General features: G+C 38.6%; 2 protein-coding genes across 5 annotated transcripts in view; both read right to left on the bottom strand.

Annotated features, from left to right (window-relative positions):
• Positions 1-41,375: 41,375 nt before the first annotated feature.
• Positions 41,376-110,883, bottom strand: FAXC (failed axon connections homolog, metaxin like GST domain containing). Of its 3 annotated transcripts, XM_069077182.1 has the most exons (7): positions 110,082-110,883; positions 108,974-109,095; positions 102,791-102,926; positions 89,324-89,520; positions 78,468-78,685; positions 63,896-64,012; positions 41,376-46,684 (listed from the first exon to the last, which is right to left on the bottom strand). In XM_069077182.1, the coding sequence occupies exons 2-7, from the start codon at positions 109,078-109,080 to the stop codon at positions 46,395-46,397; spliced, it is 1,065 nt and encodes a 354-aa protein (XP_068933283.1). In that variant the 5' UTR covers positions 109,081-109,095; positions 110,082-110,883; the 3' UTR covers positions 41,376-46,394. The 3 variants fall into 3 exon arrangements, with proteins under 3 accessions (XP_068933283.1, XP_068933284.1, XP_068933282.1); XM_069077183.1 differs by lacking the exon at positions 108,974-109,095 and having other exon boundaries at positions 110,082-110,879; XM_069077181.1 differs by lacking the exon at positions 110,082-110,883 and having other exon boundaries at positions 108,974-109,651.
• A 12,882-nt stretch (positions 110,884-123,765) lies between these two features.
• The window catches only part of COQ3 (coenzyme Q3, methyltransferase), a 52,721-nt gene continuing 32,307 nt past the window's right edge, over positions 123,766-144,179 (bottom strand). The window contains exons 4-8 of one of the 2 annotated variants that reach the window (XR_011166279.1): positions 142,705-142,804; positions 141,036-141,278; positions 136,715-136,874; positions 133,302-134,009; positions 123,766-130,706 (exon numbers count right to left, since the gene is read on the bottom strand). Coding sequence is in view for 1 of the 2 variants with exons in the window: in XM_069077179.1 (XP_068933280.1) it covers positions 133,825-134,009; positions 136,715-136,874; positions 141,036-141,278; positions 142,705-142,804 (688 nt within the window). In the remaining variant the exon portion in view is untranslated. Of the gene's footprint in view, positions 134,010-136,714; positions 136,875-141,035; positions 141,279-142,704; positions 142,805-144,179 lie in introns of both variants that reach the window. The other variant, XM_069077179.1, reaches the window with a different exon arrangement.

Raw genomic sequence — 144,179 nt, 5'->3', positions numbered from 1 at the left:
TGGCTTATCCTGCTGCTATTCATTTTGATTACATAAGTTTTCACTTTAGTATTCATGCTAGGAGAGAACTCTCCCCACCCCCACCCCTAAAGATAACCACCATCTCAATACCCAAGGCTCTATCTACCCATTAATTTAAAAAGAAAAAAATACCAACAACTTAGTTTTGATCTATACAATTCCCAACTGAATGGTTTTTCCCCCCATTGCTGAACGGACTAGTTAATTTGGTGTTGTATAGACATGGTTTAAGATTCATGAAATATTCAGATGATAAGACTTATTCAAAGCAAAAAGAAGGAAATTCAGGGATAAACTGAAGGCCTTTTGGGTAGTATAAAGGGTCAAGTTCTGACTTGGAGTCAGGAAGAATTGAGTTCAAATCATACCTCATGTATTTACTAGTTATATGACCCTTGGCAAACCACTTAACCTATATCAGCTTCAGTTTTCCCATCTGTAAAGTGAGGATAATAATAGCATCTACCCCACCAGGTTATTGCATCATCTGAGATAATATATATATAATTTTGCAAACCTTAAAGCATTACACACATTAGCCATTATTATTACTCCTTGGATTTCAATTTCACTCTTAATCCAAGATGATTTATGTTTATTAAACAACTTTGGTAAAATTAATTGAAGCATTATAACTATATAGCCTGATGTGTGAGCTCCTTAATCTATCATGCTGGTACTTCAAAATAGTTTTCTCTTTCTGCAGATATTCTATCTTATTTTTCTTCCTCTGAAGATGAGATGAGATGTACCTCCTCCTTTTCAAAACTAATCTTTTTTCAAAACTCAGGCTCTTCCTTCCATCTACTCTTGCCTCCTCTTCTGAGACCCCACTTCATCATTTGTCTATCCTCTCTCTCTGCAGTGATTTCTTTCCCCCGCCTTTAAATATGAGTTATTGTTATAGTACTTTTTTTTTGGAGTTCATATAGAAATAGTCCTAGCACATAAAAGAACTATTGTTCTTTTTTTCTGTTGTTGTTCAGTCATTTCATTCATGTCCCAATTCTTCATGACCCCATTTGGGGTTTTCTTGGCAAAGATACTGGAGTGGTTTGCCATTTCTTTGTCCAACTCATTTTACAGATGAGGAAACTGAGGCAAAGAGGGTTAAGTGACTTGCCCAGGGTAAGTGTCTGAGGTCAGGTTTAAATTCATGTCTTCCTGACCCCAGGCCCAGAACTCTGTCCACTATCCACTATGCCATTTTAGCTCCCCTTCTTTAGTGTTTAATGTTTGTCAGACTTGCCCACATGCATAAAATTATTTCAGACAGAATGATGGGGACAGGAAATATTTCATCTTGTCCTTGCATGGTTTTGATTTCTTCCACTACATCTCTATGTATTAAGAATCTTTTCTTTCACATAGATAAGAGCTGATGAATATTTGATATGGAGATGTCCATTAAAAATGCTGTTATGAAATTTTTATGAATCAGTATTATGTCCAGACAATTGTGGATAACAGTTTTGTCTGTAATAATACTCCAGTTACAATGTAGTTTGCCATCATCATCAGTATCACTGTTATTTTATGCTCATCTTATTTGTTAGGGTTCATGTAGAAATTATCCAAGAATAAGACAGTATTCTGATAGTATTCTTTTCTGCTTAGTCTTTTGCTGACTACCACATAAAGGGATAAAATAGTTGTTTTTCATAATTGAAAAAAAATATTAGGGGCAGGTAGGTGGCACAGTGAATAGAGCACCAGCCCTGGAGTCAAGAGGACCTGAGTTCAAATTTGCCCTCAGACACTTGACACACTTACTAACTGTGTGACCTTGGGCAAGTCACTTAACCTCAATTGCCTTGCCTTCCCCCAAGGAAAAAATAAAGAATATTAGTATGTATGCTATTCTTTTGTAGACTTGCTGCTAACTTCTTTGTGTCCCACAAAATTAAAACATAAATAAATTTTTTTAAAAAGATGTGTCCAACAGTAAACAGGCCAACAGAGTGGACAGCTACCTCATTCTGTTCCCATATGGCTTTAACTTCTTCTAGGTCTCTCTATTTTGAAAGTTTTTCATTCTATATGGATTGGAGATTATGAATATCTGTTAAGTAACCATCTATTAAATGTATTCTTACATCTCAATAGATGAATGCTATTATATCTAGCCAATTGGGGGCAATAGTTATCTGTAATGTTCCAGTTTTAGTATAGTTTATTTGTTGAATTCTCAGAGACAATTAACATTTGTAATTAAGAGATTTTTTTTATTTGTTAGCTTAGAAAGAATAGCAAATTTCTGATGTATAATTCTATTTGACCATGTATTTTCAGATATCCATTAAATGCTAAATTTTCTCAACCTTCAATGATACATTTTCACTATTTTATTAAATAATCAACTTCAGTGAGCATTACTCAAGAGGTAGAGTCAAAATGGAGGGAGAGCAAAAGAATCTAGCTCTACTTCTACATTTCCTCAACAAAAATCTAGAGAATGTGCCAGAATTCTGGGTAGGAAAGCCAAAAGAATCACTTCAGCCCAGGGCAACTTAGGAATGTAGACAAAGAGGTACATGCATGTGCAGAAGTTGGAGAGCAATCCAGCACCCTGAGACTGAGAAAGGACCAAGACAAGACACCAGAAAGAGATCCCAGGAGATCTCTGAGCAAGCACTGGGTGCAGGAATGAGTACTATCTGTCAATTGTGTCATCTACCATCCAGAGCTAGGTCACAGAACAAGGGCAGAGAAGAGTAGTTGTGAGTGCAAGGATCAGTCCTAGGAAAAATTTCCAGGAAACAAACAATATCTGTGTGTCTCTGATCCCTAGAGCAGAGTTCAATATCCTGGACCTAAGGGCAACCTGATATTCTGAACCTTCTAAGCTGAATCAAGCAACAGTTTGCTGAAATTCCCAAGCAGAAACAAGCTTATGGAACCAAATTTGTGCCAGGATCTTGTGGGACTTAGATCAAGAGGGCAATGAACAGACCTCTCCCCAGACCACACTATTTTGAAAGCACTGAAATTTTACAGGATCTCATCCAGGATTTCTATGTTAAAGCAGAAGAAGGACATAAGAAGACAGAAGTGTAGGCCAGGTATCCACTCCCAGAAGTTAAAGAGCCCAGTCTTAATATAAAGTCCAAAGTCCATAAGTAGCTTGGAAGACTAAACAAACAAAAAAAGAACCAATAATAAAGAGTTATTATGGCAACAGGAAAGATCAAGAGACAACAATGTGAAGAGAAAAGCTAGAAAACACATACAAGCAAAGTCTCAAAGAAAAATGCAGCTGGGTCACAAGTCGAACAAGAATTCCTAGAAGACTTAAAGAAAGAGATTTTTTTTAAAGAATTGAGAGAAGTACAGAGGAAAATGGAAGAAGAGACAAGAGCAAGGGGGGAAATGAAAAAAGAATTAACAGCTCAGGGAAAGATGGGAAAGAGGTAGAAAACCTTGCTGAAGAAAAAAAAAAATGCCCTGAAAATTAGAATTAGATACATGGAAGCAATTGACATGAAATATTTTTTAAAGCCAAAAACCTGAAAAACAGAAGAAAATGTGAAGTATTTCATAGAAAAATTAATTACCTAAAAAAAACAGATCAAGGAGAGATCATTTAAGACTCATTGGACTACCTGAAATCCATGAACAGAAAAAGAAAATAGACTATTTCTAGAAATCACAATAGAAGACCAACTGTCCAGATATCTTAGAATCAGAGGACTGAGAAGAGATCAAAAGAATACACCAGTCACCTCCTGAAAGAAACACCAAAATGAAAACTCCCAGGAATATTATAGACAAAATTTAGACATCCCAGGTTAAGTTTAAAATACTGCAAGCAGCCTGAAATCAATAATTCGAATACCAAGGAACCACAATCAAGATCACACAAGATTTAGCAGCCACCAATATAAAGAAGTGGAGGCCTTGGAATATGATATTCCAGAAGACAAAGGATCTAGACTTACAACCAAGAATAACCTACCCAGAAAAAGTGAGAAAAAAAATTCTACGAGGTAGGGGAAGGGCAAACTGCTTTTTTAAAAATAAAACAATAAAATAGACAAATGATTAGCTAATTTAATTAATAAAAAAAGAAAAAAGACAAATTTCTGGTATTAAAAAATGTGAATTTACAACCAATGAAGAAGAAATAAGAGCAATAGTCAAGAGCTATTTCACTCAGCTATATGCCAGTAAAACTGGCAACCTAAATGAAATGAATGGATATTTATAAAAATATAAATTCCTTAGTTTTACAGAATATGAAATAGAATACTCAAATAATCCTATCTTAGAAAAAAATTGAGCAAACTATAAATGAGCAGCCAAAAAAATTTTCCCAAGATCTGAAGGATTTACAAGTGAATTCTATCAAACATCTAAAGAACAGTTCATTCTAATACTTCATAAGCTATTTGAAAAAAATAAGTAAAGAAGGTGCCCCACCAAATTCCTTTTATAACACAAATATGGTCTTAATACCTAAACCAGGAAAAGTCAAAACAGAGAAGAAAATTACAGACCAATTTCTCTAATAAATATTAATGTAAATTTTTTAATATTGACAAGGATACTAGAGTATCGTATCACAAAGATTATATACATGATAAGATTGGATTTATACTAGGCATATAGGGCTGGTTCAGTATTAGGAAAACTATAAACTTAATTGATCATATCTACAACAAAAATCATATGATTATATCAATAGATGCAGAAAAATTTGTTAACAAAATACAACAGTCATTCATGTTTTTAAAAAAACAGTAGAAAGCAGAGGAATAAATGAAGCTTCCTTTAAAATGATAAGTAATATCTATCTAAAAATCAAGAAGCAGCATTTTCTGTAATGGGGATGAACTAGAGGTCTTTCCAGTAACATCACAGGTAAAACAAAGATGTTTATTACCTTAAGTACAATTCAGTATAGTGTTAAAAATGCTAATTATAGTAAAAAGACAAGAAAAAGAAACTGAAGTAATTCCAGTATAATGTTAGGAATACTAACTATGGCAATGAGAAGAAAATGAGATTGAAGAAATAAACATGGGCAAAAAGGAAACAACACCATCCTTTTTTAATGATGATATAATGGTTTACTTAGAGAACCCTAGAGAGTCAGCTAAAAAACTTATTGAACAGTTAATTTCAGCAAAGTTTCAGTATATAAAATTAGCCCACACAAATCATCAGCATTTCTGTATGCTTCCAACAAAACCCAGTGGGATAAGATAGAAAGAGAAATTCTGTTTAAAATAAATATAGAGAGTATAAAATACTTAGGAATCTACCTGCCAAGACACACATATGAATACAGGCATTCAGGTGCTCACTAAGGTAGGTAGAGCACTAAGCCTGAAGTCAGGAAGACCTGAGTTCAAATTTGGCTTCAGACACTTACTAATTATGTGACCTGATCAAATTACTTAGCCTCTGTCTGTCTGTTTCTTCAACTATAAAATGAGGATAGTTAAAACACCTACTTCCCAGGGGTTATTGTGAGACTCACATGAGATTATATTTTATTTGGAAAGTACTTGGCATAGTGCTTGGCACACAGTGGGCCCTTAATAAATGTGTGTTTTCTTTCTTCCTTTCTATATATATTCTTTACAAAAATAAAGACATCTAAATAATTGGAGAAATATTAATTGCATATAAGTGGACTGAACCAATATAATAAAAATGACCATTTTTAAATAGAATAAACATTCAAATACTATCTAAATTCATTTACTTATTCCGTTCCATAACAGCCAAACTACCAAAGGATTATTTTATACAGCTGAAAAAAATAATAAAATTCATCTGGAGGAACAAATGGTCAAGAATATCAAGGCAGTTAATGGGGGGAAGTGGGAAGGAGGAAAACCTAATAGAATCAGATCTCACATTATACTATGAAGCTATAATCCAAAACAATTTGGTAGGTAAGAAATGGAAAGATTGATCAGTGGCAGAGATTAGGTACGCAATATGCAGAAGCAAATAAGCATAGCAGCCCAATATTTAATAAACCCCAAAATCCTATTTGGGGGCAAAATTTGGGGGCAAAAATTCATTATTCATCAGAAACTAAATACAGACCAACATCTCACACCATATACCAAGACAAACTCAAAATGGGTACATGATTTAGACTTAAATGGTGGCATCATAAGCAAATTTAAGAAGCATGGAAGAAACTACCCATCAGATCTACAGATATTGGAAAAGTTCATAACCAATCAAGGGATAGAGAGGTTCAGAGAGGCAAAATGGACAATTATAATTCCATAAAATTAATGTTTATGCACAAACAAAACTAATTCAGCTAAAATTGGGAAAAACCAGGGAACTAAGAAAAAAAAACTTTTGCATCAAGTTTCTCTGATAAAGGCCTCATTTCTAAGATATCTAAGATTATAAGAATGAGAGCCACTCCTCAATTATTAAATGAACAAAGGCTTTGAACAGGCAGTTTTCAGAGGTAAAAAAATCCCAAGCTCTCAATAGTCATATGGGAAAAGCCTAAATCATTAATAATTAGAGAATTGTACAGTAAAAACAACCTCACACCCATCAGAATGACAAAGTTGACAAAAATAGAAAATGACAAATACTGGAGGGACTGTGAGAGACACAATAATGTCCTTTTGGTGGAGCTGTGAACTCGTCTAGCTTTTCTGAAAAACAATTTGGAACTATACATTCTAACCTCTTTGACTAAGCATTACCACTACCAGGTCTATACCCTAAATAAATCTAAGAAAAAGGAAAATGACCTCTATGTACAAAAATATAACAGTTCTTTTTGTGATGACAAAGAAATGGATATTAATGGGTTGTCCAAAAACTGGGAAAGTGCCTGAACAAATTATAGTATATTATGCTGCAAGAAATAATTAAGAAAAGTTTAAGTTTTAAAATGGAAATATTCATATGAATTGGTGCAGAATGAAGTAAGCAGAACCAAAATATGTATATGTATGTGTGTGTATATATGTATGTATGTATATGTGTGTGCGTATATATGTATTTAATATAAACAAAAATATTATAAAGACAAACAATTTTAAACCCCTAAAGAACTCTGATCGAGCACAATGATGAACCATGATTCCAGAAGACCCATGATGAAGCATACTACCAACCTCCAAATAGAAGGTGATGAACTAAGACTACAGAATGAGGAAATTTTTTTATATGACCAATGGGGGATTTTTTTTTCACTTACTTGTACATATATGTAACAGGTTTGGGGACTTTGTTTTTTGATTTCTCAATAGAGATGGTGAAAAAAGGAGAGAGGTGAGAGGAAAGGTGAGAATACAAAACTGAAAATAATTTTTTTTAAAAAACTTAAGAGATGAGATATGGGGAAGTCTATCGACTTTTATTCCTGATGTTCTCGTCTTGAGGGAAGGTAAAGGCAACCAAAAGGTTTTGCTGGGATGATGGGCAGTTAACTATATTTAGAGAAAAAGAACAATCAAAGAAGAGATAAGTTGTTTATGTCAGGTGGTTGGGCTAATGATAACTAACAACAGAAAGAAGTCAGAGTTGTTCGGTTTTTGTTTTTCTTCTGTTCTTTTTGCACTGGAAATTATAGAACACAAATAACTAAAAAAGGAGTTGATACCTATCCCAGGAGAGTCTTCCTGTGGAGGCAGGTTGATTACTTGTTGAAAAGGAAAAAAGGAAAAAGCTCCCCCTTGCTCTCTTTTTTTTTTTTTTTGCCTTTTTGGAGGGCAATTGGGGTTAAGTAACTTGCCCAAGGTTACATGGCTAGTTGTTTTTTTGTGTGGGTGTGTGTGTGTGTTAAGTGTCTGAGGCCAGAACCAAACTTGGGTCCTCCTGACTCTGGGGCAGGCGCTTTACTCACTGCGCCACCTAGCTGCCCCATCCCCTTGCTCTCTTTATCTAATCTACCCGTGTTTCCCCGATAATAAGACACTGTCTTATTATTTTTTTTGGACAGAAAAACTCCAGAGGGCTTATTTTCAGGGGAGGGCTTATTTTAATGAACATTGACAGCAATGACATGTGACTCCTCTACAATTGCTTTCTTATACTCAACAGTATAGCTCTTCCTTTTTGTACTCATGTCTGGGGGTCAAAACAGACAGAATAATAAAATTATGACCATCAGTCCTTCTTTTCACTCCATCATGCCCCCTGAGTTCTTCTTTTTTCCTCCATCATGCCCTTTTTATCCTCCATCATGCCCCCTCACTCCCACTTACATACCGGGTTTTTATGTTGTCCTGCCTCAGCTCTCCTCCGCGGCACTGCTCTCAATGGCGCCAGCAAGCAAATCGCTGGGGAAGAACAGGATGACGTGCTCACTGCTGCAGCTCTGATTGGATGCAGCTCGGAGCATGGCGTGCGTTTCACCCGGGGCGGGGGGGGACGGTGCATACAGAGGGTACCGTAATGTAGCGTGTAGCGCAGGGGATCACCTTCACTACAGTAGCAATCTCAATAGGGCTTATTTTCGGGGGAGGGCTTATTTTAGAGGAATCTTACACAGTAAGGGGAGGGCTTATTTTGGGGATAGGTCTTATTATTGGAGCAACACAGTATATTTGGACTTAGAAAAGAAGGCTTTCCCATTCAGTTTTTTTGATGAGATTCAGCTGAATGGAATACAAAGGTAAATCATATGATTAAAAGTTACTGCTTTGATGGCTCTGTGATCTCAGCAGTGTGAGCATTCTGTTCATTGATACTGATCTCAAAACCACATGTCTTATCCTGAGCAAACCCAGGCCCATGTCCTCCCATAAATGCTCTACTGGTAGACTGCACAATTTACTGGGGGCCTTCCTCTAAAGTTTGTCATAGTGAGAATGCCAGTAGATCAAATGGACTATCCATTGATTATGCTTTGCTCTTATTACATGTCTGGACCATCTCTTCTCATCATAGATCTCACAACACTTCATCTGAAATACTAATTTGAAACCCTACTCATGTCTGACATTAACTTCACTATTGCCTTTGAGTGACCGGTAATTTTAACTTTTCAGGCTAATTAACCACAAGGGGGAAAATGCTTATTATATACATGATATACAATTTGGTGGAAACTGGGACTCAGTGTGTGTGTGTATGTGTGTCTGGGTATATATATACATATATATATACATATATATATATATATATAGGAACTTATTGGCTATGTGACCCTAGGTAAGTTACTTCACTCCCTGTCCTTCAGTTTCTTTATCTATAAAATGAGGGGTTAGATACAATGACCTCTAGGGTGTCTTCCAGCTCTAAAGCTATGATCACAACACTTCCCACTTTTACTTAAATACTTTTGGTGTGTCTCCATTATCTGCGACAGATAAATTCACCTATAAAATCTTGCCCTTCCTCACCAGTGGAGAGAGAACCCACACAGGAAAAACCACAGTTCTTTGGCATATGGAAGGAAAGAATAATGGTGACTTGGACTATAGTAGTAGCTGGAGGAATAGAGAATATTGTTGTAAGAGTTACTTTGATGGGGGCATCCAGGTGGTGGCAATGAGTAAGAGCACTGGCCCTAGAGTTGGGAGACCTGGGATCGGTTCTGGCCTCAGATACTTAACACCCACACAGAATAACTGGCCGTGTAACCTTGAGCAAGTTACTTAACCCCAATTGCTTTAAAAAAAAAAAAAAGAGTTACTTTGATGACTTGATGGCTTATTTAAGCCCTTTCCAACCCCAGTTATATTTCAAAAAGATAGCATAGTGGATAGAGTATTAGACTTAAGAGTCAGGAAGACCTAGATTCCACTCTCGTGTCTGACACTTACTAGCTGTGTGACCTTGAACACATCATTTGACTTCCTTCAGCCTCACTTTCCTCATCTGCAAAATGGGAATAATAATCATAGCACTTCACAAGGTTGTTGTGATGATCAAATGAGATAATATATGTTAAGCATTTTGCAAACCTTAAAGCCATATATATGTGTGTATATGTATGTATTAGCTATTATTATTATTATTTTACTATTATTGTTCAAATTCTTATAGTCATGAGTTTCCCCTATAAACTAACTGCTATGTGAACAACTACTTTTTCTTTGGGCTTTATGCTGATGATCTTTAAAACACCAGGTCTACATGCCTTTTAAAGGTTAAGTCACTGTTTAGTCAGATGCTCAAATATTTATATACTAAAACTTACACTTAGGGTTGTCTGATTAATAACTGTCTTGCAAAGCTCTGAATAATGCCACATAGACTATTCTATTTCCACTAAGAATTCATCCATTTAGTTTAACTTGTGTGTAGCAACAACTACAAGTCAGAAGCTTTTTACTGAATGTTGTTACAATGCTGTCCTAGCTTATCCATAGCTGCTAATGATGATTACTGCCCCAGAAGACACTGGAGAGATAGCATGATCAAGGACTTAGGGAAAACCCAACCAGGCTTCAGTGGAATTAAAAAAAGGATTCTTTCAGTAAAGAAAACTACTTCTTGTAGATATAAACCATGAATCCCAGCTCTGCCCTTATCAGATAAGTCATATAACCTTCATATCATAGTTCTCTCACCTATAAAATGGGGGAAATAATACTTGCATTACCCACTACACAGGGGCATTGTGAGGATCACATGAAAAAATAAATGTGAATGTATGTTGTAATCATAAAACACTCTAATGATATGAAGTGGTTATTTTCATATTATATATGAATTATATATTATAATTTATATATTATATAACTTATATATAATATATAAAATACATAAAATATATTATATAATTATTCATATTATATATGAAGTCTTATTATTTTTAACTAACAACTTTAATTTCTTAGAAACTGTGCTGTTCTGTTATTTAAAGTCACATCATGGGGCGGCTAGATGGCACAGTGAGTAAGAGCACCGGCCCCAGAGTCGGGAGGACCCGGGATCTGTTCCAGCCTCAGATACTTAACACCCACACAAAAAAAAACTGACTGTGTAACCTTGGGCAAGTTACTTAATCCCAATTGCTTTTAAAAAAAATAAAATAAAAAATAAACTTACATCATATCATCAGACAAATACAGGTCTTTTTAAAAAAAGATTGGCTTTTGTTTCAGGAAGAAGTCTGGAATTAATAGAACCCCTACCCAGTTTCTCAAAGGTGATTCAGTCTGCTCTCTTCCCCCTATTCAATTATGAATCAGTTCATTCTTTCCCTTTTTGGTGTCTAAATCACACAGATACACATGCAGAGAGAGTTTACAAATCATTTTACATATGCTATCTCATTTGATTCTCACAAAAAGCCCTCTGAGGTAGGTATTATTATCATCCCCATTTTTTTTTCTTTTTGGAGGGGGGAAGGCAGGGCAATTGGGGTTAAGTGACTTGCCTAAGGTCATACGGCTAGTGTTAAGTGTCTGAGGCCAGATTAGAACTCAGGTCCTCCTAACTCCAGGGCCAGTGCTGTATTCACTGTGCTACCTAGCCGCCCCTATGATTCTCATTTTACAGATAGGGAAACTGAAGCTGAGAGACATCAGTTGAGTAACTTGCTCACTAAACTAGTGTCTACATATACATATGTGTATGGCTATCTATACACTAACACATATTTGTGTGTATGTGCTAATATTAACATATGCTATAAAAACATATGCTAACATCCCAGATGTCCATCTAATTTCATGTCATGGTCTATACCACAATCATTATTCTTTCACTTGGTTTTTTCTGTGGGGATAGTTAGTAAGAAGAGCTCAAGAAAGGCTCAACCCAAAAGGCAGATGAAGAAATGTGTGGGAAAAGTGACATAAGGGAAATATGAGTTATTCTAATCATATACACAACAAATTCCCAAAAGTATGTTAATGGAGAGTTAGTGCTTATTCTCTGCTCTCATTGGAGGATAAGGAGATCAAAGATAAACAGTTCACACAAAATATACTTTGATATCATCACAGGTGAAAAAATTCTGAATCAGACGGAGCATGGGTCTGACCTGGATGGCATTTTTCCTATTGGGTGCAGTCAGATTGAGGGAGGCAGAGCACAGAGGGAGAAGAAATAGATGCAGAAGCTCTGAGAATGAGATGGACCAAAGTCACAATCAACAAGCATTCATTAAGTGCCTACTGTGTGCCAGGCTCTGTTCTAAGGCAAAAACATGGTCCCTATCCCCCTAAAGATCTCCTTATCTAATGGCGAAGACAACATGGAGCACAGGACCTGACATCAGGAAGACTTGAGTTCAAATCTCTCCTCAGATACTTACTAGCTGTGTGGCCTTGGGTAAGTCCTTAAACCCCTATTTGCCTCAGTTTCCTTAATTGTCAAATGGAGACAATAATAGCACCTACCTCCTAGAGTTGTTGTTAAGGATCAAATAGAATATTTATAAAGTACTTAGCACTGTGCCTAGCATATAGTAAGTACTATATAAATGCTAGCTATTATTATTATCATTTTTAACTATGTATAGAAATAACTTGATAGAGCACCAGCCCTGGAGTCAGGAGGACCTGGGTTCAGATCTGGCCTCAGACACAACACAAAAACTAGCCATTTGATCTTGGGCAAGTCACTTAACCTCAATTGCCCTCCAAAAAGCAAAAAAAAAAAAAAATAGCTTGATAGATACCATAAATCTTCAGAGCTCTCACATACTTTGACTCATAGTAAATGTGAACTCCTCTGTGAAAGTAGAAAGTCATTTGGGAGAATTGTGTTATATTAAGGTAATATAATCATATGGGAAAATATAACTGGAAATCAGAAAATTTAGATTCTATTATTAGTTTTGCCACTAATACTGTGACTTTGGGTAGGTCATTTAGTCCTTATGGGCCTCATCACTTCAAAAAAATTTTTCCCTAGACCTGTGATTTCATCAGTATAGAAATTCATTCATAAGATGAACCTCTCTTCTGTAACTTATAATCAATCAATCAGTGAACAAACATTAAGTCCTTACTATGTACCATTCTACTATGTATGATGTGTTGGGGATACAAAGGTATGCAAAAATGTGTCTCTGCCTTCAATGAGCTTATATACTTGTTTTTAACAGCTTAACACTTTAAAAAAAATTTAATTGTTTTTTTACTTAATGAAAATCTACTTTCTCTCTTTCCCTCTCACCCCTCCCCACCCTTTCGCTGAAAAAGAAAGAAAATGCTATAATAAATATGTACGAATAGTAAAGCAAAAGAAATTTCCTTCATTGACCATATTCAAAAACTAATGTATGTATCAATCTACAACCTGACTCCATCCTCTCTATCAGGAGGTGGCTAGCATGCTTCATCATCTGGCATCATGGTTGGGCATTGCATTGACCAGAGTTCTTAAGTCTTTTAAAATTGTCTTTATTATATCAGTGTCATATAAATTCTTCAAGGATCTTACATTTTAATAGTGTTAGAGAATTATGTGAGGAGCTAAGTGATATGACCAGTCATACAACTAGCGTGTATCAGGAACAGGACTTGAAGCCAAGCCTTCATGACTCAAGACTCCATCCTGACTCTGTCTCTATCTACTATATGAAGTTGTCTCTCCTGATCTTAAAATAGGTTTAATACTATGTTCTATCCGTTCAAATCTGGCAGCAGATACCCATTAGCTGTGTGTCCCTGGGCAAGTCACTTAACCCTGTTTGCATCAGTTTCTTCATCTGTAAATAAGCTGGAGAATGAAATGACAAACTACTCCCATATCTTTGCCAAGAAAACCCCAAATGGAGTCATGAAAAGTTGGACACAACTGAAAGAGACTGAACAACAACCCTTTTCCCCTACATAGTACCAGGGAGCCCTAAAAAATCATCTATGACATGTGGTAGATTACAAAGTATAGTTTTTTCAACATTGTTATTAAACAAATATTTTATTGGAGAAAAATGTGTTCTATCCAATATCCTAATGCAGGCGAATGTAACTGAAAGGGATAGAGTACTTTAAAAAAGGAAAAAGTTAAGCTATTATTAAAAATCAAAATTCTTATTCTAAAGGAACGTGAGTCACAGGAGTTGGACAAGGTAAAAGAAGGGGGCCAACTACAGAGAAATGCTCCCTTAATTATGTGTTTGTGTATAAGTACAAGCAATTCTCCCTCTTCAAGAGTAGACCCCACATACTTGATTACAAAAGACTGGACTTTGGCTGTGAAAAATCACTTGACTATAATTACAGAATCAAAGGAGAGTAGTGAGAGAGGGAATGGGGGGAGAGAGAAGGAGGGAGTCATGATGCCAACTGGGAATAAAGGATTCAGGTCTATGTAATATATTTGCCAAGCAAACAGGAACACTTTGAATTACAGGGCTATAATTCCATCAAGGGACGCTGGGAACTACATAAACCACTTGAGCTTCACTCACAGAACAAGAAATTACTACCCCATAATTCACCATCACCTGCAGCGTATTCTGTGTGATTCATCAGTTCCCTTTGAGGTGCATGGTTTTGAAGGCCTCAAACTTTCCATGCTTCTGGGTAATTTGATTCTTCTTTGCTTTTTCCCAGAGGGAATTCAGTCAGTCAGTCAAAGAACATTTACTGGGCACTTATTATGTGGCTAACACATAGTTGAGACAAAAGTTGAGGGGCAAAAATAAATACATGGTGTTCTCATCAAGCATTTATTAAACACCCACTAGGTACCAGGGCAATGCTAAGCAGTAGAGCTATGAAAATTTTTAAAACACAATAAGTTTGCATTCTATTGGGGGAAACAATACATAAATTGGTAAGTAAATGCAAAATTATAGAAGTACAATGTAATTTCAAGAGGTAAGAGGAAATAACTGGAGAGATCTGGAAGATTGTCTTATAAGAGGTGGCCGTTGGGTTTAACCTTGAATAGAACTACAATTTATTTAACTATTCTCTACTTGATGGGTGTCCTCTTAGTTTCTTTTTTAGTTTTTTAACCACCACAAAAACAGCTGCTATGAATATTTTTGCACATATAGGACTTCTTTTTTCCCTTTCTTTGATATCTTTCAGGCCTATAATTCCAAATTGCTTTCCAGAATGGCTATAGCACCAGCAATGCATCAGTGTGTCTGTTTTCCCATAACTCCTCCAACATGTCATTCTAATTTTTTTGCATCATTGTCAGTCTGATGGGTGTGAGGTAGGGCTTCAGAACTACTTTAATTTGCATTTCTCTAATTAGCAGTGAATAAGCATTTTTCTATATAGCTAAATGGCCTAGCTTTCTTCTCTTGAAAACTGCCTTTTCATATCTTTAGATCACTTCTCATTTGGCGAATGGCACTTATTCTTATATATTTGAATCAATTCCTCATATATCTTAGAAATAAGACCTTTTTCAGAGAAACTTGCTGCAAAGATGTTTTTCCCAGGGAACTGTTTCCCTTTTGATCTTAGCTTTATTGTACTTATTTGTGCAAAAACTTTTTTTAAATTTTTTAATTTTTAAGTAATAACAAAATATCTTGACAATTACTGTTCTATAGAATAGTTTGCAATCTGGCACTGTTAGGCCCCCTTCATTACCAATTCTTTTCATTATTTCCCTTAAGATTCTTGACATTTTTTCCTTCATGTGAATTTCATTATTATATTTCTAGTTGTATAAAGTAATCCTTTGGGAGTTTTATTGGTATGGCATTGAATAAGCAAATTAATTTAGGTAATATACGTGACAATAGCTTGCTTGGATAACAGGGTAAAGGGGAAATGGTTTGGGAGGAACCAAGAACATATTGAAGCAAATGAGCTCTACCTAGAAAATACAGATTTCAGTTCTTTTGGGTATGGCATAACTCTACTTTCCCCCTGGCACTTACTCTCCAGGTCTCCCTGTTGGCATGTCAGAGCAATGTCACAGAGTTGCAGGCTTCGGAACCAAATACCAGTGACTTGGAAGTAACTTAGGAAAATATCCCCTTAAAGATATTGAGTTGTCTCAGTAGGTGATCATATATGTAAAAATATACTGAAAACCATAAAGTCAACACAAATATAAGGTTACCTGCACATATGCACACATATATTACATATACACACATGTGTGTATATGTACGTGTAAGATGGAGATATATATTGGATACTTCCCTACTGTGAAATAATATTTATATAGTCCTTAAAGATATGTCAAGTTTTCTACATATATCATCTCTCTTGAAGCCACACAACAACCTTACTCTCTCTATCCCTTCAAGCTACTGATTTCACCTAACTAAAAATATTGGGGAGACATCCACAACATGATTTTCCCTGCATCTGAAATCCCCAAGAACCATTCTAACAGTAGTTCACATTTATACTTCATGCACCTAAGAAGAAAGAGCTTTGAGGCAGTCATGGAACACAGGCTTTTTGCAAGAATGCAAAAAAGGAATTGCAAATTTTCAATCTTCAGATCATTCAGTCCATGAAGGAGTCTATAAACCAAGTCTTATAAGCCATCATTTCTAACATGTCTGGCTTTGCTAATGATCTTTTTCACCTGGAAAAACATTCATATCATCAGTATAATACTGAAGGAGCCAGAAGAGTTTGGGTGTTTTGTGACCTTAGAAAGAGTTATTCAAACTTTCTTTCAATGGATTAAGTTATTTTGGCATTAAAAGAATAATTGTACAAAAGATTTCTGGATTTGGAGTGAGATCTGGGTTCACTTAGGTTCAAATTTCAGTTCTATTACTTACTACCTTAGTGACCTTGGACAAGTCATTTCTTTTCTCTGGGTCTTTTTGCTCCTCTGCTGAATGTTGGAGGGAGTTGGCCAATATGATGTCTAAGGCTTCTTCCAGATCTAAATCCTATGACTCAATGGGTATAGGCACAGAATAAAACTGTTTGTAGATAAAGGCCCTTCTCATCCCCCTTTCTTAGAGAAAATCATTTTAGAAAAGAATACTTCAGGGGTGAAATAAAGAAATTTACTGAACTCAGAGGAAATCTGTGGGCAAATAACTCTTTTTTTTTTTTTTTTTTGCTTTTTGGAGGGGAGGGAAGGTAGGGCAATTTGAGTTAAGTGACTTGCCCAAGGTCACATGGCTAGTCTTGTGTTAAGTGTCTGAGGTCAAATTTGAACTCAGGTCCTCCTAATTCCAGGACTGGTACTCTATTCACTATGTCACCTAGCAGCCCTAATAATTCTTGATTATCAGTGTCAATGGAAGAAACATTGATTGGACAAAGAAGGAAGGAGGAAACTGTACTTAAAAAGTGTAATGGGAATGTAAATTTTTAAGATCTTCCCTGCCCCTAGGCTAAAATGCACCTGGAGCCTGGGGTGGGAGGCTTGTTTTTCAGTAGATACTTTTTGATTGGCCAGTGGGTCAATAAAGTTGTAACATTCTCTGAGCCAGGAGAAGGCTATATGAGCCCTGATGTGTAGCTTTGTATTGGGACTCACTTTGAGAAGTGTTCTGGGATTTCATCAGATGAAACTCTGGGAAGCCGTTGTCCAGGGTCCCCCAGCTTTGAAACCCAGATGTTGATTTGGTATGGATGTAATGGTCGGACAGTTTGGAAACTGTCTAATTGATCTGTTTCTCTATCTTGATAATTCTGTCTGTATATTCCGAAGTTTGGGGTGCTAACCTTTTTCCCCTGAACTAGGTAAACAATATATGTTTGACTGATTAAAGTAAGCTTGTTAACCCATTTTGAGTTGCTTTCCTTTAACAAAGAAGATCTAAGAACCTGTGGTGGCAGCAACCCTGGGGACGTTGGGGTGCTTGCTGCTACAAAAAGGAGAGAGAAGCAGCTGTGCATATAGCATGATTCATTCCAAGCTTCCCACATATACACATACATGAGCACACATATCCCTAAAAACATTCCTACAAATAGTTCAAAAGGTATCCAAACAGAAATTTCTCACTATAAGTATTCATAACAGTTCCCATAATATATCTCTCAAAATGGCTTCCCAGAAATTTTCACAAGACTTTCTCTCTGATAATTAGGTATTTTCCACACATAATGAAGCTGGTTTTAGTGTTCTCTTACTTGTTTCAAAATATCCCATTCTTATCAGATTGGCTACCATGATAAAACAGGAAAATGATAAATGTTGGAGAAGATGTGGGAAAATTGGGACACTAATACATTGTTGGTGGAGTTGTGAGCTGATCCAAACAATTTGGAATTATGCCCAAAGGTCCATGAAACTGTACATACCCTTTGATCTAGCAATATCAATACTAGGTCTGTATGCCAAAGAGATCATAAAAAAGGGAAAAGCATCCACATGTACAAAAATATTTATAACTCTTTTTGTGGTGGCAAAGAATTGAAAATTGAGGGGATGCCCACCAATAGGGTAATGACTGAACAAGTTGTAGTATTATGAATATAATAGAATACTATTGTTTCATAAGAAATGGTAAACAGGTGGATTTCAGAAAAACCTGGAAAGACTTGTATGAACTGATACTGAGTGAAGTGAGCAGAACCAGGAGAACATTGTACATAGTTAACAGCAACTTGGTGAGATAACTGACTTTGTTAGACTTAGCTCTTCTGAGTAATGCAATGATCTAAGACAATTCCAAAGACTCATGATAGAAAATGCTATCCACATCCAGAGAAAGAACTATGGAGTCTTGAATGCAAATCGAAGCATGCTATTTTCTCTTTTTTCGTTGTTTTTGTTTTTTCTTTCTTGTGATTTTTCCCATTTGCTCTGATCCTTCTTTCATAACAGGAGTAATGTATCATGCTTGGGATACATGCCATCTTGGGAAGGGGGCATGGGAGGGAGGGGAAAATTTTAGAACTCAAAATTTCATAAAAGTGAATGTTGAAACTAAAAATTAATTAATCAATTTTTTAAAAGTACTAGCAAAGGAAACTGAGAAGGAAAGGCCAACAGGTAGGAAGAGAACTGAGAAGGAGCAGTGTCATGAAAACCTAGAGAGAATCCAGAAAAAGAAAACAAAAAAGATGAATAGGGTAGATGTGTGAAAGCCCCTAGAAAAGATAGAAAGGTGACAAAGAAGCAAGAGAAGGGCACCTGGGGAAGGTGGGGTTAGGTATTTGAGGGCAGAGGGATGTTTACTGGAAACAACACCAGATCTGTATTCAGAAGAACAAATTTCGAATCTTAGCTTTGCTTTTCGTGATCTGTGTGACTTTGAACAAGTAACAATGTATCTGGGCCACTTTAAATGAATGTTTAGATAATTTTTTAAAATTCCATTCTATGTAATAATAATAGGTCATGCCTAGGGCAAGTAGCACCAAAAAAAATGTACCTGAGGTAAGGACAGCTAGGTAGCCCAGTAGATAGAGTGGACCTGAAGTTAGGAAGACATCTTCCTGCATTCAAATTTGACCTCAGACCCTTACTAGCTATGTGACCCTGGGCAAGTCACTCAACCCTGTTTGTCTAAGTTTACTCATCTGTAAAATGAGCTAGAGAAAGAAATGGCAAACCACTCCAGTATCTTTGCTTAAAAAAAACAACCCAAATGGGGTCAAGAAGAGCCACATACATCTGAAACAATTGAACAACCTAAGGTAAGTGGCAGGAAATGTCTTTTTTTTTTTTAATGATGGGTAATAGGTGGAGCTCATGGTAGATGCAGGTTCTCGAGTTCTGGTAGCCTCCAGTTTTAACTAATTATTATTGCTAAGCAGATACTAAGCCTAATTGTTTCTACTTGCTAAAGGACTACAAGTGCTATCAGTCTGTCTCAATTTTAGCAGTATGGGGTTAAGACCCAGTTGTACCCTGGGTAGTTACAGCTCTGCTTACTGTTTACAAAGACAAGACCTTTTTGTTCTCTCACAAGAGCACACTAAGTAGATCTCATAATTATTAGCATAATCATTTACAAATAAGGAAATTGAGACTCAGAAAAGTTAAGTAATTTCCTTAGAGTCATATGGTTATTAGATAAATAGAGGCAGACCTTGAACCCAGGACTCCTGACTACCATTTTCCACTACACCATATTGAAGATAAATTCTTTTAGCTCTGGCAGTTCCTAAAAAACAAAACAAGGGGCATCTAGGTGGCACAGTGAGTAGAGTGTCAGGAGGACCTGAGTTCGGATCCAGCCTCAGACACAACACACACACACACACACACACACACACACACACACACACACACACACCCTAGCCGTGTGACCTTGGGCAAGTAACTTAACCCCAACTGCCCTCCAAAAAGCAAAAAAAAAAAAAAAAAAAAACCCTACTGTTTTAAAAGTAAATTGTATATAAATGAGACAGATAAGTCCTGGCCTAAAATAGCCTTAGTGAAGGGCCAAGAGAGTGAGAAAGGATTGTTCCTACGTGGCATAGAAGGTGTCCTACGCATCTTCCCAAAAAGTGAGGAAAAAAACTTTTTCTGTTTTCTGTTTAGAATAACAGAATTTTGGAGCTGGAAGACATATTAGAAGGGGAGCTGAATTAAAGGAAATATATGTTCATAACCCTGTCATGCTACTAAATGACTTTCTTTTTTCTGTTTCTGCTTCAGAGGAAAGAAAAAAATGTTTAAAATAGGAGTTGTGAGAGCAGGAAACTTTCCTCTGATTAGTGCAGAAGCAATGAAAAGCTTGGATCTTCAACTGAACTAAACAAATGTTTATAAATTGTCTTGTGTGTGCCAAGCACTAGGGACTTCTATAGGAGAGATACCAGATGGGGCCTTTCTTTTATGTGTAGAACTTCCTCTCACATTGATGATTACTGCTCAGCAACTAATAGTCTTAGGGAATTGTCTAGGTAGTTGTAATGTTAATGGAATCTGAAGATCTTCCATGCCCCTTTTTATTGGCAAGTAAGCAGGTGCTTAGCACCTTGTTTCAAGTTAGCACCTTGTTTAAGCTATTTAATTAACACAGAAGTAGTTAACACCTTGGGAGGAAGTTGCTGATGTAACAGGAAGGGGCAGAACAGGGAGGAGCTAAGGCATATATAAGGAAAAGCCCCAGCTGGGAATGGAAGAATTTCTCTCAGTGAACATACAGAAGCTAGAGCTTCTGCTGAGACCTTTCTCCTGGGAATTTCTGCTGAGAACTTCCAAGAACCAGGCTGAGGAGCTACTATGAGTGAGAGAGGAGGATCCCTGCTTGAGGGATCCTGTTCTGTTGTGAAGGCTTGGGAATGTGGGTGTTCACTGCATTAACCATGTGTACCTACTTTGTGGCTACTGTATTGACTTTGGCTTTCTGGTTCTGGGACTCAGTTTTCTGATATTTGAATAAAGGCTTTGGTTCTGCCCTCCATGTGGAGAGTCTATTACATTTTGTGATTTACAACTATACCAGCATATTTATAACCACCATGGGTGTTGTGAATATTGCATTATTGTTACAGTAGTGCATTAAGAGGTTAAGAGGCCCAGCTCCACATTAAAGAGTTTGCATCAGAAATGGTACTTCAACCCAAATCTTCCTAAATCCAAGACTGGCTCTGATTCTGTTAAGCCAGTGGTTCTCAAAGTTTGGTCTGAGTTTTCATAATAATACTGAGATATTTTCATTGCTAATATAGAAAATATTGATATATATGATCCACATAAGCAAAAGATTTGGGGGAGGTCTTCTATCATTTTTAAGAGTATAAGGGAGTCCTACAATCAAAAAGTTTGAGAACCTACTATATGATAAGACCTAATGGTTTTGAGACCACATTGTTGTTTGTCCTTCATTCTCAAAGAGGACCATGACATCAGGAAGGTGATGCCATGACTTGCAAGTGAACTGGATTTAAGTGAAAGGGCTGTGCAAAGTCATCAGCCTCACTCTGTCCTTAGGAGCCATCTGATATGTAGATGACAATATATAGATCAGGATAACTAGAGATGGCCCATCTCTCTTAAGGGAGGCTGTAGTTCATAGCAACTATGCATGTCAACCACTGCTCTAAAATTAGGCCATGCAAAACTACCGACAATGATATTTTAAGGTTAATACAGTTGTGTGTCCAAAGATAATATCTTACCAATTACCAGTATGTCTTCCCCCACCCTTACACCTGGGTAACTCAGAAATCCCCTATGTGCCTTGAACATGTGAATCAGCCAGCTCCAGGTAGCCACTAGGATCAAGGTTTAAGTATCCCAGTCTCAGAAGGGTACTGGGGGAGTATATGTCTCCTCCCTGGGAGCAGGTCACTCCTGTAAGACCAAATCTTCCCACATGAATGGAACACTTGAAAAGATCCATGCCCCTGTGATATCCAGTACAATGCCACCCTTATGTGTCCTTTATTCTATGTTTACAAATATATGTGTGTCTGTGACATGTATATATGGTCCCCTTCTTCCCTTTCCCCCATTCTTCTCTATTACTTGTCAATAAAATTTGAATATTGAACAGGCCTCTATTGTTTTGTCATTATTCAGAGCAATCAAACTCATTAAAAGGCTTGTTTTCCTCAATGTCTCTGGCCGGTCCAAGGGCCTTTCTTAGACTTAAACCTGCCCCAAATTCAGGGACTTTCCGTTTCAACAGTCATACCTCAGATGGGGCCTTGGACAAAAAGGGGGACCTCCCCCTCCCAAGAGGGACCCCTTTTATGCCAGAGGATTGCCACAAGCCATTATCATATATCAGGGAAAACGACCAAAAAGAACAACTCATATGGCACATACACACTTTTAAAAATGGAAGATGATTTAAAAAGGAGAACACTAGCAGCTGCAAGATCAGGGAAGGCTTCCTTGGGAATAACCGCTTAGCTGAGCCTTAAAAGAAACTAAGAGGAACCAGGGAGGGAGGACAGTCTAGGCAAGAGTGATAGTTTGAGAGACATGAGGAGACAAAATATCAAGTTTAAGGAATACAAGTGGGCCAGTTTGGCTGCCTGAAGGGGTGTCCTAGCTGGAAAGCGAGATGACAGCCTGAGTTCGGAAAGGTTTTAACACTAGACCACCCCCACTGAATTATATTTTGTCATAGAGCAGAGGTTCTTCCCAGAAGCTTTTGTACTAGTGACACTTAAGTGTGTTCCTTTGGTAATCTGGCAAAAAATATGGGCTTCTCAGAATAACGTCAAATCTCAGGGTAAGTCCCATCTTCTTCAGTAAGTCTTTTCCCATCTCCTTAATCCTAATGCTCTTCCTCTGAGACTATCCACAGCTTATTCTGTACATGTCTCATTTGTATGTGGTTGTTTGCGTGTTGTCTCTCCCCTTAGACAGTGAGCCCCTTGAGAGCAGGGACTGGTTTTTTTGCCTTTCTTTGACTCCCCAGTGCCTGGTGACTGGGGAGTGGAAACTTGGAAACTTCTCGGAATATATCCTAGAATCTGATGTCAGTTTTGACTGTGGGCTTCCCCCTTCCCCCTTTTTCCCTCCCCCTTTTTACTACTGCCACATCAGCATTAGGCCCTTTAGGAGTTTTCAACCTCCAACTTTGCTGGAGACCTTTTTCCCTCCCCCTCCCCCTCCCTGGTTTCAGAACCCTACCCCTTTCCCTTGCTGTCAATCAGCGTTAAGCTCTTAGTCCCTCCCTTCTTCACTTTGAGGTTTGCCAGATAAGGATAGGTACATTTGAATTAGCTATCCCTCATTTCCCTGTTCTTTGTAAGCCTGCCTCCCAGCCACTGAGGGATAGTGGAGGGCTTCCCTGTTATTTGCCATTAGGGAAGATTTTCACGCTGAGACTTGAGCCCACCTCTCAGTCAATGGCAGAAGGGACAGCCAGGGGAGGGGGCTTGACTTCTTTAGGGTATAAATTCTTGTTCTGTCTTTTGTAATATGCCTCCTCTCCCTGATCTGTCATGGAGAGGACTGCCCTTTTCTCCCAGGGGAAGAGCATAAAATTTCCTGCTTTTATCCTGAGAAATCTCTGTGTTCTTGATTAAATTTTGAATGGGGTTTTTTATCCCACACACCAGCAAAGTGTCTCACATTTGTTTTGTCATTCAGTCATTTTCAGTCATGTTCCACTCTTCATGACCCCATTTGGGGCTTTCTTGGCAAACATACTGGAATAATATCGAGATGAGGAAACTGAGGTAAACAGGGTTAAGTGATTTGTCCAAGGTCACACAGCTAGTACATGTCTGAGGTCACATTTGAACTCAGGTCTTCCTGACTCCAGGCCCTGTGCTCTATAGGCACTTAATAAATGGTAGCTGACCGACTGCATAAAGTAAAATACATAGGATACAGAGGAATGGTTATATGGTTACCAAAAACAAAGTCTAAATAATCTCCACAGACCCCAACTTAAGAACCCCTGTCATTAAGGAGACATTGAAGTGTTTTTGAATAGGGGAATAATAAGGTCTATCTATCTTGAGTGGTAGTCATATGATGAATGACTGGAGATTGTAAAGACAGGAAAGAGGAAGACCATTTCCAGAGGCTATTGTAGCAGACTCTAGGAAATGTGATATGTGCCTGCTCTTATTTGGTAGCTAAGATGAGTAGGAGAAATGTTGTAGAGGTAGAATCAACAAGATATGACAACTGATTGGAAATGAGGAGTGGGAGTCTTTCTTGGAAGTAGGCAAAGCAAAGACTTGGCCTCTGTATGCAAAGCCATTGGAAGCAGTGCCTGGAGGCACTGTAATGCTTAGCTAAAAGCCCAGAGGCACAGGACCCTGGAGGGTTTTTACTTTAAGTTAAGACAAACAGGCTGGCTTTCAAAGTTTGGTATTTTTATCAGGATCTAAATATAATATCAGATTTAGGTTAAGTTATTCAGGAGTATACTATAACCAGCACCCAGAGAGGATTGCTAAATTTTCATGGGAGGGGAGAGGGGAAAAAAAAAGTAAAAAGTGCACAAAGGAGAACAAAAGAAAATCTAGGTAGAAGCAAAGAAAAGCTGGGAAGCTTTGAAAACAAGGTGTAGTATTTATTATATAACTTTTCTTAAAATGAAAATATATTGTTTTATATTGAATCTTCTCTTAAGTTCCTCTGTGCACATGGAAGTGTTCCCTTTTCCCTCATATTGTATTTAAGTTTAAAATGAATAAAAAATTCACACAAAAAAAATTTTCACTGTGAGCATTCACACTTCAGAAATTGGCAAAAGCTACAAATCAGGGCTTGATTTATTGTTTGATTCATTGTAATGGAAAAAAATATATCACTAATGCAAATTAAATTTAAAAGTATGGCTTTGCCTTTGGAGAACCAATCATTAAATATTTGCCCGCACAACCTTGGAATTTATACCAGTTAAATGAGAGTGAAAAAAATTACCTAACATACCTTAAGAGTTTTTTGGTTTTGCCCAAAACTGTATTTCACTGGTGGAAGGAATCCCCAGGGAATAAACTCCATCTGTCAATACAGATCAACCCCTAAACTGAAAATTGTAGTCTGGGAATATTGCCTGTGGCAATACTGAGAAGTTAAGTGACATGCCTAGGGTCACATAGCCAATATGTGTCAAATAGGTCTTAAACCCAGGTGTTGCTAACCCTGAGGCTTGTTCTGTCTCCAATACACACTTGAGTTGTTTTAAAAGTTTCTACAAAAAAAACTTTAAATTTAGTAACTGGGTAGTTTAACTTAAGTTTAACTGTTAATGTAAAACTTTCCTTTTTATTAATACTCAAATGTGCCAATGAACCTATGAGTTCATCATGTGAGCATTCCTTCTAACAACGCAGATTGTAAAATCATCTTTTTCTTTCTAGCTTATAGAATTCTTGTCCATGTCCTCCACTGATATCTTTCAGAGCAGAGAACCACCATCTTGGACTCAGAAAACATGTACTTTACCGAGGAGACCCTGGGACTGTGATAAAGTCTCTTAGTTGAGTGTATTCAAAATGCAAGAACAGTAACAAGCAAAAAATCAACCTCTTAATTTAAAAGCTGTGAGGTTATGACATTTATCAGACCATACCTAAGTGTGAAGTAAGGACTGAACAGTCCATGTTCAACCTCAAGATAAATGTATAATGTGACTTGAAATTATTCTTTTTAATTCTTTGTAGCTGGGTTTCTGGGGGCAGCTAGGTGGCTCAATGGATAGAGTGGTGGTCCTGGAGTCAGTGATACTCATATTCCTGAGTTCAAATCTGGCCTCAGACACTTACTAGTTGTGTGACCCTGGGCAAGTCACTTAACTCTACCTCAGTTCCTCATCTGTAAAATGACCTGGAGAAGGAAATGGAAAACCACTCCAGAATCTCTGCCAAGTAAACCCCAAACAGGGTCATGAAGAGGCAGACACGACTGAAAAACGACTAAGCAACAACTGGGTTTCCACACCTGAAAGGTGAGAGAAAGTGGCCATATTTAAATTACACTGGGTCCTCTTCTCTTTTCTCTCTACATTACTTCCCTTGGTGATCTTATCAGCTCCATGTCTATGCCAATGATTCTCCCCTTTCCTGCCCCAATCTCTATGCTGAGCCCCAATTTCTCATCTCCAACTGTCTTTCAGACATCTGGAACTGGGTGTCCAGTAGACATCTTAAACTCAAAATGTCCAAAACAAGACTCATCATCTTTTCCCCTATAACTATAGAGGACAGCACCGTCTCCCAGTCCCTCAGGCTCACAACTTATCAGTCATTCTGGATCCCTCACTATCCATCATCCCCAACATCCAAGCTTGTTGCCAAGGCTGTCAACTTCACTTTTGCAACATCTGCAGAACATATCCCCCTTTCTACTTTGATATTGTCACCACTCTAGGGTAAACCCTCATCACCTCACATCTTAACTATATACAATAACAATACAATATTGCCTGTCTCAAGTCTCTCCCCACTCCAGTCCATTCTCCCTTCAGTCTTAAGTGATTTTCCTAAAAAGCAGGTTTGATCATGTCGCTGCCCCCCCCCAAACTCAATAAGCTCCAAGATCAACACAAAATGCTCTATTTGGCATTTAAAACCCTTTACAACCTAGCTTTCTAGTTTTCTTTTTTTGGAGGGCAATTGGGGGTAAGTAACTTGCCCAAGGTCACACAGCTAGTTTTTGTGTTAAGTATCTGAGGCCAGATTTGACTCCAGGGCCGGTGCTCTATTCACTGTACCACCTAGCTGCCCTGCTTTCTAGTTTTCTTACACCCTACTCTGCAACCTGTACTCTTCCAACCAGTGACACCGGCCTTCTGGCTGTTCCATGAACAAGACCTCCATCTCTCAGTTCTGGACATTTTTATCTGGTGGTCCCCCATGCCTGGAATGTTCTCCCTCTTCTACTCCAACTACTGACATCCCTGATTTCCTTTCAGTCCCAACCAAAATTTCACCATCTACAGGAATCTTTCGCTAACATTTCTTAATTCCAGTGCTTTTCTTCTTATACTTCCTTTTTACCCTATATACAGCTTGTTTTGTGTGTGTGTGTGTGTATGTATGTATGTATGTATGTATACATGCGCACAGATACATATACATATGTTTATTTGCCTGGTTTTCTTCCATTAGATTATAAACTCCTCAAATAAAAGGACTGTCAGGGGCGGCCAGGTGGCTCAGTGAGTAAGAGCACCGGTTCCAGTGCCGGGATGACCTAGAGATCGAATCCTGGGCTCAGACACTTAGCACCCACCCAGGAATAACTGGCCGTGTAACCTTGAGCAAGTTACTAACCCCAATTGCTTAGGGGCGGCCAGGTGGCTCAGCGAGTAAGAGCACCAGCTCCAGTGTCGGGATGACCTGGGGTTCAAATCCGGGCTCAGATACTCAGCACCACACCCAGGAATAACTGGCCGTGTAACCTTGAGCAAGTTATTTAACCCCGATTGCTTTTAAAAAAAATTTAAAAAAAAAATAAAAATAAAAGGACTGTCTTTTGCCTCTTGTTTGTATCCCCAGTGCTTAGAACTTTGCCTGACACATAATAGGTGTTTAATGAATGTTTAGTGAACTGAACTGAACTGAATTGGTTAATAGTGTATAAAGCCCACTGACAGATAGAGATGAAAGTCTGTATTTAAATTTTCCAATTAAAAACAAGGCACAAATAAAAGGGAAAAATAGAGGAGGGGAACAAGGCCTATTGGTGGCGATAAGTGATAAATCATTTCCCAAAATATCCTTAAAGGAATGTCAGGCAAGCAACTGAGGAGCATAGGGAAGGGAGAGGGAAATCAGTGCTTTTCCAAAGCAAATTTTCCTTTAAAAATTTATCAAAGTCAATGTCCATTAACTTAATACATGCATTAATTAGATCAAGGACCTAACAAATACATAAATATTCCTCCAATTTCAAATCCATTCATCTATGGGATTAACAGAATGATGGGATGTGGAAATTCATCACACATATAAAATTAAAGCATTTGCAAAAGAGAAGCACAATTCCCCCAGTAGATAAATGGTCAAAAGATAAGGGCCAATAGATCTTAAATGAAGATTTGCAAACTATAGATGACAACATGATCATGACTAATAGCAAGAGAAACACAAATTTTTAAAACTGAGATTTCACCTCTCACCCTGTAAATGGGCAAGATGAAAAAACACAGGAACACTCCATATTGGAGGGTCTATGGGAAGAAAGAAACACTATTGCACTGTTGTTGGAGATGAGAATTGGTCCCATGTCTTAGGATTTCAATTTGGAATTAAACAAAAATTGACTAAGATTTATACTCTTTGTTCCAGTGATCCCACTACTGGGTGTGTACTCCAAGGAGGTGAAATAAAGAAACAAAGGTTAAATAATATATACCAAAATATTGATAGTAGCACTTTTGTTGTAGCAAAGAACTGGGGACAATATAGATGCCCATCAGTTTGGGAATGGTTGAAAAAAAAATGTGGTACATGGATGTAATAGAATATTATGTAATGAAAAAAGGGGGCACAAGAATGTAATAGAATATCATTATATAGCTAAGAAATGAGATTTTTTTAATGGGAAGATATATATTAACTAATACAAAGCAAAATTAACAGAAGGGGAAGGTAAGCTCCCTTAGAGAAGGGAAAGTCTTATTTTCAAGGTTTATAAACACAGCACTGAACACCATACCTAGAACACAGTAAGCACTTAATAAATACTTCATCTATCTAAGAAAATGATATGCATAATAAAGACAATAGACATGTAAAAAATCAGTAAAAGGAAGACAAATTGAGCAACTGAAAAACCTTAATGGTTCCAGAAAACAGATAATGAAACATTCCTTCCTCCTTAAGAGAGGCACAATGTTATGACTTGGTCACTATATCCAGATGTTTTTGCCTAATCTTTATTTGTTGGAGGATTGTGGGGAAGAGGTTGGCGACTTTAAAGGAGGCTTCAGTGAGGGCAATTTTTTCTAGAAAATGCTGCAATAGAAAAACAAAAGACATCAATAAAATTTTGTTGCTGTTGTGAAAGAGCTGGGCGCATTTGGAATAAAGACACAGAACTCAAGCAATTTCACACGCATTAATGATCATTTACACATCAGATACATGGAGTATTGAGACCAAATATACAGATTTTCACAGATTTATATACATAGTGATCAACCTAATGCACAATTCAAATCTATCTTACAATCAAGTGTACAAGTTTAGATATGGCTTTATAAACTAGTAGTAATAACAGTGCTAAAATAACTCGTCTCATGTAGGTCAAGAAACGAACAATGGGACACAGGTTCCACTAATTATGAGTCCTTGGTTAGCAATGTGTTCTTTCATGATAGTTGCAAAAAGAGATTGTACAGATGTCTGCCTAAGTCATTCCTCAGGCATCACAGGAATAGGGATTCCAACTAATTGCAAAATTGTTGGGTCTGCTCCTTTTTAAATGTTCTGAAAACTAAAAATCTTTCCAAATTAAGGACATATAAACACACTGAATTGCAAAACAACAGAAGACACATATACTAGCCAATATCTTTCTGAGGCATATCACAGGATTGTTGATTTAGAGCTGGAAAGGACCTTAGAAGTCATCAATCATTATCTATGGAGTTAAAAATAAGTTTTCCTAAAGAGAGATGGCTAGAAGATGAAGGCTGAGATTTTTAGGGGATCCAGTCTCCATATACATTATTTTGCACAGGATTACAAAGAAAACAAATTATAGTGAAACAGTTATGCAAATATATATATTTTTTTAAATTCATGACCTTAAGTCGAGTATGTCTTCAATGTTGTTGAAGATGTTTGTATTCCCCTTATCTGAACATTTGCATTACTGTTTCACTATAATTTGTTTTCTTTGTAATCCTGTGCATTTTATTTTATTCATTTAAAAACATTTCCATTTGAAAAGGTCCAAAGAGGGGCGGCCAGGTGGCTCAGCGAGTAAGAGTACCGGCTCCAGTGTTGGGACGACCTGGAGATCGAATCCCGGGCTCAGACACTCAGCACCACACCCAGAAATAACTGGCCGTGTAACCTTGAGCAAGTTACTTAACCCCAATTGCTTAAAAATATATGAAAAGGTCCAAAGGCTTCATCATTTTGCCAAAAGAGTGCTTAACACACACAAAAATGGTTAAGAACCTCTGCTTTAAACCATCTGGTACTAAAAATGAAGAAGAAGAAGAACTCACAGAAGAGTTACTCCAAATCATCGCTCACTCTGAACAAGAAATACAATTTTGGGGGCAGCTAGGTAGCACAGTAAATAGAGCACTGCTCCTGGAGTCAGGAGGACCTGAGTTCAAATCTGATCTCAGAAACGTGCCACACTTACTAGCTGTGACCTTGGGCAAGTCACTTAACCCCAATTGCCTTGCCTTCCCCCTCTAAAAAAAAAAATACATTTTTCAAGTGTAAAACACAATTATGAAATCCCACGTTTTCTTTCCAACCAAGGTCCCATTGGTGGGTCTTCCCTTTTTGGCCATTCCCACAGGCCACTGAACAGTTGCTAACTTACTATCTAAATGCCTCACACTCAAGAAAGACATCATCTTTGCTTCTTCATCCTTAAACAAGTGAATATAGGATCTTAGATTTAGAGGCAGAAGGGACTTTATGGGTCAGCTAGCCCGACCAAAATGACCCCCATTTTACAGATGAGAAAACTGAGTCCTATGGGTTCAAAGCCCAGCTCTACTGCTTATTACCTATTTGGCCCTGGCCAAGTCACTTAACTTCTCTGGGCCTCAATTTCTTTTTCTATGAAATGAGAAAATTGGTCTAGTTGACTTCCAAGGCCCCTTTGAGTTCTACATCTATGATGCTACAACTGGCCCAGGGCTATTCAGGTAGTGAGTAGCAAAGCTGATGCTCAAACCAAGGGCTTCCGACTCCAGATCCAGCACTGTTTCCACTGTGCCTCTTGACCTCATGTGACTACTTGAGGATGCCTTCAATTATCTCTCAAAAAGTGTTGCAAAAATTGTCGAATTGGATTTTTTTTAAAATGTATGCAATGTGACATTTTTAAAGGGGTAGGTGGATATGCCCAAAAGTTGGGTGGGGGTCATTGTTCTAGAGGTCTAGAATAGAACAGATCCATATATGGGGTAGCCCATGTATGTGTGTATGTATATATCTGTGTGTACATATATAGGTGGCTATTTCTATACAATTATATGTGTATATACATGAATATATGTACCTTCCAAAATACCCCTGGTTTCTTAACCAGTAAAAAAAAAAAGAATTATTTTAATCGTAATTAGTCATTAGTCATTTATACACATGTTAATAATAGCTCTACATATTAAGTACATTCATTTTCAACTTCTCAACCTGCGGGTTTTCATTGCTTGAGAGATGCCAAATCCCAAGAAAGCATGAGCAGAAGTGACCTGATATGAAACACGGACCTCAGTTTCTTCACCCCTGGAGTTCACATTGATTTAACATAATTATTCCCACTCCTTCCACTTAGTCTTCCAATACTGCCAAATAAAGGACTGTGACCATCATTTTGCCAACCACCATCATCTAGAAATCCCAGTCATCAGAGGAATTCCATTTGTCAGATATCCTGCACAGGGCAGTTCATTGGGAAGAACCTCTGTGTACACTAGGCCTGATTCCATAAGGCTTACTTACTTGAGGTAAATTCATCTTGACAGAAATAAGACGAAGTTGTCACCATTGCTGGAGCCTATATCCCTTGCAAAGTTGAAAATTGTGTTTAGCCTATTGCTGTAAAACATTTCAGATGCAATTTGTCAAAGGTAAAAATGAAACCATGGGGAAATGGTTTCTGTTTTAATGAGTCAAAAACTCTCATGGAGAGTTCCAATCAAACAGGAAAGGATACATCTTATTTTAAGCAGCTCTAACAAAATACTACTAATAATAAATCCAAACAAAGGGAGAAAACAGCTTTCCTTTTTGAAGGCCCTCTAAAAAAACATAATCATATTATATTCCCTCTATAATTCTGCTCAGTAGCAATTAATTAGCATGGCATTTCAAGGTGTTGGAACCTACAAGAGGAAAAAGAAGTTGATTGGTCACAATGAGGTTGTAAAGCAAGCAAAAGATATAACTGTAGGGGCGGCCAGGTGGTGCAGTGAGTAAGAGCGCCGGCCCCAGTGTTGGGAGACCTGGGATCGGTTCTGGCCTCCGATACTCAACACCCACACAAAAGTAATAATAACTGGCCGTGTAACCTTGAGCAAGTTACCCCAATTACTTAAAAAAAAAAAAAAAGATATAACTGCTCCTTTCAAATGAAGACAGTTATTTTGTCCATGTATCAAGCCAGATAAAAATCAATGCCTGTCAACAAGAAGGATAATGCTGCATAAATGCTTATGCTCATGAAATTAATAATATTTATTTACTGCTTTAATGGCTTATTATATTCAAAGCTGTAAGAGAGGCTATTTTCCAAAACTTAAAGCAAGAAAGGAAGGCAGCCAAGAACCACAGGGAAAGGTCTGTCCATGCAAAACACACACAAATTTTTTTTTTTGTTTTTTGAGGGGGGAAGGCAGGGCAATTGGGGTTGTGACTTGCACAAGGTCACACAGCTAGTAAGTGTCAAGTGTCTGAGGCCATATTTGAACTCAGGTCCTCCTGACTCCAGGGCCGGTGCTCTATTCACTGTGCCACCTAGCTGCTCCCCAAAAAAATTTTTTTGAAGCAAAGATGTCAAATTCAATCAGCTGGTTGTTTTATCTACCCAACAGATTTCTTTCATTGTACTGGACTATTGTTTATGGTTTCATGTAGACGTTTGTCTTGGAACTGTACAGTTACAGTTGTTTATTTTCACACTGAAAATGTTAGCTTTTATGAGGAAGACAGAGGAACATGGCTTCTACAACTTAATGCAAAGTGAAATAAGCAGAACCAGGAAAACAAAGTACATAACGACTACAACATAAATGGAAAGAATAGCAACCACAAAATGACTGAATATGAAGAGTTGTAGGAAGTCTGATCAATACAAGGACCATTCTTGATGCCTGAGAATCAATGATACAACATGCTATCCATTACAGAGAGATGAGGGATTTAAGGTAAAGAACGAGATGCATATATGTTTTTGAACACAGTCATTTGGAGAATTTGTTTTGCTTGACAATGAATATTTGTTACAATAATTTTTTTTCTTTTTTTGCAATAGGGTAAGAGGTGGGAGGGAGAGAAAATAAATTGTCTAAATTTTTTTTAATTGAGGGGTAATGTGAAAAGCTGCATGCGCTTTCCTATGAAGTTATAAGAGAATTCTTACAAAGTGGGAGTAATATGTAAATGTATGTAATATAAAAGCAAAATACATCAACTAAACTGAAAGTGACCCCCCCAAAAAAAGAAAATTAAGTTTGTAAGATTATAAAGAACAAGCTTGGCCCCAAATAAAAATTATGAAAAGATATCCCCCTCTCAAAAAGAATCCTTTGTAGAGATGGGGGTTGGCAAGTGAGGAATACTGTATAACATCAGATTTTTTTATGTTGATTGGTTCTGCTGAATATATATATATATTTTTTTTGCTTTTTGGAGGGCAGTTGGTGTTAAGTGACTTGCCCAAGGTCACATGGCTAGTTTTTGTGTTAAGTGTCTGAGGCCAGATTTGAACTCAGGTTCTCCTGACTCCAGGGCCAGCGCTCTATTCACTGCACCACCTAGCCGCCCCTATATTTTTTTCTTTTAAAAAAAATCTTAGTTACAAGGGACAACTCTTCAGGAAAGGGAGGGAATAAGTTGTATGGGAAAATATAGGTCATGTAAAAACAAAAGATGTCAATAAAAATCTATTTTTAAAAAAAGGAAGTGTTGGCTTTGGTTTATCTAGACATTTGAGAGAAGGAAGAGAGCAAGGACAATCCTTGGGATGCTTTTTTAGAGCAATTCCTTTATTTAGCAGAACTCCAGGGAAGACTTTGCTCTAGTTCCTAGATCTAGTCCCAGCTTCCAGTGGACCAGAAACATCAGGAACCAGGACTCCTGAGAGGGCCACATCCCTAGCCCCAGTCCTGGGATATGCTGGAGACACTCCTCAAGACAGTCTTCATAACTGACACCTGCCTGGATTCCTGAGCCAAGAAACTTCCCATCAGAAAAATAAAATAAGTTAGGGAAAGTTAGGGGACAAAAAAAGGGCAAATTCCTTGGAAGGAATTTAAAAGAAACACACACACACACACACACACACACACACAACACACACACACCTGATAATTGTATGTGTGAGCCTTTGCCATAGGCTACAACAGAGTTTAGTTAGGATGAGTTACAGCCGCTCCACTACCTAACATTTCCAGTCCTTGTGACACCAACACTATGAGAATAAATTGGACCTTCAAGACTTGAACTAAGTTGCTTGCCAAGTATATGGATTTGGACCATATACTTTCTATTTGAAAGTGTTTTGCCAACTCTTTGCTCCTCTTAAGTAGCTAGCCATCATTCACATGATAGAAGACAAGGATCTAGCATCAAAGTCGTGATGAGGAAAACACAACTAGCCAGACCCTGTAAAAATTAACCTGAGTTGTTTCAGATCAATCAAAAGCATTTACCTCCTAGTGAAAATAACATTCATACAAATGGTCAACCCAAAGAACTGAATGAGGACACGTTCCCGAAGACCTTTAAAGGACAGGAATCCCTTTCCAGATGATTTGCAGCCCCGCTCCCCCCACCCTATACCATGCACTCCCATAGCAGCTGGAGCTGTCTACCAGCTAGAAAACTTGCATTCAGAAATGCATTCATCTGATACTGAGTCTAGTTCAAAAAAATATGAGCTCTTTGAATCTAATTATTCTCCATAAACATCCAGGGTCCTTCTGCATTACTCCCCAAAGTACACTCTGTGGTTCAGTTATTTTTGCCTCTCGGCCCTGGAATGCATTCCTTCCTCACTTTGACCTTCTGGATTCTGATTTCCCTCAAGACTCAGCTCAATGATCACTTCTACATGACTATCTGTACTCATGTTCTATATATTCTGTATGTACTTACATATACACATGCTGTCTCCACCTTTGGAATATAACTTCAATGAGAGCAGGGACTGCTTCACATTTGTCTTTGTATCTCTAGCATGATGCGGTTCTTTTGGCAAAGGTACTGGAGTAGTTTGCTTATTTCCTTCTCCAGCTAATTTTACAGATGAGGAAACCGAGGCAAACAGAGCTGTGATTTACCCAGAATCACACAGTTAGTAAGTCGCTGAGGTCAAATCTGAACTCACATCTTCCTGACTTCAGGCCTGGAGCTCTATCTACTGTGCCATCTAGGTTCCCTTCCTCACATATAGCGGGTACTTAATACATATTTATTAATCACCTACTTGATTATCAGGGGGATCAGAGGATCAAGAACTGGAAGGAATGGATCCAACCCCCTCATTTTTCAGAGAAAGAAACTCAGGGCAGCATAAAGTAGCTTTCCTAAAGTCACAGAGGTAATAGGTAACAGCGCTGAAATTTGAATCTAGGTCTTCTAACTCTAAAGCCAATGTATTTCTATTATACCACACAACCTTTCCCTATTACTATCTGTATATGTGCTTTTTTAAACCACAAATATTTAAAAAGTTTAAATTTAAAAGAAGTTTCTTTACCAAAATATTAAACCTGTTCATTTAAATCTGAAATTCAAAACCATATTTCCATATGATATTTTTCAGGACAGTCCTCTCTCTACCTTCCAACACACATACAACCTTGCATTCCTGCTGGGATTAATTTTGCTTGATTCTTTTCCAATATTTCTCTCCTTCCTGCATTATGGGGGAAAATAATGTACGATAAATATAAATAGCACAATTTAGTGCTAAAACTTGAATTCCATTTCTAGCCTTACATGCATTTCTTACATAAGTGTTCTTGATGATAATACATACCATAAATTTAGGGGATCACTATATAAACTGAAGTGGTCAGAGGTGGCTTCATGGTAGAGAAGACCCTGGTACTGGGCCTTAAAGGATAGTTATGATTTAGATAAGAAGGGAGGGGTGAAGATAATCTGGCAGGGGAAGTGTTGTGATCAAAGATACAGAGGTTGGAAAATGCAAGATGGATTCAGACATAGTGGCTAGGGGGAAAAAAAAAGGCTCACATTGGGGAGGAATGGGAGATTAGAAAGTACCTTGAAAGGTAAATTTGGGGTCAGATTAGTATTGAGCTTAAATATTATGTCAAGATTTTTAATGTCCATACCTTCTATATGATAAAGGTCTTTGACCAAGGAAATGACATGAACAAAGAAGTGATTTTTGGAAGTTTTATCAGGAAGTTCGAGTGGGAGAAGAGACTGGAGACAGAGAGGTAAGCTAAGAGATCAGCAGAAAAGTCTGGATGTGAGATGGCCTATTAGGGCCTGAATTTTGGTTGGAAGTCTTAAGGCATTTCAGTCACATCCAACTCTTCATGACCCCTTGTTGGGTTTTCTTGGCAAAGATACTGGAGTGGTTTGCCATCTCTTTCTCCAGTTCATTTTATAGATGAGAAAACTGAGGTAAACAGGATTAAGTGACTTGCCCAGAATCACAGAGTGTCTGAAGCCGATTTTTTTTTCTTTTTGGAGGGGGGGAGGCAGGGCGATTGGGATTAAGTGACTTGCCCAAGGTCACACAGCTAGTAAGTGTTAAGTGTCTGAGGTCACATTTGAACTCGAGTCCTCCTGACTCCAGAGCCAGTGCTCTATTCACTGTGCCACCTAGCCACCCCTGAAACTGAATTTGAACTCAGGTCTTCCTGATTCCAGGTTTGGTACTCTATCCACTGTACCACCTAGCTGCCCTTTTGGTCGAATTAAAAGAATATAACTGAAGGACACTGTGAAAGAAGACTAAAAGGACTTCAGAGTCGAGTAGTTATGACACATATAGCAAGACTTACAAGAGAAACATAACAGGATTCAATATGGAAACTGAGGTAGAGGGAGGAATCAAAGAGGTTTCTGGGGTTTCAAGACTGGAAGACCACAAGAATAGTGATGTCATTAAGATAAACAGAAGGGGGTCAGAGCCAAGATGGTGGAGTAAAAACAGGACCTCCCCATGCCTCTGGCTCCCACCACCTCCAATACATGTAAAAAAATGACCCTAAACAAATTTTAAAGCTACAGAACCCACAGAATGACAGAGAGAAACAAATCTCCCACTGAAGGCAGCCAGCCCAGCAGGCCAACAGGAAGGGTCTATCACATGGAGTTGGGAGCACAGCACAGTCCTTCATGAGCCAAGCAGTTCTGGCCCTGGCGCAGCCCCGACCAACAGCAGCTGGAGCAGACTTCAGGAGACTGAATCACCAGCAGCTATGGCTGTTTCCAGACTTGTCAACACATAAACTCCAAAAAAAAAGTAAAAGGTCAGTTGGGAACTCTGTTGGACTGGGTAGAGAAGAGTACAGTCCAGCCCTTGCCCCCAGGGTGAGAAGTGGCAGAGCCTCAGAGGTTACAGCTGCTGCCCTGTGGCTGCCTCCAGAACTCCTGGCCTGCAGATTGTAGGGGGACCAAGCGACCATTCAGAAGGTAATCATTCTTGCTTTAACCTGCTTAGATCTAGGTCTCCAGTCTTGGGCAGTAGTCCTGGGGTAAGAAAAACTAGTGAGCTAGAGTTTGTGGGGGCTACAGAGAGGGCCCTCTCCTAATAGCTCCAGCAGCTGCGAAAACCCCAGCGATTTGGGTTATAACTCTCTACAGTCTGGAAGCATAGTTCTACCATGACAAAGAGCTCAAAAGTCAAGTAATTGGCTGGCAATATGAGCAAGCAAAGGAAGCACAAACAGATCATAGGATCCTTTTTTGGGAACAAAAAGGATCAAAGTATGGAAGAGGAGGAAGACAACAATGTAAGATAAACAGGAAAATCAGGAAGCATCATTTGATGTTTGAGGGAGCAAGATGAGTGCGGTCTACTAGAAAAAGCACTAGATTAGATGTCAAAAGGCTCCAGTTACATTGCATAACCCGCTACTTCCTAGCTGTATAATCTGGGGAAAATTCCTCATGTATTTAGGCCTCTGAATTGATCATTTATAAAATTGTGAAATTTTATTTCACAAATTATGAAACTTTATTTCATAAATAATGAAATTTTATTTCACAAATTATGAAATTATTTAGTTCATAAATTATGAAATAAGTGCAGGTATGGTGACTTTTAGTTAATATATGATGCAATTTGTAAATTATGTTCCTTTGCTCTTTGGGATGGTTTGTTCATGACTTCTAGGTTCCCCTTTACAATCTTATTTCCTGCTAAAACCTACTATAATGACTAGAAGGGGGGAGGGGAGGAACTGGTCAGAGGGACAGAAAAAGATATGATTTTAACACGGCCTCTAAACAAAGGGGAGGGCGGAGCCAAGATGGTGGAGTAGAAGCAGGACCTCCCCCAGAGAAGCTAACCTCCCACTGAGGAGAGCCAGGAAGGCCAGCAGGAATTGGCCAGTGCAGCGCTCCCAGCCAGTGCCACGTGGCAGCTTCAGCTCCTGGCCTGAAGAGTGTAAGGGGACCAAGTACCAGTCTGAGGGGTAATCGCTCTTGCTTTAACCTGCTTGGATCTGGATTGCAGTCTAGGGTGGAGGTCCTGGGGTGTGTGTCCAGCTTGCTAGAGCATGTGGAGACCTCAGAGAGGGCACCCATCTAATACCTCCAGCAGCTGAGAAAACCCCAGCATTTGGGACGAAAGCTCCCCTGTCTGGTGGCAGAGTCCTACTGTGGCAAAAAGCCCAGGGGTCAAGTGACTGAGGGGCCACATGACCAGGCAAAGGAAACAAAGTAGACAGAAGATTCCAACATTAGACTCCTATTCTGGGGACAAAAAGGAACAAAGCATGGAACAGGAGGAAGACAGTGAAGTCAGAACTCCTGCACCAAAAGCTTCAAAGGAAAATACAAGCTGGTTACAGGCCATAGAGGACCTTAAGAAGCAGATAAGAGAAGTGGAGGAAAAATTGGGAAGAGAAATGAGAATGATGCAAGAAAATTATGAAATGCAAGTCAACAGCCTGACTGAGGAAAATCACACCTTAAAAAATAGACTAACTCAAATGGCAAAAGAGGCTCAAAAAGGCAATGAGGAAAGGAATGCCTTAAAAAGCCGAATTTGCCAGATAGAAAAAGAATCTCAAAAGCTCAACGAGGAGAATCACTGCTTCAGAATTAGACTGGAGCAAATGGAAGCTAATGATTTTATGAGAAATCAAGATGCTATTAAACAGATCCAAACAAATGAAAGAATAGAAGGCAATGTGAAATATCTCATGGGAAAAAACCACTGACCTGGAAAATAGATCCAGGAGAGATAATTTAAAAATTATTGGACTACCTGAAAGCCATGATCAAAGTAAGAGCCTAGAAATCATCCTCCAGGAAGTTCTCAAAGAAAACTGCCTGATGTTTTTAGAACCAGAGGGCAAAATAGAGGTTGAAAGAATCCACCAATCACCTCCTGAAAAAGATCCCAAAAAGAAAACCCCTAGGAATATTATAGCCAGGTTCCAGAATTCCCAGATTAAGGAGAGAATAATACAAGCAGCCAGGAAGAAACAATTTGAATATTGTGGAAACCCAATCAGGATAACCCAGGATCTGGCAGCTTCTACATTGAGGGATTGAAGGGCTTGGAATATGATATTCCAGAGGTCAAAGGAGCTGAGATTAAAACCAAGAGTCACCTACACAGCAAAACTGAGTATCATGTTTCAGGGGAAAATATGGTCATTCAGTGGAATAGAGGACTTTCAAGAATTCTTGATGAAAAAACCAGAGTTGAATAGAAAATTTGAAATTCAGATACAAGAAGCAAGAGAAGCATGAGAAGGTAAACAGGGAAAAGAAATCATAAGGAACTTATCAAAGTTGAACTATTAACATTCCTACATGGAAAAACAATAATTGTGACTTTTGAAACTTTTCTCAGTAGTTGAAGGGAATAGAAATATATATGTCTATATATGAGGGTTTATGGGCATATGAATACATATGTGAATGTGTGTATACATGTTTACAGGTATACATAGAGGGCACAGGTCCAATTTAACAGGAAGGGATGATACTTAAAAGGGGAAATTAAGAGATGAGAGAGGAATATATAATAAGAGGAGATGGGGAGAGACAGAATGGGGTAAACTATCTCATATAGAAGAGGCAAGGGAAAATGGTTACAATGGAGGGGAAGAATAGGAAGGCAAAAGGCAATGGGTCAACCTTATTCTCATTGAATTTGGCTTGAGGAGAGAATGAAATACACACTAAATAGGTATCTCACCCTCCAGGTGTAAGGGTTATGGGATTTAAAGATCTTCCATGCCCCATTGTACTTGCTGACGTGGCAGGAAGGGGCGGAGCAAGAGGAAGCAGAAGCCAAGCTGGAGTTCCTGCGGTGGCGGCGACGGCGGCAGCAGCAGCAGAGGCAGCGACAGCGGCAGCCGAAGCCCTTTTTGAGTCAGCCAGAATTTCTGCTAAGGACTCCTGCTGAGGACTGCCAGGGGCCGGAGCTGCTGGGAGCGCGCTTCCGGGACGCTGGGTGGTTGCTGTGAGTGGGGAGAGGAGGACCTTTGCCTGAGGTAGCCTGTTCTGTTTTAAAGGCTTGAGAATGTGGGTGCTTTCTACTTTATCTACCTGTGCCAATTTCATAACTACTCTGATGGCTTTCACTTTCTGGTTTTGGGACTCAGTCTTTTGGTATCTTAATAAATTTTCTAGCTTATTCCCCCATATGGCAAGCATGATGTATTTTGTGATGGATAATTATATCAGCATATCTCTAATTTCCATAGGCATTGTGAATATGGCATTGCTAATACACCAGGAGAGTAGGGGGGGAAGGGGATGAGAGGAGGGATGATGGAAGGGAGGGCAGGCTGGGGGAAGGGAAGTTGGAAGCACCCACTTTTGAAAAGGGATTGGATCAAAGCAGAGAATAGAGCAAGTGGGAGGTGGGATAGGAGGGAGGGAAATATAGTCAGTCTTTTACAAAATATCTACTATGTTATTGTTTTGCATTAGCCACATATTGTACAATCTATACTGAATTGCTTATCTTCCCAGTAAGGGTGGGTAACAAGGGAGGAAGGGAACGAATCTCTAATTCAAAGTTTTAAAATCAAATATTTAAACATATATATATATACATATATATATATATATACACACACACACTATTATTAATACTATTTTACATGTAATTGGGAAACAAGATATACAGGCACTGAGGCATAGAGATCCACTGGAAAAGTTGAAATGGGTATGGGAGAAAATATGGGAGAGAGCAGATTGGAGGAGGGGATATCCTGTGGGACTGCTATTTTGGGGTGGTGGGTAGGGGAAAAACGGGGAGAAAAGCTGTAACTCAAAATCTGGCGGAAATGAATGATGTAAATCAGAAGTTAATAAAGCATTTCAAAAATGAAAATAATAAAATAAAACAAAGGGCCTGAATTAACTGACCTTGAAGGTCCTTTGCCATTCCAAGAGGCTGATTTTATGCTTCCTTTCAACTCGTCAAGCTAAAACCCCTGGCATATTTTTGTCTTTAAATTCCATCTACTCTGCATTTGTGCAGATATCTTAAAATACAGTATAAGAGAGGTGTAACTAATGAACTCTCTGCTGCTCAAATCTGGTTTATAAACGTTCCCTGTGGTCCACAAAGTTAGCTCAATCAGTGTTTACAAAGTGTGAATGTTAACATTTCTTTGTTAATATATGACAATTATTATCTTAGAATAAAACAGAAACTCATCTCTTTGACTTTTTAAAGTCATTCACCATTTGGCCTCACTCTACCTTTCCAAATTCTCTATAAATTATTCACATTTCGGGGCAGCTGGGTGGCGCAGTGAGTAAGAGTGCTGCCCTGGAGTCAGGAGGACCCAGGATCCATTCTGGCCTCAGATACTTAACACCCACACAAAAAAATTGGCCGTGTAACCTTGGGCAAGTTACTTAATCCCAATTGCTTTTTAAAAAAATAAATAATTCACATTTCCACACTCTACGATGCGACCAAAATGGCTTTCTTGCTGCTTCTCATACACAGACAGCACCCCATCTCCCATCTCCCATGCCATTATCCTGGCTGCCCCCATCCCTGGGATGCTCTCCCTCCTCCCTTCCACCTCAAAATCCCTTACTTCCAGCGCAGCTAGGTGGCACAGTGAATAGAGAACCAGCCCTGAAGTCAAGAGGACCTGAGCTCAAATCTAGCCTCAAACACTTGACACACTTAATAGCCATGTGACCTTAGGCAAGTCACTTAACCCCAATTGCCTTGGTTTCCCCCCTCCAAAAACAAAATAAAACAAAGAATCCCTTACTTCCTTCAACTCTCAGCTCAAGCACTTCTCCTGGGCCCTTCCTGATTCCTCAAACTGCTAGCACCCTTATTACTTTGACTACTTTCCATTTATTTTGTATTATTCTGCTTGTTCTCAAATAGGTGCATGTTTTCTCTTCTGAGAGAATGTAAACTCCTTGACAGCAGGTACTGCTTCATTTTTTACTTTACATGTTCAGTCCCTAGTATATTACTCTTAATAAATGCTTATTGATTGGTTTAAGTTCTGCATAAAGGTATGATGCCCCCTCATTGGTGTGTCATTAAAACTAATACTGTGCTGCTCGTTAATTTTAATAGGCAGGAACCTGAGAAGCCTTCTCTCCAATCCCCCTCATTTACAGAAAAATAAGTTGAAGTCCACGAAAGCTAAGTGATTTGCCCAAGGTTACACAAGTAGTAAATAACAGAAGTAGCCTTTGAACTCATGTCCACTGATTCCAATTCCATTATACTTTCCCCTCTACCAGGCTGATTGGGATTCATTTTGGGTTGTCATTTTTTTTTATAGGGTTAATGAAAAGGATGTTCAAGGGTCTTCTGACCTCCCAAAAGATATCTGTGGGAAAAGTCCTCCAAATATAGACAAATGATCCAAGTACCTAAAAAGAGCCCCTTCTATCAACTTCCCAAATTCCAGGTCTTCCTTCAAAATAGCACTTTTTCAACAAAGACTAGAAAATTCCAAACCCAGAAATAGAGAAAAAATGAAGTTCTGAAAAGTTTGGGGAGGCTTATATGCAAGACTGTTTCAAGTCACAGATACTTTGTGAATATTTGTTTTGCCTTAGACTTCATCTTACAGAAGTACTATATGGTTACCTTAGTCAGAAGTCAAAGTCAGATTTCCATCTATATGAACAACTGTCTAGAGAGACATGAATTCTCACTGATGTCCCAAAACAGAAATTCTGATTCAAGCTCCTATTTAAGGTAACCTGAGCAGATCATCTGAATTAAATTTGTTTTCCACCTAGCCTTTGGAAGCTGGGTTTCCATTTTAATACATTCCAAGTCAGACAGATGTTCACAGTACACAGGTGCCTATATATGTGCATGTTTAGCACTACATACATGTCACATGCATGTGGCACTATTCACAGACTCATTGATTCAGACCTTAAGGAAACCTTAAAAGTTACTGAGTCCAAACCTGAATTTTACACCAGAGGAAATTGAATTGGTTGAGTGACTTGCCCAAGGTCACACTGCCAATAAGTGGCAGGACTAGCCAGATACTAGCTCCAAATTATTTTCCCTTCCCACTCACTGTACTACACTGCCTTCCTCAGATTGTAAGCAAACTTTTGGACAATTTTATGACCAGTCCAAAGACTAAAGAAGATTCCCAACCCCATCCTCACTGTCTAGAATCTCAGGGAAAATTCTTTCTTTGCCACAGATTCCAGCAGGTCCCAAAACCACTGATGGCAAAGCATTGCTTTAAAATATATGTATGCATATATGTATACATATATATATATATATATATATATATATATACACATATAGTCAGTAGTTTATGCATATTCCAGTCAAGCTTATCCATGACCAGCCTGTCCTAGCAGCATTCCATGACATCTCTGAAGGGTGATGGGAGAACAGCACCCTCAAATAAACTTCCAAAAAGAGATTCAAAACAGGGTGGGTGAAATCAGTAGTACTCCAGGCTCCAATTGCACTTCCTACATTTGCTCCATAAAGACCAAAAAAGTTTTGATCAGACGTTACCCTACAATCCTTTCCAGTAATACCTGGAAGCAATTACCTGTGAAATAAACCTCCCTGATCTAGAACATTCCTATTTCTGTTTTCAGGACTTTAGCTATATCTGTCCTACAAAGGCACTAAAACAGTTGCCTGTGGAGACACAAATGCTCTTTCCTATTTCTCTTTTATGATTTAACTGCAGTTCCCTTGGAATTTTCTTGCAAATACTGTATTTGAGATATATACTTCAGGAAAGAAGTTGATCTACAATCACCATTTGGGTCTCATGACACAAGATGCTGCCTCTCTACTAGCCCCCAAATCCCAAAGGAATCAATGCCTTGTAGAATCCTTACTCCTTTCATAAACCCAAAAATAGGGAACGACTGATTAATTTGCAATTGTACGTACTGCCTTATGGACTCAATCTCTTGAGTAGATTCATCCAAACCTCTAGCCTCTATCCAAAATATCTCAACCAATAATTCGAGGTGATTCAATGACCTTTAAGGTCTCTCATTGTTATTCAAAGATTCTTAAACCCATGTTTTCATGAATCAACAAAAACATTATTAGCAGAAGAGGGGATACCTTTTAAAAATCTCAAAAAAGTCCAGCATTTCAGGTAAGAATCTATGGGGAGAACAAATCATAAAGAACACCAGATTAGACTCAAGAGTTGCCCTCTCTCTTTGGGCTATAGACTAAAATATCAGAAAAATCACACCTGTAGAACTGTGTAGCACCTACCTATCATTGTTGTGCCTAGGTGCTCTGATATGAATAACTTGGCTCCTTTTCCACTGACAACTTCGTTATCTCCCACAAAATCTTAGTTGTTTTTTTTTTTTGCTTTGTTTTTCTTTTAAGGAATGCTGCTCTTAGTAGGCAAGCTCCTGATTATCCAAATCCATAAAATGTTGCCTCTTTCATGTCCATTAGACACATGGTCTTTCTGTGCTTTACTGCCTCCAAATAAAAAATGGCAATCTAATGTCCTGGGGGTGGGAGAGACAAAGCTATTGAGCCCGTATGAGGACAGAAAAGAAAAAGAACATTATCCTTTAGGAACACAGAAAAATGCCAGAATGTGTTCAGCTATCCTGTGGCTCGCAGCTCAAAGAAATATTTCAAGCAAAGTCAAGAAAAGGAATGATGGTAGATGGAGCCACAAGTGCCCCCACCTGTATATACACTTCCTCTGCTAGGACGGTGCCCCTGTCTGGCCAGTTGGTGGACTAAAATTCCCTTCCCTCCCTCAGTGTCTCACACATATGAATCACAAAGATAAATGATATTTTATGTCTATGTAGTGCCTTTCTTCCCAAAGGTTCAAAGCGCCTTATTTTATATTATCTCATGAATCCTCACAACATCCCTGTGAGGTAGGTAGGTGGAAATTATTATACTCCCCATCTTACAGGCAGGGGAAAATGAGGCACACAAAAGTTAAGTGACTTGTCCAAGGTCACACAGCGAGTCACCGGCAGAGCTTAGAAGAAGCATATTCCTGATTAGCACCTAGCACAGTGCTTTGCACACAGTAGGAGCTCAATAAATATTTGTTGATTTGATTTATGCTGCCTCTAGGAACATATAACTCACATACACACAGGACAAGCAGTCACCAGGAAAAAAAACAAAAAACCATACATTCTTCCATTTTGACATCTTAACAACCATTACCAATATAAGCAGGTATAGGAATTTCAAACCCTCCTCTTTCAACTAAGCCTTTGGCCTCTTTTTTAAAGAGCCTCATCATGTGTACTTCCCTGTAGGCCCACCTCGCTATTCTCCCTGCACCTCAGGGTTCCAACCCAAATTGATTGAGATACTAGTTTTCTCATGAAAACAAAAATGGATTTCAGGAACCATGCTGACTTTGTTGGCTTTTTGTGTTTTAAATGGAGCCATCTGAACAGCTTTGTTTTCCACTACTTCTGGGTTTTGTCTTTGTCGTCTTGGTCTTTTGTTACAAAAAGAAATAAGGCTGACCTAGTCCAGTTAACATGGGAGAACTGTATGTACCACATACCAGGAGATCTCCCTCCCTGGAGGGTGTGGTGCTCTACCTGGGAACACTGGACTGACCCCAAGAGGTAACAGCTCTGAGAAAGGAGGGCCAGTATTCCTGGGCATCATTTGCATTGTTCATGATCTGTATAGTCATCCATGTCCACATCAGAATCAAAGAGGGAGTGTCCAGTGAAGTCTGTGTCAGGCGTCCGGGATATACTGTTCTCTGCCCCTTCGTCATCAAAAGTTTCTGTCCTTGAATAAAAGCTGAAATCCGGCAGTGGAGTGTGGGTCTTGCTGCCTTCACTGCTTTCCTCAGACTCATAGATGGTATTGTCATCATCATGGTGCCACTCTGGCCAAAATTTCCTCCTTATTCTTTCACAATACATGGCAAGGTTAATCAATTCTCCTGAAATTAAATAAGACAAAGGTTAGTTCTCAAAGCCGTCAACCTTCCTGTCCCTACTGCTCCAGAGATGGAGTTAACAGACCTTTTAATAGGTAGAGATTCTCAAATACTTGTCACAATCCACAGAAAGAAAAGGATGGATGGAATTAAAGATACAATAAAGAGAGACAGAAAGTCAGACAAATGGATAGACAGAGAAAGATAGACACATAGATACATCAGCGACATGGCACACCAAATAGAAGTCCAACCTTAGAATTGTGAAGACCCAGATTCACATCTTGCCTCTGATACATGTGTGGCCCCAAGCAAGCCCCATGGGGAAGAGATGACTGGAGGCAGGAAAGTATCCTGGGAAAAATCCCAGATCTGGACCCATAAAATCTGGGTTAAAATCCTGTTTCTAATGTTTACTACCTGCGTGACCTTGGGCAAGTCACAACCTCTCTGGACCTCAGTTTTCTCATCTGTAACATAAGTAGTTTTGACTATATGATCTCTGAGGCCTTTTAACCCCCATCTATGATCCTAAAATGTAGAACAGATGATTCAAAGCAATAGATAAATGCCTATTTGTGTGACTTTCTAATACATTTTGTGACTATGGAGGAGGGCAAGGAAAATATATCTTGCTTGGGTTCCTATTTGAATATGCTCTCTCTAAGGATTTATGGAATGCCTTGAACAAGCATTTCAAAGCATAACACATGAATGGTTCATGATCTCAACCACTAGAGGGAGTATTGATGAGATCACATAACCATGAAAAATATTAAAGTTCCCAGGAAATATAAACAGAGAATTGTCCAAAGTAATCCCAGAAACACACTATTTGATAGGAAAATATCTTTTTAAATTAAAAACTTGGGCAAAAATAATCCACAAAGTAGATAACTGGCTTTATAGATACATGACCAACAATGAATTTTCTGACACAACCATACCCAATTATAGATTGTTACTGAATCACTAGAATCAGTATCTACATTCACTAAACCTAGTCATTTGGCTAGGTGGTGCAGAGCCCTGGAGTCAGGAGGACCTGAGTTCAAATCCGGCCTCAGTCACTTAATTAACTAGCCACAAGTCGCTTAACCCCAATTGCCCTCCAAAAAAAAAAAAAAAGGCAAAAAAATAAAGCAAAGGAAACTAATTCTAACTTTGTACCATAAAAAAAAACATTCAAAACAAATAGTTTTCACAAGAAATGCAGGTGATCAACAACTGTATTTTTTAAAGTGCTCCAATTTATGAATAATAAAAAAATTTAAGCAACTCTGAGGTTTCACACTCTTAATACTGGCAAAGATGATAAAAAAAAAAAAAACAGAAGCAGTCAGTATTATACGCAGGTCATAGGAATGTAATCACCATAATGCATTCTTGGAGAGAATTGTAAGGAATGATGATGATGATGATGATAATGATGATAGCAAGCATTTCTTTTTTTTTTTTTTTTGCCTTTTGGAGGGCAACTGGGGTTAAGTAACTTGCCCAAGGTTACATGGCTAGTTTTTTTGTGTGGGTGTTAAGTGTCTGAGGCCAGAACTGAACTCGGGTCCTTCTGACTCCGGGGCTGGCGCTTTATTCACTGCACCACCTAGCCACCCCAATAGCAAGCATTTCTATATTACTTTAAGGTGTGTAGAGCAATGTACATGTCATATTATTTGATTCTCACAACAATCCCAGGAGAGGAGAGAAGTGTTATTATCTCCTTTCCTCCAAGTATGGAAACTGAGGTTGAGAAAGGTTAAGTGACTTGTCCAGGGTCAAATAACTAGTATGTCTGGTAGGATTTTAACTGAGGTCTTCCTGACCCCAAGTCCAGAACTCTTAACCAATGTGTCACCTAGTCTATGAATTGATTCAACATTCTAGAAAGCAATTTATAATTAAAGAAGCACTAAATTTTTTCCCCCTTTACCTTGGTTGTTCCATTCCTAGGTTGATACACCCAAAGAAGTCAATGAAAGAAAAGTCTCATCTATATCAAAATGTGCATAGCAGCCATTTTTGTGGTAGCAAAAAACTTGAAATGAAGGGAGTATCCATTGATAAAGAAATGACATAATTATGGCAAATGATTATAAATGGGACATTATTGTACCACAAAAAATGAAAAAATATGGGGAATTCTGAGAAAAATGGGGATATTTGGTTTTTTGGAGGGGGGAAGCCAGGGCAATTAGGGTTAAGTGACTTGCCCAAGGTCACACAGCTAAATAGTGTTAAGTGTCTGAGGCCAAATTTGAACTCAGGTCCTCCTGACTCCAGGGCCAGTACTCTATTCACTGTGTCACCTAGCAGTCCCCAATATGGGAAGATTTGTAATAAATCAGATACTAATAGAAGCTACCTTTTAATCAGTTGACTGTAACATAGAGCAAAAAGCAGGGGGGAAAGGAAGAATTATAGACTCACACACACACACAACAAGCATAATAATGCAAATGAAAGCAATTTCTGTTATTTACTACCTGAATGACCTTGGGCAAAGTCAAATCAGTTAATCTCCCTGGTACTGTTTCCTCATCTATAAAGTGAGGGGGTTAGACTACAAGGCCTCTACAACCCATTCCCCCTCAACATCTATTACGCTTTGTTCCTATGAACACTCAAAGGCGCTGAATTCAGAGCACTTTGAATCAATATTCTTGGTCCCAGACAACAGAGGATGATACCTATTTGTTCTCCTCTTAGTAGAGGGACAGGGTGGAAGACCGCAAGTGTGAAGTGTACATTCTATGAAGTATAGTTACTTCATCAATAAGGTTTAGTTAACTTTTTTTTCAAAAATAAGAGTTCAATGTGGGGAAATTATATTATGAAAATGGGGTAGGGTGGGGTAGAATATGCATTAAACATAAGAGGAAGGAAGGAAGGAAGGAAGGAAGGAAGGAAGGAAGGAAGGAAGATCGCCTTCTTTTAAAAAGATAACCATCTAGTAGTATCTGATTTTATACAGTGAGATAAAAAGACATTCTGCTTTTGTTCCACCAGATGGCACCATTGCTTATAACAATATATACAGGGTGTTCCAAAGAGTCTAGAGTCAGTACAATTTTAAGCTACTATAAGACAATTTTAAGCCATAAAAACTTAAAATTGCACTGGCAACAAGACTTTTGGGACACACACACACACACACACACACCCTGTATATTTACATGTGTGCATATGTATTCTGCTGTATATACCTATATATGTATGTGTGTGTGTGTGTGTGTGTATTTTCTTGTGTAGAATTTCACACTTGATAATTTTCTGGTACCTTTATAAGAAAGTAAAAAACATGAAGCATAAAACAGCTGCATGTTCTATAAGAAAGAGATTTTTAAAATATATTATTCCTACCTATAGATTGAAAAAAACATTTTTATGCCTTGGCTATCTAGAATCCAACAATCTAGGAACCTCTGGTAAACAGACTGTTTACTGCATTCAACTTTTAGGAGGAAAAAAGAGACAAATTTACAAACAAAACCAAAAAATTTTCAAGAATGTGTCCTAAGGGGTGGCCAGGTGGCGCAGTGAGTAAGAGCGCCGGCCCTGGAGTCGGGAGACCAGGGATCGGTTCTGGCCTCAGATACTTGGCTCCCACACAAAATAGCTGGCCGTGCAACCTTGAGCAAGTTACTTAACCCCAATTGCTTTAAAAAAAAATGTGTCCTGATGTCAGTACACATCCAACCCAGTTGCCTTCATCTTCTACACTAAATGACCCTGAGGCACTATAAAGTTCTGACTCATCCAAAAACAATCTATACATGCTCAATATCCTCTTACTTACAAAAGGAGAAAAGTGAACTAATGCATTTTTACAATAATGTATTATTCATTTAAACATCAACAAAATTAACAACACATTTATAGCTGTTTATATTTTGAAACAAAACTTCTATGGACGCTATGTTCAAAACAGTTTATATTTTAGTTTCTCCTTCTGAAGGCTCTCTGTTCTCTATCTCTATATTCATTATCTGTATACAACTTCCTTTTTAAACTTTAGAAATAATAATTTTTAAATATTTTAAGTTTTTTAAATGTCTCAAAGGGGCTAAAACAAAAAGTTTTTAGTTAACTTTCCATCAATTGAATTTTCATAGGATTTATAGCTAAACATAATCATAGAGATAACCTAATCCTACTCCCTTATTTTACAGAAAAAGAAACGGAATCTAAAAGATTGGATAACCATTGGCCAGGGTCACATAACAAGTAAGCAATGAAACCAAGAATCAAACACAGGTCCTTAGACTCCAAATAAAGGACTTTTTCCACTACCCATACCAACTGTTATGAGTCATAATACCGTGTACAAATCATTTAACTTTGCTCAACCTCACTTTCTGTACCTGTAAAATGGGGATAGTAATACACTTATCTCCCCGGGTTGTTGTGAGGATCAAATGATATGACGTTCAGTGCTCTGCACACCTTAAAGTAATATAGAAATGCTAGATAGCAACATCATCACCATTTATTATTAACAATTCTTTCCAAGTGTGCCAATTAGTCAAAATTACATAGGTCTTGGACATGCGCAGCTCATTAAACAATGTTCCCAATAGTGAAGTCAAGTCATTGTAACCAAAAGCAATTACAATATGATAGTAACAAATATGAAAAACAGTTTCATTTAAATCTTACACAAAAATATGTGCATCCTATATTATGTTACAGAGTATTTTTTGTGTTGGTAGGAGAACAAGGAAAAAAAGTATTTGTACATCTCTGTACATAAAAAGAATTCTGTGCTGGCAAATCCAACCATGGAGAAAAATCTCAAATCTAGGATATCTTTCCCTAAATGCATCTTCCCTAGAAGAAAACTTTCAGAATTTCAGACAGATATTTGAACATAAGAGTCAGTGAGTCACTGATGCCATGAACATCACTTCATCTGATGCCAGGAATTGCGCTAAGTGCTGAGGATACAGAAAAAGACAAAAACACGATCTCCTCTCAAAAAGCACATATTCTAAGAGAGGAAACAATACATTATACTATGAACAGAGAAGATATGCATTTATTCCTTCCACATCATGGGAGTTAAGGGCTGGGGGAACAGCACCCCCATGATCTGGAAAATTCATGAAAATTTTTTGGCCCTCCCTTCATATCAGAGGAAAAGTTGAATTATTACAGTATTATAAGATAAAGTAGGTTGGTATCATATACAATACTATACATATATTTTATTCATTTCTGAGTTCCTAAACTTTTTCTGTGTCATCTGCCGGCCTTCATGTGTTGTCTGCAGCTTCCACAAAACTCCCGAAAAATTCCCATTTAATTTCTTATGCTGACTCATGATATATCAAAACCTCGATGAGGAAAATCCTGACATAGAAGGGATAACTATACAGTACATGTGAAAGGTTTCTCAGAGAGAAGAGATTTGGGCAAAGGCGGGGAAAGGACCCAGAAAGTCCTTCTCCAGAAGGCAGGATTTTTTACCTGAGTCTTAGAACAAGAGGGAAGCTAGGAGTTGGAGGTGAGAAGGGATAGCATTCCAGGCAAGGGAGACAGCCCAATACAAATGCATAGGGTAAGGAGGTGGAGTGTAGGTAAACAAGAAGGCTAGTGTAGCCAGGTGGTAGAGTGTATAGAGAAGAAAAAAGGGAAAGAAGAGTAGCAAAGTCAGAATGGGGCCAGGTTGCGAAGGTATTTAAAAGTCAAACAGAGGATCTTATGTTTGATCTTAGAGGTAACAGGAAGCTAGTAGAATTTTTCAAGTACAAGATGATATGGTCAGACCTATGGTTTAAGAAAATCATTTTAGCAGCTGAGTGTAGGATGGACCAGAGTGAGAAGAGATTTGAGGCAAGGAAAGCAATCAGCAGGTTATTACAACAATCCAGGTGTAAGGTGGTGGAGTAAGTGTGAGTGAGGAGTTAAGGATGACAGTTGGCTGAGAGCCTACGAGACTAGAAGGACCATGGTGCTCTCAACAATAATATCAAAGTTGGGGAGAAAGGATGGTTGGGGCGGAGGGGGGAAGGATCATTAATTCTGTTTTGGATGTGTTGTGTCTTAGATGCATATAGGACACGTAATTCAAAATGTCCAAAAGACAGCTGGACTGGAGGTCAAGAGAGAGATCAGGGCTGGACAAAAAGGTTGGGAATCACTGCCTAGAAATAATAGTTAAACCAATAGAAGCTGATAAGATCACCAAGCAGTACATTATAGAAGGAAAAACAGAAGAACCAGGATAGAGCTTTTGGGGATACCCACACTTAGGGGTTATGACCTGAATGAAGATCCAGCAGAGGGAAATGAGAAGGAACTGTCAGGCTGGTAAGAGTAGAACCAGAAGATGATAGTATCACTAAAACCTAGAGAGGAGAAAGTATTCGGGAAGACAAAGTGATTGATTGTCATAAGCCCATGGGTCAGAAAGCACATAGACTGAAAAAAAAAGTCATTAAAATGGGCAATTAAGAGATCACTGGTAGCTCTGGAGGAAGAAATTTCAGTTAAATGGTGAGGTAGGAAACCAGACTGCATAGCCTGCTAAAAGAAATTCGTATTCAAAAGAGTTCAGCCTAACCATCTACATAGGAAAAACTAAGTGGAAAAAGAATGCCTATTGCCATGGCTATGTATACTGAATGAACAACCTACAGAAATCATCCAACAGAATAAAATATCTCTTAAAGAGAAATTACAAACGAACAATGAGTTATGCCCAGAATTTAATGGGAGGACAACAGGCTGAATTGTCTTTGGGAATCTGGAAGATCATTTTAATGACCCCAAAAGTCTCCCAGGAAAAACTGAGCCCAGCTTTTTAATAAAAGTTTTCTTTGGGTGATGCTATATGGCTGTGAGTCGTGGAACACTACTCTAAATGATCTGAGGATCACCTATAGGCAAATGCAGAGGCTCATGGAGGGCCTGAGAAGGCCACATTACATTACTATTAAGAAATTATAAAGGGAAAACTATTAATATAAAGGATGCCATCAAAAAGATGTCCATGACTCTTAAAAAAAGGATTGCTCACTAAGCAAGAACAAGAGATAATTGATATGAAGTCCATATTCTTCACTGGTATCCCATGAAATATGAAGAAAACAAGAGGAAGGTCCCCAACAAGCTAGGCAGACCTACTATGGCAAATTTATGGGATTTGTTGTTGTTCAGTAACTCTGTCATGTCCAACTCTATGTGACCCCATGAACTTTCTGTCAATGGGATTTTCTTGGCAAAGATACTGGAGGGGTTTAACATTTCCTTCTCCAATATGTCTTCATTTTACAAAGAACTGAGGAAAATAGGAATTAAGTGACTAACCCAGAGTCACAAAGCTAGTAAGTGTATGAAGCCAGATTTGAACTCAGATCTTCCTGGCTCCAAGACCGGTGCTCTATCCACTGCACTACCTACCTGCCCAAAATTTATGGGAATACATGGACAAAAGTTGCAAAGGATAGGCAAACACAGATTGCATTCTGCGTCATTGGTACAGATTACACTGATGAGATTATAGATCCAATTAAATATATTGGAATAACATTTTTCAAAGACAGAATTTTTATTTAAGAGCTGCTTTGAAATTAAAATAGATAGAACTATTTGTTATTTGAAAATTTAAACATCATCCTCTGAGATACCACATCTGTTCGTAGCATCCTTTAAAAAAAAATCATAGGATTTCTAAAATCTCTCAGTACCTACACTGAAATAATATGGCTTAGATCAATGAGTGATAGCACAGAATCAGAATCTGTGGGCTCTCTTCCCAGAGCTAATACTCATTAGTTATATGACCTTAAGCCAAATGTTTAATGTCTCAGGAACTCAATTTCTTCATCAGCAAAACATATCAGAGAACTTTTTCTAAAGAGTGACACTACCCTAATGGGGCACAGCAGCTCCCTAAAGACTATAAAAACCATTTAGATTTTACCAGCTTCTCCAACTTTCCCTGCTGGGATCTGAGGAAGACAACACTGAAAGCCTCTGTACCCCATGAGAGGGGATGGGGGAGGGGGGTTGTAGAGGGAAGAAGGAGCTGTATCACAATTGCAGCCGTCATAGACATGCCACAATATCCTTACCTCCATCTCCACAAAATCACTGGACTAGAAGGATGCTTAAGAAGCCATTTTGACCATTTCCTACATTCATCACGTCCTTATGCCATATCAGACAAAGGATATCAGTTCTGATGTTTATATATCTATGTGTTTCATATATGTCCAGAGAAAGATTCCACAGTCTCCTTTGATAATCATCAAATATCATATTTTGGCCAAAGTTTTAATTAATCCAACAGACTTCTATGCCTCATTTTACAAAAAAGGCTCTCTTTTGTATCTCAGCCATTCCAGAGACCACATAAGGCTGGGAGTAGGATCATAAATTCCAAATAGACCCAGCTTTGTTTTGCTCTCTGAGTGAGCCGGAAGAATACCTCTTCTTATGTCAACAAACCAGAAGAGGCCTACTTTATGGCTCTTCAGGACAAGACCCTCAACTCACAGCATTAACTTGGCTAATGGGGCTTTTTCTTATCTTAAGATTTTCTGGGCACATACCATGTTATGGATTGTTAATGGTAAAGAAAACACAGATGGGGCGGCCAGGTGGTGCAGTAAGAGCACTGGCACAGAGTCGGGAGGATCGGTTCCGCCTTAGATACTTAACACCCACACAAAAAAACTGGCGTGTAACCTTGGGCAAGTTACTTAACCCCAATTGCTTAAAAAAAAAAAAACAGATATTCTGGATCATAATTTCAATGTACACTTTGTCATCTCTCTTGTTTTTCTGTATTTATCATTTATCCAATTAAGAAAATTCCTTTCTCATACAATGATTAAACCATTATGGGGATCATAAATTTGTGTGAGTCAGCCACCCTGTATTGGGATGGTCTCTCCTCCTTTTGTTCTTCAGTCAGAACTTCAGTCCTGCACTCCTTGCACAAGTAATGCCAGCCTTAAGGGAATGAGGAATAAATTCTGCAACTGTATACCACGATCTGTTTGTCTCCTTTAACCAAACCTTTGAAACAGGTTGACACCTTAGATGATGGATTTTAACGTTCAGAATCCCTCCACTTCTAAATGATTCTTCTTTATGATTAATTCAAAGCACTTGTACTACCTTGTAAAAGGAGTTTGTTTTCTTAACTGGACCAGTGATTTCACTGATTTGGGGAACACCCCAAAGTGAGGAGGAAATAAAGAATTTCTTCTCCCAATACCACCAGTCAGTATGTTCTCTGCAACTCAGCCTTAGAGAACTGCCCAAGTCACATGGGCAATGTGTCGGAGGGGAGGTACTTTCTCTTTGTATCTCTAGCTCCAGCACTTAGCACTGTGCCTGGCACATAATAAGTGCTTAATAACTATTTGTTGTCTGAATGGAATGCTAACTAGGGTTTAAACCCATGTCCTTCCTTTCTGAGGCCAGCTCTCTACCCACTATACCACCCTATATCTCTCATTATTGTTTGTAAAATGCCCTCTAGGATCAAAAGATGGACTGAATCCAAAGGACCATTATTTTAACTATTTTTAACAAATTGAATTTCTATCTGATTTTTCTTCATTGATTTTGATCATAACATCTTTTTTTTTGTTTTTTGCTTTTTTTTTTTGGAGGGCAATTGGGGTTAAGTAACTTGCCCAAGGTCACACGACTAGTTTTTTTGGTGTTACATGTCTGAGGCTGGATCCAAACCCAGGTCTTCCTGACTCCAGGGCCAGTGCTCTATTCACTGTGCCACCTAGCCACCCCTGATCATAACTTCTTTAAAGAATGATATATTATATGTTAGTGATTTGTTCATACTAAATTATTTCATTTTTAATACATTTAATAAATTATAAATGCAAAAATTACAACAAAAAAATCTTTGTTCTCTGACCTCAGAAAGTAATTTTTCTCTAGATAGAATTTCTAAGGACTTTTCAAGTATTAAAATCCAATAGTTCTATAAAATTGTCCTGTATTATGTATCTCCTATTAACTTTTGCTGCTCTCAGATTCAAACACAATTTTCTGACTGATGAAATCAAATCAGTGATGAGTGGAGTATAAGGTGGACTAGTCAGCAATCCATTCAGACAAGTGCTTATTAGAAAAAGGGGAGAGGAAGGGCATAATCATTTACATAGCAATACTAGGCACCAGGTACTGTGCTAAGTGCTTTTTTTATTTAAACAAGTGATGCTATTATCCCTGTTTTACAGTTGAAGAAACTGAGGCAATGGAGAGGCCTCCCTAACAAGAGGGACAAGGAAGAGACATTAACATCTTCTAAATTCCACCATTAAAATACAAATACCCCTGGGTAGTGTGTTGACCTTGAACCTTAGATAATATCTTAGCTATCTGTGAACGCTTCAGGAATTAGATGGAAGGCAGCTGAGGACAAAAATGGGATCTGCAATAAATTACTACAGGTCAGATGTATTAGAAACCCCACTAGCACACAGGGTAGGCTGCTAGCACAGGGTCTTTGATCTGCTTTTCTAAAGGAAAAGACAACTTTAAAGGGGTTAACAATCTTATTTTAATTAACAGACAGATAAGTAGAAAGAAGTGAGTATCCAAGAAAGAATCCAATAGACAGGGCTCAAAGTATCTAAACAAAGTAATAGATACCTAATCACCAAACCAGGAAGCAACATCTGGGTTCAGGCAGTGGGGGAGGTGAGAGTGGGGGAGGTGAGAGTGGGGGAGGGGCTCCTTATCAACAGCTACCCAGAGTCTTATCTGGCCAAATTACAAAGAAACATTTTTCCCATGAGTGAGCCCCAAGGTAAAATACTGACCTCCCAGTATATATAGTTCTCAACTAATAGGCTCTGAGCCAGAAGGTATCACAACCCACTTGACTCAGCGCCTAATTGGCTCAGTACCAAGAGGTGTGAAAGCATCCCAGAAAGCAAGCTTCCCCCTAAGCAAGCTTCTCCTTAGGCAAGTTCCTCCCCCAAGGCAATAAAAATCTCCCTGAATATATATATAGTTTTTGCCTGATGGGCTGTATGTGACTCCGGATGTGTCACAGTTTTGAACTGGGCCAAAGTTCAAAACAGCAAGACATCTGTGATTAAAATACCTGTGTACCTTCAGACTTGGGAACACAGGCCCTGTTCAAGGGAAAAAAGGGAACACATGTGGCCTATTAATGGATAGGGAAGATCTTATATTCCATTAACTCTACATTCAGCCCTGAGATGTTACATGCTCACTTCATTAGAAAAATATGAATATTACAACCAGCAGTCAGATCAGGACTATAAATCAATATTTTCATAAGGTAGTATATGACTAAAGGCCTTTGTCAGGCCTTTATAACACAAGTGTGCACAAACACATGATGTATTTGGTAATTCCTTCTCACTGTCCTAGATATTAGGGTGTGTTCAGCTTTATCACAGAAACAGATCACTGTGGAATGGAAAGATAAGTGGTATTGAGGCAGCTAGGTGGCACAGTGAATAGAGTATTGGCCCTGGAGTCAGGAGGATCTGAGTTCAAATCCAGCCTCAGACACTTGACACACTTACTAGCTGTGTAACCTTGGACAAGTCATTTAATCATGCCTTCCCCCCTCAAAAAAAAAGGTGGGGGGGAGAAGTGATATTGACTCAAGAAAACTGCATTCAGGGGAGGCTAGGCGGTGTAGTGAGTAAAGCTCAGCCCCAGAGTCAGGAGGACCCGAGTTCAGTTTCAGCCTCAGACACTTAACACCCACACAAAAACACTAGCCGTGTAACTTGGGCAAGTTACTTAACCCCAATTGCCCTCCAAAAAAGGCAAAAAAAAAGAAAACTGGATTCAAATTCTCGCTTTGACTTTTACAACATGTATGTCACTTTCCCTCCTAAGATCATAAATAAAAAGAAGGGGCCTTAGTCCAATCCTTTCATTTTACAGATGAGGAAACAAAGGCTCAGACAGGTTAAGTAACTTGCCCCAAGTCACACAGGAAATAAGTGTAATTTGAAAACGTATCCCCTATGCAAATCCATTGAGCTTTTTCCTACCATGTTGTTCCTTTCTGGGTTTCAGTTTCTTCATTTGCAAAATGAAAGGATTAGTTTAGGTGAGATGATATCTAAGTTCTCTATCAGTTGCAAAGTCTATAATCCAAAAAAATTTCCTGTTCAATTTTTAGATGCTTAAACTTTTTCACTTTAATATAAGAGATCTTGTATAAGTACCATGAGGAAATGCTACTTAAAAAGAAAATATTCTCCTCTTGGTTCACTGAGACAATTTTTTCAGTCTCTGAGAAACAGTTTACCCTCTCTTAAAGAAACTATTGTTCATTTGTCTCAGGATGTGAGGGGGAAAAGAAAATACTTCATCTGTTTATCTAGTCATATCAAGTCATCAAGCATTTATTAAGTGTTTACTATGTGTATATAAAATATCATTAACTTCAACTTGAACAAATTCTCTTTTAAATGCTTGTTTTCACATTTTCTATTGAATTGAATTTGTTGTTAATTAAAAGTGACCAAGAACTTTGGGTAAACAAACATAAAGGATGACCATATCTAAATGAGAATGGTTTTGTGTAGGGATCATTATCACTCTGTGGAATAAGTTCTAACTCTTTATAGGCTTTCACTATAGAAATGAATATCACATTCCTACTTATAAGTACAGGAAGAATTTGAATGACTGATAATCTTGATAATGTTAACTTTGGAGGGAGTACTTTCAGTTAAATAAGGAGACCAGGAGCCAGACTGAAGAGTTTCAACATTGAAAAGTCTCCTATAAGAGTTCCAAAATCACTCAAAAGAGTTTGGTCTAACAATCTACACAGGAAAAACAAGGTGGATAAAGAATGACTATTATCTAAGCTATGATATACAGCTGAATGGGCAATCTCTTGAAGCAATATTACAAATGGACAATGAATTGGACCTAGAATTGAACAGGGGGGAAATGGGCTGGATTATCTTTAGAAAATTAGAAGGTCATTTTAATGATCCCCACAAGTGTGTTTCTCACAGACTTGAACAATGAGACTCAACAGGTAAATAGGAAGGTAGATGACACAGGCAGCTGGGCTGGACACTTGTAAAATGTTCACTGGACCCAGGGAGTGTTTGTTATCTCTATTCCATAAAGCAAATTAGATTCAACAAGCATTAATAAAGGGCCTACAGGCACTTTGTTGTTCACTGAAGGCACAGAAAAAAACCTGCCAATGGACATACAAAATGTGAGTTTTTCATGCCTGTCCTTTACCCTCATTTTCTCATGGCAGAGTTGCCTAGCAACAAGGAAGAAAAATGAGGAGAAATACTTAACATCTAAGAAAAATCAATCAAATTTTATTTTATCCTTCTGGGTCCAGAAAAAAAGTGGGCTCACGTTGCCTATTCTAGGCTTGCAGGAATATAGATATAGAGCTAAAAGGGAACTAAGAGGTCATCTAGTCCAGCCCCTTTATTTTACAGATGAGAAACCAAGGCCCAGAGAGGTTAAGTGAATTGCCCAAAATCTCATAGAAGAAGAAAGTGGAAGAGCCAGAATTTCATATTCCTCTCCTGCTCCACTGTGGTGACATTACAAGTCGGTTGCAATTTTTGTCCCAGAAGTACCATATGCCCAAATTTAATGGAAGTACTGAGATATAACACTAAGGAATAGTGGCATAGGGTTCTCTCTTTCTGGAGGCTGGGACATCTAAAGATTAAGGGATTTTATGCTCCTATCCACAAGTCTTTTCCTTTGGGGAACTCTTTTGAGGCTAGAATGGCCTCATGTTTAGCAGGGGCCTTGGAACTGTGGGCTCTAGCATCATGAAAATCAAAATTCTGTAGGGAAAAAGTCTTTTTCTCCTTTCTGTATTTAGTCTCTGCTTGCTTTTATGTACATTAGAATTTTTATATTAATAATAGCTAATTGCTAACATTTAGCACCTGCTATATAATAGGCATGGTGCTTTACAGATATTGTCTCATTTGATTCTTACAACATCCCTAAGAGGTAGGTACTAATTAAAACAAATATCTCACGCAAAGAAATTGTCTGATGGAATGGCACATTTATTTTTTAGCCAACATTTCACACAGTAATCTGGTACAACAGAAAGAACTCTGCAGTTACAATTAGAGGACCTGTTCTTACATCCCAATTCTGTCATCTCTACAGGTGTGACTTTAGGCAAGTCACTAAACATTTCTGGGCCTTGGGTTATGCATCTGTAAAATAAGAGGAAGGCATGCATTTGGGGAATGAAGTGGAAAGAATACTGAGCTTAAAATCAAGAAGGCCTGAATTCAAACACAGCTTCAGACACTTACTAGTTGTGCAACACTAGGCAAGTCACTTAAATTCTGTCTCCTTCAATTTCCTCCACATAAAATGGGGACAAAAAATAAATAAATAAAAATAAAATAAAATGGGGATAATAATAGCACCCACCTCCCAAGGTTGTTGTGAGGTTCAAATGAAATAATAATCAAAAAAGTGCTTAGCACAGTGCCTGGCACATAAATAAGGGCTATACGAATGCTAGCTATTATCAGATGAGATAATATTTGTAAAGCACTTCAATACCTGGTACTTAATAGATACTTATTTCCTTGTTTCAATGAGATGATCTATAAGGTCCTTTCAGCCCTAACAAAAATAATAATAATAAGACAATTATATAATTCATATATGTTTGTCAAGGATAAACAACAACAGGAAGTGTGGAGCTTACAAAAGGAAATTCTTTTTTTGTTTTGTTTTGTTTTGATTTTTTGCCTTTTTTTTTTGAGGGGGAAGGTAGGGCAACTGGGGTTAAGTGACTTGCCCAAGGTCACATGGTGTGTGTGTTCGTGTGTGCGTGTGTGTGTGTGTTTGTGTCTTAAGTGTCTGAGGCTTGATTTGAACTCAAGTCCTCCTGACTCCAGGGCCAGTGTTCTATTCACTGCACCACCTAGCCGCCCATACAACAGGAAATTCTGCCACACTTGGGAGTGGAACTGAGTCATAGCTTCACTTCCTAGCTTTAGGCCACACATCTAGTTTGACTATAAGTAGGAGACCTGACTTCTTTCAAGCCCTTTGGGATGTTTGCTCTTGAACTTTGCTCTCTCTTCCATTTAGGTGAGTTTTGGGTTAGATTTATTGGATGCAATCTGCTCAGATGTGCTACTCAAGAGTAAAAAGTCAAAAATTTCCTGGGTTTGTAAAACTAATTCTACTAGGAAATTCTGGGAAATCGCCTTTGTAAAAAAACACAGGCACTCTTATTAACAAGACTGTGAACCACAGGTTGTTAGAGAGCTGGAAGGGACCTTAAAAATAAGCTGGTTCAAACCACTTATTTTAAAGATGAGAAAACAGCATCAGAGAGGTAAGGGACGGCACCAGACTTAGAATCAGAAGACCCAGAGTCAAGTCCTGGCCCTATCATTTACTAGAAAACTTACTAAAGAAGACTTATTTTTTTTTAAGTGGAGCTGAACAAGAATTTAAACCTTGTTTCTGTCTTTACAAATCGAATCTAAAGACAACTCTTAATAGACTATGGCGGTTCTGCCTCACTTAAATTCAATTCACTTGTAAGTCATGACATCACCTTCTGGATTTCAAGGTCCTCTTCAAAGACAAACAACAAGAAGAAGAATGGAGTTTACAAGAGAAGAATATATTGGGAGAAGGAAAAAGGGAGAGATAGAATAGGGTAAATTATCACACCTAAAAGAAGCAAGAAAAGGCTTTTACAATGGAGGGGAGGAGAGGGGAAGTGAGAGGGGATGAGTGATCCTTACTCTCATCAGATTTGGCTCAAGGAGGGAATAACATGCACACTCAACTGGGTATCTTATTCTACAGGAAAAGTAGATGGAAGGGGATTGGGAGGGGGCGGGAATGATAGAAGGGAGTGCAAATTGGGGGAGGGGTGGTCAGAAGCAAACACTTTTGAAAAGGGACAGGGTCAAAGGAGAGAATAGAATAAGTGAGGGGAGGGATAGGATGGAGGGAAATATAGTTAGTCTTTCACAATATGACCATTATGGAAGTATTTTGCATCACTACACATGTATAACCTATATTAAATTGCTTACCTTTTCAATGAGGGTGGGTAGGGAAGGAAGAAGGAAGAGAATTTGGAACTCACAGTTTTAAAAACAAATGTTAAAAATAGTTTTTACGAGCAACTGGAAAATAAGATGTACAGGCAATAGGGTATAGAAATCTATCTTGCCCAACAAGAAAATGAGGGAGAGTGGGATAGGGAGGGGGGGGATTGATAGAAGGGAGGACAGACTGGGGTAAGGGGTAATCAGAATATATGCCATCTTGGGGTGGGAGAGAGAGGAAGAGGGGAGAGATGGGGAGAAAATTTGGAACTCAAGGGGGCGGCCAGATAGCACAGCAAGTAAGAGCACCGGCTCCAGTGTTGGGATGACCTGGAGATCGAATCCCGGGCTCAGACACTCAGCACCACACCCAGAAATAACTAACTGCGTAACCTTGAGCAAGTTACTTAACCCCGATTGCTTAAAAATAAAAAATAAATTTGGAACTCAAAATCTTGTAGAAATGAATGTTGAAGACTAAAATAAATTATTTTTTTTAAAGAGTAGAGCTTACAAAAGGAAGTTCTGCCACACCTGAGAGTGGAATGGAGTTATAGCTTCACTTCCTAGCTTTAGGCCACGTGTATGAGGGCACCTCACCTAGTTTGACTAGAAGTAGTAGACCTGACTTCATTCAAGCACTTTGGGATATTTGCTCTTGACCTGTGCTCTCTCTTCCACTTAGGTGAGCTTTGAGTTAGATTGTCTGAATTGACTTATAAAGCAGTAGTGGAGACTAGTAGGTACCCTGACTTCTCTAGTCTGTCTGTTCCTATCATAAAAGCTGAAAACCTACTGGGAGTCATGTTCAGAAAATATACACTGGGTCAAGGAAATGTATTAATCTACTAATAATTATTCATTTTATGGATTGAAGATTATTGGCAAAGTTTTATTTTCATTTTATAAGACATTTGCAATAGATTGGTATATGTTACTGAATTAATATTTCACCAGATAGCCTATTTCTCCTCAAGTGCCCTAGTATTTTCAAAGAGATGCCAGTGATCCCTTAGCCATGAACAATGGTGCCTCCCAAACAGATGTACCAAGCCCACAGGAATATACACTGAATTTAACAAACATTTTCAATAAAAAGAAAAATAATTTCCCAGACAAGAAGTTTTCAATGCTTACTTACCTTTGATTAGTCTCTCAGGTCTTGTCCCTGGTAAGGTCCACATTGCCTGTGCTAAGTGTCCAAAAACGGTGGCATCAAGAGTGGAAAATTTTGGTCCCATGATGTATTTTTTATCACCTATAATAATGAAAAAGTGAGCAAAGTTAGTCTCTACTTTTCTCAGATGATCTCAATGACTACATCTTAAACCATTTTTTTAAGTTTATAATCCATTCTATTTCTCATTTTATTTATTTATGGATGGTCAAAAATCATTCACCTTTTCTTTGGAACAAATAATAAAACAAATATAAAATTATGAGGAAGACAAGCCAAGCAAACAAAATTACATATAATACTCATATACAGTCAAATATGGCAATGACCCTGAAAACTCTGATCTGGGTCCGCACCAACAGGTGAGAACTTTAACTAAATAGAATGAGAATTGCTAAAGATGATGTCCCTATGAGAAATTCCTCTCTTCAAACCCTGACAATTAATTCTTGTAGCCAGTTATATAACTGGAACTGCCACAGGGGTCAAGGAGTTCAAAGAGTCTAGGAACCCCAATAAGGAGAGTCCCTGGACAGCAGTCTGGAATGAATTCATGGACTCAAGTACTCTCTAAGTCAAGATGGCAAAGATTTATTGTTATGCTATATAGCAGGCAAGAATTCTTAGGGAACCTGCAACCTTAGAGGGGTACAGTTAAAGCTTATATAGGATATTCTATATTAAAACCTGTGCCAAATATGCTAACTAGGTGAGTCAGGGCAGGATTAGGGCGAGTTTAAGGAGTGGTCAGTCCTTAAAGGAACATGCACTTTTTTTTTCTTTTTAGAGAGGGTAAGGTACAGCAGTCGGGGTTAAGTAACTTGCCCGAGGTCACACAGCTAGTTTTATGTTAAATGTCTGAGGCCGAATTTGAACTCAGGTCCCCCTGACTCCAGGGCCAGTGTTCTATTCACTGCACCACCTAGCCGCCCCAGGAACATGCACTTTTAACATCTACTGAGCTGGTATATTGCCCAGAATTCATTGGGACATAGCCCAGGGGTGGGGGTGGGGGGTGCATGGAGGTGTAGTTTTAGGCTTGAAAGGTCACTAGGTCTGCTAGGCAGGGCTGACTGAGCTACCACCCATCAACGTCATGTTTGACAAGATGGATATTCCAAGCCTGAGGCTTACATAAGGAGGGATTCAGGATGTATATAATGAGCTAGGGAGTATACATATGACCAAGTCTAGGATACATATGATAGGTCAGTGAGTAGTAAATATCTTTATGACCCAGGACACAGCTGCTTCAGCCAGTACACAGCTGGCTCAAACTACTAAATTCTATAGGTGCAGCTGGCTACTGTATCAGAAAGAGATAAGTATTTTGCTAGGGTATGCTGCCCTTGAAGTAGAGAGAAAGTGCCTGAGACAGTGTTTTGAGGCTAGGGAGAAATGTGATTTTGGAACTGAATGTGACTTTGGGACTGGGCTTCAAGCACAGGCACCCAAGCATCCCATCTGCATAGTTTGCAAGAAAATTTAATCAAAATAAGAAGCTACCAAATGGATCCCATTTCCTCTCCACCCCCTTACTACTAGAATGGTTATGTTGTATGGGTTGATCTGCTAGCAATTCTCTCTCCCTCTTCCTCAAGCAAAGTAAAATAGATTGGAGAATGTGGTCATATGGCTTGCCCAGGGCATTTTGTGAAGTTCACCCCGGGCAAGAAAATTCCAGTTATGATTCAGACTCATTCTACCAGAAGAAACATAAAGAAAAATTCTCCCTGAGGTAACAAAGACCCCAAAGATCTTATGTAAAGATGTAGATCTTTAGATGTAAGTCTAACCCAAGGTCAACAATGTCCATGAAATGTCGCCCCAGTTTTAGCAAGCTATAGCCATCTTGAATCAGCTTCTAACACTTGTTTCCTGATGTTTCTTTAGAAGAAACTCCAAATAGAGGATTTTTATGATACACTGCAGAGTTATAAACACACATATCACACACACACACACACACACACACACACACACACACTTCATTTATGTGATTAATATTCTTTAATTAGGGAAGGCGGCACGACATGATGAATCTCAGCTGATCTGACAGCCAAGACCTATATTCTGCTCCTGCCTCTGATTATTATTAGTTGAGTGACTTTGGATAAATCACTTAACCTTACAGTGCCCAGGCACCTCTCAAACTATGAATTGCAGAGAAAGAGTTTCCTCTATCTAGCATTTCCTATACCAATGAAATCTAGTCCTAGTCCATATCATTAAAAGAATAACACTTCCTTATTTAAAAGATATTCCACAATGTATATTACATCCTTCCTTTCCATTGCCACCATTACCCTGCTAATTCTGGTCCTCATTCTTCACACTTAGGCTACTACAATAACTTTTATTGTTATAAAATTTCCTTCTCCTGGTCCTCAACTTGTGTACTCTGCTCCTTTCTGTGCACTTCCTACAATATTTCAAGTACCCAGGACTGATTGGCAAGAACATTCTTTCTACTAACACACACTGAAAGGCATCCATGCCTCTGTAGGTGGTCATTATGGATTGATGCAGCCAGGAAAAAAATTATTACCTGGTAAATGTGAGAAATTATTATTAATAACCAATAATTTGGGGGGAGATTCATAGCTCTCCTCCTCTTCTACAATCCTTTAAAAGTTCAACTTGAAGGGCATTACTGATAATGAGAGAATTTTTTTTTCTTTTGGACTACTTTTGAATATATATACATACATATGTATATACAAAGCAACCATAGCAAGACTGACTGTGTGACTGTGGGCAATTCACTCAATCCTTTTAGGAAGCTCTCTAAGACATCTAGTTTCAGAGCAGATAGATAACAACCATTATTGGTAGAAGGAGTTTTCTCACTAGCATTTCCTCATACCAATAAAATCACAGATCTGGATCAAAATGTTAACAGATAAATATAAATTAGATCAGATGACAGATAATTACCCATATTATGTCTAATAGATACATATGTAGTACAACATTTCAATTCTCCTAAATTCATGACATACTTTTACAATTTAGAATCTGCCTCTGATAAACACAAATTTTCCCTAGTCACATCAAATTCAGATAAATGGTTCTTAGGATATGCTTGCCAAAGTGGGAAAAACTTTCCAGAGAACTGAAGGTACTTATAAAAACAAATTCTCAGATCTCTTTGCTGCCTGGTCACTTCCAGCAACCTCCATAAGCTCCATTTCTGCCCTCTGGCTACAGTCCCAAGTGTTCTAATTGGCAGGTAAAATGGCTCAGTCAACCAAACATGAGATGTTTTGGTGGGGGAGGGGGGAAAGGAGGAAGCCTGAAGATTCTTTCCATTGGGAATTAAAGAAAAACACCTATGAGAAATGGACTCAGATTTTTCAAGGACCTAAATTCTTTTCCATTATCTTATAAAATAAAAATCAGTAATAATATTTTCCACTGAAAGAATAAATCTTATGTCTGGATATCAATATGGTTTATAAACAATTTCAGCGACACCACTCCCATCCTTTTTCTAATAGTGTAAATGAAAAGCAAAAAGTGCCTCTCCAAGACCATTTAGGGAGTCTGAGGCCACAGACTACTCGAGTAAAGGTAAAAGCTTGACTTCTTATTTCATGAGTAAGCTATTAAATCATACACAATTCCAACACTTTACTAAATCTGAATCACTAACATCCTCTTTTATCATTGGAGAGACTGTGGTCCACTCCTAAGTTTTCAATGTACATTACTATGTGGATATATTATCAGGGGAAAAAAATCCATTTCCCATGACCCCTCAACTTCAAAGATAGACCTCACTTCATTTGAAATAAGGGAACATTACATTTCATGAGTGCTTATTTATGTTCATACTGATCTTTGTAATCATTTTAATTCTCTCTGCTACACTATGAGATTCACAATGGAGCAAACAGCAAATAAACAGCCTGATATTTTAGGTCACTTATCTCCTCCTCAATTAAATTTACTGCCTCTTCAAAATAGCCTAGATGGCCTATCCCATGACATATAAAAGCCAACACAAAAACCTTTATATGGAGAAAAATTTCACATATGTCTCTAACTAGAACACTGCATTCTCTCACTCTGTGGTCTTCCACACTTAACACATAACAGAAGGGAGGTAAGGAAGACGGTTACCACCTGCTTTTTGCTGTAAGTACCCTAAGGACCATGGGATGTTTCCATCTCACTTGCAGCTGAAACCTCCTTCCATTATGTGTCAACTCCCCATTGGAATGTGAGCTCCTTCAGAGAAGGAACAATCTTACTTTTCTATTTGTACTAAATACAAAGCAGTGTTTTCTTAGCTTATTAAGTGCTTAATAAATGTTTTGGTCATTTATAAATTGTTGCTTAACACTTAACTTCTCTGAGACTCAGTTTCCTTATCTTCAAAATGAGGAAGTTATATATCAGATTGCTTGCCATCTTGGAAAGGGGGGAGGGAAAGGAGAGAGGGAGAAAAATTTGAAACTCAAAATCTTATAAAAAATGAATGCTGTTACAGATATACATAGAAAGAGGGCACAGGTCCAATTTAACAGGAAGGAATGATACTTAAAAGGTGAAATTAAGAGGTGAGAGAGGAATATAAGGAGAGATGGGGAGAGACAGATTGGGGTAAACTATCTCATACAGAAGAGGCAAGGGAAAATGGTTAAAATGGAGGGGAAGAATAGGAAGGCAAAAGGGAATGGGTCAACCTTATTCCCATTGAATTTGGCTTGAGGAGGGAGTGAAATACACACTAAATAGGGTATCTCACCCTCCAGGAGAACAGGGGGGGGAAGGGGATGAGAGAGGGGATGATAGAAGGGAGGGTAGGCTGGGGGGGAGGGAGGTTGGAAGCACTCACTTTTGAAAATAGACGGGATCAAAGAGGAGAGTAGATCGGGTGGGAGGTGGGATGGGAGGGAGGGAAGTGTAGTCAGTCTTTTACAATGTATCTACTATGTTATTGTTTTGCATTAGCAACACATGTGCAACCTATACTGAACAGTAGGGGTGGGTGATGGGGAAAGAGGGGAATGAATCTGGAATTGAGAGTTTTGAAATCAAATATTCAAATATGTGTATATATACATATATGTATACGTGTACATATATACATACTATTATTAATACCATCTTACATGTAACTGGGAAATGGGATGTGCAGGCACTGAGGCATAGAGACCCACTGGAAAAGTTGAAAGGGGTATGGGGGAAAATGTGGGAGAGAGCAGACTGGAGGAGGGGATATCCTGTGGGACTGCTATTTTGGGGCGGTGGGTAGGGGAAAAACGGGGAGAAAATTTGTAACTTAAAATCTGGCGGAAATGAATGATGTACATCAGAAGTTAATAAAGCATTAAAAAAAATGAATGCTGAAAACTATCTTTACATGTATTTGGAAAAAAAGTAAAATACTATTTATAAAAAGAAAAAGGAATGAGGAGGTTGGATTACATGACCTCTAAAAGGTCCCTTTTGGCTCTAAAACTCATGATCCTAATTCATAAATTAAGAAGTTAATTAACCAGACAGTTACCTATTTCTGAATTTTTATTTCTGTGCATGTGTCTGTGTGCACCTGTGTGTGTATGTAATTAGAAGCCTGAAATTAAGAAATACTAATAATAATAATGCTCTGCAAACAGGCCTGTTTGATTCCCCACTGAAGGTGAAAGTTAAGGAATTCTGTAAGCAGAGTAAAGATTATAGTACAGCTGTCAAGCCTCTCCCTTACTCTGTGGTTAAACAGATCTCCCTGGCTCTTTGGCATCTCAGCAGAGGGCTTCTGTTGAGTTTTTGTTAAAACGAATGAAATAAATGGCATGCTCTGGCTAATATTGATGGCAGTAATGAACATGAAAGGCAATCTTCCCTGTCAAGGGCTTTGCAGAGAGCATCGCTGAAGTGCATCGTGGAACCAGTGGGTTCAACCTCAGTAGGGTCCTGAAGGCTTGGGCTCAATGCCAGTATCCTCCAGTGCCACCAGGATCCAAATCATTTAACTCTATCATCTAGGATTATCTTCTTGCCTGAGGATTATCTGTATTAAGAATTAAATTGAGCACCTTTACTATGTGGCTGCTCAGTTAGATGCTGGGACCCCTCCTCCTAGGAAGGGGATGGATTTTGCTGGAGTCACCTTATTCAGATTTTGTAACTTCTTTGCATTTATTGTTTACATGTATAAATTTACTTGCTCCCTTTGCATTACAACATAAGAGCCTTGAAAGAGAGGATTGTTTCATTCATGGTATTTGTATCCCCAGCATATTGTATAGCGGCTAACTCAAAATAGTGATTTAATAAATGCTTGTTGATTTATTGACAGAATGTGTGAGAGGCTCATTTGAACCCACATCTTAATGACTCTGAAGCCAGCTCTCTATCCACTACACGAAGCCATGTCTTCTACCATTCTGGGCAAACCAATCTCTTTAAAGCATCAAGGCATCATAAAGGACAGAAAGGATGTGGTATGTTCCAGGATGGTAAAACTATCTCCCTTTATCCTCCAGGTCCCTGAGCCCAAGAAGCCCAGGGATAACACCTCAGACTACTGGCTCTCCATCCAGTTCAGCCCTAGGAGCCATCACCAAGGAGAGGAATCCTTGTAGAAAAAGTGTCCACCATCCCTGGCACCACCAACACCAGTCACTGACCAAATGCCACCAACCACTCAAGAGCCCTGGGAATTATATCAGCACCCCCTGCCCAGACTACTGTCCCTTCTTCCAGTTTGACCCTCATAACCATCAGTTACTGAAGACCCAGAAGAGAAAGTTCTTGTTGTTAAAGTCCTTAGTGATGCAAATGGTTTAAGGTCAGAAACATTATGGTTTTATCAATGGAAATGACATTAACACTTTGCTACTGAAAGGAAGAAAACAAGTATTTATTAAGAGCCTACAATATGACAGACACTGTGCTAAGTGCTTTACAAATATTATCTCATTTGAGACTCACCACAACCCTGAGAGGTAGGTACTATTCTTTATTACCCCCATTTTACAGCTGAGGAAACTGATACTGACAGTGATTAAGTGACTTGTCCAGGGTCACAAATCTAGTATCTAAGGCCTAATCTGAACTCAGGTTTTCCTGACTCCACTTTCAGCACTCTGTCCACTGTGCCCCCTAGGTGCCTAAGGATCTTTCAGTGTGACTTGCAGCTCCACCTTCTTGCTTTTCCATCTGTATCCCCAGTGCCTAGCCCTTAGATACTTAAATTATTTCTCATTAATTCATTAGCCTCCCATTAATAGTGTCAGGCAAAGAATACTTTTAACATATCCATTCACATGATGCCCTCCATTAAAAGGTAGACGGTAATATTCATGTTATGTTTCTAAATAGTAACACAGGATTTTTAAACGGCAACTACCCCTGCTTCCACTAGTGAATAAAGGAAATCAAAATCTTCACAATGGTATACTTAAAGCCTGGGGTCTCATATAATCCTCTCAAATAAAAAAGGTGAATTTAATAGTATACGAAGTTGATTCTCAAGATCAATACACACACACCCATTTAAACAAATATAGAGAGTAGAGATAAGGAGCTAGAACTGTGATTTCACTAGTATAGGAAATTCCCAAGTGATGAAACTCTCTAACAATGCAGTCAGGCACCTTCTCTGTAACTTACAGGTTAAGTGACTTACCCAGGGTCACACAGTCAATATGTTTCAGACAGACAGGATTCAAACCCAGGGTTTTCTGGTTTCTCTATCTCTATTCATAATACCAAGGTGACTATTTATAAAATAATTTTAAAATACAATGGGAATTCTAAAGGCTTCAATGAGAAGAGAGAATATGCCAGACTTATGGGACAGCCTGCAAAAAGGTACACAAATAAAAAAAAATGGAATGTCATGTGCCAGGAACACTTGACCAGGACTCAGGGTATGTGAGAGGTAGTAAAATGTCATTAGCCTGGAAGGATAGAATGGAGCCAGATTGTGAAGGGGATAAGGGGATTAAATGCCAAATTGGGAAGTCTGTTCCTGCAAACAAAAAAGAGATTGCTAAAACAGCCTTCTCTGAGCCTCAGTTTCCTCATCTATAAAATAAGACCTGTCCTGTATACCTCAAAAGTGTATTCTGAGTATCATTTTATAGAATGAATAATGATCATAGAAGTAGTAGCAGCAGCAGCAACAGTAACTGACATTTATGTAGGGTTTTAAGTCTGCAAAGTCTTTTACTATATTATAGTATTTCATTTTAACCTCACAAGTCTATGAGCTAAGTATTATAGGTACTTACTATTAATAATAATAACTAGAATTTATATACCTATTATCCCCATTTTACAAATGAGGAAACTGAGGCAGGGTAAAGTTAAGTAATTGTAACTTACCCATGGTCTTCCTGACAATAAGTGTCAAAAAGGAGTATTCTAAAGCCAGGTCTTCCTGCCCCCAAGTCTAGTACTATAACCACTATGTAACAGTATCCTACTCTCATCTCCTTCACTGCTCCCGTCCACTCCCCAAAAACACCCTGACATTTATGTAGCACTTTAAAGCTTAAAAAGCACTTTGCATATATTAAATTATTTGAACCTCTAAATAACTTCATGATATAAGTATGGTTAACTCAGAGAGATTGTGACTTGCCCCTGGTAACACAGCTACCAAATGTCAGAAGTGGGATTTGAACCTGAATGTTACTGGCTCCAAGTCCAGTATTGTTCACTATGCCCCATTGCCTCTTTTATAAAGAATGTGTTTTGTAAGCTAAAAATTTGAGTTGTTATTCTATGCGTTGTACGTTAACTGCTCAGGATACACTCACCCTGAACCACTCACTGATGGAGGGACAACTTAGCCAATCAAGGTTTCTTCTCTGGGCATTTCCAAATATGTGTCCTTAATGGAAGAAACAAACAGCTAAGCAAGGTAGCGAGCACTATCATTAAAATAATTGTTTTCAAAACCTGCAGTTTACTGGCCTTTGAGTGGAAATCCACATCAAATGCTGTGAAAAACTAGAAATAAACCTGGAAATAACTTATCATACAAGACACTGAACAGAGCAGCAGCACAGAGTATCAATATAGAAATGCACACTAAGTAGTTTAAGACATTTTGTTCCTGGGAAAATCTTATAATAAGGAAAATCTACCCAGAGCACCAATAGACAAGCACCAGAGCTTGGGGACGTTAAACCCCATCTTTACCTCTGTCTTATATACAATGTCTATGCTTCCTTCTCAAATTAATAACAGCTAGCATTTACATGGCACATTAAAGTTTACAAAGCACTTTACATATATTATCTCATTTGATCTTCAGAATTAACCTGGAGATTAGGTGCTATTATTATAGATGGAGGTTAAGTGACTTGCCCAAGGTTACCTGGAAAATAAATAGTTGAGGAAACATCTGAACTCAGGCCTTCCTGACTGAAGTTCCAATACTCCAAATACTCCACTTTGATACCTAGCTGCCTTCATTCATACATATATACATATATATATAAATAATTTCCTATGCTTTGCATGATTGCTCAATGTATAACCTATATCAAATTGCTCACTGTCAGGGGTGGGGGAAGGGAGGGAAAGAGAGAATTTGGAACCCCCAAAAATCTTTTTAAATGAATGTTTAAAATTATCTTTACATGTAACTAAGAAAAATATTATTTAGAAAATAATTGGGATTTCCTTTTAAAGGATTAATGCACAGATTAGAATCATAGATCCATTAAACATTTTTCATTCAGAAAGTCTTTTTCAAGTAAAAGGAATGTAGATGCAATGGGAAAATAAAATTTAACTGTAAAATTAAAAAACAGTCCTCTTTATATTATAGAGCCAAAGAACCACTGAATATTAGAGCTAGAAGGATTTTTGAGATTACATAGTCTACTTTTCCCCAACCTACAGACTGTTCCAAAGGACTATGAAATCCCACACCAAGCGCTGACATTCACTCAGTGTAAGTAAAATCTATGATATGACTCAGCATGATGAATAAGTGTCTCACTTTTACACATGATATATATTACTCTTGTCCATGTTTATAGATGTCACTATGATGTCAAGATATTAGGAGACATCCTATTTCCCAGAGCTAAGATCCAGTAAGCAAGCTATGCCTTGAGCTTCACGTAACAACAATCCTTTGCAATCACCCTCTGGACGATCTCAGCCACAGCAAAATCCCAGAATTGTTTCATATAATTATTGTATTGCTGTGATCTGCACCAGGTGTTCCCTGACCACCTGCTGTATCCATGTTCTGGTCATGAAGCCCTGCTTTGACTCAAACATGTCACATCGTTGTGGTTACCCCTCAATGTCAGGGTACAGTTCATTTAAGTAGCCATTGAGTATTGAGGTATGAGTATTGAGATTTGGCCACACTAAAGTGGGTCCCCCTCTAAGGGTGAGGCCCCAGCACATATGTCCTTGCTTGCAAGCCATCTCTCTCACACTGAAATTAAATTTATGTTGGATGCCTGACTCTTCTATCTCTAGCCTGCTGTGTTCAGTTCTACCATCCACAGGTTAGAGGCTGATTTCATCCAGTTGACGATGATTAATAAAATAAAAATGTATTTGTGAGTATTACAGAATTCACAGTAGTTTTTCCTTCATAACATGTTCTCTCAATCAACTGATGTTAATAGTACAGCTACTATCATATGGCAGTCCAAGAAAGATTTTGACATTAAAAAGGGATCCCCATTAGCAGTATGGTGGAGCCAGCTCAAACCAGCTCACAAGAGCTCACTAATTGTTAAATTCTCAGTGTGAGCATTTATGCCTCAGAAATCAGTAGATGTTACAAACCAAGGGCTTTATTTTTTGTTTTGTTGATTATCTAGACTTAAGAAAGTGACAGAGAAAATGTCAATGATGCAGATTAAACAGAAAAGTATGTCATGCACACATATATATATATATATTTTTTGGAAAGCAGATTATGAAATATTTGCCAGCATATCCCTGATCCTCATATTTAGAAAGGCTGGACCATTTCACAAATGAGGAGACTGAGGCCCACAGAGGTTAAGTGACTTATCCAAGATCACACTTTTAGTGGAACTGGAGACTGTGTCTCCCAGGTCACACTTGTCTTTTTCAATATCAAAGAGCTACAAAGGCATTGAAGTGGACAGAACATTATACTGAGAATCACAAAGTCCTTAGTTCAAATCTTCCCTTGGATATTAATTAACTGACTTAATTTCCTCATCCATAAAATGAAGGAGTTGGTTTCTAAGGTAGGGGCCCTTAACCTGAGGTCTGTAAATTTGTTTCTTGTTTATATTTTAATAATTATATCCAAATACAATTGATGTGATATTTTTAAAGTTCAAAAGACATAGTTTCTGGGTAATTTAATCATTTTATTAATAAGACTAGCATGTTTATTCACAAAAAGAAGTCAGTGACATTTTGGAATGCCAAAGACGCCTCATGGTGGTGAGCTCACAGTTTACATGCTCTAGGAAGAGTAGGTGTTCCTGAGAGTGACAATCAATTCTGACTGGTTAAGAATTAATAAGGAAATGAATATTATAATGAGATGTGAGTTCAGTCTAATAACAGTCTTGGGGGTATGTGACTTGGATCACCCGAGTCTTGGTCAAAGAGACATCAATTTCCATATTACCTGTCTGATAAAAGGAAGAATCCACATTTTCCCAAACTAGTCTAAATAAACACAATGGGCAGGAATCCTTCTATTAGCCCAAATTTAGAATTTCTTTTACTGTCTATTGATTTTAGCCTGGGTAAATCTTTAAGCAAAATTTCCCACACTAGTTGATTTCTGGATGAGGAAGCAGAAAAGGGGAAAATCCTTGGTCCTTATTCAATAATTAGTTATCAATATAAGAGAGAAATAATCATTTCTCTCATTGGTTTCCTCTATAATCCTATGTATTTTATTTTATGCACTTAAAAACATTCCAAGAAAGGGCCTATAGGCTTCACCAGACCAAAGGGAGCTATGACAAAGGGGAAAAAAAAAGTAAGAACCCCTACTCTAAAGTCCCTTACAGTTCTGAATCTGTCAACTTACTTTCTTAAACTGTATATTCTTCTTTCTTCTCCAATTCCAACTTTCTTCTACTCTGGTTCATTCTCTTCCTTTCTCAAACACTCTCTCCCTAGTTCCACTGTCCCCTCTGAACACCTAGAACCCTCTGCTGTACACAGATCATGATGTCCAACATTTATGACCTACATTTATGTAGTGCAATGGAGAACAGGACTAGAAGAGAGAAATTGGGTTTAAGGCCCAGTTTGACCACTGTAAGACCTTGGACAAGTAAATTAACCTCTCTTGGCTTCAATTTCCTCCTATGTTAGGTAACAGGGCTGGACACAATGACTTCCAATGCTCCTCTCAGCTCTAAATCTATGAATGATATGCCTATGAACAAGATCAAGGGAGATTTTGACCTTTTGCTCCAGATGTTTTCTGTCATTGCTGAATTCACCACCAGAACTGAGGTTTGAGAGGTGTCCTCCCACAGAGGAACACCCCACCTGACATTTGTTTTTTGACTTCTATTCAAGTCATTTCTTTAATATTTCAATGTAGGTACTCCCTCCACTAACACAGATCACCATCCATTTCTATTCACACCTTCATCCCTAAGATTCTTGTCCATGCCTCCCATAAATACTCCCCAAAGGACTTATCCAATACACTAGAGGCCATCCTCTACATCTTTAACATTCTGTGGGTGCCAGTACAGCGTTTAAGTTGCCTTCTGTCACAACTCACTCTCAATGTATGTCAAGCCTACCTTCTTTTACAGTAATACATTTCTCCAATGATGCTTCCAAAACACTTAGAAACAGAATGGTAGACTAAGAGTTGGAAGAGCCCTCAGAGGCCATCTAGTACAGTTCCATTTTGTGGATGAGTAAACAGGCCCAGAGAAGTTCGAAACTTGCTCAAGATGACTACGGTATTAAATAGCACAGCTGGGACCTGACCTCAGGACTCTGGCTCCAATTCCAAAACCCATTCAACTCTATTATGTTCAAGTGATTAAGTCATCATTGCAAGTATGCTATAGTCACTTATATAAAACAGTCATTTCTCCATTGCCCTTTGTTGTCACTTAACTCAAAGTCTTAGACAAGTAGTCTATTCCTTTCTTCAATGGAAGTAGGAATCCTCAAAGATGTCCCTTAGTTTCCCTTGAAAAAAGAAAAGAAACCACTAATTATCACTTTTCTGGAGAATCCGAGTCAACTATGAAAATTCGTACATTGGAAAGGGTGCTGGCTCTGAAGTTAGAAAACATGGGTTCAAATCCCACATCTGGTGCTTCTTACCTCCATAACCTTTGGCAAATCACTTAACCTTCTGAGGCCTCAATTTCCTCAACTGTAAAATAAGGGAGTTGGACTAGGTGGTCTTTTTAAGGTCCCTTCTGTACTAAATCTATGATCCTAAGTTTATTTTTCACTTTTTGCTCCTTTTCTATCTCAGAAGGTCAGAAATATGTGAGTTCAAATCAAGTCTCAGACCCTTACTAGCTGCGCGACCCTAGGTAAGTCACTTAACCTCTGTCTCATTTTCTTCAACTGTAAAATAGGAGTGATTATTATTACATAGAGCATTGTCTCCCAGGATTATTGTGAGTCTAAAATCAGATAATATTAGTAAAGCACTTTACAAACCTTAAAACACTATTCAAATGCTATTATTATTAGAAGACTAAGAGCAAAGATGAAGTAACTAAGTTGTGACCAATATCGAGATTATACTACTTCTCCACAAGGCTTCACTCTGGCCTATTAAAACTGATCCTATAAAAAAGCGTCCATTGAAGAACATCACTGCTCATTACCTACATATTCATCTATTCATTAACATCCCAGTAGTTCTTTATCATTAGGAAAATGTTGGCTTCTAACTACCTCTAAAGGATTCATAAGGTTCTAGACCACCTGATATTATATACAAGGCCCCTTTAAGGAGATTATGTTTATCTAAGGCCTACCCAATTAACTTGCTGTTCTCTATCCTTGTGTCTTACCTAAATAAAGTAGAATAACATTTTCTAATCCAAATATTGGCCTTTGGCTACTTGCCAAAACTGTTATTAAGTGTTCTCCTATGGTGTGCACAAGACAAAAGAAAAGAAAAGCCAGCCAAGGAAAAACTAATAAATTATGGAAGGCAGGGGAATTTATGCATAAAATTTCTTTATTAAGAGCTGAAATAACACTCTGGGAGCTATGCCCTAGCTCAAGAGAAGTTTCTATATCATGGACCCCTTTGGAAATCTGGCAAAGTCTGTGGAGCTATTCTCAGAACATACAATCTTCTTATTTTAACTAATTATTCTGGCTAACTAGGTGCTAAGTTCAGTTATTTCTATTTGCTGAAAAAGTACAAATGCTGTAACATCTCTCTAAATTTCAGCACCTGGGGAAAAGCCCCAGCATCCCATCCTAGTTAAGATTCTGGTTAAATAGTGATACCACAATGTGACTCATAAAGGAAAGAAATACCCCCAAAGAAAACTGACACCAAATAAAAAATACTGCATAAAATAAAAGACATGTACATTACCTAAAAGCCCTGCTAAAGATCGCATGTCTTTCTCCATCAGCATGTAGATTTCTTCCTCAGAGAAGCGACCAATGCCATGGCCATACATTTCTCGCTTCACAATACCTTTTGTCAGGTGGCAGAGAATCCACTTGAGCAGGTCACTAAAGGGACCACTAAGAGAAAGCATCTTCTGTGTCTCATGGAGATTGTCCACCCACTGGCAATAAGCTAATGTCCTAGAAGAATGCAGAAACAAGTTAATGAGACTGTCAGATATAAAATGCTTCTCCAGAGATACTTGCCAATGATTCTTTAAGAATTCATCGAATTCTAGAAAAAACAACTTTTTCTGGCCTCAAAAAAAAAAATACACACATACATACACACACACATATCTTATTGCAATGGGATCGGTCTGATTGTTGTCCTTCATTCTCGAAGAAGACCAAAATGCCATCACTGTGCTAGAGTCAAGTTTCAGTATGTCTGACTGTGGTTGATCAGACTAATACAAGCTTGGAATGTTCTACCACAGGTCAGGCACAAATAGTTCATGTGAATAGTTCTGGTGGATCCTTTAAGTTTGCACATCTTGCATTTTATTTTATTCTACAAGAGCTTTATCTAATGACAGGCAAAAGAATTATAAATGAGATTAAATTATAATGAAATTAATTAGCTAGATTCATGTGAGGTAAATTGATTCTTTCCAAGTAGAAGGACTACCACCTATGGCATTAACAACAGCTGATGGGAGTTGGTGTCTTAGAAAAGGTAATTTAACTAATGGAAGTCTGATGTCCTACAACAAAGTAATTTACATTCATAAGATCTGAGAGAGGCAGCCTTGGAAGCAATCTAGCTCCACTCTCTCATTTTATAGATGAGGAACTAAGGCCCCTAGAACAGTTTAGTGACTTGCCCAAGGTCACACATATACTAAGTCACAGAACCAAGTAAATATCTGAGACCTTTAACTCCAAAACAGTCTTCCTTTGTACAATATGGCTTCCCTAGCCTATAATTACTCTCTACGAATATCATACACAAAGAGGATTCCGCTGAATAAATCCCCAAACATTCCTATTTTGGGCCAAAATATTTTTAAGAGATAAGACATGAAGAGAAATAACGAGGGGGTTAGGGGTAGGGAGAGTTTACTTCTTCCATGTCTCTTCTGGAAACCAATGTTCATGATGCTTCTTGCTAGGCAAATAGCCCATAGTACTCTTGAATTGACTGGGGATGATAGTGAGGGCCAATTTGTAAACTAATGTTGGCTAAGCCATTAACATCATGTATCATCTTGTGAGCCTATTTCAGGAAGCTGAGACACTCGTTTTCCTGAACTTTACTGATGTTTCTGATTAGTCCAGAGAAAAGGGGTCAGAGATAATGGAATTAATTGGCTCCAAGACTCATAAGAGAAAGGTAAGAGACCACCACAGAATTAAGCAAGTTGCTTAAATTTCTTAAAGGAAATAAACATCAAACCTGATGATTTTTTATTGACTCTCAACAAAACTGGTGTGGTTTTAGTGGTTTGGTGTTTTCTTTTTTTGTCTGGTCCTGTGATTTCAGCAATGTAGGAAACTGACAGAACAGAAGCTGCTACGTCAGCAATTGCCCAGGACATGGAGAGGTTACCTGACTCACCATGGATCACAAAGCTATTCCTTATCAGAAGTAGGGCTTGAATCCACATCTTCTGGACTCTAAGGACAATCTTCTACCTACTTACTATACCACACTACTTCTCACAAAATAGAATAAAAATCAAACAAAGGGATGCTTTTGTTTAGTGAGTTCATTTGAAAACTGTCATTTCTTAGAGAGTTAGATCTTACTTTGGGGCAGTTAGGTGATGCAATAGAGTGCCAGGCCTGGAGTCAGGAGGACCTGAGTTCACATCTGACCTCAGACACTTACTAGCTATGTGACCCTGGGCAAGTCACTTAACCCTGTTTGCCTCAGTTTCCTCATCTGTAAAATGAGCTGAACAAGGAAATGGCAAACCACTCCAGTATCTCTGCCAAGAAAACCCCAAATGGGATCATGAAAAGTTGGACATGACTCAAAACAACCAAAGAACAACGATCTCAAGAGTTAGGGAGTGACTCTTTTGTCATTTCACATAGCTTATGGCATAGTAAACCCTAAATATGTCAAATGCTGAGAAATGGGAAAAACTTAGAAAGAAAAAGAGATGTAATCAATAGAGATATAATCAGGGCCTGTCCATTTGGTTTATAAAAAGGGCCTTTTCCCACATTTGAAGTCCCTGAGGAATTTATTTCATTAATTTAATTTCATTAATGCCACCTTCATCACCAGTACATAATCTACACAATAGGATAACAGTTCAAAAGTTTTCTTTAAGAGATGAGAAATAGTGTGAATATAGTCTGATAGTAGTATATTCACACCTGATCAAGTATTTAATACTCTTAGAGTTCTCAATGATTTCTTGAAGAAGTCAGTATATTTATATAGAGCGTGTCACACTAAAAAATCTGTCACTTTGTAGTCTGAGGCAGCGAGGTGGCAGAGTAGATAAATAACTGGAGACAGAGTCAGAAAGACATAAGTTCAAATCCCCTCTCAGACCCTGGACAAGTCACTTCACCCCTCCTTGTCTCAATTTCCTCATCTGTAAAATGGGGATTATAATAGTATCAACTTTCCACGGTTGTTGTAAGGATAAAAATGGATAATTTTGTAAAGCACTTTGCAAACCATAAAATGCTATATAATTGCTAGTTATTATTATCAATTTGATTCAAATAAATTGACCCTGAATTCTTCTAATTTCCCTTTACTCAAACTTATCTACATTTAGTCTAACAGGCATCAAGTAAGGAACCAAATAAATTATGCCTTCCTACACTTCAATAATAGCTTTTATAATGTGAGCAGGATATAACTGCATAGATTTCAAATGCAAGAAAATTCACATTGCAACTCAGTGTGCATATCTGAAGAAAGAGTTTCAGAACCAAAAAACATTAGGGTCACAAAGAGTCCAACATGACTGAAATGATCAAACAACAATGAACAACAACAAAAAACAATTAAGTAACAACAAATGTGGAAGAAATACTGTGTTTAGAATCAAATGAACTATGTTTAAATCCAGACTCTGGGAATTATTAACTGTGTAAACTTATGCATATCATTTAGCCTCTCTAGAGCTGCTTCCTCCTCTGTGAAATGAAAGGGTTGGATTAGATCAAGCATTCTTAACCCCTTTTGTGCCAGGGACGCCCACAGTAGTCTCACAAACCCACCCATAGACCCCTTTTCAGAATAATGTTTTTAAATAATTGAAGAAAATGCTATGTTTAAGTCAGAGGTTAGCAAAAATTAAGATGTAATTTGTCCCATCCAAATTTATGGACCCCCCTGAAATCTATCTACAGACTCTAGGATAAGACTCCATATACTAAACATCCCCTGAAGTAATTTTCCACTCTAAATCTGTGCTCCTAATCCTAAACTGGAACCGCTTGCTGGTGAAGCAGATAGAGTGCCAGGCTTGGAATCAGGAAGACTCAGGTTCAAACCTGGCCTTAGAAATTTACTAGTTGTGTGACACTGGGCAAGTCATTTAACTCTGTTTGCTTCAGTTTCCTCATCTGTAAAACTACTCCAGTAACTTTGCCAAGAAAACCTTAAAACGGGTCATGAAGAGTAAAACACAACCGATAACCAAACAACAAAGTCCTAAATTATACTGTAAGTGTAACAGAGATTGGCCAGTCTTTCTGAGCACACACAATAGACTATCATGCCCAAGTGTTCTGTTTCCAGTACACTAATCACAAGGTGAAGGGATGGTCTTCTCACTGGATACTGAACTGTAACTGGGAGTGCATACAAAAGATGTCCAAAGGGCAGAGATTAGGCCCTTTTCCTTCCCTGGTGGTGAGCAAAAAGAATGAGTTGTTGTGGGTTTCCAGGTGGGAAATCTCTCCTATCACAAAGCCAGCTCTTTCTGAGAGAGGAAAGAACAATAACTTCCAGCCCTCACTTGTCTATCTCCCCACCTGTGGTCCATGAATGTGGACCTCTATCTTTTGTGTGTTTGCCTATTTTACTTGGTGTTTTTGCCTCTTTGCCTTCTTTCTTTCCCATAGCTACAATGTTACATGCTTCAAAAGGTAGAAATGGCTAGCCACCAGGGGCCTAGGATCCAAAGGACATTCTGGATTTTGCTAGAAACTGAGAAGGGAGATGTGCCAGCACTGCCCTGAGGGAGTGACCTAAAGGACCCCTGAGACTTCAGGTTGCTGAGAACAGTACTTTACCAGCAGCTATGCCATATTTAGAAGTGAACTCAACAGGGCAAAAGTGTTTTTTTCAACTAATTTAATCTTAAGGCTAATCTTCCTAGGAACCAGTGTGACAAAAGGGAAGAGTTCAGAGAATGACTTATACTTCTGTTCATGCTATGTTGTTTGTCCTTTGTTCTTGAAGAGGGCCATGATATCAGGAAGATGATGCCGTGACTTGCAAGTGAATTGGATTTAAGTGAGGGAGTGCTATGCAGTCACCAGCCTCATTCTCTCCTCTGCAGCCATCTGGGTCTAGTGGCAAGATATAGATCAGATTAGAGATGGCCCCTCTATTCATGCTATATATTCTCAGTGAATATTTCTTTGTAAAAACTACTTGATGTTAATTGGCTAAATGACATAGGAAGACCAATCCCTGGCAGTTAACATTAGGGAGAACAGAAATGAGGGCTCAAGTCAACATCAGAAAGGCATCCTAAGCCCTTAGAATCCTGAGGGGAAATATGTAGCTAGCCTTACTGGGTTCCCAATTTATTTGCGGGACTTGGGATAAGGATATATACACATATATACTATATAGAGTATATAAGCAACATGTTCTTCAGAAACTCAAGACCAGAATATATAGATACTAGGCCTGTGATTTCACTGATATAAGGAACTCCCAGATGAGGGAGCTTCTTCATCAATGCAAGTCAGCACCTTCCCTGCAACTTTTAGTCTTAGAGAACTGCCTAGAGCCTTGAGAGGTTAAGTAACTCTTCCAGAGTCATGGAACCACTATGTGATAGATGGACTTAAACCCAGCTCTTTCTGGCTTTAAGACTAGTTTGACATCCAATATACCACATTGACTTCCTCTACTCTATGACTTTAGGTGCCCAAAAAAGTACACTTTAACTGGAAACAGGCAAATAATTAAGGCAAAACTAGGAGAAGGGTTTATATCATTTTCTGGATAGCTTCTTCAATTTTCTCTTTCATTTTGTGTGTGAGAATACACAGTCTCATATTTTAGCTTTACAGAATTCAGCAATATTTTATTATAAGGTTAATTTCATAGACTCCAACACATTCTGGTATGTCCTTAGAATCGCTGAGCTGGATTTTTACCCCCCTGAAGAGAGTATATATAGTTATCATTCACTAATGGAGGAGAAATGCCCACTGTGAGATTACAGGAAGGAAGAATGACTATTATAGCTCCACAGGAAGAGAATGGCCCTAAACTCAGCTCCTGTTTTTTTTTTTTTTTATGATTCTGTCACTAAGTCTATTTGGGCATGTATCCAATAACAGAAAAAGAATAGGAGAGGGTGAAGCCCTCATCCCAGCTCAAATGATCCTGCCAGGTTACCTAGCTCCTGAGACCAGCTGTGTCCATGATTTTTAATAAACAAAAAGATTTTTGCTCAGTGTCCCTGGAGCATGTTGGCAAGAGCGAGTCTTCAGAATACTCTGAAAAGGATGTTCTCCCTCAAAATAATTATTTCATGAAAAACAAATACACAAAAAGTTGAGTTGCATTATTTAAAGGAAAACATCCAATTAAACTTTTTGAATTATTTTTAAAGTAAAAAAAAATGAAACTACTGCCATGCAAGCAAAAGAGAAAATTTTGGGGTGCCCTGAAAGGAAGAGTTTATTTTATTCCTATCCCACTGCAAAATGCTTCATGAGGGTACCTGTGTACATTTCTTCCACGGGGGCTCAGAAGCTAAACTTAAAACCAATCAAATAATATGGATGCTAAAATCAGTTGTGACTTTCGTCTGGAGTGCAACAACTTTCCACTATCTCTAAGGAAGAGGTGATCTGTACTCCAGTGTCGCTCTCTGGTCAAGCACAGATCAAAGAAAACTCTTACTTCCGTTGTAAAATGTTCCGAGTTGTCACTGAGATATATCAAAGTCAGAAAAAGATAAACTGGGACTTAGTGGGAAGAACTGACCTGCAGCTCAGAGTCAAGATCTGGGTTCAAGTTCTTCTTCTGATACATATAGGCTGTAACTTTTCTTTGTCCCAGGCAACTTCTCAAAGACTACAAGTTGAAGAACAGGTATCAATCTGCCTTCATAGCAAGAGTTTCCTTACTAGGAGTTTCCTATGTCAATTAAATCACAAGTCACCTCCAAAAATATATGTATATTTAACCAGTGGTTGCTCAATGATTATCTGCTTGAACCTTGGAGAGTGATGAACCTGTAGCTGAATGCTCAGCTTCTCCTGAAGGGAGAAGGGAAGGGCAAAAGTATCTTCTCTGAGATACCTCAGGGAAAACATAAGCCTGCTAAGAGGTAGTAGTGAAAAGCCCCAGGAACCAAAGGAAGAAGAATGATAACTTCAATGACATGTGGAGTCAGGAAAGAATGCCTGCCAGGCCTCTCCATAGCCTGCCAGTGGCTTAAACCATAAAATGACCATTGGCTAAAAATATAAGAAAAGATAGGAGAATGGCCTGCTGGCCATATGAACTCAGCACTGCTGCTGCTGCGCTAAGCAGGGATGAAACCAAAAGAGAAAAGACTAAGGCTAAATAATAAGGGACTACCAGGAGCCAAAAGAATGGTGTTGGAGCTGTCCCTATTTGCAGAGAATGGCAATGGTGAGACTCTTCTCTCTCCTTTTCAAAGCTTAGCTCTGTTTCTTTCAAGTATATTTTTAATATTTACTAGGTGGTACAGGGAATAGAGTACAAGGAATGGAATAAAAAAGACTCATCTCTCTCTGAGTTCAAATCTGGCCTCAGACACTTACTAGCTGTGTGGACCTGGGCAAGTCACTTAACTGAGACTGTCTCAGTTTCCTCATCAGTAAAATGAGCTAGAAAAGGAAAGGGCAAACCATTCTAGCATCTTTACCCCCCAAAACCCAAAATGAGGTCACAAAGAGTCAGATATGACTGAAAATGACTCAACAACAACAATCTCTAAAAGCCAGCAGGAAGATAAAACTCTGATTAACCCAATGCATTACTGTATGATTACGTCTTTATGTATTTTTTTTGCTCAAAAGCATTTCAGAGAGAAAGAGACTATGATTGACTATACACAGAGAGAAGATTCTCTTTCCAACTGCTAGGATTTCTCCTCAGTGAGGGAATTGCAATAAATCAAAGAGATTTGTATTGATAGCATATATTTAGAAATAGGAACCTAGCCTATGATTTCATGAGTATAGGGAACTTCCAGATTAGGAAACTCCCTCTACCAATATGCAAGTCAGTGTCTTCCCTAATAATTAAGTCTCAGAATTGCTTAGAGCACTAAAGGTGACTTACCCAGGGTCATACAGTCAGCATGTATCTAAGGTTTTCTTGGCGTTGCAATGAGCCCTCTATCCACTTACACCACACAATCTCTCCTAGAACATGTTATTAAACTGCTTTTAAACAGAGATCACAATGAATTCTAAACATCCAGGATGTTCCTGTGTATAGTATAAACTAGCCAATTATGTGATGTGAAAAAAGGCTTGGTAAAACAGGAAAAAGTCTCTTTCTGAGGCAATGGCCTTGGGCAGCTCACCTCTCCAAAATTCTATTTGCACATTAGGTTGAAAGGAATGCATCCCCCAAAGAGGGATCCTAAAACACTATGTTAGGAACGCAGTGGCCCCATCTCCACAAAGTTGGGTGACAGAGAGAGAGAGATGGAGTGGATACTTTTCCTCTTCAGACAAACACTATTATTGTTAGATACCTATCAAAAATCAGAATTATCTAGTATTCACTAAGGACAATTTTTCAGGTATCTGAGAAGAGAAAGTTCTCCTTCAATGGACTTGTCAGTCACTTTCCCAAGCTACACTTGGGGCTCCCCTTCCTTAAGGATAATTGGGAATGGGAAAAGAATGCTCTGAAAGAAGCCTAAACTTGTATCTGGGAGGTCAGTACGGCAGATGTGTTCCACAGAATTTTCTCAGAGGTCACATAAATGTTTATGAGGAAGCCCTCATTAAAGAAGTCACAAGGGAAACACTGCTTTTTTACTTTTACTCTGTCCCAGTTGTTTCCAAGCCCAGAACATTTGTTCAATGAAAAAACTCTTTGTTTATCTGTATCTCCTCCCCCAACTTGGTCTTGTCCTCCTCGCCTCTTCACCCTTTTCACTGGAAGAGTAACAACATTTTGGGCATTTAAATGACTCCTGAAAATCTCTCCTAATCTTCCCATGGCCAATTCAATCAGCCTTCCCCTTCCATTCTCTAAATAAGCAACTCAGAAACCAGCCCCATATCTGCGCCTCTCAGGGGAAATGACCTCAAGTCAACCCAAGAGAAAAGCGAGTCAAAAGTAAAGATAGAAAAATTTAAAAGAGTGGGTATTTTAAAAAGTAAAAAGCCAGTAATAGCAAGTTTTCAATCCCAAGAGGCAGATGAATAGATCACACCACAAAGACTACAGAAAAATAGAATGAAAAAGCAGTTTACCACCCAGAGCCTAAAATAACAAAAGAAGGAAGATTCCCAGCCTACATAATTCTTTGGGACTATCAAATAGGATCTACTTCATTGTGGCCCAGTGGATAAAGTGCTGGGCCTAGAGTCAAAAAGACCTGAGTTTCAATCCAGCCTCAGAAATTAGTGTGTGACTTTGTCTTAACCTTAACCTTTGTCTCAATCTCCTCATCTTTTTTTTTATTAATTCTTTAATTTATTAATTTGTTTGTTTCCTTTTAGTTTACAGGATTCAATTCCACAATTCCTTGAATTTCACATTTTGTCCCCCTCCCTCCCCTCCCCCCCCCATGGCATCTTATAATCAATTATAGGATCTGTAGATACTTTCACATTATACAATGGTCAGGTTATAAGGATGGATTGTACCCGCTGGGATGAAAAATGGTATAGAGGACATAAAATCAAATAAGAGAATGAAAAAGATCAGGTATTTTGCTTCCACCTGGATATAAATTTAGTTCTTTCTAGTTCTTTCTCTGGATGCATTTTTCTCTCCATCATGCATCTTTTGGGATTGACTTATAGCCCTGCATTGTTGAGAAGAGTCCAGTCTATCAAAGTTGGTCATCACACATACGTTGTGTCTGTAATTGTGTACAAATTCCTCCTGGTTCTACTCTTCTCACTCAGCATCAGTTCTTTTAAGCCTCTCCAGGTAAATATGAAGACTGCCTGCTCCCCGTTTCTTATAGCACAATAATATTCCATAACATGCATATACCACAACTTGTTCAGCCATTCCCCAATTGATGGACACCCCCTTAATTTCCAATTCTTTGCCTCAACAAAAAGAGCTGCTATAAACATTTTTGTACATATGGGTCTTTCTCCCATTTCTATGATCTCTTTGGGATATAACCCTAGGAGTGGTATTGCTGGATCAAAGGGTATGAAAGTATTTATAGCCCTTTGGGCATAGTTCCAGATTGCTCTCCAGAAAGGCTGGATCAGTTCACAGCTCCACCAACAATGCATTAGTGTTCCAGTTTGCCCACATCCTCTCCAGCATTTGTCATTTTCCTGTTTTGTCATCAGTCTCCTCATCTTTAAAATGGGGATAACAGCACCTACCTCCCAGACTTGTTGTAGCAAATGAAATAACAACTGTAAAGTGCTTATTAGCACAGTGACTGGAATATAGTAAGCACTATATAAATGTTAGTTATTATCATTAATATTATAAGAATTGCATTTAATGCCAAACAAGCCAAAGGACGTTTATAGTTATGTCCCTAGAAAAAGTGAAAGCTTGCTTTAAAAAAAAAAAAAAGCTTCCAATTCTATGTAGGGCATCAAAAAAGACCAACACATTCTCAAAAAAAAAAAATTATTTAAAGGAAAGGGGTAAAAAACAACACATAAATATATAAACCATATCAACTTAATTTAAACTGTAGACAATTTAGCACAACCCTCAGGGTAGCCCAAGGGTAACTGATAAGCATTATCTTTTGATGGAAAAACAAGAAGTGGGAGATTCTAAGGTACTCAAGAAAGAAATGTTAATTCTGCAACAAATAAAAGTAATTAAAATCATCCAAGCAAAAATCATTATTAAGATATAAAATGCTGTATGCCTTCAATTCATACAATCATAGAATTAAGAGGATAACAGATTTAGAACTAGAAGGAACCTCAGAGGCCATCCTGTCCAAAGTCCCCATTTCACCTGCAGAGAAACCAAGGCCAAGAGAGATTAAATGAGTATCCAAGGTTACACAGGTAGTAAGCATCAGAGGTATATTGACACATCATCTGATTCTAGGACCAGTGTTCTTTCATTTGGGACCTTCAGACTGCTTCATGAATCCTCTAATGGTCTAGTGTAGCATAATTCTTACTTCAGCCTGGCATATTGTATTCCTGAACTGTCGTTAGACCAACTTCATGAAGTCTTTCTATCATCTTAGCCCATTCCAGTTTTTTGAGTAAGAAGTTCAGGATCTGATCAAATCAGATTTCCCCTCCCAATTCATATGTAGGAAACTTTTGAAGGGGTGAGAGAATGTCTAGAAATGGAAACAGGCAAGCACTGAATATATTCCTTTGGAAGACACTAGGACTTGCCCTAAATCTGCTACTCACCAGGCATATCTGCTTTTCCTAAACCAAACTTACCAATAGAAGTGCTCCTCCACCATCTTGGTCACGGCTCGGGACACTGCTCTTTCATGGGGGCCAAGGTTTTTATTTAAGTTCACTCCAAGTTTCTCTTCCAAAAAGTCAATGATGAATTCTGTGCCAGATACTTTTTCCTGATTGTATTCAATCCAAGGCATTTTTCCTTGAGGGGAAAGCTTTCCATCAAAATAGTTCTAAGCAAGTGAATGGAAAAAGAAAATGAAAATATTAATAAAAACACCTTCAACTTCAGTCTGATTTAAAAAAAACAAGCATGGAAACTGTATGATACAAGGGAAAGAGTACTGCATTTGGAGCCAGTGGGCCTGGGTTCAAATCCTGATTTTACCATTTACTATCTGTGTGATCTTAGAAAATCACTTAACTTCTTTGGGACTCATCTCTAAAATGGTTGGGCTAGATAACCTCAAGGTCCCTTCCAGCTCTAAACCAATGCATCTCTGTGATCTTAGCTAAGAGAGCCATTGTGCTAATAATGAATTCAATGCTGAAGTCCTTCAGGAAAATGAAGGTATTACTCATATCTTAATAATGGGGCAGCTTATCTCAGGGATGGAAAGCAAGGACTTAACAACCTAATGTAAATAGCTCCTAAGCAAGCTTGGTTGTTCATAGTGATGTTTAAATTCTGTTTCTAATAAAAATGCTTAATTTAAAATAACAACAATGCAATAATAATGAATGGTAATTAGTGATATAAAGTTCACAAAGTACTTCAGATGTATTATCTCATTTGAGCCTCACAACAACCCTGTGCATTTGTGACAGCCTGTATGACTTGCTCTGGAAGATCAAACCCAAGGTGAACACTTTTCCCTAAAAGTCCCTAAAGTCTGATTTTTTTTTTGACAGAACAATTTTTCACTTGGGAAAAAGAAAAAAGAATGAATTTATTCCAATCTCCTCCAACTCAACAAACATTTAATAAGTACCTGCTGCGTGCAGAACACTGTGATAGGCACTGAAGAAGATAGGTTTCAATAAGAAACTGTCCTTCCCTCTTGGAGCTTATATCTTAAAGTGAAACATGCAAAAATAACCATAACACAAAGTAATATATTAACGCATGAGAGATACAGCCAAAAATAAAGAGGGATCTTTAAACAAAGACCTATAGTTAAGATATACAGGTTGAAGTAAAGGTCACTATTATGAACAACCTTTCAAAGAAATTGTAATACTGAGGTCCTTAGGAGAAAAAATAAAATCATAGATATACCAGGTATATTTTGTATTTGAGGAGCCCCCATACAACAAGTGGGCTCATTCTGATCATGATCAAAAAAAGGGATACTGGGGCAGCTTGGTGGAGCAGTGAATAGAGCACCAGCCCTGGAATCAGGAGGACCTGAGTTCAACTCTGGCCTCAGACACTTAAAACAAAACTAGCTGTATGACCTTGGGCAAGTCACTTAGTCCCAACTGCCCTACCTTCGCCCCTCCAAAAAGCAAAAAAAAAAAAATTTAAAAAGAGGAATACTAATACACTGATCCCAGCTTCATCACTTACTGGCTGTTTGACTTTGGGCAACTCATTTCACCTCCCTGTGCCTCAGTTTCCTTATCTATAAAGGTAATATCTGTAAAAGGAAGGACTAAATAATCTCAAAGGTCCTTTCCAGCTCTTATGATCCTTCAATGAACCTGATAGTATATAGTGACTTTTACCTTACTTTGGTGTCAAGTGACTTGCCCTGCATCACACAACTAGTAAGGATCTGAGGTCGAATTTGATCTTAGATCTTCCTGACTCCAGGCTTGGCACGCTATCCACTGTACCACCTAACTATATATATAACCTAAATTAAATCTTCACTTTGTATTTGGTCTATCCTTAGACTGAAGGAATTCAATAAATATCCAAAACCTCTAGCAATCTGTCTAAAATCATCCTATCCTTCCACTAAGTAAGCAAAAAAAATTGCTTATCTCACAACAGGGAAGCTCAGTGATAGTTTTTTTGTTCAGTGGGTGGATGAAGGGGTAAGGGATGGCATAGGAAAGAAGACAGAAAGTAATTTGGAAAAAATTATTCAGGACTTTAAAAAAAACTCGTAATACATTTTCATTGTCAGCTTATAATAGTGAATGGCTCTCTTCAAATTGAAGTTTGAGGTACCATATTCATCTATCAAACAGAGCTCTCAGATCTGTTTCAGATTTCTTTTGAAAACAAGTGGCTATGCCCAAAGAGCTATTACATTGTGCATATCCTCTGACCATCAATACAGATACTAGTCTATACCCCAAAGAGATTAAAAAAAAAAAAAAAGAAAAAGGACCCCTAGGTACAAAAATATTTATAGCAGCTCTTTTTGTGGTAGCAAAGAATTGGAAGCCAAAACCTATCAATTGGGGAATGACTGGACATGCATAAGAATGTAATAGAATACTATTGTGTTGCAAGAAATGATGAAAAGAATGATTCCAAAGAAATCTAGGGAGATTTGTATGAACTGATGACAAGTGAACAGAACCAGGAGAACAAGTTATACGATGACAAAAATATTGTAAAGGACAAATAATTTGGAATGACTTAGGAACTCAGATCAACACAATGATCAATGACAATTCCATGGAACACCCTAAGAGAATATGTGGACTATTACTATGAAAGTTTGCAGCTGTTGCTGTCGTTGCTGTTTGTCCTTCATTCTCAAAGAGGACCATGACATCAGGAAGGTGACACCATGACTTGCAAGTAAATTTTATTTAAGTGAGGCAGGCTGTGCAAAATCACCAGCCTCACTCTCTCCTCCAAAGTCATCTGGGTCCAGGGACAAAATATAGATCAGGATGACTGGAGATGGCCCCAGATACAGTGGGAGACCTTGGTCTTTTTAAGTTAAGGTCTTTCCTAGGTCTCAGTTTGACTGAGGCAACACCCATTCAGTGATTAAGGCCAGGTAAGAAATGAGGCAAAGAATGTCCAAAAAAATATATATATATGTATATATATATATATATATATATATATATATATATATATATATATATCAGTCTGGGAGAAGACCCTCAGGGTTTCTGACCAAAACAGAACTAAAAACTATTTACATTCACTCTGGGCCATCAGAATTCAAACAATGACCAAGTGGAGCTTGGGCTGGGAACTATTGTTTTCCAATCAATGAGAGTCAATGATTTAGGTTTAAAGCATGCTCCTTAAGAACCCCAAGATATCTCAAGGTTTCAGCTATCATAACTTATATTCCTTTGGGCAGAATACCAGCAGGTAAAGAGGGGAAGGAAGGACACGAGAAGAGAGAAGGAAGGAAGGAAGGAAGGGGGAGGAAGGGAGGGAGGGAGGGAGGAAGGCACCATATTGCCCAACTGGAATTCACCAGTTGGGTCCCCAGTGAGGTAGCTCCGACTGCTCACAGGTAGTTGCTTGTCCTTTTTCCTTGGAAAGGACCATGACATCAGGAAGATGATGCTGTGGCTTGAAAGTGAATTGGATTTAAGTGAGGCAAGGATGTGCAGTCACCAGCCTCACATTGTCTTCCAGAGCCAGTTTGACTATGCTGTCAGATGGGGTGCCTATATCAGCTTATTTTAACTGTTTTATTTGTTACAAGGAAGCCTACTGGGAGTGGATGATATTTTAAACATCTTTTTAAGTCAAAGACTATAACACTTTGCCAAGAAAGTGACAGTGGCAGCAGCCATGGAAAACAGATGGCCAATCTAGAGGCAGTGATGAAGTACAAGAGTAACAGACCAACAAAGCCCCCATGCCTTAATGAAAGACTGGGCAACCCTGGGCTACATACTTCCCAAAGACAGCAATTAATACAGCACAGACCTGAAAGACCTGTAGACGGTGGAACGATGAAACAATAAAAGAAATGGAGCAATGGAACATGAAAAGAAGGGAACTGGTGGAATATGGAAGTAGAGTCACAAAAATCAAAGGGGGGCCTAGAACTAGAGGGTTACAAGGCCCAGATCCATAAAGAAAAGCAAATTTGAACCTTCTTCTCCCCTGATTCAGCGAGTCACATCAACTGTGCAGGTCCAAAGGAGGGAATCAATTCTCTAGTAACTCCAAGTTATTTATATACTTGGGAACCTCAACCCTAGGGTTATGCTGTAAGCCTGGAACAAGTATATAGTCTACTAAAGTAAGCAGAGCCTATCAAGGGGTGAATTACCTAACTATCCAGCAACCCCAAGTTGGGTTCCCTGCTTAGAAGGGGGCTACAACCTCAGCATGGTACTCTAAATTTAAAATAAATGTGTAAGGCCTTGGCAAGGTAAAATTCACCAAGGGGAAAGTGTTTCTCAACTGTCGGTATCTTTGTTATGTATAATGAACTTTTTTCTACGTTTTATGTTTTGTCAGTTTGGTCCTCAGAAGGGAACTGAGAACATTTACATAAGAGCCAGAAACAAATTCAATTCAAATGTTGAGAAAGCATGGGGAGAAGGCCACACCCCCAAGAGGACTTTACTAGAACACTGTTTAGATTGAGGGAGGAAGAGCTCACTCCCCAAAGATTTTGACCCCCCCCACCAAAGAATGTATAGGGTGGGGGGGGGGGTATGCTATGTTATATACTTTTGGGTCTAAGGTCATGTGGCCACTCTGGTAATAAGTCATTATGTTGTTATGAATTTTAAATGCTTTAGTTTTTTGGCTCAAGGTTTAGTTTCAAATAAATAGAGTGCTTATACTGTGTGATCTGACTCCTAAAATATATTGCAGCAGCAGCCCTCAAGTGCAGTGCCTTGACTGGCATTACACTGTCCTACATTCGCATTACACACCCTTACTAGGTCACAAGCAGGGGCTGGGTTCTTTTTAATATTGATATCCCTAGTGTCTAGCACAGTGCCTCACACATAGTAGATGTTTAATAAATATTTGTTGAGTTACATGATAGCTTTCAAAAAGAGACTATTTCTCAGAATTTCAAGAGTTGGAAGGGAATTAAAATATCATCTAATTCAACCCAAACAGGCATATAAGCCTTCTATACCATCCCTGCCAAATGAGCTTCCAGGCTTAGTCTGAAGACTTTCACTTATGGGGGACTCACTACTTTCTGATATATAGCTGATAACATTCCACTTTCAGAAAGTGCTAAGTATAAGGAAGTTTTTACTGCATTAAGCCAAAATTTATCTCTCTATCCACTTGTATCTTCTATCCTCTGATCCTAATTCTAACCTCTGAGGCCACACAAATCAAGTCTAATACTATCCTCATCCATATGACAGTACTTTAAATACTTGAAGAGAACCATCATGTACCCCCAAATCCTCTTATCCAGTCTAATGAGTATTCCTACCAATTCCTTCAGTTAATCCTCATGTGGCATAGTCTTCAATCTATCACCTTGGTCATCTTCCTCTGAAAATTTTTCAGTTTATCAATGTCTATCCTAAAACATGAACTAACTGTAGTTGTAATATAATCTGACCATAGAAGAGCATATCACATACACTACCCCACTCTCATTCTGGACACTCTGCTTCTGTTAGTGCTATTAAAACTTCTATTATTGCAGCCTAATGTCACTTCAGCTTTTTGGTGGCCATATCACCCTACTGACTTACAGTATACTTGTAAACCACTAAGACCTACAGATCTTCATGCAAACTATGGTTGACTATATCTCCTCAACCTTGTATTTTTGCAGTTGATTTTTTGAACCAAAGTATCCTGAGCAACTTCACCATTAAATATTTATAGTGTAGCTATATAAATTGTACACTTTTTTCTTTTAACTCTCTGTAAAAGCTATGTACAGGAAGAGGTTTCCATTATAATTTCACCTAAGTCAAAATACTACTGGGTGTTTTAAAGGATTAATCAGAAATGGTTCTTTTCTGGGGAGGGGAGGAAGGAACCCTTCTACTTTGCCAACAATCTCTATGAAAATAAATCAGTGCCAAAACCATATACCCAAGTACTGGGGCCTGATGTCAGCTTTCACAGTAGGCCTGGTGTTATCCCACCGGACAGTGGCAAAGCAGCAGTCAGAGCACATTTGTTCAAAGTAGTTGCTGTGAAGATGGAAACTAAGTAGTCAGCCCACATGAAGACTCAGTCTTCTCTGCTCGCTCCTCCAATATGGTTAGGAAGAAAGAATAGTCAGGCTGAATGACAGCTATGGCCACGAAAGGCTCCCTTTTTACAGAGAGGTAAATAGGAGAATCACCTAAGTGCAGAAGAAAAATCTACAGAAAAAGCTCTGGAAGCAATGAGGGGCTGCAAATTGCAAAAATTCTAGAGCTTCATTCAGCTGTCGACAACACTGCAATTAAATGTGGCAGTGTTTGGTAGAGCAGTTATAGTATTAAGACAGATGGATGAGTAAGTGGCCCACTCTTTCCTTAATTTAACATTACTGCATCCCAGTGACTTGTCTCCTGCAGAATGCCGAATGCCAACACCTCAGCCAAGCAATGACCCACAGAACCGGACTGAGGTGAATAGTCAAGGTGGACCACTTCGGCAAAAACAAACAGTGGTATCTGACATCTATTGGTAATGAGAGTTTACAGAGTGCCTCGCTGATTTAATTTCATCCTCACAGATATCCACTGAGGAAGAGAATGTAAGTATTATAAGTCCCACTTTAAAGAGGAAGAAATGGAGCTCAGAGAAAAGTGGTTTGCCCTAAATCACACAGCAGGCCAGGTATTGGTTGGCTCCAAGTCCTGTGTTCTTCCCACTATACCAGGATGATGAACAAAAAGAAAAACCCTATTTTTTTTCCTTCAGAAGAAAGAGGGAATACCCACCCCAGTTACCTTACCCATCCATTACATTTTTTTTTCCTGTGCAGAAACAGATGGCTAGCATGAAAGAACAACACAGCAAGACTTAACTGCCTGCTGTTTGCCAGTTTCTGAAGGCCCATAAAGAACCTGAAAGACCTTGGGGGGTAAGAAATTATGCTAATGTAAACTCTGGTTATTATTATGGTTGCCTAAAATGAAAATTTAAGTTGTTTCAGGTAATAAAAATAATGCTTAGCATTTCAAATAGCTCTCTTGGAATTCGCCAAGTGCCTTAAAGTACAGGTATTCAATAACCCAGGTGATGTTCACAGCTCACCAAACACAGCTGATCAGTGGGCTGAATTCGAGGGATGATAGTGCTCAGGAGGCCAGCCAACCCTGGAGCTGGAAGCGATGGGCAGCTATGTTGATTCTCTCTCTTCTCCTGTGCCTAACCTCCAGGGAAAAATGAGCATCCTTTCCCACCACCTCTCTCCTTCCCCTACTCTGGAGAAATGCCTTACCTTAATGACAGAAAAATAACTGCAGCTCCTTCGGGCTTCTTACTGTTCCAGCCAAGCCCATCAAGTAAAAATTCAAGATCTTTAGAGACTCAAGGGGGTGCAGTTTATAGGCACTATCATTTTGTAAAAAGAACCGATAAGAAGTGTTTTAACTTTCCCTTGAGGAAACTAGGTGATGCAGTAGATAGTGCTGGGAGTTGGAATTAGACCTGTATCCAAATCCTGCCGCTCACACTTAATCGCTAACATTTATGTAGTATTTAGTTAGCTGTGTGACCCTGGGCAGTCCCTTAACCTTTATGAACCTCAGCTACCTCATATGTAAAATGCCAATAATAATAGCACCAACAGGACTGTCTTGAGAAACAAAGAAGCTACATAACATAGGTAATTATTCCGGTCATTTTTATGTCATGTCAAACTCTTCACGACCCCATATGGGGTTTTCTTGGCAAAGATACTGGAGTAGTTTGACAGTTCCCCTCCAGTTCATTTTGATGATGAGAAAACTGAGGCAGAGTTAAGTGACTTGCCCAGGGTCACACAGTTAGAACGTGTCTGAGGCTAGATTTGAACTCAGGAAGATGAGTCTTCCTGACTCTAGGTTCACAGTTCTAACAACTGTGCCACCTAGCTGTACTAACACAGGCAAAGGGCTATGCAAAAAGCTTACAACCATATATATATAAATGCTAGCCATGATTATTGTTATTTTCACTTGGGGTTTTAACACCAGATATTTCTTTCACTCTTCAAATCCAGGTGTCAACTGACATACTCCATTTCCCCCACAGCAAACCCAGTTTGCCACTAACAGTGCCTTAAGTAAAGTTTTCCAGATCAGACCCTGAAGACTTCAGAAACTCAATTACCGTCTTCCTTGGAATGACTGGAGTGTTCTTCTTTGACCCAAAATTTCACCTATATAAGACATAGCATGATAACTTCTGGGAAGCATATCTGTAAATGGATTATAGCCAAAACCCAGGTGTATGATGGCAAACATTTAACAACTAGTTCTCTGTGGAAATAAACCTACCCGTGACACACTTTTAAGTTTAATCTGTATTAACATTTTCTCTATCACTTTCTTAAGTGTGGAAAATAAACAGAACAATAAATCAATCCCTGTTTTAACAATCAGGTGGTGCAAGGCTGTTTGAGCGGGATCTAGCATACCACTGCCAATTATTCTTTACAAAACAAATGTCATAAATGTATTTAGGCTTAATATAAAAGGAAACTTCCTAACAAAGCCATCCCATAAGTGGGATAGGCTTCCTTGGGAGCCAGTAGTTGCCCTCCCCACCACCCAAATCTTGGAACAAAGGCATGTCCCATGACTTGGACTAGTCTCCTTTCCAGATAGGGGATAGACAGGATAACCACTGAGGTCCCTTCCAACCTTGTGATTCTGAGACTGAAGGTGAAGACAAAGATTATTTTCAAGACATCGTACTACTCTTCAAGGTCAAGTACATATACAAACATATATACAAATATATGTCTATATGCTGAAGCCCAGAAACCAAAGACCTCTTTATAATGCCTTTGAGAACTTGGAATGACTTCTAGGTCTATGATAAGGCAATACTAATGGAACACAGGTTCTGATGGGTTCTACCAAGCTAGAAAGACTCTAAGGATGAACTGGTAAGACTGTCAGTCATCAGAGAGGATCAGCCTAGCTGATTCAAAGAGGTTCATTACCAGAAGGTGGACCAACAGGTGATAATTTTTTTTTTTTTGCCCACTCATAAAGACCATCTAGTAAATAGTTGATCAGTATTGGCAAAGGAAGAACCGACATCAATGAAATCATGTAACTATAAAGTATTAAAGAAAGAATCACCCAAAAGCAAAGGGCTAGCAAAGCCAAATTGAATGGTTTAGTAAGAGACATGGCAGGGTGATTCTCTCATGGCTCAGTGTTTTATGATGATAATTATTATGCTATCTGACATTTGTAAAAAATGATTTTTAAAGTTTGCCAAGTGCTTTACATATGCTATCTCAAGTGATTTTCTCATTAACTCTGTGAGAGAAATACTAATATTATCCCCGTTTTACATATGAGGAAACTGGGGTTCAGAGAGGTTAAATTACTTTCCCAAGATCACGAAGCTCATAAGTTTCTAAGACAGGCTCTGAACCCAGTTCTTCCTTACTCCAGGTCTTGACAATCCAAGTCATTAAGCTGCTACTTGGTCCTTAGATTTGTATCACCAGCCCAGGCAGGGCAACCAAAGGACTCTACTTCTGATGGCCCCATTTCAAACAAGCCAGGTGGTGGCTGCCAATTGGTCTGGAGTCAGGAAGACTTGAGTTCAAATCTGGCCTCAGACACTTACTCGCTGTGTGACCTTAGGCAAGTCTATCTGCCTCAGTTTCTTCAACTGTAAAATGGGGATAAAAATAGCACCTCACAGGGTTGTGGTGAGAATCAAATGAGACATTTGTAAAGCACTTAGTTCACGGTCTATCAGGTAGTAGGCACTTAATAAATTTATGTTCCCCTTTCCCTTCCTCTCAAAACCTTTCTATCCAGAGAGACCAGAGAAACCACTCCCTTGCCTTCAATCACAGCAAAACATACCTAAAATCCATTAAATGCACATGCACAATCATTATGCAACATTATTATTCGATTTTGGCTAGATGAAAAGGAATAATATCATTGGCATATAATGAAACTTTTCTTCTGCTTTTTCCCCCGTCTTTTGGCATTTGTTGACCTTTCCCCAAATGAAGGAAATAGTGCATGGTATAACAGAAAGAGAACTAGATTTTGAATCAAAAGACCTGGGCTTGAATTCCAGCCCTGCCACTTACTCTCTATTGTGATCTTGGGTAAGTTGTTTAACTTGCCTAAATGTTAGAGTTCCTCATCTATAAAATTAAGGAGGGCTGGACTCCGTCCCTTGTAGCTCTAAATGTATGATTCTGTGATCTGCAGGGAAGGAAAGAAGGACAGAAGCATGTTTTAAGCCTCTATTGTGAGCCAGACACTGTGCCAAGCACTTATAAACATTATCTCATTTGATCCTTACAACAATCCTGGGAGGTAGGTAATATTACGATCCCCATTTTACAGTTAAGGAAACTGAGGCAGACAAGTTAAATGACTTGCCCAGGATCACACAGGGAGTGTCTGTGGCCAGATTTGAACTTAGGTCTTCCTGACTTCAGGACCAGCTCTCTCCCTACTGTACCACTTAGCTGCCTCAATCTGCAAAATGAGAAATTTAAATAACCAGGAGATGTCAATCAAGGATGCCTATAAGACCGTTTCTATAGCACTTTAATGCAAACAAAATGCTTCCCTCATGACAACATCGTGAGGTAGATGTTACACATATTAATTTCCTGATGCTATAGTTGAGGTAACTTGGGTTTATAAAGATAAAGGCCTTTCATTCATCTCCTTGGCCCAGTCACATATCTAACTAAGTGTTCAAGGTGGGATCCCTAGAGGGTTAGGAGGGCATCTTTCTTGATCTTCAGATGAACCATTAGAACCTTTAACTACCTGTTTTCCTAATTGTCAAACAAGTAGCTAAGAACTGTTCTCAAAATCCACAATGGAAAAGGGAAAGAGAAGAAAGGGAATCACCAAAAACTAAAAAGGCCAGAATCACAGGATCATAGATCTATGGGCCCAGAAGGGACACCCCCCTCCCCCAGAAGACAAGTCCAACCCCTTAATTTTACAAATGAGGAAACTGAGACCCTGAGAAGTTAAGTGACTTGCCCTAGGTCACATAGGTTGTAAATAGTCAAAATGGGATTCAAACCCAGGTCCTCCCACTCTAAACCTACCACTCATGCCACTGTAACTCTAAAACATTTAACTTTGATCAATCTACAGGCATTCTAAAGAATAATCTCTGTTCTTCTCCAAACCTGCAGTAATGGATAAGAGTCATGGTCTTGGGGTAAAGAAAACCCGGGTTCAAATGCAGCCTCTGACACTAAAAGAGACCACAGATAAGTCATTAACTTTTTTTCCTTGTTTCCTCATCTACAAAATGATTATAATAATATCTGTGATAATCCTCCTCTCAAGGTTGTTTTGAGCCTTAAGGGAAATTATGCGCATCAGTAATATGGCAATTTTGAAAGTAATATAAAAATTAGTTATTTTTAGAAGGAAACCAAATAGAGTAGAGAGGCTCCTTGTCTTCCAAACACTGGAATCAAGCTGCTTCCAGGGGAAAAGGACCTTTCCAGTACCACCCCCACCCCCTGAGACACCTACTAACTAAACTCATTCACCTGCCCCAGATGCCAACAAGAATTCCAGTGCAAGGTCAGTTACAGCCTTCTGACATGAGGAGCAGAAGCACAGGGAACCATCAGGGGCTACCTGACATTTGGCCCATTACAAACACTCTGGAAAGCTTTCAACGTAATGGTATTCCCAGCAGAGCTGCCACAATCAAGGATTTCATAAATCATTCATGTAACCATTCTACTCCACCCCCATGAATCAGCTAGATGGAGCAGCGATAGATTCATCAATCAATTAATCAATCAACAAGCATTTCTTGAACATCTACTATGTGCCAGGGCACTGTGTTGGACCCTGGGGCTACAAAGATGAAATAAAGTATTTCCTGCCTCCAAAGAGCTTTAAGTCAATTGGAAATGTCTTAAAACAGTGGTAACCAAAGGCTACAGAAAACTACTAACTACTTTCTAGCCCCCTTTTCTCAGCTTCCCATGAGCAGAAGATGCCTTGCCTGTTATCATCTCTGAGTCATATAACGAATATTTGTGGTATATAAAAACAATGCTACTGTTTGCCATTATATTTTTTACATCACAGAGGAGGTTATAAAATGGAATTTCCTTCTCTTAAAGTTCTTAAGAAAGGGTTGACAGTTATCATTCCAAGAAGGTTTAGCTACTAGATTACTTGTAGACAGGAAAAAAGAATAGATAACCTCTTTGGGTTCCTGCCACCATAATCCAATCAAGTCTTTTAGTTTCTCCCACCCAATCTCCCAAACAAACAAAATAATAATCAATGGGGCAATGTGAGACTTTTTAGTAATAGCCTAGGCTTCACTGTCAACCCAGAAACTTCATCAGCAACAATGTCTTTTTATTGTAATATCATCATGACTAGGAACAGCCCCTTGCTGTCACAGAAAATTAAAAATACTGCCAGGAGTTGCTGCTCACATGACAAGAAACAATTTTTAGAGGTCTCTACAACAGCATAAGAATGGAAAAGAGAGAGAGGAAATGTTGGTGAAGATAAAGCAACCTACAGAAATGTCATTTCTTGAATAATGACAGGTTAAGAAAAAACACCGTGTTCACTTAGCACCCAGATCTGGAACCAACATTCAGTGCCTTAGCCCAGCCGCAGTAATGTCTGAAGGGGCAAAACATTTCACTATGTCTACTTCAAAGAGAGCAAGGAGCAGCATACATGGCCTCAGAATATATCCTTCAGCTCCTGGGATCCAGGAGGGAAAAAAAGCATCATCTCCAAAGAATAAGAGTAAAGAAAAAGCAACCGGAGTACAGGAGAGTGTACTCTATGTGGTTAGCACAGTAAGCCTAGACAGATCAAAAAAGTACTATTTTATCTCAAAATCACTTCAGGGCACAACAGGCCACGTTATCAAAGAAACACAACATCCCAGAAACGGAAAGGGCTTCAGGTCATCTAGTCCTACCCCAACATGGAACACAAATCCCTTCCGTAACAACTCTGAATAGTCATCTAGCCTGAGCTTGAAGTGATGGATACCTCACTGTCTTCCAGGATAATCCATTCCATGTTGGGATAGCTCTAATTGTTAGGAAGCTCCTCCTTATGTATTGGGCTGAGATATGCTTTCCTATAATTTTCACCTGTAGTTCCTAGTTCTGCCCTGTGGAACCAAGCAGAATAAATCTCATCTCTCTTCTTCACAAAGAAGGATTAGTTAACATATCCCCTGGTGCCATACTTAAGTTCCATATGTGAAAACATCAACAGATTCTGAGATCTGTGATATGAGTATGGCTAAGGGCTAGTCATACATAGTCTGAAGAAGTCTAACAAGTGTGCCAAGCATACACTCAACATTTCTACTGAATCAAATTAAATTCTCTGCCACTAGTAGGCCCTGTTAGGGTGGGAGTGGAGGTGTAATGGGGAAACCTCATATGCACAGAACATGCACAGATGTACCTGGTAAGGTAAGTCGGCCATCCTTAAATAAGTTTCCATTTTCAAACAGAAAGGAGACAAACTGGGGACACCATTGTTTGGCCTTGAGAACTGATGCAAAATAATAGCATCTTTGGAGTCAACCTCTTGCTCTTTCCTGTCAAAACCAGAACAGAAATAAAAAAAAACAACAACAATAATAGAACACGTGTTATACATTCAGCAAACTGAGTTAAAAAACTACTGAGGCACAGCTCTTTAATGAGATAATAAACCTGTTTTTATTCATCAAGTCTTGACAGACTCTAAAGCACTTAGCTTACAGAAAGGAAGCTTAGCCAATACATCAGAAAAGATCAGGAAACTTTAGAAGTTCTCACAAAGAGACAGTGGCTTAAGGGCTTAGGAAAAACTGTTTTCAACCTTCTTTGCTTAAATGTATAATGATAATAGTGATGACGAAGACAACAAGGAAGGCCATGGTGATGATCTTTATGTAACACCTTTATATTTGCAAAATGCTTTACGTATATCATTTCACGTGAGCCCCACAACAGCCCTGTGAGGTAGGAGCTACAGTTAAGTGTATTAAGGGGCAGTTAGGTGGGGCAGTGAATAGAGCACTGGTCCTGAAGTCAGGAGAACCTGAGTTCAAATCCAGCCTCTGACACCCGACAATTGCCTGGCCTTCCCCCCTCCAAAAAACAAGTTTAAAAAGTGTGTTAAACCCCCCATTTTACAGATGAGAAAACCTGAGTTCAGACAAGTAATGATTTGTCTGTGATCATTAAGTAGCTACTGTCAAAGTCAGAATTTGAAGCCAGGTCTTTCTGACTCCAAATCAAGCATTCTATCTACTACACCAGACTGTCTCTCCTCCGATATATGTAGTCCTAAGAGCAAGAAAAGCATTTTCCAAAATAAATCCATTTCACCCACTATGGATTATATTTCTTCTATTGGGGCCAAATTGGATGGGACTGAAATATTCAATCTCGTACAGATCATCTAGAAAACTGCATCACATATAGAGACCCAGAAATAACAGTATGGCTATGCACACGCCACCAGATTTTCCTGCAGGGAACTAGCTCAGCTTAGTGGCTTGGTCCCAAAGATCCAGAGATCAAGAAGATCTGGCTTCTCATCACTTTCCCTTTGCTCCTAATATCAGCTGCCTTAACAATGTACTTTTCCCTCATTTCCAGTGTCTATCTCTCATCTCCTCATACTAGGAAGCCTATCACCACCCTCCCCTTTTCTTATCTGTCACTCCCACACTTCTGTCTCATTTTATTTTTAAGCTTTGGCTACTCTCTTCTGAAAAATAGTAAACTGCTCATTGGTATCCATGAAGCACAGACTACTGATAACAAGAGATAAAGTGTTCTTAACTCTTATTTTCCATCCTTTCTCATAAAAGCCCCCTAGATTCCTCCCACTTCATTCATTTCGGGAACTGATTTGAATTGCCATCTATTTTTTACTCTATATTCTTTCCAACCCAGATGACAGAACTTACTGACTTTAGCTTTCCCTTTGAAGCTCCTAACTCTATGGTTTATTTGTCACCCTTATTTTGGGGCAGTATTTGTCAATATAACCCTTCACACTCAACCTGAGTATTTGAAAACATCAACAGGCCCTGAGATCAACTATGGCCATCTGGTTAAGAGCGGGCCAACAGTTCTACGAGGCCCCACTATGCCACGAAGCATTTGCTTCACATTTTTGATAAATGAGATTAAATTCTCTACCACTACTCTCATGAAGGGGTGGTACAATGGAAAAACACTGAACTTGGGGTCAGAGGAACTGGACTTGAGTCCTAACTATGCCCAATTACCAGCTGTGACCCCAGGAAAATAACAACCTTTTCAGACCTAGGTTTCCTCATCTGTAATTGGATCAACACTTATAAATATATACCTACCAGGGTTGTTATAAGACTCGCAGAATGTTAAAGTTGGGAGGGACCTTACAGATCATCCTACGCCAACAGATGGGGAGGCAGAGAGGAAACATGATTTGCTCAATGTCACACTTTTAGTTAGTGGCACAGCCAAGAATGTGTCGGCTAGGTGGAGCAGTGGATAGCCTGGAGTCAGGAAGACTCATCTTCGTGAATTCAAATTTGGCCTCAGACACTAGCTGTGTGATTCCTGGCAAGTGATTTAACCCTCTTTGCCTCAGTTTCCTCATCTGTAAAATGATCTGGAGAAGGAAATGGCAAGCTACTCCAGTATCTTTGTGCAGAAAACCAAATGGAATCAGGAAGAGTCGGACTGAACTGAGAAAGGACTGAACAACAAAGTATCTTTGTGCAAAAAACCAAATGGAATCAGGAAGAATCGGACTGAACTGAGAAAGGACTGAACAACAAAAGAGCCAAGAATAGCATTTGGGCCTCCAGACTCTCAGACCTGTGCACTTTCCACTATATTCTGTTTTTCAAGATAATTCAAGCAAAGGCTTGCTTTGTAACCTTAAAGTGCTGTATAAAATCAACCAATTCAATAAGCGGTTACTAAGTATCCTGCACAAAGTAGGTGCTTTATAAATAATTGAGCAGTTATTTGTTATGTCTACTGAAAGGCATTGGCTTGCTTCATCTACATTTGAAATCATTCCACTTAAAGTAAATGCAAGGTTTTGCAGAGGGTTTTTTTTTTAACTTTGCACAGATATTCACTAAGGGTGTCAATACTAAGGAAAAGGAAGGATAGTTTCAAAATGTTTACATTTTCAAAATTTTTGCCCCAATAATGACCATAAAACGGAAGTTCAAGAGTGAAACATTTTGAATACTCCTCTTTTACTACCCAAAAGAATGGAAATAAGTTTTTCTTTCTGGAGATCCAAATGCTTTCTTTTAAATAGAATGCTTTACATGTTAAGATACTAGCAAACAAAGCATTTCTTTAGGCTATTCTTAAAAAGCACAAAGTAAAATGTAGGTCAATTATCTAGGTATCTAATCCAAAGAAGGCTGGACATCAAATTTGATACTTTTAATTAAGGACAGACTATAAACAAAAGCCATATCAATACTGGGACATTTATCTTCTATATAAAGATAGAATCTATTTATTAAGTATACAAATACTTGTAATTAATTGATTGAATTCACATGAAATTCTTCCACAACTTACTACTAGGTGGCAGAGTGGATCAAGGGCTAGACCTGGAGTCAGAAAGACGTGAGTTCAAATCCCACCTCAGACATTTACCAGCAATGTGACCCTGGGTAATTTAAGCTGTTTCCTCAATGGGTCAAATGGGGCTAATAATAATAGCACCTACTTCACAAGGTTGTTGTGAGGATCAAATGAAATAATATTTGTGAAGTGTTTTACCAACCTTAATGCACTATATAAATGCTAGTTACATGCTAGTTATTATTATTTTTATTATTACTGAGTAATTCTGATTTTTTGCCTATTTTCCTGATAATTGAAAATGTATATACCTGTTTTCCCAGACTTTAGCCTAAACCCAGTCTAAATAAACTTACAATGTTTGATTTTGGTATAACTCTATTTCCCTTTTAGCACATTTCTCCTCCTTTTCAGGTACCTTTCACCAGGCAACCACTGAAAACAGCATAGGACAAGAGAAAAAGTACTGATTTTAGAAACAGAGGACATGGGTACATATCCCACCCTTAGTATGTATGTGACATAAAGTAAATCAATCTTTTGATTCATCCAATGGAGGGGAGGAGGGGTAGATAGACTGTGAGGCACTTCCAGCTGCAGATCTAGGGTACTTAGGGGACATTTGATACCCCACCTGGGGTCTGCCTACCTGGGAAGTACTACATTAACTGGACCTTTCCATTCCTTTTTCCCCCATCAAAACTTTCTTCAGAACCTACAACCACTTAAAGATCATATTTGCATCACAGAAGGAATTTCCAGAGACATAATGCCTTATCCCTCAGGATTTAGGGAATATTTGTCACCAGTGAGGAGATTAAGAAATACAAGGGAATTTCTCTATGGCCAGTTCTGACCACCACGATATATTTCAAGGTTACTTCTGGAATATAACAAGCTGAATAAATATTTTGAGAATACATCTACACATATAAATGACATGGAGAACAGAGCTAAACAAGTTACAGGAGTGAGAGACAGAGAGAGAAAGAGAAAACAACAAAAGAAAGAAAACCTCATGGCCTGAAATCTAATTAAGATAAAATTGGGTTCCTGTTTCAATTCCTCATTCCTCCCTCCATTAAAGTCCTACTTTAATGACTAATGGTGGCCTGCGTTTTCAAAGGTTTTGCTGGAGGGGTGCAAATTCTATTAGACTCCCAGATAAGCTAAATGGTTCCAGGGATGATCTACATGGGTTACAGAAGGGTGGCCAACAGGTGATAAAATCCTTTCACCAAAACAAATCATGAAAATCATCTCTAAAAGCATAGATGAGTTGTAATCTGCATCAGTGGAGGAAGTCCTCAAATGGATAGAACCACAAAGTACTTGAGTATTTAAGTATGAATTGCTGAAATCATTTGAATAAATTGCTTCAAATCTGTTTTATTTTGCAAAGGTCAACATATCCTAAGATATAATTTATTGTGTGAGTAAAAAAGTAGGCACAAATATAAATCCATAGTGCTAAGAGAGTCAAATAGCTATACAGCTCAAAGCAGAAAACTCTGCAGATGTGAACATGATGGTTTAAAATCCAAATCCTTTTGCCACAGCTATGCTGTATAAAATTCCCGTTCTGCAAACTGAAGAATCCAAATATACAAGACAATGTCATAACACATTCTGTTCCTCACATGTGAGTGTTTCAGGTTTTTGTTTTCTGTAAAGATTATTTAATAGCCTTTCTGGAAGGGGAATGGGGAATTGGTTTAAGTGATATAAAAACAAAAGATAAGAGAAAAAACTAAAGGTCATTATAGAGCCTCTGTTTACACTGTAACGTGGAAGATTTCCTCCCCAACAGGAGAAAAAAAATATGCACATGATTATCTTTATAGGAGTTTGCCAAAAAGACATTTTAGTCCTTTGAAGATGCTTTATATAAAATTGGCGACCGTGAATCTCGATTCCAGTGACCTTTCGGCAATTTAAGGAACCCTTAAATACAGTATAATTTTCATCATGACTCCAAGTACCCATGAACCGCCCCCGCAGGACACCCGCCCCCAACCTACTTCCTCAAGATAAACACCTTCCTTTCCAGTTGGCTCCATCAGCAGTTAGCTGAAGCCACCATTTTCGGAGATTTTCCACATCTATCCCTGTAAACAAACTGCAGCAACCTCTACTACCATTTCTAGCACTTCCAGCTTTCCTGGTAAAGGCAAACACACACACACATATGTGGTGTTCTGGCTCTCAGATACTCTGTGCTCCCAAGGTTATTCAATTGGAAGTTGAAGCTGGCAGTCCCAGCAGCCTGATCCACATGGTGGTAAGTATGAAACAAGGACGCTGCCCTGTTCTTATTGCAGGCAGTTCTAAACAGGTTAATACTGCATCATTTTTTTTTCCCAAGGCTGCCCAAACACATAGGCTTAAGCTTAAAAACAGCCCTTCAAAGACTACTACTAAAATAGGAGCTGCTGAATCTGCACAGGCAACCTCTCTGAAATTGAAGGAGGAACCAGGTGGGTTAAATTGAGGGTGCTCAAAACTCATATTCCAACACAGCCTTCCAATCAAGTGCTGCAAGTCAGTTTCATTTGGTTCACCGAATAAACAAATCCTCGGCCTAATTCAGTTTCCAAAATCCAGGCCAGTCAATATTATAAGTAAAATAAAAAACTCAAGTACCCTATTATCCTTCGTAAGGACCATTGCCCTGGGCTATTTCTGCTTAACGTCAATAAGGGTTTGGGTAGGTTGGCTGGTCACTTTCTCCACAGTTCATTCAGCAGCTCAACCTCCGGGAAACTCAAAAATTGCACACACCGCCAGGTGACCACTGAGACTCGGGGAGAACGACTACCTAGAGTGCGGGCATTTCTGTGACCTGGCTTGGCTGAAGCGGACTCAGCTCTCACCTGGTCTAGGGCAGCGCGCCTGGCCCGCCCCCCGCCCCCACCCGTGTCAACAACGCCCCAGACTGCAGCAGCAGCGGAAGCAACAACAACAACAGTAGCATCAGCAGCAGCCACCGCAGCCTGCTCTGGGGCCCTCTGCCAGTCTCCCAGGGCTCGCCGTCTCTCGGTCTCACCTAATGGCCAGGAGCTCGTGAAGCAGGTACGCCGCTGCAGCCAGCAGGGCTCCCCCAGTCAAGTACAGGGTTTTCTTCCACCAGGAATCCGAACCCAACCCTGCCATGATCCCTCCGTAATCCTGCAAAGGGAAAGCGATGATGTCCCCATAAAAGGTATAGGGCTCCTCAGATCCGGCCCACAAGCCGAAGGAGATGCTCTGGTTCCGGCTTAGATCCACCACACACGACCTGGACGAGGCAAAGCCAATCCCCCAGTGCATGCTGCGCGGCTGGCGCCCGGCGGCCCTCGGCTGGCCAGGGCGGTGCGCATGGGACAAGGAGGAGGAGGAAGAGGCGATGGAGGAGGGCTCCGAACCGAGGCGTCAGGAGCGCGAGCGAGCTCAGCGAGCAGCTGGCGCGGAGAGAAGTGGAGGAGATGGAGGAGGAGGAGGAGGAGGAAGAGGTGGAGGAGGTAAAGCAGGAGGAGGAGGAGGAGGAGGAACAAGACCTGGAGCAGCAGCAGCAGCCACAGAAACAGCAGCAGCACCTGGCCGGGGTTGCTCTGGCTCTCTCTGTAGCTGCCGAAGCCGCAGCCAACACCGGCGCGTCCTCCAGCTGCTTCTCTTTGCCTTTCTTTGTGCCCAGCAGAGCCTGGGTGATGTCATTGCTCCTCAGGGCAGGAACATAGATGGGGGAGAAAATCACCTCCGTACCTGCCCCACCCCCACCCTTCACCCCCTCACTTCTCAAGTCCCTCCTCTTCCTCCTCCTGTACCAAGCTCCTCGGACCCAGACTGGGGAACCACCGGCGAGGCCATGTTTAAATTTGGGGCTGAGCCCTCACGGCCCCGATAGTCCAGTCCATGGCTTCTGCGCCTCTAAGCGGCGCTAGCTGAGAGGCACGCCCGAGAAAAGATCTCTCTGGACCAGAGGGGCTGTGGCAGGCTGGGAAGTCTGCCTGACAATGAGAGCTTCCTCTCCGCTTTCGCCAAGGGGGAGCGGAGAGTAAGCAAGGATCTTGCAAGGTCCCTTCATCCTCTCCGCCCTCCGGGCCTCATCCTCCTCCCGTCTCCTGTTTTCTGTTCTAAGTGTCTGGGAAAGGTCAAAGGCAGAGAGCGTAACTCACCTCAAGCTAAGAGGAATATTCGGGCTAGCAGACCAGCGCTGCTGGAGCTGGGGAAGGGGAAAGGGAAGGGGGCAGGGCCGGGAGGGGAGGACCCGGATTGATGTCTGGAATTAGACTGATTGCCCACTAAGGACCCAGTTTTCTATCGGAATTGAAGAAAGTCTGTCAGTCAGTAAACTAACATTTATTTAGGGCCTGCTATGCCCAGAGCATTGTGCTAAGTGTCTGGGGGAAGAAGGAAGGAAGAAAAAAAGAATTTAGGCTTTGTTATGTATTCTTTGGGATATGAGGGGCATGAGCCTGTTTTGACCTTTCAAAAAAAAAAAAAAAAGACTAAGAGTAGCACTATTAGTCCCTGGAAAACCCGCTCAAATATTGCCTCCTTTGAGATCTTGGGAAGGAACTTCCCAGATTCACATCCAATATCTTCTGGTTTAGAAAAATCTCCCAGGATTTAAAGTTGTGAAGAACACCAACAAACTTTTTTTTTAAGTGTACAAAAACACTGTACTGGGATTTATGAAGAACAAAGATAGAAAGTTTTCAGTGAGGCAGGGGCCACTGGGTTTCAAAATTAAGAAAAACTGATGACCTTAGAGAGAACAGGTTCATTTCAGTGATGGAAACAGAAATCTGATTAGAGGACTTGAAAGAGAAGGTAGTGGTCCTTGTGCTGTGTTTTTGTCTTTCAGTCATGTGGGATTCTTCATGACCCCTTTTGGAGTTTTCTTGGCAAAGATACCCAAGTGCTTTGCCATTTCCTTCTCCAGTTTATTTTATAGATGAGGAAACTAAGGCAGATAGAGGTTAAATGACCTGCCCAAGGTCACACAGCCAATAAGTATCTAAGGACAGATATGAACTGAAGTCTTTCTGACTCTAGGCCTCCTGCTCTATCCACTGCATCACCTAACTGCCTTTAGGTAGTAGGTTGTCTCTGAACAACAACAAAAAAAGTTCTGTATGCTCTTTTGGGAATAAGTTTGACAAAAAAAAAATGTGTATATAATAAAAATTATTCTAATGCAAACATTTTCCTGCTTATGGAGAGAAATGTCCAAATTGACAAGTTTCCAGAGACATTCCAACATCTCTCACAAGTAAAGCATTTTGAAATTATAATTTACAGAATTCTCTAACAAAGTTGTTTGATGATCTCGTCAGTTCCCATAGATCTAATCATCAATATTAAGCAGATGATTTCCAGATCTATTTATCCATCCCTAGTCTCTCTCCTGAGAACAAATCCCATTATACTAACTGCCCATTGGACATTTCAAACTGGGTATCTTCTAGGCATCTCAAACTCAGTATGTCCAAAACATTAAGTTTCCTCCAAAACCCACCCCTCTTCTGAACTTCCTTATTATTGTCAAGAACACTGCCTTCCTCCAAGGCACCCATGTTTGTAAACTCAGCATTGTCCTTGTAAACCAAGGCAAATGCTCTCTTGAGAGAATTTTGATCTCTCCCTCAAAAGGGGAAGATGCTTGAAGAACACAAAGACCAGTTCTCAAGATTTAAACCCTCCCTTTCCCTATAAGGAAGAAAACCAAAGGAAGACAATGCTTATAAAATTCAGGAAAAGTTTTTATTAAGCAGGGAAATAAAACATGCATGTGCATATGCCAAGATATTAAAAGATACCCTGTTTTCCAGAGCTAAGGCCCAGCAAGCAAGCCATGCCCTGAATTTGGCATAACAACAATCCTTTGTACTCACCCTCTGGATGATCTCAGCCACAGCAAAACCCCAGAATTGGAATTTATGATTTTAACAATTTAGCCCTCCTTCCCAGGAGGACTTTGGCTCACAAACATGTTTTCCTCACTTTGAAATTAAATTTCTGTTTGATTCCTTACTCTTCTGTCTCTAACCTGCTTTGTTCAGCTCCAGCCACCCACAGAATAGAGACTGGTTCCAGTCCAGTTGACAGAGACCGCTAGCCTATGCTGACAGCCCACCAATTAATGGGACAGGATGAGTTTAAATATCTTTTGAACAAATGAAGGTAAGGAATTGGGGGGAGGGGGTGGAAGGTAGGCTTAGAAAGGAATGAGTCCATGAGGCCCATCCTTACCGGTAGGGGGAGTGAGGAATTCCAGATGTCAAGACTGTGGCCCTTTGATACACAAATCAGATAAACAGTCCAAGTTCAAGGCTTGATAAGATGTCTCCAGAAACAGGATAATTCCAAGAGCTCCCCTAACAAAGTTAGGGGACTGGAGATAAGATTGTCTCCAAAACCCATAAAGTCTTTAAAGATAGAGATGTTTCTTGAAGGTCCATAAGTCACCAAATAGCCCAGGGTCTACTTCAAAGCTGGTATGACTTTAATTGGCTTCAGAGTTACTGATTTTCTGCAAGTCTAGCTAGGTTTACTGTCAGTGACCAAAAAAGGATTGTTTGGTATATCAGGCCAATAAAGCTAGTCCTCGTATAGTTTTTCTGGTTACCTGGATAATTGGAGATGGAGGTGGGAGGCTCAAGCAAATCAAGGCATTAATTTTCACATCCTGGGCTCCTCATTGCACTGCACCACACACATATCCAATCACTTGCCCAGTTTTGTCATTTCTACCTTCACAACCTCTAATACATCTATCCTCATCTCTCCACTCAACTAACCACCACATTAGTTCAGGCTCTTATAACTTCTGGCCTGGATCATTGCAGTGACCTTCTAATTGGATTTCCACCATGAAATTTCTCCCCACTACATTGCTTTCTCCACAAAATGGTGTAGCAACAACAAAATATGCACAGCACTGACAGCAACTGTGAATATGCTGGCATAGTGTCACCTGCAAAATTTATGACTCTCCATACAGAACACAGAAGCAAAACATTTATTCAGACACCAGAAAACCAAATCCCAACACCAGGAAACTGAATCCATCATAGCAACATAGAAGTTAATACATTACAATGCAGCAGAGAGCCACAACATCCTTTAACCTTCCCACAAACATTTACTCATAAGCCTGTCTGCTTGACTGTCATCCTCTCTCCTCCCACCATCTAGCAGTTCTGACTTCCCAGCTTCCTATGAGTTCTGCTCCACCCTTCAGCAAACTCCTCCCACCACAGTCTCCACATTCAGTCTATTAGGGGGCAGAGAAGATCTTCAAATCAGGGAAGGCCTTCAAATTCCCTTAGGCTTATTAAGGGACAGGGAAGATCTTCAAATTCCCATTACCATTGCAAACTTCCAAAGTGATTTATCTAAAGAAAATGTTTGAACATGCCACCACCCTATTGACTAAATTCCAGTGACCTCTAATATAAGCTTCTCTATTTGGCATTTAAAGCTTTTCACAAATTGACCCCTTTATATCTTTTCAGTCTTTTAACAAGGTAAGTCAACAAGCTTTTATTAAATGCTTACTATGTGCTAAGCACTCTACTAAACCTCAGGAATAAAAATACAAGTCAAAAAAGAAAGAGTCCCCTTCTTTCAAGGAGTTTACTTTCTAATGGGAAATGACAGCACATAAAAGGAAACTGAAAAGGGAGAGGAGCTACCGACTTCAGGGCATGGTAGAGAACATCCAGAGAGTGAAGCTTGGAAAAGAATGAAGACAAGGCTGGCCTGGGCATTTTTTCCTTAAAATGGAGGCTCTGGGAGGAACAAGCCAATTAGGGGAAGTCGCCCCTAGGTATATGGAGGTTATACATTAATCCCCTCCATACACAACAGAGCAGCCATAATGGCCTTCTTGCTATTCCTCACAAACAATCTATCTCCTCCATACCTTTGCATTGGCTGTCTCTTACACTTGGAATATTTCCCTTCTCACTTTCACCTTTTGAATCCTTAACTTCCTTCAAAATTTAGCTCAAATATCATCTTCTACAGAAGGTCTTTCCTGGTGCTGTATCCCATATCTACCCCTTCCCTCAAATTGCTAGTGCCTTCACAGTATGGCTACCTTTTACCTTCTCTTGATAGATAGATAGATAGATAGATAGATAGATAGATAGATAGATAGAGAGAGAGAGAGAGAGAGAGAGATGATAGATATGAATATGTATCTCTTGTACATTCTAACATGTATATTATTGAAAGTTATGCTTGACTCAGTGACCCATTGTTCCTAGACCTGCTTGTCTATCAGTGTTGGGGAAGGTGTCACCCATCTGCAGTTTTTTTTTTTTCAAATGCTTTATTCACTTCTGATTTACATCATTAATTTCTGCCAGATTTTGAGTTACAAATTTTCTCCCTGTTTTTCCCCTACATACCACCCCAAAATAAGCAATCTCAGAGGATATCCCCTCCTCCAATCTGTTGTCTCCCATATCTTCTCCCATAACCCCTTCAACTTTTCCAGTAGGGCATGGTGGATCTCTATGCCCCAGTGCCTATATATCTTATTTCCCAATAACATGTAAAATAGCATTAATAATAGTATATATATATATATATATATATATGTATATATATATATGTATATAATTTTAAACATTTGATTTTAAAACTTTGAATTCCAGATTCATTCCCTTCCTCCCTTGTCACCCACCCTTACTGGGAAGATAAGCAGTTCAGTATAGGTTGTTCATGTGTAGCTAATGCAAAACATTACCATAGTAGACATATTGTAAAAGACTGACTATATTTCCCTCCTTCCTATCCCACCACCCATTTGTTCTATTCTCTACTTTGATCTCGTCCCTTTTCAAAAGTGAATGCTTCCAACTTCCCTCCTCCCAGCCTGCCCTCCCTTCCATCATTCCCCCTCTCATCCCCTTCCCCCTACTCTCCTGTAGGGTGAGATACCCGATTTAGGTATTTCATTCCCTCCCCAAGCCAAATTCAGTGAGAATAAGGTTGACCCATTGCCTTTTGCCTTCCTATTCTTCCCCTCCATTGTAACCATTTTCCCTTACCTCTTCTATATGAAATAATTTACCCCATTCTGTCTCTCTCTATCTCCTCTCATTATATTCCTCTCATCTCTTAATTTCACCTTTTAAGTATCATCCCTTTCTATTAAATTGGTCCTATGCCCTCTATCTATGTATACCTGTAAGCATATATACTCACATTCACATACATATTCATACGACCGTAAACCCTCTGATAATAGACACATATATGTTTCTATTCCCTTCAGCTATTTTGATACTGATAAAAGTTTCATCAGTTACAATTATCATTTTTCCATGTAGGAATGTTAATAGTTCAACTTTGATAAGTGACTTATGATTTCTTTTCCCTGTTTACCTTCTCATGCTTCTCTTGCTTCTTGTATCTAAATGTCAAATTTTCTATTCAACTCTGGTTTTTTCATCAAGAATTCTTGGAAGACCTCTATTCCACTGAATGACCATATTTTCCCCTGAAACATGATGCTCAGTTTTGCTGGGTAGGTGATTCTTGGTTTTAATCCCAGCTCCTTTGCCCTCCAGAATATCATATTCCAGGCCCTTCGATCCCTCAATGTAGAAGCTGCCAAATCCTGTGTTATCCTGATTGTGTTTCCACAATATTCAAATTGTTTCTTCTTGGCTGCTTATAATATTCTCTCCTTGATCTGGGAATTCTGGAACCTGGCTATAATATTCCTAGGAGTTTTCTGTTTGGGATCTTTTTCAGGAGGTGATCAGTGGATTCTTTCAACCTCTATTTTGCCTTCTGGTTCTAAAACATCAGGGCAATTTTCCTTGAGAATTTCTTCGAGGATAATTTCTAGGTTCTTTCTTTGATCATGGCTTTCAGGTAGACCAATAATTTTTAAATTATCTCTCCTGGATCTATTTTCCAGGTCAGTGGTTTTTCCCATGAGATATTTCACATTCCCTTCTATACTTTCATTTGTTTGGATCTGTTTAACAGCATCTTGATTTCTCATAAAGTCACTAGCTGGGTCAGCCAGGTAGCACAGCGAGTAAGAGCACCAGCCCCAGTGTCGGAATGACCTAGGGATCAAATCCAGGCTCAGATACTTAGCACCACACCCAGAAATAATTGCATCTTGATTTCTCATAAAGTCACTAGCTGGGGCAGCCAGGTAGCACAGCGAGTAAGACCACGGGCCTCAGTGTTGGGATGACCTAGGGATCAAATCTGGGCTCAGATACTTGGCACCACACCCAGTTATAACTGGCCATGTAACCTTGAGCAAGTTACTTAACCCCAATTGCTTAAAAAAAATAAAATAAAGTCACTAGCTTTCCTTTACTCCATTCTAAATCTGAGGGAATGATTCTCCTCATTGAGCTTTTGAGATTCTTTTTTCCATCTGGCAAATTCGGCTTTTCAAGGCATTCCTCTCCTCATTGCCTTTTTGAGCCTCTTTTGCCATTTGAGTTAGTCTGTTTTTTTTAAGGTATGATTTTACTCAGTCAGGCTGTTAACTCTCATTTTGTAATTTTCTTGCATCATTCTCATTTCTCTTCCCAATTTTTCCTCCACTTCTCTTATCTGCTTCTTAAGGTCCTCTATGAGCTGTAACCAGCTCGTATTTTCCTTTGAAGCTTTTGGTGCAGGAGTTCTGACTTCACTGTCTTCCTCCTGTTCCATGCTTTGATCCTTTTTGTCCCCAAAATAGGAGTCTAATGTTGGATTCTTCTGTTTGCTTTGCTTCCTTTGCCTGGTCATGTCACCCCTCAGTCACTTGACCCCTGGGCTTTTTGCCACAGTAGGACTCTGCCACCAGACGGGGAGCTTTCGTCCCAAACGCTGGGGTTTTCTCAGCTGCCGAAGGTATTAGTTGGGTGCCGTCTCTGAAGCCTCCACATGCTCTGGCAAGCTGGTCACACACTACAGGACCTCCACCCTAGACTGTAATCCAGATCCAAGCAGGTTAAAGCAAGAGTGATTACCCCTCAGACTGGTCGCTTGGTCCCCCTACACTCTGCAGGCCAGAGGCTGAAGCTGCCATGTGGAGGAGGCTGTTCCAGCATCTCAGTGGCTTCTCACCCCAGGGGCAAAAGCTGAAGCACTCCCAATTACTGGGTCCCAAAGTCCACACTCCACTGACCTCTCACTTTGTCTTTCACATTTGTGTTGATAAATCTGGAAATGGCCACAGCTGCTGGTGATCTAGAATCCCTCCAGCCTGTGGCTGGTCAGACCCGCCCTGGTGCTAAAACCTCTGGCTCAGGTGGCCCTGGGCTTGGCTCCCAGCGTGCTGTGCTGGCTGATTCATGCCCGCCTGCCGGGCTGTCCTCAGCAGGAGGTTAGTTTCTGTGTAATTTTGTGGGTTCTGCAGCTCCAAAGTTTGTTCAGTGTCCCCTTTTACATGGATTGGAGGTGGTGAGAGCCGGAGCCATGGGGAAGCCCTGTTTCTACTCCTCCATCTTGACTCCCCCATCTGCAGTTTTATATTACCTGATTTTCATCATGAAGGAAGTCATCCCCTATCTGTTTGTACCTGGCAAATTGTCTCTGTAGCAGCAAGCATCGTAGCATATCCAGGATGGCTGCTAGCACAGGTTCTTAGATCTGCTTTTCTAAAGGAAAGCAACTCAAAATGGGTTAACAATCTTACTTTAATCAGTCAAACATATATCATTTACCTAGTTCAGGGGGGAAAGTCCGCACTCTTAACTTCAGAGAATAGAAAGAGAATACAAACAGAAGTTACAAGCGGACAGAGAAACAGATCAGCAGACAATGTCTGACCATTATATCCATATATAGTCAGTTACCAGAGAGGGAAGCACGAACATCTGGGTTTTCTAAGGGGAGGGGGTGTGCTCAACAGCTGCCCAGAGTCTCATCTGGTCAAATCATACAACTCTTCCCAAAGTGAATCCCAAAGCAAAACCTCACATCATGATATATATATATCATATATATATATATATCCATCCTTCTCCTGGGTCAGAGAATGTCACTACCCTCTTGACCCAATGCCCAATCACAAAGTAACAAGTTGTGGGCATTCCTGAAAAACAAGCCTCCCACCACAGGCTCCATGTGACCACATTCAGCCTATTAGGGGACAGAATATATATTCGAATCAGGAAAGGTTCTCAGAGTCACTTAAGCCTATCAAAGGGCCTAGGAGCAGGGAAGATCTTCAGATTCCCATTCCCATAACAGTCACCTACTTGCTACCTTGAGGAGTAACTGAGATGCAATGGCCCATCTCCTTTTACCGACATGGACCTATCAGAATTGCCTTTATCTTATTACAAAAGTTATCAATAAAACCTGGTCCCATCTTGAAACCTTTACTGATCTCCAGTGATAAGCCCAGTGTTGCTACCTTGATTTACTTTTAAGGTACTCCTTTTAATTCACTTTGTCCTGAGTTTTGCCTACCAGGGTGAAATCCCTAGCAAAGAATTTTCTTTTTAACAACATGTTTGTTGTTTCTATTTCTATTCCCAATAGAATCTTCCCAGGGCAAAAATTATGCTTTCTTGGGGCGGCCAGGTGGTGCAGTGAGTGAGAGCCCTGGCCCCAGAGTTGGGAGACCTAGGTTCGGTTCCAGCCTCAGATACTTAACACCCACATAAAATAACTGGCTGTGTAACCTTGAGCAAGTTACTTAACCCCAATTGCTTAGGGGCAGCCAGGTGGCACAGTGAGTAAGAGTGCCGGCCCCACCGTTGGGAGACCTGGGATTGGTTCCGGGCTCAGATACTTAGCACCCACACAAAAATAACTGGCTGTGTAACCTTGAGCAAGATACTTAATCCCGATTGCTTTAAAAAATTATGCTTTCTTTTTATTTTTTTCCCCATGCTCACCATGGTACTTTCCTAAGGGCTTAATAAATGTTTCTTGATTGATTGATTGAAGAGAAGTCTTAATCCCAAAATGCCCAGTCATGATGTCAAACAACTGATGAAGTATGATTCTGGTCTCTGGAAAAGAAGTGATGGAATAGTGGTGCAGAATGAGACATTAATTTATACTTATTAAAAGGAAGGCCTTGTAATTGGGGAATGGAAGTGTTAGTGGCTAATGATGAAGAAAAAAAGAAAAGAACATCAATAAAACATTAAAAATACAAAGAAGAAAAAAGAAGTTCAAAGGAGATCATAAACAATTAGAAAGTAGAAATGGCTGCCAAAATTGGAATGGACTGCCTTGAGAAATGGTCAATTAATAATGGTGGCACAGTAGATAGAGTGCTGGGTCTGGAGTCAGGAAAACTCATCTTCCTGAGTTCAAATCTGGCCTCAGACACATACTAGCTATGTGACCCTGGGCAAGTCACTTAACCCTCTTTGCTTCAGTTTTCTCATCTGTAAAATGAGGTGGAGAAGGAAATGGCAGACCACATATTTGCCAAGAAAACCCCAAATGGTGTACCGAAGAGTCAAACTTGACTGAAATGACCAAACTGAATTGTAAACTCAGTTTTGTCCTTGTATCCCCTGTTGCTGGCATAATGCCTAGCACATAGCAGGTGTTTAATAAATGTTTATCGGTCAATTGATTGGTTTGCCCCTTTGAGTTAGTGTTTTATGTCAATAGTTCAAGGATCTATCAATTACTCAGTGAAGGCATTCTTTCCACTAACACAGATTGCAACACTCCTATAACCTAGCTCACCTTTGAGAATTGCTGTGGGTAAAAAATTTGCCATCCAGCTCTGAACCTGGTGATAATCCTCTCCAAACTTGGCTACATTAGTGCTCAGAATCATTACTCAGCCCCTACTCAATGCCTTTACAGATTAGTAGGACCCATCAGAGCTTTCACTCAATTAATTCACCTCTTTATTCATTTAACAAGCATCTGTGAAATAACTACTACATGTCAGGCATTGTGCTAGGCATTAGTCATACAAAATTATTCTATTGGAGAAAAACAAGAACACACAGATACCCAATACAGATACAAAGTAAACTTAGGGGGAAGGGCACAAGCAACTGAGATCAATATTGTCCAGCTTTATAAAATGGCTCTCAAGCCAACCTTTGAAGGAAAGTAGGGATTCAAAACGAGGCAAGGAGGGAGTGCATTCCAGGTATCAGAGACAGACTGTTTGAAGGGACAGCATGCCACGTATAGACAACATAAGTTGGACAGTTTGGCTGGAACATAAGAGTGCATGAAGGTGAGCAATAGTTAATAAGCCTGGGGGCGGCCAGGTAGCACAGTGAGTAAGAGCACCGGCTCCAGTGTCAGGATGACCTGGAGATCGAATCCCAGGCTGAGACACTCAGCACCACACCCAGAAATAACTGGCCCTGTAACCTTGAGCAAGTTACTTAACCCTGATTGCTTTAAAAAAAATGGTTAATAAGCCTGGAAATGTAGACTGAAGACATTGTGAAAAGCTTTAAAAGTCAAATGAGTTTATATTTTATCCTGGAGGCAAGAGGTAACATCTTGAGCAGGGGAATCAATGATGTAGTCAGATTTGTGCTAAGCTATAAGCAACAACATCCCATTGAAAGAATTCATTCCATTAAAGGACAGGAGAATAAAATCATAATCAGGAAATGTTCAAATATTTTTATTGAACTTGAGTTGATACACCATCAAATGAAATTGTCACTAGGTTGCAGTTACTTTATAACACATTGGCTAGCAAGATGAATTTATTTTCTTCCTACATTGTGACTTTGGGATTCCCTATTTCATTTTCAGAGGAATCGTCCCCTTCTTCATCTAAGTCTTTCATAATCTATTTCAATAAATTCTCCATTTTTTAAAAAAAGAGAATATCAGTTTGGTAGGTCTATGGTGTATGAATTGGCGAGGCAAGACTAGACAAGGAAACCAATTGGGAGGCAAATACAACACTCTAGTTCAAGTAAAGTCAACAAATATTTATTTAGTACCTACTCTGCCAGGAACTGTGCAATACACTAAGGTTACAATAACTAAGAAGTGATAAGGGTCTGATCTACAGTCATGCTTGTGTGAGTGGGAGAAAGGAGACAAATGCAAGATATAAATACAAGAAGTAGAATTCAAAGAGTTGGCTATTGGATGTGAGATTTAAAGGAAAGGGAAGTGTCAAATATGAATCAAAAAATGAAAACCTGGGTTCCTGGAAGGATCATTTTCCTACCCTCAAAAGAAATTAGAAAGTTAAAAAGAGCAGAGGATTTCACAGGGTGAGGCAAAATAATGAAATCTGTTTTGGATATTGCTTGAATACCTCCAAGGGGAAAGAAGGAACCTACCATTTCTCAAGGCAGCCCTTTCCAGTTCTGGCAGCCATTTCTACTTTCTAATTATTGGGAAGTTCTTCCTGATATAAAGTCTACATTTTCCTCTTTACTTCTTCTACCTATTGATCTTTGTTCCCCCTCAAGGACCAGAACAAGTTTAATCCCTATTCCACCTGATAACCTTTAAAATATTTGAAGACATATATCATGTTTCCTCTGTCTTCTTGTATCCAGGCTAAAAATGCCCAATTCTTTCAATAGACCTCCACAGGACATGTGCTTAAAGTCCTTTGCCTTCCCCTTCTCCAGCTTATTAATGTGCTTCTTAAACCAAAGCACCCAGAACTCAATATAATATACCAGATAAGAACTAATAAGGGCCAAGTAACAGTAAAACTATTATTTCCTTATTCCTGAAAGTTATGCCTTCATGTGACATAGCCTAAGATCAGATACCTTTTGTTTTGTTTTGACTTCTACATCACATTGCTGATAACACTGAGCTTGGGGTCAACTAAAACACCAAGATCTTTTTGGACAAATTGAAATCTAACTGGCCTTCTCTGTAGTTGGGAAGTTTATTTTTTAAAACCATATAAGACATTACTTTGGAGTTAGTGCTGTGAATAGAGCACCAGGTCCAAAGTCAGGAAGACCCGAGTTCAAATATGGACTCAGATACCTACTAGCTGTGTGACCTGGGCAAGTCACTTAATTCTGTTTACCTCAGTTTCCTCATCTGTAAAATGAACTGCAGAAGGAAATGGCAATCCACTCAAATATCTCTTTCAAGAAAACTCCAAATGGAGTCATGAGGAGTGGGACACAGCTGAACAACAACAAAAAGTATTACATTTATCCCGATTGAACTTCATCTTTTTTAGATTCAGCCCAATTCCCTACCATGTCAGGATCTTTTTATATTCTATAGAATGAAGCATATTAGGTATCCCTTCCAGTTTTGTGTCATGTTGCATTTGAGATGCCTATTTCAGTTAGAAATTGTTCAATAGACTGTTGGTAATGCAGGAATGGAGTTCAGGAAAGAGTAAGGGTTTAGCTATATAGATTTGAGAGTCATTTGCATAAAGATAATTGAACCCCTGAGAGCTAACAAAATCACAAAGAGCAAAGGGCCTTAGATGGTTGTCTATATAGGTGGTGGGACTTGGGTGATGAGGGAGCAAAGAATTCGGCAAATAGGTAGGGGGAGAGCAAGCAGAGAGAAGTATAACCAAAGTCCAGAGAGGTGAGGCTAAGAGAACAAGGGATCAACAGTGTCAAATGCTGCAGAAATTGAGAAGGATGAAGGCTGAGAAAAACCTGTTGCATTGGAGTTAGATGCTAAGCTGGGATCATTGGTAACCTTGGAAATTGGTAACCAATTTCAGTTGAATGATGGAGTTAGAAACAGGATTGAGAAATAAGTGGGAGGTGAGAAAGTGCAGGCAAGAATATAGACAGCTTTTTACAAGGGTTTGACTGAAAAGGGAGAAGAAAAAAACAGGATAATAGTTTGAGGGACTGGTGGAGTCAAATGAAAGTTTATTTTTTTCTTTTGTTTGTTTTTAAAGATGGGAGAGATATGGGCATATTTGTAGTATTTGGAGCCATTGGATAAGGAGAAAATGAGGATGATCAAAGGGATAAACTCCCAAAAGAGGTAAGAGGGGATAGGTTCAAGACACAAGCAAAGAGCTTGGCTTTGGGAAGGACTCCCTTTCTCCAAGACTTTAAAGAAGCAGAAACACATTCATGCCCTAATGATGCATCTGAATAGGACCTCAATCTAAAACTCAAAGAGCTATCACAGCATCTATTTGAAATAAACAGTTCTTTGAACATTTTCTAATTCATACTTTTCAATAATTCATGGTGGCTTTCCCTTTCTCTACCCCATTATTCTAATAACTCTACATTCTATCTTCCAGGGAGATGTTATCCCTAAAAAATAAAATACCTCATTTGGACACTAACTAAATCTCAATGGTTTAAGGAAGCATCCTTGATCATATAATACCAAACTTATGACAAAATAGAAGTGGCACCAATTCATCACCTTTATAACCTTTAAGATTTTTTATTTCATATTCATTAAGATACATTCACCAAGAGTTTTTCTTTATCTGATACATAGTTTTGTTAGCAACCTATATGTTGGGTTTTTTTTAAAATAATTTTTACATCTCAATATTTTAAAGTCAAAACAGTGATGTGGGTATTACCAGTCATTGGTTCTATTTTCATCAGCTTCTGTCCAGGCACACATAAGAAACTTGAATCCAAGTCTAACTAAATGTCTTTTATTTCATATTGAATTCCTTCTTCTACCCCAATTTTCAGCTGTCATTATAGTCTTGAATACAGATTTCTTCTCTCTTGCTCCCACACTACTTCCTTCCTCCCTCCTCTCCCAATATGGACACTTTACTTCCTTGCTAGTATCTCTTTGGTGTGTGCTTTAACATACATTTTCTAAGATCTGAAAGATTAGTTGATTTCATAAGGAATGCCTTCTGTAGAATTTTTATGCAAATCTTCACTGCCAGGATGCTTTTTTTTAACAAAAAATCTTATATACCATTTACCTCCATGAATTCAATAATCATTTCAATTTAATTAAATAAATAATTAATAAAAATATATTTTGTACAATGCAGTATGCTAAGATAATAGGTCTATATCCCAAACAGAAGAAAGGACATGTATAAAAATATTTATAACTCTTTTTGAGGTGGCAAAATAAATTATTTCCATCAATTGGGGAATGGCTGAACAAGTTATGGCATAAAAAATATGATGAAATATTATTATACTATAAAATATTATGATGTGGATGGTTTTAGAGACAACTGGAAAGACTTGTATGAATTAATGCACCATGAAATGAACTGAATCAGGAAAACAATTTATGCAATGACAACAATATGGTTAAGACAAACAACTTTAAAGAATTAGGAACTCTAATTAGTTTTATGATCAACCACTATTCTAGAGGACTTACTTACAATGAAACATGCTACCCATTTCCTAACTGAAAGGTAAAGGACTCAGAGTGCAAAATTAGGTGTGTGTGTGTGTGTGTATACATGGCCAATGCAGAAATTTGTTTTGCTTGACTATACATGTTTTAACAGTTTTGTTTTTCTTTCATTCTCAGTTTTTTGGAGGGATGCAGTAGAATAAAAGGGGGGAAGGCAGATTTTTAGTGTTTGAAAAAATAAAATCTATTTTAAAAAATAGGAAGTTTGGAAAAGGAGTGGTTTGGGGGGGGGAAATAAAACAATAAGTAATAAAATAATACATATTGCAACCCATCCAGGCCTTCTCATCCTGTGTGTTTTACCTTGTTCTACCCAAAATTAAAAGGTGACAGAGGCAAAGTTATTTTATTCTCAGTTCCAGAGTGCAGATCTAGTCTTTCAAAGGGCACTTGTTGCAGCCATGAGGTATCTGAGGGGCAGGGAGTTGGGGGTGGGGGGAGGAGGTTGTCAAGTTTTTCCAATGTCACTTGCAATGAATGACTGCTTCAGAAGAGTTTAAGAGCTTTCACAATGGAAAAAGGAAGAATGGGAGAGGATTAAGAAATAAGAGTAGATGTTGAAGGTGATGTTGAAAAAATAAGAGTAAGTGTTGAAGACAAGCCCCTTGATTGACTGTCACCAGACAAGTGAAGGGAAAGAGCTAGCTATCATCTCACCCTCTAATTGTTTGATCACACAACTCTTGAGATCAATGCCATGGTCTCACTTTGGAGACAACCGATATAGATGAAGAGAGGAGAAGGGGAGGGGTGGGGGCAGATGGTCTCAAAATAAAATAAAAAGCAAAAGGACAAGTAAATTTCAGTGTAACAATGGATTCATGAAACATTCTAATACTAATAAAAATGTTATACTTGTATACATAATTATATCTAACAAGTTATCATAAAAATAATATTAATGGCAGTCATACACAAATTGAGAAGATAATTCTATTGATTCTGCTAACTTCCCAATTATCCCTCGTTGAATTAACTGAATGGGCAGCATAATGACCTAATTATGTAACTCCTCTAGAGCGGACAGAGATATTCTGGATTCTCATGGACTACTAGGATTTTGAGTTTTCATTCACCTACTGAGGCAAGGAAATGTCATGTGTTTTGAGACTTGGGCCAAAGAGAGACAATACATGAAGAGAAAGGAGATGTTGGCATTGGTCTCCTCTTTTCAGTGATAATGGTGTTGACAACAGGAACGGAGCAGCTTTCTAATGACAATTTGGCACTTTTCCTCCTCAAATCCACACCTCTGGGGAAGCTGGTAAGGTGAAAGCTAAAGGTCCAAGCCTCAAGACTGCTTTTGTCAATGCTTATCACTTTGGTGCCTCCAGCACTGAGAAAAAAAATAGATATGATGCTGGGCTTAAACTTTTTCCACTCTCAAGACACAGTTTAAGAAGCCTTGCAGGAAAGACTGGCATGCTCTTTATTCCCTTCTCCTGTCTGAATCTTACATATTCTATTTTTTTTTATCTTTGATTTTGTTTTAATATTTCTTGCCGAGTCATTTATTTCTGTTTAGTCTATTGTGGTTTTTAGGAAGCCTGTTAGTTGGGTAAGATTTACCACTTTAACTTCTAAAATTTATTCCTTCCTCCAGAGCTTTTAATTTTTTTAACTTGCTTTTCTTCTAGATATTCATATAGACCTTAAAGATAATCCACGTTGGGGCGGCTAGGTGGCGCAATGAGTAAGAGCGCTGGCCCTGGAGTTGGGAGGACCCAGGATCGGTTCTGGTCTCAGATACTTAACACCCACACAAAAAAAACTGGCCATCTAACCTTGGGCAAGTTAACCCCAACTGCTTTAAAAAAAAAAAAGAAAATCTATTTTTTCCTTTTAGTCATTGCTTGCAGTTGTTAGGGAATTACTCCTTCCTTCTTTTGAGAAATCCCTATATCTGTGATAATTTTTTATACAGGTCAGCATTTTTGATTTACCAATCTCCTCAGCTCTGGTTCCAAACTATGGCTTTGTGCTAGGTCCAGGGTCTTCCCCATGCTGTGCATCTGGTTGGAAATGGTTTGTCTTGTTTTGTCCATGCTCTTGGTCAGCTAGGTTCCTGAGTTTATCTCCATCTCCTGGGTCTATCCCCACACTGATCTTTAAGATCAAAGTGTTAAGTGTTAAACAACTTCTATGGCATATCAGAATAGAGTGCTAGGCTATTGATAGAGTTGTGAACTGACTCAACCATTCTGGAAAACAATTTTGAACTATGCTCAAATGGCTATAAAACTGCACACCCTTTGACCCAGCAATACCATTACTAGGTCTGTATCCCAAAGAAATTTTAAAAAGAAGGAAAAGAACTGATCTGTACAAGAATAGCAGCTCTTTTTTGTGGTGGCTAAGAATTGGAAATCAAGGAGATGCCCATTAATTGGGAAATGGCTGAACAAATTGCAGTCTATGATTGTACTGGAATGTTATTGTGCTATAAGAAATGACAAGCAGGATGATTTCAGAAAGACCTGGAAAGACTTACATGAAATGATACAAAGTGAAATGATCAGAAGCAGGAGAATATTGTACACAGTAATAGCAATATTATATTACAATATTGTAACTTTGAATGACTTAGCTATTCTCAGCAATACAATGACCCAAGACAATTCCAAAGGACTCATAATGAAAAATACTATCCACTTTGAGAGAAAGAACATAGAGTAGGATATAGACCAAATTTCACTTTTTTTGTTCAAGTTTTCTTGCACAAACTAACACGGAAATGTTTTATATGATTGCACATGTATAAACTATAACAGATCACTTACCATCTCAGGGAGGGAAGAGGGGAGAGGAAGCATACAATTTAGAGCCCCAAATTTTAAAACAAATCTAATGTTAAAAATTGTTTTTATAGTAATTGGGGGAAAATATTGTTTTAAAAAACACCAAACAATAGAGTGCTAGGAAGCTCAGCACTCCTGGGCACCTGGGCTGTCTTGGTCTGAGCATTGCCATGACACAATCATTACCATTCCCCAATGCTTCCAAAGTTCTCCTGCTGGGACATCATGACTGTCCTGGGGAGTTCTCGTTTCAGGCCTCCAATTGATACCTATGAACAGAGAGCCCTGTTATCTATAAATATCTCTAGCTACTCTGGTTTTGTTGAAAGATTACCATTTTGTTTACCCAAGCTGGCTTTGCTGGTGCCCCCTTTCCTAGTGATCATAGGCATCCGGCTGGCCTTTTGCAGTTTTGAGGTGGCTTTTGAAGGAATAAGTACCTGGGATCAAGGTAGTCTACATTTGTTTAGGAAGCTGTCTTGGCCAGAAGTTCCTGAGAAGTATTTTATCTGCATCCCAGGAATTATGGTAATATTCTCTTTTACAGTCATTGTGATTTTCTCTTTGACCCATTCATTACTTAAGATGTTATTAAGTCTCCACTTAGGTCTTTATCTTTTGCTTGCAGCTATTATCTATAAAGAATGTTTGGCATTTGTTTTTTTACAATAATTTATAATTTATCTGTGCCCTAGAACATGATCTATTTTTGAAAAGGCATTACTTAGTGTTGAGAAATATGCTTATTTTTTGATTGCTCCCCTTGTCATGCCTTTCAGCTTTAAATGCTCCATTTGCTTAGTTCACTAGTCTCCTTTTTGTTTACCTTTCCCCTAGATTTGCCTAGTTCTCAGAAACAAACATTAAAATCTCCTACAATTTATTGTCCTTACTAACTGTACAGTGGGAAGTGCCAGAGCCCTGGAACATGACCTGGAGTCTCAGTTAATGGTAAAACTACCTTGAGCAAATGTAAACAGCAAAAGAAGTTCCAACTATCTCAGAAGAACCCTTGTATGTAACTATGCACCATCTCTGGCACTATGCCTTGTTTTTTTTTTTCTATATCTGACCTAGCCAAGGGTTGGTGGGGGGATCCATTGTAACATTTTGTCCTCCTCCACCAAAGACTGGGTCTTATGAGTAAACTCCCCTAAACAACCCAATTAACCCTAATAAAACCTATTTATTACCAAGCTGGCATGGCCTCTTTCTTTCTTTGATATCTCACTCAGTATCTTCTTTTTTTTTTAATTCAATTTTTAATTTATTAATTTGTTTGTTTCCTTTTAGTTTACAGGATTCAATTCCACAAATCCTTGAATTTCACATTTTGTCCCCCTCCTTCCCCTCCCCCCCATGGCATCTTATAATCAAGTATAGGATCTGTAAATACTTTCACATTATACAATGGTCAGGTTATAAGGATGGATTGTACCAGCTGGAATGAAAAATGGTAAAGAGGACATAAAATCAAATAAGAGAACGAAAAAGATCAGGTATTTTGCTTCCACCTGGATATAAATTTAGTTCTTTCTCTGGATGCACATTTTTCTCTCCATCATGCGTCTTTTGGGATTGACTTATATCCCTGCATTGTTGAGAAGAGTCCAGTCTATCAAAGTTGGTCATCACACATACGTTGTGTCTGTAATTGTGTACAAACTCCTCCTGGTTCTACTCATCTCACTCAGCATCAGTTCTTTTAAGCCTCTCCAGGTAAATATGAAGACCGCCTGCTCCCCGTTTCTTATAGCGCAATAATATTCCATAACATGCATATACCACAACTTGTTCAGCCATTCCCCAATTGATGGACACCCCCTTGATTTCCAATTCTTTGCCACAACAAAAAGAGCTGCTATAGACATTTTTGTACATATGGGTCTTTCTCCCATTTCTATGATCTCTTTGGGATATAACCCTAGGAGTGATATTGCTGGATCAAAGGGTATGAAAGTATTTATAGCCCTTTGGGCATAGTTCCAGATTGCTTTCTAGAAAGGCTGGATCAGTTCACAACTCCACCAACAATGCATCAGTGTTCCCGTTTGCCCACATCCTCTCCAGCATTTGTCATTTTCCTGTTTTGTCATCTTAGCCAATCTAACTGGTGAGATGTGGTACCTCAGAGTTGTTTTGATTTGCATTTCTCTAATCAATAGTGAATTAGAGCATTTCTTCATGTGCTTATAGATAGCTTTAATTTCTTTCTCTGAAAACTGCCTGTTCATATCCTTTGACCATTTATCAATTGGGGAATGACTTGTATTCTTATAAATTTGACTCAGTTCTCTGTATATTTTAGAGATGAGTCCTTTGTCAGAGACATAGGTTGTAAAGATTCTTTCCCAATTTCCCACCTCCCTCCTAATCTACTCAGTATCTTCTTAGAGAGTTTGCATCCCTATAATTGGCATAGCAGGGCAGAACTGATCAGCTGCCTTACATGTGTTCCTATAGCTGGCATAGCTAGTAAGACAATCTGCCCCCCTACAAATCTTGTGTCCTTCCATTATGTCTTTTTCCAATTCAGTTAACCATTCCTTTGTGAAAGATGTCATGCTATCAGGGACATGTATGCTTTTGTTGATACTGGCCATTGTCGATGGTTTCTTTTTTTTTTTTTTTTAAGCAATCGGGGTTAAGTAACTTGCTCAAGGTTACACGGCCAGTTATTTCTGGGTGTGGTGCTAAGTATATGAGCCCGGATTTGAACCCCAGGTCATCCTGACACTGGAGCTGGTGCTCTTACTCGCTGAGCCACCTGGCCGCCCCTTGTCTATGGTTTCTTTAAATTATAATTTGTAAATTGCTGACTTTAAGAGATATCACTTATGTTTTTATTACATGTAAGCTATCTCTTTTTCTGCTAGGATTCCCCAGGTTCGTCCAACTTTCTAGAAATATTCATTTTAAGAGGAAAAAAATTTGTGATGCCCATTGTACCCATTACCCTTTCATACAAACTTGGCTAAGATTTTCTCCAAGATTTATCCTAATTATGTGAAGAAAGACTAACTTTCTAATAAACTACAAGTAACACTAAAACAGAATCAAACTCTTATTGCTGTGACTAATATTGGTCTCAGAGAAGAAGTGATGAAACACATTTCTCTTAGGTAGAAAGATTGGAAGATTCTACATGCAGAATTCTGTAGGTGCTTTGCTACTGGTTTTGCTTAACTTTTTTACTCTGCTACAAGGGAAGATTCAATATCGTGAGTAAGGGTGTATATTAGGAAACGATTGTGACATAAAACAAAAAGCATCTATAAAACTTTGAAATAAAACAAAATTAATAATTGATGATTATTGTTATAGACATCATTTTTTCCAATTACTCCACTCAGGAACCACAGCTTCAAATAAGGGTTGATATGGAAGTAAGCACTTCTAATGTTTTTTATCCCCTTATTTAGTAGAGCATAGCTAAAGAAAAAAAAAGCATGTTGACGTGATTTAATCTCATTTGAAATTATATGGAAAGGCTGCAGATGGAAGCAGTTACAGTAAAGCTAAAAATGACTCACAAAGAAAATACTTAAAAGATTCCTGTTTTTATTGTTTAGTCATGTCCCACTCTTCGTGATCCCATTTGGAGTTTTCTTGGAAAAGACACTGGAGTGCTTTGCCATTTCCTTCTCCAGCTCATTTAACAGATGAGGAACTGAGGCAAATAGGGATAAGTGACTTGCCCAGGGTCACACAGCTAGTAAGTCTCGGAGGTTGGATCTAAACTCAAGAAGATGAGTCCTGATTCTAGACCTGGCACTCTATCCACTTTGACACCTAACTGCCCTATTCTTGACTGTAGACAGTTTAAGTTCTACTGGCATTGCCAAATGACTGAAGTGTATGAATATTATACTGTTGACATAAAAAAAATCAAGAGTACTGAAAGGTTACAAACTGACCATCTAGATGTAATATTATTCTTCACTGTGTACTTAATGGCATTAAGCAGACATTATACTATTTTTTGGTATCCATCTTCCAATTATAATATTTAGTATACAGTATTTGAGAACTAGAATAATGTGGTAGATAGTGAGCTGGTCTCAAAGTGAGGAAAACCTAGATTCAATTCTTCCATCTGATTTACACTGGCTGTGGGCCCTTGCCAAAGCACTTAACCTCTCAAAGGCTCTAAGCTACAGCTAAGGGGTCAGACTGCATTGTTAGAAGGAGATTCTTCCATTCCTCATAACAATGAAATCACATACCCAGCCCTAACTTATATAGTATTTAACTCAGAAGGAGTTTCAAAGGAATTTTTTTGCTCACTAGTTATATCTGACAAAGAATAATTAAGAATTAGTTTGAAAAAGAAATCATTTGCTTTTAGAAAATGCAATTTGTACAACTGAATTATTTTAAAATCCATTTCAAAGTATAGATCACTTGTCACAATGAACATTTGTAGGATTTCTATAAAGAGCTGCTTTTAGTCGTATCTTAATGATTTTAAAGTTTAAACCTAATTTCAATACAGAAGCAATAGTTGTTATCCAAAAAGGAAAAAAAATCTCTGGTACTCCAAAAAAGATTTTATTGGAGGGGGGAGTGTGCTAGGTTCTTTTTCTATAGACTGCTTTCCGCATCAGACATGAACCCCTCCTTTTTCTTGCTGCAGAGCTCCAGCTTCTTAGCTAATTAACACCTATCTACTTGTAACAGACAGTTGGGAGACTAATTGTACTAAAGCAAGACCTTGGCCCTTGCTATAAAACTCCTGGTCCTTTCCCATATTCCTGAACAGTGTCCTTGGGATAACTACATCAAACTGAGAGGAGGTGCAAGAGCCTGGAATAATTTGGGTTTGGAGTCAGGGGAAGAGTCTTTCACAAACTCATCCATCCTCCTTCTCTCTCCTCTCCCCATCACCTCATATAAGACTATGTCATGGATGTAGTCTGCCCCTCTAGAGATTAAATTTTATCCCTGTCATGTGATGAAGCAAGGCATATTTGCTCTCCACTTCTCAACCCATGCCCTTACATATTTAAAGTTATCACAAGGCCCTCCCTCATGTGAGCCAAATACTCCTCTCAGCAATGCAAGGTTATAAGACAACTCCAAAAGACTCATGATGGAAAGAGATATGGTCATCCAGAGAAAGAACTAGAGTGCAGACTGAAGCAAACTACTTGCTCTCTCTCCTTTTATTTCCTCTTTCTCATTGTTCACTCCATTGGTTATAACCCTTTTTTACAACCTGACTAATGTTTAATGTGAAGGTATTTGTAGAACCTATATTTGATTGCATGCCGCCATGGGGAGAGGGAGTGGGGAGGAGAGGAAGGGGGAGAAAATTTGAAACTTAAGAGATTGTGGAACTGAATGTTGTAAACTAAAAGTAAATAAATAAATAAATAAATAATGCCAAATAATAGGTGGTTGCTTTTAGCATCCTTAACTGGTTTTTTGCTTCTACAAAAATCTCTAGGTCTCTCTTTGATTTCTTTGGGATATAGGCCTAATAGTGATTTGCACAAAGAAAATGCACGGTTTAGTTATGCTGGGGACATATTTCCAAATTGTTTTTCAAAATGGCTAGATAAATTCACAGCTCCACCAACAATGCATTTATGTGCCTATTTCCAGCAGGCCTCATATGTACAAAAATATAGCAGTTCCTTGTAGTGGTAGAAAACTGGAAATTAGGGAGGGAGGTTCTCAATAGTTGGGGAATAGCTGGACAAATTATGCTTTAAGAATGTAATGGAATACTATGTCATAAGAAATGATGAAAGGGATAATTTCAAAGAAACCTAGGAAGACGCGTATTAATCAATATAGAGTAAAATGAACAGAACCAGAACAATTTACATAAAAACAACACCATAAAGACAAGCAAATTTGAAAGACTCAAGAGTATTGATCAATGCAACTGAATATACTGCCTACCTTCTGACAGAGAGCTCATGGACTAAGACTGAAAATTTAGACATCTATTTTTGGACATGGCCAATAGGGGAATTTGTTTTGCTTCATTATGCACATTTGTTACAAAGGCTTTGTTTTTCTTTTTCTTTTCAACGAGATGAGAATGTGGAAAGAGCAAATAGATTTTTTTGTTCAATGAAAAAAATTAAACTATATTTTTAAAAAAATCTCTAGGGGTGGCCAGGTGGTGCAGTGAGTAAGAGCATGGGCCCCTGAGTCGGGAGCTCTGGGATCAGTTCCGGCCTCAGATACTTCACACACACACACACACACACACACACACACACACACACACACACACACACACACAAACTGGCCATGTAACCTTGGGCAAGTTACTTAACCCCAATTGCTTTAAAAAAATAAATCTCTAGGTCCCAAGAAGTAGTTGCAATGGACTGGGAAAACATTCATCTATTTTTCAAATATATCTGACATAAAGGATGTACTCTAGAGAAATCTGCCAAATCTTTGCTGTCAATTGCATGACAGTTTAAAAACTTAAATTAAAAAAGAGAAACATGAGACATTTTTAAAAATTAAAGATGAAGATAAAATTTGATACTAAAGAATTCTATAGGGTGAAATATTTAAAGTAAATACAGATTATAGTTTTTAAGAACAGGAATAGAAGACATGACAACCTGAAGAAAGTCCTCTAGCTTATATATTACTTTAGCAAAACTAAGATTTTAGTGTTAAAACAGGTATGTGAAGGTGGCTATAACTTTGAATAAAAACTTTTTTCCTGTGTTTTTGTTCTTTTCCTAGATGATTCCTTCTAGAAAATTGATATTTAAAAATGTTCACATTCAGAAACATTAAACTAGCAAGAAACATTACTAAAATGTATAGAAGTGATTCATTTCTGAGATGCTTCCTGGCCATCGATGCCAGGAACTTTAGTATGGTGCTCTTCAGTTTCCACTTGTGCACTAGATTTTATGGCATGAGCTGCATAATTAAGGCTGGTATTTTCAGTCCATCTCCAGTAGCCTGAGAAAGGATTGTACAGCATTCCTGTTATTGTCTGGACCAAAAGACCATCTAAAAAAAAACCACAAAACTTATTTAATAAATTATAACAAGCAAAGGTCTTAACAATGTTGATGTAACTACCAGTAATGAAAAACATCGGGGCGGCTAGGTGGTGCAGTGAATAGAGCACTGGCCCTGGACTCAGGAGGACCTACCTGAGTGCAATTCCAGCCTCAGACACGTAACATAAAAAACTAGCCATGTGACCTTGGGCAAGTCACTTAACCCCAATTGCCCTCCAAAAAGCAGAAAAAAAAAAAGAAATAATATACCTATAGTTTTCTTGAATGGCATAGGCAGCCATATTTTCTAATCAATTAAAGAAAAGAGTTCACCTAAGAGGAGAACCTTACAAAGATAGCTTCTTAGGTCTGATTTTTTTTAAAAATGGTACAAAAAGGAAGCTAAAAAACAAACCATTTCTAATTGGGACTATGAAATTAATTTCAATTCAACAAACATTTATCAAGCACCTACTATGTTCTAGATACTGTGCTAAGCACTGGGGTTACAAAAAGAGGGGAAAGACAGTCCCTGTCCTTAAAGGAGCTTACTATCCTAGGGGGGTGGGGCTATATTTGAACAAATATAGACAAAGCAAGTTATATACATAATAAATAGGAAATAATTAACAGAAGGAAGGCACTGGAATTAAAGAGGGGTTAGGGAAAACTTCTAAAGAAGATGGGGTTTTAGCTGAGACTTCAAGAAGCCAGGGAAGTCAGTAGGCAGAGGAGAAAAGGGAGAATATTCCAGGCTTGGGGGACAGCCAGAGAAAATGCACAGAGCCAAGAAATAGAGTGTCTTATCCATAGAACAGGCAGGAGGTCAGTGTCACTGGATCAAAGGGTATGTGTTGGGGAGTAAGATCTGTAAGAAGACTGGGCCTAGGGTTATAAAGAGTTCTGAATGCCAAACAGAGCATCTTGTATTTGCTTCTGGAGGTAACAGGAAGTCACTGGAATTTGTTTGGGGGGGGAGGGGGAGGCTGCAGGGGATGGTGTGACATAATTAGGCCAGCATTTTAGGAAAATTACTTTGGTAGCTGAATGGAGGATGGATTGGAGTGGGGAGAGATTTGAGCCAGGTGGACTCATCAGTTGGCTCTTGCAGTAATTAAGGTGTGAGGTAATGAGGGCCTAGGCTAGATTGGTGCGCCAAATCCCATTAAATTTAAACATTTAACATCACAACCTGGCCAATATGTATAACAAATTTGTAAACAAGTATATTGGTCACAAATTAAGTGGATCAGGACTTAATAATGGCCAAGTAGCTATAAAGTCTAGTGGGTCCATCATAGTATTTTTGGTGTAAACTTGTCCAACATTGTTGAAGGTTCTTCCCATTCATATGCATTCTTGGTTTACTACTCTTTGTTAAAAAGAAGAACATATAAATGTTCTGCATGATTGCACATATATAACCTATATCAGACTGCTTGCCATCTCAAGCAGAGGGGAGGGATGGGAGAGAAGGATAGAATGTGGAACTCAAAACTTTAAAAAATGTTAAAAATTGTTTTTACACATAATTGGGGGGAAAAATAAAATTAAAAAAAAGAAGTCCATTTTATCCAATAGTGCCTTTAGGTATAGGCAGCTTAGGGGACTATTATGAGGGTTCTTCAGGCTTTGCCTATGCTAGAAATGCTTCGACACCTGAGGGGATATGATTGAGTGGGGAAATTAATAAAGTGGGGTACAACTAGACATGAGGGCTTTCATCTGTTGAATGTACCAATGAAATGCCCTGGCCCAATGTGACTAGGATCATAGAACTTCAGGGTGGTTGGAAGGGCTCTTGTAGGTCATTTAACCAGTTGCCCTAATTTTCACAGATTGAGAATTGTAAGAGATTTTAGAGATAATCTAGTCTAACCTCCACATTTTACAAGTGATGAAACTGATCAGGTTTGGAAACTCGGAGCTAAAAGAAACAAATGAAGACACTTGCCCAAGGTCATATAAGTATCAATCGGCAGCACTTTTTGATTTTAAGCTAGTGCTCTTTCTACTAGACCAGGGGTTCATAATGTAGCATCTGTGTGACCTTAGTTTTTTTTTAATATTCTGATAACTATATTCCAATATAATTGGTTTCTTTGTCATCCTGTGTATTTTATTTTATGTCTTTAAAGATATTATTCTGAGAAGAGAGCTATAGGCTTCACCAGAAATGACAAAGTGGTCCACGACTCAAAAAAAGTTAAGAACTACTACACCAGGCCAACCCTGCCCCTTGAAGATGATTAAAATGAGGCCCAAGAACCTAAGTGAGTTGCTTAAGATAAAGTTCATTAAGAGACAGAACCAAGACCAGAATCCCAGTCCCCTCCATCCCAGATCCAGCTCTCTTCTCAATACTGCACAGTTATCTCTATTTGACATTCTCCTGAAGATATTTTGAGGCTTTTCTATAGGCCTTATGTAACACTAACTTGGGTCTCAATTTAGGATTGAGATCAATGCCCTAGAAAATCATGGTGCCTTTTCCCTTCTAACTCTTTTTTGTCTTTCTCTCCTTGAAAACTTAAAAAAAAAAGACCGCCTCCTCAATTTAAGCAGTTGGTTGGGCCCTATTTTACTGCTTCATATGTCATTTATAGCAATAAGTAAATTACAAGACTTCATTAAGATCATATTTTAAAGAATGTTTTATATTTTGGAAAGAATTATTTGTACTTAAGCTGGTAAGACTGCTTTAATACTTACTTGATTCTAAAAAGCTCTCTAATTCTTCTGGTGAAACAAACTTCTCCCAGGTATGAGTTCCTTTAGGTACGATGCCTGCAATTTGTTCTGCAAAGATAATTCCTAAGGCATAGGAAAGTTGTGTTTTGTTGATTGTAGTAATGAACAATGAGCCTCCAGGCTAACAAGACCAAAAGAAACAAAAAAAGTAGTAAAAAATAAATTCAGAAGGGAAAGTAGCACCAGTCAGGTGACAGGTTTGAGACTGTTTCATGGTAGGTTCACAACCAACATAATTATAGCTAAGATGCATATAAAAAATACAATATATCAAAATAATATTCATTGTCTTGGGGGGGGGAAATCTATCTCTTTCTAACCATCACCAAAAGCTACCTTCATATATAAAGAGAGGTTTTCATTAGCATTACATTCACAACTCTCACAAAGCTAATTCACAGTTACTTTTTCTAATTTTTGGACACATGAATTCTGAAAAGTGGTACCTGAAAATAAGGTAGCACATTAAATCAACATTTAGGTTCCACCTAATACCCATCAGATTGCTAAAGATAGTTAAAGAGGAAAATAACAATGATTGGAAAGCTTGTAGGAGAATAGGCATATTCATGCACTATGAGTGTGGAACTGTGAACTGGTTCAATTATACCCAAAATGTCACTAAACCAAACATACTCTTTAACTCAGCAAACCTACTATTAGGCATCTATACCAAAGAAATCAAAGATAGAGGGAAAGAACCCATATGTACAAAAATATCTATAGCATCTCTTTCTGTAGTAGCAAAGGAAAGAAAATAGGTCCCTTCTAGTTGGGGAATGGCTGAAAAATTATGGTAATGTAAATCTAAGGAAATATTTTTCTACTGTAAGAAATTACGTATATGACAGATCCTGAGAAACATGGGAAGACTCTTACAAACTAATAAAGAGTGAAATTAATAGAACCAGGAGAAAAATTTGTGAAATGACAATAATAATGTGAAGAAATGCAACTTTAAAAGACCTCAGAATTCTAATCAAAGCAGTGATCAGTACTGATTTTAAAAGACTGACAATGATACCTTCTACATCTTGAGTGAGAGGTTAGGAACTCAAGATTTTGAATGAGATATGCATTCTCAGATACATATTGACTTGTTTTGCTAGACTAGGCATACATTTATTATAAGAGAAGACATCTACTGAGGAAAGGGAATGTGAGTGCATAATGATTGGTATGCAAAAAGAACCATATTAATAAAACATCCATTTTTAAATGACCAGAAGGGAAAAGAGTACATAAGGTAATACAAACAAATAGAACAGTTTGGTCAAATTTTTAAATTATATATGTATAATTCTAAAAATGCATATAAATGCATAAATGTGTGTGTGTGTGTGTGTGTGTGTGTGTGTATATAGAGAGAGAGAGAGTATCTTTTTTTTTCTTTTTGGAGGGGGGAGGGCAGGGCAATTGGGGTTAAGTGACTTGCCCAAGGTCACACAGCTAATAAGTGTTAAGTGTCTGAGGTCAGATTTGAACTCAGGTCCTTCTGACTTCAGGGCCAGTGCTCTACTCACTTTGCCACCTAGACGCCCCGATATAATGTATCTTTTAAAAAACATGCATATGTGTGTGTGTGTATATATATATATGTATATATACACACACATATATATGTGTGTATATGTCTTGTAAAAACATACACATAACAGAAATTAATTTCTTATACAATACTCTATCTTGTTCTTTGCATACTGAAATTTTTGTATTTACTAATTATTAAGTTCACAATAAAAAAGAAACTTTTAAAAAATAAGGTGACAGGTACCTCTGAAATCCTGGAATCAAAGACATTTAAAAAAATAACCTAGAAAACAAAACTGAAAGAATAATAATGTTCCTCAGTACAAGCACTACATGTTATTATCAGGCTTTTAATAGTAACTCAGGCTCTTAATGTTTTCCTTTATGAAGCAGCATTCCATAACATCTTATGCAAAAATTACTGATTGACCTGCACAATCTATTTACAACACAATCCTGTTATAAAGGGATGAGCTACAACAAATATTATACTTATAAAAGGATTTCCTGTGAAATATGAATAATTTTATGTAAGAAAATACTGTAAGAGGTAGAATAAAATGCCCAGTTTCTAATATGAAATGAATTCTAAATACCCAAGAAAGACTTGGAGAAAGAGAAGGGAATAAGGAAGGTTTTATCATAGAATGATAGTTGAAAAATGTACCCTGGGAGAGAGATTCAATTAGATTTAGTTTCCTTCATGAGAAAAACATGTAACTTCAATTTATGAGTTTCTTACATAAGAAATTCAACAAGTGTGCAAAGGAAGCTTAGGTTTTAAATTTCAGAGAAAGTAACCGAGGCACCAAGAGATTTTGCCACTGCCAGGTTTTTAGATAGATCTGAAACAAGTTTATCTCATTAATTATATGTTTCCAGCATTCTTATTAAAATGGTATTTTAGAAAAACAGAATTTTGCTAGTCTATTAGATTATATGAGTTACGAGAAAAGGACAAAAATGACTCCCAAATAAAAGGCTAGTCAAAGTAATTTATACATGGCTTTGCAATGTATTCCTATGCATCAAACAATGTGGGAAATCAAAGAACTTAAATGCAAATTAATTACAAGGAGATTAATTACAGGGAGATGTTTCTGGATATTGCTTTTGTCCAGTTTCTCCCTAATCCTTTTATTATTTGAGGAAAGAATAACACTACCTTTCAGACTGATGGGGAAAAAAAGCAACCCTAAGCAGATCTTCCTAAATTCATTAACAGTAACTTTTTATTTTTGCTTTTTGGGGTGGGGAAGGTAGGGCAATAGGGGTTTAGTGACTTGCCCAAGGTCACATGGCTAAATTTTTGTGTTAAATGTCTGAGGCTGGATTTGAACTCAGGTCCTCCTGACTCCAGGGCCAGTGCTCTATTCACTTCACCACCTAGCCGCCCCAACAGTCACTCTTTCACTAGATAAGTGAAAATACAGGAAATGTAATTATTTTTGTTTAAAAGGCATTTCTGGTGGGGAGAAAAAGGTGTATATAGCAAGAGAAAGCATTTACTTTCAATTCCTTCTGAGTTATAGAATTTGTGCAAGAATAGTTCAACAGGGAAATGAGAAAATAAACAAAGCTAGCAGCCAAAGTAGTTCTCCTGAAATGAAGATGAATATATCTAATTATTTTTCTTCTGGAATACTTCAGCTACATATTTATGTGCATGTACCTCTTTATTTTAATTTTATTTGCACAGGCATACAGATCCTCAGTAGGCCCAATGTGTGAGCTCAACAATAAAGAGTAAGATTTAGGATTCAGGAAATAAACTCAAATAGCTACACTAGTTAAAGGAGTATTTTCTAGAAGTCAATGAAGTTTGGGGCAATGAAATAAAATTGGGGACGGCATTCCATTCTTTTGGCACCTAAATCTAGGGAATTCTCTTAAACAAAATATTATTTAAAATTCAAAGGTAAATGATAATGGCTCATATAAATTTTGCTTATGTTGCTATAATTACTTAGCCTTTACAAGGCTGGATAAAAAAATAATACAAAAATCCCATGAGCCCCTCATGAATATCAATCTCATCACCTCACATTTAGCTTCATATCTAACATTTTATATTGAAGGTACTTTGAGCGATAGCATTATATAATAAAACACAAGGTGGCCACGTTAAAAGATATTTTAGAATATGCACTTAGATTAAAAATCCTAGACTGAACTGTTCTACACAGGATCTTGAACAGCCATATATATGCACAGTTGCTTAGCATATACAATTTGATCATTGAAATTACTGTAACAGAAATCATTTTTTTAATTAGAAATCAATGGTTCTAGAATTTTTGCAAAAGGATCTCTTAACTATTTAAACCTAGTCAACATTACAGGGAAGAATACTGTTATAAATATGTGTAGCTTCCCAAAATTGCACTTGTCAAAGGTAATTTACTTTCAATAATAAACTAGGCTCCAAAGGTATTTTATTGTGTCTGCCTTTGCATTGGCTAACATGACAGCAACCTGGGTTTCAAGATATCGGTTCTCTATCAAGTGGTATCAATATTCAGGGCCAACCTAAGAGCATATAAAGACAGAGAGAAGAGACACAATACCAGGTTCCCCAAGACATGCTCCACTTTCAAGCCTGAAGCTGGAGACTGAATGGCTTCAGTTACAAAAGGAAATCCATTACCACATGCACAAAAAACCCTTTGCCCTGCCAAGACCTGCCTGAGTACCTGTTTCTTAAAAGGAATAAACAGAAGAGAACCTTTGGTCAACACAAGACAATGCTTACTTTTAATACTTGGCAGCAGCACTGAATAAAGGTTTCCAAATCATTCACATGCTCCACAACCTCTGAAGCTACAACAGCATCAAAAGTTTCTGCTGTCTCTTCTACAATGTCCTCCAGGGAACATGCTTTGTACTGGATTCTCTTGTCCAGAACCGGATCAAATGATTTGTGCTGTTGTGCTGTTTTAATATTCTCATTCAAAGGATCAATTCCAGTAACCAAAGCTCCCAGTCGCCCTAGAGGCTAAGGACAAAAAGTATCGTCACCCTTTGAAAGAAAACAAGAAGCCTGTACTAGTAGCTTAAAATTTTCTAAAAGGCTAGCAATCAGACATTATGAAAAAAGATTTTTAGGGGCGGCCAGGTAGCACAGCAAGTAAGAGCACCGGCTCCAGTGTTGAGAAGACCTGGAGATCAAATCCTGCGCTCAGACACTTAGCACCCACCCAGAAACACCTGGCCGTGTAACCTTGAGCAAGTTACTTAACCCCAATTGCTTAGGGGCAGCCAGGTGGCTCAGCGAGTAAGAGCACTGGCTCCAGTGTTGGGACGACCTGGAGATCGAATCCCGGGCTCAGACACTCAGCACCACACCCAGAAATAACTGGCCGTGTAACCTTGAGCAAGTTACTTAACCCCGATTGCTTAAAAAAAAAAAAAAGATTTTTCTCTACCCTCTGGGTACATGGCACTATATTTATTTTCTATAGTCATAGTGACAAACAACCAAAAATATACTGTTTATGAATTTTTTTTGCTTTTTAGAGGGGAAAGGCAGGGCAATTGGGGTTGTGACTTGCCCAAGGTCACACAGCTAGTAAATGTTAAGTGTCTGAGGCCAGATTTGAACTCAGGTCCTCCTGACTCCAGGGCTGGTGCCACCTAGCTGCCCCATGTATTATGCATTTTAAAAATAAAGGCATTATCAGTCTTTAAGTTCACTTAACCATTCTAGAGGACTGCCCTTTTCCTCTGAAGACAAGAAATCATTTGATATAAGCTGTTCTCTTATCAATGAGTATTTTCACAGAAAAGACATATAGCCTTAGTTTATGTTGCTATAATTACTTAGCCTTCACAAGGCTGGATTAAAAAAAAATACAAAAATTCCATGAGCCCTTCATGAATATCAGTCTCATCATCTCACATTTAGCTTCAGACCTAACATTTTACATTGAAGGTACTTTGAGAGATAGCACGGTATAAACTAATGATTTCTTCTTGCCTTCCCTATTTACATGTCATTACATTAATGCCCTTGAAACCTGGAAGAATAATTACAATGCCATTTCACAAGATTTTTCAACATGAGACCAGAAGGACAATGTTTCAACAAGATTCTTCTATATTATGGGTTCTATAAGAAAAGTACCCAGAACAAAGAATGAAAGGCTCATTGCTAGTCCCCAAGGCCTAGTATAATTTAGCAACAAATTTTAATTTCACCTATTACAATTCCATGGCCAAGTTAGGTGACTGTATAGAAGGGCTTTTTCAATCCCAGTCTTACCCCCTCATCATAGGATATATATTATGATTCATTCATTCAAATGTTTCTTAAAAATATTTAATGAATACTATATAAATCTGTTATCCTCCCTCTTAGGTTTCTAACTTGGGTTTAAAAGGAAAATATAAGTGAAATAATTATAAAGTGATCTGGTTCTTACTTCACATAACAATCCACCTCCACAGCCAACATCCAGAATCTTCATTCCAGACAATGGGCTTCCCAACTGATGATTAGTAACCATTTTCAAAAGGTTATCTCTAAAAAATAATAATAAAATCTGTGACTGGCTTATGTCTAAAAAACACAAAAATATACAAAGTTCAGTGATTTTCTTATTAATAAAACATTTTAAAGTGTGCCATTCTTTTTTTTTGTTTGTTTGGTTTTTGGAGGGAGGAAGGCAGGGAAATTGGAGTCAAGTGACTTGCCCACAGTCACATGGCTAGTTTTGTGTTAATTGTCTGAAGCCGGATTTGAACTCTGGTCCTCCTGACTCCAGGGCTGGTACTCTGTTCACTGTGCCACCTAGCTGCCCCAAAGTGTGCCATTCTTAAAGAACTGCTGCATCTGTGATTTAAGATCAATTTGTTTACAAATATTTAAAAGTTTTTATTTAGGAACAAACAGAAGTGTTTCCAGTGATCAAAACCAGAAAAGCTAAAGAGTAATTTTGAAATTGTAAAAATGGAAGGAGGAAGGAATAATGCAGACCAGAGGCAACTAAGTTTTTTCTTAATAGTGGTTCATATGAGCAGAAATCCCTATTTTACCTCATATTGAGCAAACTGACAAAGACAGTAATAGACAATGTTATGGTAGAAAGACAGATACACTAATTGGAGGTTGGTAGGGTGTGGCTGGTAGTCTAAAATTCTGGACAGCAACTGGGAATCATACCAAGAAAATGACAGCCATGTCACAGAGATCTGACTACTAGCCATAATACCTAAAGGAGGTCCAATATAGAAAGAAAGATACCATGTATAACGAAATATTTATGCAACATTTTTGTGTACACCAAAGAGCTGGAAACAAAGTAGTTTCTTTTTTTTTGGTTTCATTTTTTTAAATTAAATTGATTTGTTAATTTACTTTTAGTTTACAACATTCAGTTCCAAAGTCCCTTAAGTTACCCCCTCCCTCTGCCCCCACATCATGGCAGCATGCTCTCAAATATAGGATCTACAAATATCTTCACATTCATTACCGTGTTTCCCCGATAATAAGACCTATCCCAAAAATAAGCCCTCCCCTTACTGTGTAAGATTCCTCTAAAATAAGCCCTCCCCCGAAAATAAGCCCTATTGAGATTGCTACTGTAGTGAAGGTGATCCCCTGCGCTACACGCTACATTATGGTACCCTCTGTATGCACCGTCCCCCCCCCGGGGAAACGCACGCCACGCTCCGAGCTGCATCCAATCAGAGCTGCAGCAGTGAGCGCGTCATCCTGTTCTTCCCCAGTGATTTGCTTATTGAATAAAGGTACATTTTTTTGTTCACATTTACCTGTTTATTAAAATTGCTGTCAATGTTCATTAAAATAAGCCCTCCCCTGAAAATAAGCTCTCTGGTGTTTTTCTGTCCAAAAAAAAAATTAATAAGACAGTGTCTTATTATCGGGGAAACACGG

The sequence above is a fragment of the Petaurus breviceps genome, unplaced genomic scaffold (genome assembly GCF_028583685.1).
Source record: "Petaurus breviceps papuanus isolate PSGF00001 unplaced genomic scaffold, PetGlider_PUasm1.0 90977, whole genome shotgun sequence".
Taxonomy (NCBI): Eukaryota; Metazoa; Chordata; class Mammalia; order Diprotodontia; family Petauridae; genus Petaurus; species Petaurus breviceps.
This window is presented reverse-complemented; position numbering and strand designations above follow the sequence as displayed.

What these genes read in the sequence shown, in the direction of transcription:
- FAXC (XM_069077181.1), bottom strand. Translation starts at nt 109,236, where the DNA reads ATGCACTGGGGGATTGGCTTTGCCTCGTCCAGGTCGTGTGTGGTGGAT. An exon ending in TGGCCGACTTACCTTACCAG is followed by an intron (nt 89,521 to 102,790) that starts GTACATCTGTGC and finishes TCACTTGCTTAG; the next exon opens with AACTATTTTGATGGAAAGCT. An exon ending in ACCTGAGAGACTAATCAAAG is followed by an intron (nt 46,685 to 63,895) that starts GTAAGTAAGCAT and finishes ATTTAATTTCAG; the next exon opens with GAGAATTGATTAACCTTGCC.